The sequence below is a fragment of the Malus sylvestris genome, chromosome 12, assembly GCF_916048215.2.
Source record: "Malus sylvestris chromosome 12, drMalSylv7.2, whole genome shotgun sequence".
In the NCBI taxonomy this organism is placed as follows: Eukaryota; Viridiplantae; Streptophyta; class Magnoliopsida; order Rosales; family Rosaceae; genus Malus; species Malus sylvestris.
In genome coordinates, this window is record NC_062271.1 from 9,112,690 (window position 1) to 9,254,071 (window position 141,382).

The window sequence follows — 141,382 nt, forward strand, 5'->3', positions numbered from 1 at the left end:
TCTTTACAAGTCAATGAAAACCACGAAAACATAAACATGTTAATAAAGCTTTACAGTTTCAAGTGAGATTAACACAAAACTCACAAAACTGCTGCTGCTGCTGATCAACGAACAGCAGCATGCAGCAGTATCTTCAACCTTGAGCTTCGACATATATCCAGTTATATAAATGTAAACAAAAGCTACAAAGCTACCCTAGTACTACTCACTAAATAATTCAGCTGCACATCATCATCAATGTTTCTTTTGCTGCACTTTGCAAAAAATAAGCATAATAATACTGTTGCAGAGCTACTTCTGCTACTTACCATGACATGTGAGATCCACAGTATAACTATAACACGCGTTTCCAATCCATAGAAGTTACTAGCCAAATCAAATAGAAGTTAAGTGTACAAACTAAATGAAAATTGAAAATTCGAATAGTAGTTAACATTTCAAACTAAATCAACTTAAAACTTTAAAAAGTAAAAATGCATTGATCAATTCTTCAAGCTTTGAGATATAGATGCATTTGGAGGAGACATTGAACTTGTAGAAGATTGAGGTTGAGCTTGTGTCAGGCCTACATTACAAAATACATGCATACATACATATATATATATATTAATAAGATTTAGAATAAGAATTAAAGTTGGTAGGTATGGTATACCACCAATACTGGTTTTGAATACCAGTACAGTACCGAAACAGTATGGTACAGTACAAATACCGTACAGGAACATAAGTATGCGAATTCAAATTAAAAAGTTTGATGGCAAAAATATGTACTAATACTAATCGTAATATAGTAGGCAAAATCAAATATAAATTCAAAGCCACCAAGGTATGCAAATCCAAATGGAAAACCACAAAGGTATCCAAATTTAAAAGAAAAACTTCGATAGCGACAAATTCAAATGTACAATGCGGCAAATTCAAATGACCAACACCCAAAATTATTCTTCTACCTATTCAATAGAAATATAATCTTCAACCTCTTCCATAGAAGCGTCAACTTTTATCTCTTCAATGAAATAGTTATCTTATGAGTCCATTATTATTATTTTTTTGTTGTTGTTGTTGCTTTCTTTGAAGGAAAGGAGATGGAAAGATGAGTTGCGGTTTAAGGTAAACAAATCGTCTTTAGACGGAGCGTGGGAGTTATCATGCCCAACCGTTTGTTATAAAATAAATAACACAAAAGAAGATAATTAATGTCCATATCAGTCATTTGAAATTAGAAAATTCATTCAAAGGTGGGTAGGAAGATAAGACATCGAGGTGGGAATAACATCACTCATTCATTTTTTTTAAAATTAATAAATTACAATAGAATTTGACAGATATACCCATCTCATTTTTGCCATATGGACGCGCGTCAACAAATTTGATGGAATAGACAGAACACTGTTAAAAAGTGGAACACAAATTGAGTTCAAGAGTATAAAGTGGCAATACTTTTGTTCCACGAAGGAAATGAAATTAAGTTTCAGTTTCAGAGAGCATTGCAAAAAAAAAAAAAACCTTAAAGTGAATTGAGGAGGAACTCCTTCTCAATCATAAGGAACAAGCTCCTCTCATTTACATATAGAGACATGAATTGCAAAAAATTTAGGAGTAGCTCTTTAGTTTTGCCTTCCAAATGTCATCCCCTCAAGATAGTCTAATAAACGTTGGGTAATGCTAGGGAGACTAAATTTTTAAACTAAATTTGAAAACTAAATGATGTGTCACCAATAAGAAATAAGCACGTTAATTTAATTAACACTTAAGTAATAATTGAATCATCAACTTTCATGTCATTTAGTTTACAAAATCTAATCCAACAAAAAAAAAGTTTACAAAATTTAGTTTACAAATTTAGGATACAAACTTTCTTCTAGTTTAGGAATGTTGTCACTTAGTGTAATGCTATTTTTCTTTATTTGTAAGTGAGAGTTTTTTGTTCGAATCTCGTAGATGATGAGTTCGTTACCAATTTAGAACTCATTTGGAAGTGCCCTTAAAATGATTGAAATTGTTTTTAGTCATTTATGCAAGAAGCACTAGTTATGTGCTTGTTCGAGGAAACACTTTAAATGATTTTCCAGGATTTACTTGCATTTTTACTAAAAACGGGTTCTCAAAATATTTTCACAAAAAACACTTTTAGTTATTTTAAGAGCATTTTCAAACGAACTCTTATTTTTCAAATTTAATATAAATATATTATTGTATAAAAGAAAATGGCCAGGTGGAGGGAGTAGCAGCTCAAAAGATAGTAGAAAGTAGGGGTGGTTCGGGTCGGGATCCCGAACCGAAACTCCTTTCCCGAATCCCAAACCAAAACATTTCGCGATGGGATTTTATATCCCGAAACCGAACCGAATATGTGAATTTCCCGAAATTCGGGATTCCCGAAAGTGTTTCGGGATTTTCGGGATACTTCGGGATTGGGCCTTGAAGCCCAAAATGTTGGGCTTTTAAGATTGCAGCTAGTCACTGCCCAAAAAAAAAAATTAAGGTTACACAGCCACTGCCCAGCCCACCTGTTTCAATTTCACCACAATATGAATATCACAATATCAAATGTTTCAATTTTCATACAAATGAAGCAACTAACAAGTTAAGCTTAAGTTCACAATTGTAATTTGTATTTGTCTACCAAACTATTTAATTAAAATTGCATGCACAGCCCACCTGTTTCAATTAACAAGCACAGGCACATGCACAAGGACAGGCATGCACAGATAGTTAAGAAATCAAAGTAACAATTGTGCTTTAAACTAGTTATACATTAATACCATTCTATAAGCACAAGCACATGCACAAGCACAGGCTGCACAATCTGACCTGTTTGTTATTGAGCTCTTGTTTAAACTTAGAAGTTAGAACCTCCCTGCTAGTTATCTCTGATAGCTGCTTTAAAATCTGACCTGAATACAAAATCAAATTGCCAAAATTAAGTATCACACTAACCAAATAGCAGGGCATGCAAAAATAAAAATATTTGCTGGATTGAAAAATGAAAAATGGCAAGGTATTTAAATAGCAGGGCATGCCAAATGAAAAATGGACCGGAGAAAGCAAAAACAAATTAAAACTTAACATCCACATGAATGAGTAAAAAGTGTTTGTAATTGAAGCCCAAGTGCTTTTCAATCCAAACGGTGACAAATTCCAATAGATTTAATGCAAAAAACTAAAGAATCTGAAAAGGGTACGCCCAATTATTGGTAAAGTTTCAACATTTACCTTGGACTTGAAGTTGGAAGGAGTTAGCTGAAGAACTGGCGATGATGGTCTGTATAGTGCATCACAGATTCTGAAGACAAAGAAAAACAAGAAGATGATTAGGACTGCTCGAAATTGATTCTCTCTCATTCTCTCTCTCTCTCTCTTACACACTCCCACTCTCTCTCTCTCTCTCTCAGTGAGATTTGTTGTGCTAATCAGTGAAGAAATCTCTCGAGGCACATATATGAAACGTTGCATGCAACTGGGAAAGCTTATGGGCCTACTAACAACTAATCTTAGTTAGCCTGCTACCTGAATCATCTCCTACAGAAACGCATAAAATGGGGTTTCCTACTGATTTGGGGTCCTCTGTTGAAGGAAGAAGGATCAAATACACATGAAAAGTTCCCTAATTCGAAACCCTCACACATTCGACAAAATACTCACTCAGAAATCAAGTTAATCAAAAATTAGAAACCCTAACCTGGATTTTGGGACTCGATTGGTGTCGGATTCGAGTGTGTGAATGTGAGTCGATGGAGAAGCGGCGTGAGTCAATGGACGATGAGGACCGGCATGGATTTGACGAAGGACTGGAGCGGCGTGAGTCAATGGAGTGATGGACGATGAGGAACGGCGTGGATTCGACGGAAGAGTAGAGCAAGGGGACTGTGAGAGTGACTGTGAGAGTGAGTGAGCCAGTGAGGTGAGAGAGCGAGAGCGACTGAGACTGAGAGAGTCTAATAACCTAACAAACAAATGACCTAACTATGGACGGTTGGATTAGATTTTAACAAATCCAACGGTTCAAGTAATTTCTAATTAAAAAAAAAATATATATATATATATATATATATATATATATATATAATATTCGGTTCGGTTCGGGATTCCCGAAAGCTATCAAAGCTGTGGCCGAATCCCAAACCGAAACTTTCGAGTCGTGATCGGTTTCGGGTACCGAATGTTTCGGGAAATTCAGTTCGGAAATTTTTCGATCTAATATCGGGACGGTTCGGGATTTTTGAGAAAAAATTTCACCCCTAGTAGAAAGTGGGCCAAACCAGGCATTAAAAGTGTATGGGGATGGAATAGGATGCTTTCATCCAATTCCCAACATTTGATAATGTGTTACAAGAAAATTTCTTATCTCATTAATGTTTGTCCAAACTTTGGATAGGGACATTAAGGTGCCTTTCCCTATCATTTTTTAATCATGTATCATTTCGTACTTTAGGTTAACGGCATTCCACCCCTCTTTCCAAAGTTCTTTTGCTAAAGTGTAGGACACTTCCCTACTTAAGACAAACGTGGTACAAATTACACTATAAAAATATTAAACTACAAAGAAAGGTGTACCTTTTTAATTTGTCTATTTTTTAATAATTTCTTTTTATTGAGCATCTCTAAAAGTGATGTCAAAACTGTCACATAGAATTTGACGGTAGCTGTCAAATTTATTTTTATAATTCTTCAATAAAGGTGATGCAATATATAATAAATGTTGGGTGTTTTAAGTATTTGATTGGTTGCCTCAATAATTGGACTCTACAAAGAGATGAAAAAAAAGAGGATATTTTGGATGTGATTTCTAATTCTTAACATTTTTTTTATTAAAACCTTAATAATATTCAAAGTTTGATCAAGGTCCCTTGACTTTGTACACCTCATTATATTACTATTAATATTTATAGTTTATAGTTTTGACATTAATTTTTTGATATTTTATGAGATTTATAATCCTATAAATTTAAAATCCCTCATTATAATATTATTAGAAACGGTTACAATAAAAAAATTCAAACATTTTGATTGAATAAATGGATAAAAACTATGTAAAAATAAGAAATAATAAATGGCAAAAGAATGTATCCATAGTGTTAAAAAAATGGGTACATTTCACATATAACAAAGTTGTACATTAATAAAGAAGAATGGGTACATTATAAATAAATTAGGGTACATATAAAAGATTAAAAATTATGAGTACAAATGAATTTTTAAAAATATAGGCGCTAAAAGAAATTAATACATGGGTACAAAATAAAACTAAAAAGAAAATACTACAAATTAAAAAAAATGTTGCAAATTAAAAGTGGGTACAAACTAAAAATATAAATATATGATACAAAGTTTAGGCATAAAACATAAATATACCATATGTAATTTTTCTATCATTGATTAAATATACAATGTCACGTGACGATATACACATGGGTACAAACACAAATAAAACTTTAAAAAATATGGGCACAAAAAGAAACTAATATATGGGTACAAATTAAAAAAGAAAAGAAAATTGGTACAAATTAAAAAATATTTGCAAATTAAAAATAGGTACAAACTAAAAATAAATATATATACTAAAAAATTTAGCCATAAATATAAATATACCAATTGTAACATTTTTAACACTAAAGGAATATATTTAAAAATAAAAATATTTTATTATTCAAATAATTAATGATGTTATTAATACCCAATGACCTTGATTAAAAATTCAAAATGAATAGGATTTTAATCAATGGAGTAACAAAAAGAAAGATATGAATCTAATTTTCCCTTTTAAATATTAGGATCAAACTAAAATGTTATACCGAACTCATGGATCATTTTAGCTAAAAAACCTAATTTTTATTTACTTAATTTTGTTATTATTTTATTTGCAGGGATATATTTGGAATTTAGCATGAGAAAAATTTGTTGGTTTTTATTTGAATTTTTGAAGAGAAACACTTGTTGGTTGAATTTACTTCAAAATTGGTTGCCAATAAAGACTCCGTATGTAATATAGTACCGTCGGGCGTCCGCCTAGAAAGTCAACCATGTGATTGTGAAAAAGTTTTACAACTTTTCACTTTTCAGGCCATAATGTGAAAAGCAAAATATTTTCCCGTTGAATAATATGCCTATAACACGTGTCCTCTACTAATTGGAGGCAGCAGCACATATCTTTTGCGCATACATGTATGGAATCTTCGTCCTCAGTCCTATCCACGCTTTTGCTCTTCGCTCTCTTTCTCTAAGTAGATGTAGCTGGTGTGAGAAAAAGAAGAGAGATTAACGTGTGGAAATGGAGAAGTTCTTGAAGGACTTCGAGGTGGAGAACAAGAATCCATCGGAGGAGGCTATAAGGAGATGGAGAAGCGCCGTCGCGCTCGTCAAAAACCCTTGCAGAAGGTTTCGATTCGTCGCCGATCTCGCCAAGCGCTCCGAGGCCGAAAAGAAGAAGCTTCAAATCCAGGTCTCTCTCTCTCTCAAATCAAAACTGCACCGTTTTAATATCTAGAACCGGTAACCTGGTATTTTGAGGCGTTTTGCTTTCTTGATTGTTTGGCTGCCGAGAAAACATGCTCGGAAAATGAAAGAAACTGAAACGATTTTCAGCATTATGCTTTTGCTTGATTTATTCTTGATTCCTGTTTACTTTTTCTTCCCTTTGAAGCCAGTTGGAGGATCAGTACTGCTAATTAAGACTGATAAAACTTCACTAATCGCTAGTCTTACATTCTTAATTCAATCGTCATCGTTGTACTGAATCGTGGGTGAGATTTAAAATAGTATTTGAATTTAGGGCGAAAAAAAAAAAAACGAGTTTAAATTTCTTTGTTTTTTTTGCCCCCAAATCTTCGTCGTCCGGTTTGTATTTTCGGTACACTTCAAAAAATTTCGCCTATATTCTTGAAACAAAAGTATTCTCCTAAATTTTGGATATGCACAAAAAATTAGCACATGCTTGATCAATTTTGTAACAATTGAGAGTATCGGCGAACAGTGCGCTACGCGTTCGTGGTCCCACGCTCGTCTGAGTGTGTAGGCGGTGATTTCTAATTTAAAAAGAGATCAGCCTGCATTCAGAAGATTCAAACTTTAGGAAAGATAATTGTTATTGGTACTTTAAAAATCTCATTTTTTTTACTTTAAATTTTTTATAATTAGTAAAAAAATTACACTTATAAAGCTGTAAAATGAGGTTTTTGAAATGTTAATAACAATTTTCTTATAAAAAACCTACAATCTTTGAATAAACATTTTTTATTGTCCAAAGTCCTTGAAGAAACGTTGAGAGAGGCAAAATTTGCTGCGGATTTTGCTAGGCCGGCCACTTTGGTCCCATTTGCTGTTGACAACTGCTTTTCATTTGGTCTATTTGGTCGGTCTTTGTTTTATTGACTTTTCTCTTTAACCGTATTCTCTAATTTATCAACGGCCATAGATTTATTATTAGCGCTTTAAAACCGACAAACTTTCAGGTTTTTTTTTATAGGAAATATAGGCTAATTTCTAGTTGCTTGCTTAACATGGAATTTGCAAACTTGCTGGTCAGAAACGTTAAAAAAATAAAAGGGGTTTTCTGTTCCTTTTTGGTTTAAAACAAAATTGTTATACTATAGAATATAGATAGCTACGTTGGTCCTAATTTCAGCTAGCAGTTAGTGGGTACGAATATAATAATGCGACTTTCTGACTCCATCTTCCAATAACGACAACGCAGGAAATTTCTGGGAAATTTCGTGTGGGACCAAATGGACTAAATTGAAAACAATGACTTAGGGTGGGGGCAATTAAAAATGTTGGATTTACCACGAAAGTGGATGGTGGCTGTTAAATAAGATTGACTTGACTCCCTTTTTTAAATCCTTGGAAAGGGTCAGGCCAACAAATGGGGTTATCATGGGCTCCTTTTCCTACCTCATTCACCCCACCTGGACACCCGAAATATTAGGATAAGTTTTGTTTATGTTTTCATCTCGTAAGTGGATGATGGACCATATTTTGAAAATAGATTAACGTTATGCGATAGATTTTGTCATCTAACTACTATTTAACTACCATATGCGAACATTTTTTTTTCTTGTTTTTAAAATGGAATGAAAGAGGAAGAGAGTGAGAGAGAACGCTAGAGTGAGGGAGAGATGGGACATGTTTAATACATCTAAGGGTGACAGTTCTTAACAATACTTGAAACCAACATAAAATTAACATATTAGGGTTGAATATTACTTGACATGAAACCTGTATATGGCATTACCCGCCAACATGGATTATTTTGACATGACTTCCATCTAACAAGTAATGTAGAAAGAAATGATTTATTTTTTTCATTTCTAATACGTTTTGTAGGGATCCTTATAGAATAACAAGTCATTTCTTATGGATTTGTTAGTAGCAACAGCAAACCAATTTACTCTTATTTACTAATGTATTGCTAGGTTTGGTGTAAAGTTATATTAGCTTAGTTTCAAGTTCTACTTCTCAACAGTTGATCTCCGTTTGGTGATATCAATTTTTTGTTAAAACTTCTGTCAATGTTTGTATTCGCAGACCTGAGAACAACTTTTATTACCCTGTATACAAAAAAATTCTCATAAGTTCCTTGAAGGAGGCCATGTTTCTCATGTATAGACAGCTGAGTTTCATTGATAGTAGCCATATCTGATTTCACAACTGATAATGTGACTTCATTAACGATTTTATTTAACGACTATATGAGAAAAATAACTGCATATAATGTGTGTAGAACTGCAGGCACACACATGTAGCTATAGGCTATGTATTTTTGAAGATATGTATTCATATATCTATGTAGGTAATCCAGCCGCCGGTTACTATTATTGTCAGTTGAAGTTTTTTCACCTTTTAATTGTTCCTGCAACTATAGGTCTGTATGACATGGTTATCATTACTTTTTTTGACTTTGTTATTCTTATTTGATTTACCAGGAAAAGATTCGAGTTGCTCTTTATGTTCAAAAAGCAGCACTGCATTTCATTGATGGTATCGTCTTTAAATTTATAGCTCAACTGAAATTTCATTGTGTGTTTGCTGACCTCATATATTGAATCCTTTTTCTCTCTTTGTTTGGTGATGTTGTGAAGCTGGTGATCGTGGATCTATTGAAAAGCTTGGTCAGGATGAACTCAAGCTGTCAGAAGATGCCAGAATAGCAGGTTTCAGCATTCACCCAGATGAACTTGCATCTATTACACGTGCCCATGATATTAAGGCCTTGGAAAGCCATGGTGGAATTCATGGGATTTTAAGGAAAGTCAATGTCTCGGTAGATGAAGGTGTCAAGGATAGTACCATACCAATCAGACAAAATGTTTATGGTTTAAACCGTTACAAGGAGAAACCTCCCCGAACTTTTTGGGTGTTTGTATGGGAAGCACTACAGGACTTAACATTAATAATCCTTATGGTCTGTGCTGTGGTTTCACTTGGAGTTGGAGTTGCCACTGAAGGCTGGCCCAAAGGCACGTACGATGGTCTGGGAATTTTAATTAGTATAATTCTAGTGGTTATGGTTACCGCCATTAGTGACTACAAGCAGTCTTTGCAATTCAAGGAATTGGACAGGGAGAAGAAAAAGATTTTTGTTCAGGTCACTAGGGATGGAAAAAGACAAAAAGTTTCCATTTACGACTTGGTTGTTGGAGATATTGTGCATTTGTCGATTGGAGACCAAGTTCCAGCTGATGGACTTTTCATATCTGGGTACAGTTTGCTGATTGATGAGTCAAGCTTGTCAGGTGAGAGTGAGCCGGTGAATGTATCTGAAGAGAAGCCTTTTCTTCTTTCCGGAACTAAAGTGCAGGATGGGTCAGGTAAAATGCTAGCGACTACAGTTGGTATGAGGACTGAATGGGGAAAGTTGATGGAAACTCTGAGTGAAGGAGGAGAAGATGAGACCCCACTGCAGGTGAAGCTTAATGGAGTCGCTACAATTATTGGTAAAATTGGTTTGACTTTTGCAGTGTTGACATTTTTGGTATTGACAGTAAGATTTTTGGTGACAAAAGGACTTAACAACGAGATCACTGATTGGTCTTCAACTGACGCCGTAACCCTTTTGAACTACTTTGCTATTGCGGTAACTATAATTGTTGTTGCAGTTCCCGAAGGATTACCATTAGCAGTGACGCTGAGCCTTGCTTTTGCAATGAAAAAATTGATGAATGATAGGGCACTTGTAAGGCATCTCTCAGCCTGTGAGACAATGGGTTCTGCTAGTTGTATTTGCACAGATAAAACTGGAACATTAACTACAAATCATATGGTAGTTACCAAAGTGTGGATATGTGAAAAAATTGTAGATGTAAAAGAAAATGACAGTAAAGAAACATTGATATCAGAAATATCTGGAGCATCAAGCATCCTTTTGCAGGTTATATTCCAAAATACGAGTTCTGAGGTTATTAAGGATGATGGAAAGACCTCCATTTTGGGAACACCAACAGAGTCAGCACTATTAGAGTTCGGTTTACTTTTAGGTGGCGATTTTGATACCCTGCGCAGAGAGGTTAAGATTCTTAAGATCGAACCTTTCAATTCTGTCAGGAAGAAAATGTCTGTGCTTGTAGCTTATCCTCATGGTGGAACACGAGCTTTTTGCAAAGGTGCATCAGAATTAGTACTGGGAATATGTAACAAGTACATTGACTCTAATGGGGAATCTGTTCATCTCTCCAAAGAAATGGTAGACTATATCACGGATGTCATAAATTCTCTTGCCTGTGAAGCATTGAGAACTCTCTGCTTAGCTTTTAAGGATATAGATGACTCTTCTATCGAAAATGTTATCCCAGATGATGGCTATACATTGGTAGCAGTTGTCGGTATTAAGGATCCTGTGCGCCCGGGGGTCAGGGAGGCAGTTCAGACTTGTTTAGCTGCTGGAATCACTGTACGTATGGTCACTGGTGACAATATAAATACAGCCAAAGCCATTGCTAAAGAATGTGGCATACTCACAGAGGGTGGTATAGCAATTGAAGGACCTGAGTTTCGTAGCATGTCTCTAGAGCGGATGAAAGCTGTGATACCGAAGATTCAGGTTAGTAAACAATTGCTTGAAAAATTCACCCTCAATATATATCAAAAGATGCTTCAAATTTTCTAAATGTTCCGTGTTGATACAGGTAATGGCCCGGTCTTTACCGTTGGATAAGCACACATTGGTAAAAACTTTGAGGGATGAATTTGGTGAGGTTGTTGCAGTGACTGGTGATGGGACTAACGACGCTCCCGCTTTGCATGAGTCAGACATTGGACTTGCTATGGGCATAGCAGGAACAGAGGTTTGTATTCTGCCACATGATCCTTTTCCTTCAATCCTGTGATGTTTTGCTTCTAATTAATTCTTTTTTTCCTCTTTCCATTTCCACATCCATTAACATGTAATTCAGAGAGCTTAGTTAAAAATCTCCTACCTTTCGAAAAACTCTCTTATTTTACCTCTTACTGTATAGTTTTCAGTATTTATTAATGGGTTTTACTGAATACTAAAAGTGCATAAGATTAACTGCCATGTTCTGTCCCATTGCTCGATAATTGAATGTTTGCAATTCTAAATTATTCATGGATATGTGTACAGGTTGCCAAGGAAAATGCTGATGTCATCATATTGGATGACAATTTTAAAACTATAGTAAATGTGGCCAGATGGGGACGTTCAGTGTACATAAACATTCAAAAGTTTGTGCAGTTCCAGTTAACAGTTAACGTTGTCGCTCTAATGATCAATTTTGTTTCTGCATGTGTCTCAGGTATGTTGTCCAGCAGATTTTTCTTATATGAAATGCCGTTATATTTGTTTGGAGCTGAACTGACACGAATAATTACAAATTCCCCTCTCTTTCAGGATCTGCTCCCCTTACAGCGGTGCAACTGCTTTGGGTGAACATGATTATGGACACTCTTGGTGCTTTGGCACTGGCAACAGAGCCTCCAAATGATGGACTTATGAAAAGGCCCCCAGTTGGGAGGGGTACCAGCTTCATCACCAAGGCTATGTGGAGAAATATCATTGGTCAGAGTATCTATCAACTGGCTGTCCTTGGAGTTCTCGATTTCTCTGGGGAGAAGCTACTAGGACTTACTGGTTCAGATGCAACTGAGGTTCTCAACACTGTGATATTCAACGCATTTGTGTTTTGCCAGGTACATATTACTGATTTAACCAGTACCCTAGTTTTATCCGTGCTGCCGTGCATCTTCCACATGGTTAACTTTAGTACTTACCAGCATATAACTTATAGTTTTGATGTTATTATTCCTAATTAAGCAGATGGTTTTGGGCCTGTGGTTGTTATTTCCCCTCGTGTTTGTTTTCCGAGATCGAAAGAATGCTGCTGAAAAGCTTGTAGTAGTAATACTCAAGTCCCACGTATGTATGATCTTGGCTTTCTTTTGTTCTAACAGGTGTTCAATCAGATAAACAGTCGTGACATAGAGAAGATAAACATATTCCGTGGAATGTTCGACAGTTGGGTATTTCTAATCGTCATGGTTTGCACAGCGGCCTTCCAGGTTATCATAGTAGAGTTCTTGGGAGCTTTTGCTAGCACTGTGCCACTAAGCTGGCAACTATGGTTACTCAGCATTTTACTTGGAGCAGTTAGCATGCTTGTAGCAGTTGTGCTCAAATTAATACCTGTTGAAAGGACAACTAAGCACCATGACGGATATGAAGCGCTTCCTTCCGGTCCTCCAGAGGGCATAGTTTGAACAGGAGCGTTTCAGACGCCCTTTTTTCCTTCACAAGGCTGGACGACGTCTACTGACTGAAACTAGTACGCCCTGAGATAGTCAAAAGGCCGTTTTAAGTTGCAGAGTTTTTTGTGTTGTTGAAAGTGACGGTCCTGTGAAAGCTCTGCTCGGTATTTTGTTTTGGTTTTCAAAAAGCTAGAAAGGTTTGTTTCAGTCGGTAGATTTGCTAGCATTTTTCCTTCTACGAATTCCCCACCCACAAAGTAATTTGAAGCTTGAAATCTTCGAAATCGTTGTTTAGAATTTTCGGTTATCTGATTGAACCTCGGTATAGTTGGTTAGAAAGAGAAATTTATGCTGTTCTTAAACGCATGTGTGAAGGTTTTACGCAACGCCATAGGGCTTACAGTTGCAGTATCTATCTGCATATCATTTGTATTTCAGTGAAGATTATAAATTGAAATTGTGAATCTTGCTTGTTTGACTGCATTCCTCTTCGTTTGTAAATGAGGGATCTAAGCTTTGAATTTCATGTAACTTGAAATCATCAAAACTCAAAAAAACTTACCTTTCAAGCGACAAGAGGTAATAACGAACGCAGTTCGAAGAGTTTTACTTGGAATGAACCGGAGAGACCGGAAATACATTAGCTCTATGAATAATTAGGATAGAATCTGGTACAAAAGGAGTTGCTTGTATACATAATAATACACCACCACAATGGATTCTCTTTCTTTCTCTAATACACCATCACAATGAATTCTCTCTCTCTCTCTCTCTCTCTCTCTCTGCTAAAACAATATTCGCTAATAATCTACTGCACATAATTTCACTAACAAAATACTTAAGCCTTCAAAAACAAAGAATTTGGTAAATGTCAAGGATCGCTAATCTGAGCCTCCGTTTTGCTTCTCCATAGGCAATGACTCCCATAACAGTTATCATGTAACCGCCAATGCCAATAGCAGTCACGGGGTTCTTGAATAAAAGAACTGAGATAACAACAGCCACTGCGCCCTTTGCATTGCCTAATACCTGATTGTAACATAATTACCATAAAACAAATTATACGAGTCCAAGAACGAGCCAAAAATAAATAAACATGTTGTTCACCTACAAAAAATTGATTCGGCTGCATTCGAAATGTGTTTTTACTGCATTTAATTCTTCTCAAAAAAAAAATGATTATGTGCAGACACAGTTGCCATTCGACTGGCCTTTTACACTACGAGATTACAGTCATAACTAGCTTCGACTGGCAGCAGTTTAATCAATGTTTTGATCCTATTCCCAATAGAGTTGACACTTTACCGGTGTACAATCACACTACAAGTTGGATTTTAGGTTTTGATTGCCAGGTTTTGGGGTAGTCAGTGTACAATCACACTTTACCGGTGTACAATTCTAATTTAGCGGATTTTTTGCGAACATGTCCATTGAAGGGCCTACAATATAGACAGTTATGAATTGTGGAGTAGCTTCTAAGGTGAATGTTTGCATTCTTTTCGAAAATGGGGAGTCTGGTCATAATCAAGCAATGCTCAAGCTGCTAGACTGTCAAGCTGGACAACACATTCAAGAGAAATGAAAAACCAGCCTGATCAATGGTGTGTGTGTGTTGGTTTTTATCAACTAAATTAGAACAATCAACATATTAATTCGAGAAATAATTAGATGAGGCAATATGAATTAGGAAACTCAAGGTGAAAGAAGTCCAAACCCTGAAGCGTTAACGCACTTGTATGTTTGGTCACCAAAAAATTTGACAAATTAGCAGAATATGCCATCACTGAATTAATCAAAAGAAGTAACCACATGAATTTATGCTCCCTTCCAAGTGACAGAGTGGCATCTACGACATTGGGCTCCATTATTAGTGCAGCAGGCAACAACACAAGAACAGCAATCGGAGACATGTACAGCAGCAAATTCATTGAGTTCAACTTCTCCCTGTTCAATGTTAAGACATATAAACAGAACAAGTAGTTTTGATTGCAGCGTGTCCGTTGTTTGCCAATCAAATGAAGCAAGGGGAGCATATCTAAATGCATCTCAAAGAGAATGTATCTAACACGTATGTGTAGGCTCTAGTAACTACTAAGTAACAAAATTAAATAAGCAATTAGGAATACAACACTTAATGGTCAACAGTAGGATTCTATTACATTCTGAGATCAGCCTTCATAAGTTATTACTTATTAGAGTTTAACCAATCCACAGTATTTACTTCCTTCCCTACAACCGGCACAGGTCTGGGTATAAACTAAGAAATAATTGCATTAATAGTTATAATATTATTTTTAGTTGTGAATGTTATTTATAATAAGTTATCATGCCTTGCTTTTTTAAAAGATTTCCTTACTATGAAAAGAGTGAGATTTAATCCCTTCTTAAGGATTCTCAGGTGGTAAAGGTTGTCCAAATATAGAAGGTTAAATATAAAAGAGTTCAGATGACAGATTACACAGTGAAAAGCTTCAAAGTTTTACCCTTCAGAAGAAAGTAGGATACCCTGAAGAACAGACTTAAAGGCCCTTGCAGCAGTTGCACTAATGCACATAACAAACCCAAAGAAGTGAAAACTTGGCTCGCCCTGCCACCAACCGAGAAATTTCCATCATTCCATTAAAATTGGAATCAAAGCACATTGCTGATATAAAAAGTGAAAACACAGAATACAATATAAGCCATAACAGTAAACCGAAAAAACAGGCTATTTAATTCTTAAAATTCATTAGATACATATATCATATGCCAACACAAACTTTAAACACCAGCCTCGCATAATAACAACAATATCCATGCATGGTTTTGGATATGAATGACCCCTCATTTCTCGAATTGCTTACTTCTGCCACGATAAAAGTAGCATTGTCCATTATTAATTACAACTACAAGTGACACTGTTTTAAGAGAATGGTGCTTCTCCGATATTTGTAATCTGTCTATACCAAATCTCGAGCCAAAGAACACTTTCTAGTGGCATTCCAAGTAAAAAACTGATGACTCACTACCCTCCAAGTGCTTTCGGGTAAGAATAAATTCACAACAGTCGGGCTAATTTGCCTATAAAAGGAGGAAGAGGCCTCAGAGACAAGGAGACTCAACCAATCAAACAAACAAACATACAAACTCGGCTCTCAAGCTAGATTTGCATCCAAAAACTGTAATCAGCCCAAATCTCATATCTTCTTAGGATAATTCCCTACAAAAGCCATCTTTTGTCTAGTTTAAAGCTCTGCTATCTCCCTCAGCGGCGTAGTATCGATTCCCTTGTGTAAACTTGTTTACCATCCATCTCTTTTAGCGTATAAACCCTTGTTAGCTCAAAGAGAAGCGATTGCAAGAGGTTCAACCTTGCCAGACAAGGTGAAATCTTGACCAAGTCACTTTGTTTATTTGCTAAATTGTAGATCTATTACTTAATGCATTCTCCAGTATGTATTCAAGTCATATCCACCTGTTTTCCTACTTTAAAAGTCTCATTTGCATCTGGATCTGGTTCTGGTTAGTTTAAAGGATATGTTATCATTAAAATCAATCAAGAACCATGTAAACGGCTTAAGGGGCTCTAAATTCTTCTCCTTCGAACATACAAGACTATGAACTAAAAGTCCTTGTTTATAAGGCAAGAAAAAGAACTTAATGTGGACTTAACCCATCGACGACAATCTTTTGATAACAAGAAGTCTGAGTAACTTGGGGCGCAAGTAATCGACTAAACACACTCTTGTTCTACATCTGTTATACTGAGATAACAGTGGCACGCCTAGCACTTAATTAGTTTTGATTGCGAGCCTCAAGGCCTACATCTAAGGCCCCACAAATGTACTTTTCAGAACTAACTTTGTCCTCTTCTTGCAGCACATCAGCAAGCAAGAGCCCGACTACACATCCAAAATGCCAATCCCTTGGGGAGCTGTGCTGAGTGCCAATGAACCCTCTCAGGAGAAATCTTCGCCCGAACAATTTGTTTGGAGGAACAAGTGCTTGGAAGCCTTAGATCAGATTTGTTTGGAGAAGAAGCTTTGCTCTGAGCTTCAATGGAAAGTTATTATTTCTGCACTCTTGGTTTTGGATTTTTCTTTTCTTTCCTTTTTTTAATTTTCTTTTTTCATTTTGTGTAATTTTAATTTTATATCTTTCTTGTTTAATTATTTTACTAGCCTCTTACACGCGCACACACATAAGTGTTTGGTATTAGTCTTTTTATTTTTAATTTGTTTATTTAAATAGCTAATTTATATTTTTATTCAAAATTATTCAAAACAAAAAACATGAAACATAACCATCCACTAATGTTGGATTTTTTTTTTCTTTCCTAAAGTTTTAATTCCATTCAAAATTAAAGTGTGGTGAATTAATTTAACTCTTTGTGGTTCAATTGTATTTCTAAAATTTTGTAAGGGCACTTTATGATATTTTGAATGTTTTATTTTTTAGGGTGATCAATTCATATATAATAAGATTATTGTTATTTTTTTTTCTCACTTTTATACTTCTATAAATCGAAGTTTATCAAGTGCTCATGAGGTAACAAAAGTCCTATCACGTTAGTAGTTAATAAACAAATTAGTGGTCAGACCAACTAAAGCTTAAAATAGTAAGAAAATTTAAAGTTAAGACGAAAATAAAATAAAAATAATATGAGTACATAAAGTTAAAAAATGCGAAACATAGTAGTAAAATGGAAATTACTGTTGTGGCCTATATTTAATTGAGGGGTGTGGCATAGGGAAAAAGAGATTGGAGAATATGCTTGTGGAATTGTTTATTAATTCCCAGTCCTTGTGCCTTTATTTATAGTAATAAGGAGAGAAACTTGCCCTCCAAGTAATACAAAGTCTATTAGGAAAGATCTTTTAGATCCTAAAGGATTCCTATTCTATCTCTACTTAGGATTGACACAATCACAATATTGATAAGAACATCAAAACACTCCCCTTTGAGTGTGCATATACTCAAGTAGATGGCACATCAGATCTTCAGGCAAATGTAGAAGCAGCTGATGAAGTCGTCTCGTTTAGTCGACATAAGTAACGAATGTATGTCTCAAAACAAACGAAAGAATGCATGGGTGGTAAAACTCACAAAATCTCGCCATGGCAAAACCCAAGGTGGGACAAAAGCCCATAGTCAAAGGAGGAAAGTAAGAAGTTGCATTAAATCAAAACTATATGTCTTCGGGATGCAAGTAAAATGTACACAAAGGTTTAACCAACCCAGGATGGGCACCTCATCAAAACCTAGTTAGTAGCAAAAATCTAATGGGAAAAATGCTCCTAAATCGTAGGAAAAATAGTACATTAAGGTTAAGTGAGTATACTTCTGGATACTCCCTTTGAGTTTGACAAAACTTCCAAATGAAACTACAAACATCGCAAATGAGAAAGTTACGCATACCAATTCCTCAGACAAGCTTCTGGAAAGTAAACTTCGGCAGTGACTCCGTGTAGAGGTCGGCAAGGTTGTCTGGGATTAGATTGCTTAACTTCAATATTCTGATGCTCATGCTGATGTAGACATAATATGCTTGGCGTTGACATGTTGGATGTATCATGATTTGGTCGATACATACGACGTTGTCTTCATTGATTGTTGTTGAGATTCAACGATGGATGAAAATCGTAGGGAGTTTGAATATGCTCAACAAGAGTTCTCGACCATATCTTTCATGTGATGGGACAAAGTGAGTCTTGGAACGATTCAAAGGTTTCGCAACTAAAGGTCTATCTGGTTGACCTCCAAGATATTGCGGTGTTCCTTAATGGTAAAGACTTAACCATTCAGGAACATACCTTGTGCAGTCATATAGATTGTCTGATTCAACGAATCCCACAAGGTAGACATCATTTCGAAGATCAAGGGGGTGTGATATATTATGAGATGCATAGGGATAGATAAGCCCAAATCTGTAGTAACGGAAAAACGTCTTTAACACCAATTTTGTGATGGCGTGTAGGCGGAATGCTGCTTATGCCAAAAGATTATTAGCACATAAGATGTTCAATTCTAGTGCATTGAGCTAAATACAACAAATGCCAATTGTACTTAGATATGGTTGCCTCACGTTCCAATATGGAACCTTATGCTTCATACCCTCCGTAAAGGTCTCATTTGCATCTAGTGTATAGACGATCAGGGTATACTTGGATATAACACCTTCTAGGTCTAGGTCGACTCGTGGACTAGAATACCATTAGAACTAGTTCGAAACTTCAGGTCGAGGTAATGTCGAGTTTTCCCAAGGTCATTCATCTTAAAGTCTGACTTTAAGTGCAAGTCAGTTTTCTCAACTCTATCAATTTCGGATTTTGTACACGTAGGGGCAGGGGCATATATCCCTAATTGATTAAATATTAACTTAGACGGGTATACCACATCCTCTCGGATAGTTCTGTATCCGCAAAGTGAAGGCCTCTTGAGAACTGAGAGGGTGTTCTTACTGTCTAGAACTATTTGAATCAGTACATGTAAGTCATTTGGAAACTCCATGTAGGTTCGTATTAGGATCCCAAAGATACTACAACCACATTTGTAATGCTGCAATCAATCACATGGCGTATGAGAGAAATCTTGCGCCACAATGCGTCATATTGCACTATTTCATTCATCTCATTCGTCATGGATTTCTAGCTGACCAATCAGTTTTACGTTAACATTTATCAACGGAGTGTGGTTCATTATCGTCGTTTTTCATCTATGTTGGTAGTTACCATATAAACAAAACATCATCTATGATAATCTCATTTCAATTCCATATCTCATCCAAACTAGTATATTGGACCAAGAACTTCAGGTCTCGGGAGTAATCTGGATCTAATCTCATGAGATGAAAAGGATTAAGACAGTGATCGAGGGGGCAGATTCGTTCATGCCATGTTCTTCCAATTTTAGGGAAATGAATCCTCGAACCGAGTGATTTGCCATGCTTCTGGCGCAATACAGATTGATTGGCTACATGCCAATGTATGAGGGGTCTACGTGAAAATTAAAAATTCAAATTTTTTTATTTGGTCGTCTTCTACCTCCCTCGACTTTCCCTTCCTCCCTTATCCCTTCATTCTCTTATTTGCACCAACCCACCAAACCCTCATCTCCTCTCCTCTTCGACTTGTCATACATCCACCCTTCACTCTCCATCTTTGACTCCACCCATCCACCGACCCACCCAACCCTCCTCTTCTCTTAAACGACCTTCATGAACTCGAACCTCCGACCCTTATCTACCTGATTTGACAACGGTGGAGAGCCACGGGGTGCTAACCAAAACTACAACCCCTTCGCCGCCAATCTTCTGGATCCCGAAGCTCCTCCGATTGCAACTGGTTCCGGTGTCTTCTCCAAACCCCAAGAACCACCTCACCTCCTCGTATGAACCCTTCGATCTCTTCCTCTCCTCCGCCAGCAGCATTCAAATGAACAACACCACCTTCTTTCATTCCATCTTGTCGATGTCACAGACTCTCGACATCTACCAAGAACAACATCTCCCCTCTCATCCCGTACGGAAAATCCCATTTCCCTAAATCCAATTGATTTTACAACCACCCAATCCTTTTTTTTTTTACTTAATTTTGTTATTATTTTATTTGTAGGGATATATTTGAAATTTAGTATGAGAAAAATTTGTTGGCTTTTATTTGAATTTTTGAAGAGAAACACTCATTGGTTGAATTTACTTCAAACTCCCTATGTAATATGGTATTGTCTAGCGTCCGTCTAGAATATCAACCATGTGATTATGAAAAGTTAAACAACTTTTCAACGTTTGGATAATGCCTATAACAGCAATAACATTACACTTGTCCTCTACTAACTTAATAATGCCAAATATGTGAAAAGTAAAATATTTTCCCATTGAATAATAGAAAAACTAATGAAAAAAGCTTAAAAACTTTGAGTTTTAATGATAAAAACAAAATAAAGGGTAAAGTAAATAGTACAATCATTAACTTTTTAGTGTAAAAATATGATTTTTCGTTAAAGTAAACAATATCAGAGCTTTTCGTTAAACTTGGGATGCCTATAACAGCAATAACATTACACGTGTCCTCTACTAATTGGAGGCAGCAGCACGTATCTTTTGCGCTTACATGTACGGAATCTTCGTCCTCACTCCTATCCCTGGTCAGCGTTTGGACTTCTGCCAATACGATGACAAAGATGTGAACAGTATAAAGGGCGAGACTCACATTTTGCTCTTCGCTCTCTCTTTCTCTCTCTAGATGTTGATGGTGTGAGAAAAAAGAAGAGATTATCGTGTGGAAATGGAGAAGTTCTTGAAGGACTTCGAGGTGGAGTACAAGAAACCATCGGAGGAGGCTATAAGGAGATGGAGAAGCGCCGTCGCGCTCGTCAAAAACCCTCGCAGAAGGTTTCGATTCGTCGCCGATCTCGCCAAGCGCTCCGAGGCCGAAAAGAAGAAGCTTCAAATCCAGGTCTCTCTCGCTCTCAAATCAAAACTGCACCGTTTTAATATCTAGAACTGGTAACCTGGTTTGAGGCGTTTTGCTTTCTTGATTGTTTGGCTGCCGAGAAAACATGCTAGGAAAATGAAAGAAACTGAAACGATTTTCAGCATTATGCTTTTGCCTGATTTATTCCTGATTCCTGTTTGATTTGCTGTCATTTGAAGCCAATTGGAGAGGATCAGTACTGCTAATTAGGACTGATAAAACATCACTGATCGCTAGTCTTACTTTGTTAATTTCATCGTCATCGTTGTACGGCTGAGATTTAAAATAGTATTTGAATTTAGGGCAAAAGAAAATTTCCTGGATTTCTTCTGCTCTCATCTGTATTCTCGGTACACATAAAAATTTTCCACCTACATTCTTGAGACACATAAGTATACAAAACTTTACCACATGCTTGATCAATTATGTATTCTTGGGAGCTAGTGATTTATTCATCAAATGCTTGATCAATTTTCTAACAATAGAGAGTATTGGTGAACAATGCGTTACGCGTTGGTGGTCCCACATGCATAGGAGAGACCCCATTGCACTTGCAGTCACATTTCCATGTAAAATAGTTTTGCATTGCAATGACAGTTTGGTAGTATTTCTGTGGCCTGGACACTTGACTACACACAAATATGAGGATTAACTAACTAAAAGCCGGATGGGTAGTTTTTGTTATTAGTTCTAATACTAATATGGGGAGGTGAAACATTGTGAGAAAACCCTGGCTTTAGCATTTTCTTATGTTATCCAAGGGTGACAATTCTTAACAATTCTTGAAACCAACATGAAATTAACGTATTAGGGTTGACTATTACTTGACACGAAACCTATGTATGACGCGACCTGCCAGCATGAATTATTTTGACATGACATCCGTCTAACTAGTAATGTAGAAATCCTTGTAGAATAACAGGTCATTTCTTATGGATTTGTTAGTAGCATCGGGCAAACCAATTTACTTTTATTTACTAATGCATTGCTAGGTTTGTTTACAATTATATTAACTTAGTTTTAAGTTCTAGTTCTCAACAGTTGATCTCCATTTGCTGATATCAATTTTTTGTTAAAACTTCTGTCAATGTTTGTATTTGTAGACCTGAGAACAACTTTTATTACCCTGTGTACGAAAAATTCTCATAAGCTTCTTAAAGCAGTATGTATAGAAAGCTGAGTTGCATTGAGAGTAGCCATATCTGATTCAACAACTGATAATGTGACTTCATTAACGATTTTATTTAAGGACCATATGAGAGAAATAACTGCATATAATGTATGTAGAACTGCAGACACACACATGTAGTTATAAGCTATGTATTTTTTAAGATATGTATTTATATATTTGTGTAGGTAATACAGCCACCGGTTACTATTATTGTCAATTGAAGTTTTTTGGCCTTTTGATTGTTCCTGCAACTATAGCTCTGAATGACATGATTATCATTACTTTTTTTTACTTTGTTATCTTATTTGATTTACCAGGAAAAGATTCGAGTTGCTCTTTATGTTCAAAAAGCAGCACTGCAGTTCATTGATGGTATCGTCTTCAAATTTATAGGTCAAGTGAAAGTTCATTGTGTGTGTGCTGATCTCATGTATTGAATCCTTTCTCTCTCTTTGTTTTGTGATGTTGTGAAGCTGGTGATCGTGGATCTATTGAAAAGCCAGGTCATGATGAACTCCAGCTCCCAGAAGATGCCAGAATGGCAGGTTTTAGCATTCACCCAGATGAACTTGCATCTATTACACGTGCCCATGATATTAAGGCCTTGGAAAGCCATGGTGGAATTCATGGGATTTTAAGGAAAGTCAATGTCTCGGTAGATGAAGGTGTCAAGGATAGTAATATACCAATCAGACAAAATGTTTATGGCTTAAACCGTTACAAGGAGAAACCTCCCCGAACTTTTTGGGTGTTTGTCTGGGAAGCACTACAGGACTTAACACTAATGATCCTTATGGTCTGTGCTGTGGTTTCTATTGGAGTTGGAATTGCCACTGAAGGCTGGCCCAAGGGCACGTACAATGGTCTGGGAATTTTAATTAGTATAATTCTAATGGTTATGGTTACCGCCATTAGTGACTACAAGCGGTCTTTGCAATTCAAGGATTTGGACAGGGAGAAGAAAAAGATTTTTGTTCAGGTCACTAGGGATGGAAAAAGACAAAAAGTTTCCATTTACGACTTGGTTGTTGGAGATATTGTGCATTTGTTGATTGGGGACCAAGTTCCAGCTGATGGACTTTTCATATCTGGGTACAGTTTGCTGATTGATGAGTCAAGCTTGTCAGGTGAGAGTGAGCCAGTGAATGTATCTGAAGGGAAGCCTTTTCTTCTTTCCGGAACTAAAGTGCAGGATGGGTCATGTAAAATGCTAGTGACTACAGTTGGTATGAAGACTGAATGGGGAAAGTTGATGGAAACTTTGAGTGAAGGAGGAGAAGATGAGACCCCACTGCAGGTGAAGCTTAATGGTGTTGCTACAATTATTGGTAAAATTGGTTTGACTTTTGCAGTGTTGACATTTTTGGTATTGACAGTAAGATTTTTGGAGACAAAAGGACCTAACAACGAGATCACTGATTGGTCTTCAGCTGACGCCGTAACCCTTTTGAGCTACTTTGCTATTGCGGTAACTATAATTGTTGTTGCAGTTCCCGAAGGATTACCATTAGCAGTGACGCTGAGCCTTGCTTTTGCAATGAAAAAATGGATGAATGACAGGGCACTTGTAAGGCATCTCTCAGCATGTGAGACAATGGGTTCTGCTAGTTGTATTTGCACAGATAAAACTGGAACATTAACTACAAATCATATGGTAGTTACCAAAGTATGGATGTGTGAAAAATCTGTAGATGTAAAAGAAAATGACAGTAAAGAAACATTGATATCAGAAATATCTAGAGCATCAAGCATCCTTTTGCAGGTTATATTCCAAAATACAAGTTCTGAGGTTATTAAGGATGATGGAAAGATCTCCATTTTGGGAACACCAACAGAGTCAGCACTATTAGAGTTCGGTTTACTTTTAGGTGGGGATTTTGATACCCTGCGCAGAGAGGTTAAGATTCTTAAGATCAGACCTTTCAATTCTGTCAGGAAGAAAATGTCTGTGCTTGTAGCTTATCCTCATGGTGGAACACGAGCTTTTTGCAAAGGTGCATCAGAAATAGTACTGGGAATATGTAACAAGTACATTGACTCTAATGGGGAATCTGTTCATCTCTCCAGAGAAATGGTAAAGAATATCACGGATGTCATAAATTCTTTTGCCTGTGAAGCATTGAGAACTCTCTGCTTAGCTTTTAAGGATACAGATGACTCTTCCATCGAAAATGGCATCCCAGATGATGGCTATACATTGGTAGCAGTTGTCGGTATTAACGACCCTGTGCGCCCGGGGGTCAGGGAGGCAGTTCAGACTTGTTTAGCTGCTGGAATCACTGGTGACAATATAAATACAGCTAAAGCCATAGCTAAAGAATGTGGCATACTCACAGAAGGTTGTATAGCAATTGAAGGTAGCATGTCTCTAGAGCAGATGAAAACTGTGATACCGAAGATACAGGTTAGTAAACAATTGGTTGAAAATTTTCACCCTCAATATATATCAAAAGATGCTTCAAATTTTCTAAATGTTCCGTGTGGATACAGGTAATGGCCCGGTCTTTACCGTTGGATAAGCACACATTGGTAAAAATTTTAAGGGATGAATTTGGTGAGGTTGTTGCTGTGACTGGTGATGGGACTAACGACGCTCCCGCTTTGCATGAGTCAGACATTGGACTTGCTATGGGCATAGCAGGAATAGAGGTTTGTACTCTGCCACATGATCTTTTCCTTCAATCCTGTGATGTTTTGCTTCTAATTAATTCTTTTTGTGTTACCTCTTTCCATTTCACATCCGTTAACCTGTAATTCAGAAAGCTTAGTTAAAAATATCCTTCTTTCGAAACATTCCCTTATTTTACCTCTTGCTGTATAGTTTTTTACTAATTATTAATGGGTTTTACTGAATATTAAAAGTGCATAAGATTAACTGCCATTTTCTGTCCCACTGCTTGATAATTGAATGTTTCCAGTCTAAAATATTCATGGATATGTATACAGGTTGCCAAAGAAAATGCCGATGACATCATATCGGATGACAATTTTAAAACTATAGTAAATGTGGCCAGATGGGGACGTTCAGTGTACATAAACATTCAAAAGTTTGTGCAGTTCCAGTTAACAGTTAACGTTGTTGCTCTAATTATCAATGTTGTTTCTGCATGTGTCTTAGGTATGTTGTCCAGCAGATTTTTCTTATATGAAATGCCGTTATATTTGTTTGGGGATGAACTGTCACGAATAATGACAAATTCCGCATCTCTTTCAGGATATGCTCCCCTTACAGCGGTGCAACTGCTCTGGGTGAATTTGATTATGGACACTCTTGGTGCTTTGGCACTGGCAACAGAGTCTCCAAATGATGGACTTATGAAAAGGCCCCTAGTTGCGAGGGGTACCAACTTCATCACCAAGGCTGTGTGGAGAAATATCATTGGTCAGAGTATCTATCAACTGGCTGTCCTTGGAGTTCTCAATTTCTCTGGGGAGAAGCTACTAGGACTAACTGGTTCAGATGCAACTGAGGTTCTCAACACTGTGATATTCAACGCATTCGTGTTTTGCCAGGTACATATTACTGGTTTAACCAGTACCCTAGTTTTATCCGTGCTGCCATGCATCTTCCACACGGTTTAACTTTAGTACCTACCAGCATATAACTTCTAGTTTCGAATTTATTATTCCTAATTAAGCAGATGGTTTTGGGCCCATGGTTGTTATTTCCCCTCGTGTTTGTTTTCTGAGATCGAACGAATGCTGCTCCAAAGCTTGTAGTAGAAATACTCAAATCCCACATATGTATGATCTTGCCTTTCTTTTGTTCTTACAGGTGTTTAATCAGATAAACAGTCGCGACATAGTAAAGATTAGCGTATTCCATGGAATGTTCGACAGCTGGGTATTTCGAATCGTCATGGTTTGCACAGCAACCTTCCAGGTTATCATAGTAGAGTTCTTGGTAGACTTTCATAATTTAGAATATCAGCATTATCAAAAGGTTTATAAGCCGAATGCATGTTACGAAATGCTGTGATACGGAACTCTTTTTATGGTTCTAATCAATGTCTCCAGATAGGGCTCCACTTTGTGGTTCTAATGCATTTAATGGATTTAAGTAAATCTATTATATTTGGTGTAAATACGTGTCTGTTTATACTTAAAATATATATAATTTCATCATAATCTACAAAATAGAATGTCATATATATTATGAAGCATTGGAACATAATGAAAACATGGGGAACAAGCATATAATGTATGTTTATTTAAGTATTCAACAAGTCTCTTACAATTTATTGAAAAGAATAAAATGCAAAATGAAAGTTATCTATTTTCTGTCTAAGTGAGTCACAACTTAGGCTGGTTCCTAAGCGGGTTTGGACGGGCTAGGCGGGTGCTTAAGTGATATAGGCCGGCGCCTCAGCAGGTCTAAATATTTGGCTCGATAATTTACGTATAAAGTTATTGATATTACAATTGTAATATTATTTCAATTTTTATTCTTGCCATTTCTGAACTTTAATTATTGTAGATTTACCCTAGACCTGTAAACAGACCCAATTTGAATCTATAATCAGATATATTTATAATCGGATTATTGGATTTGGATTTCGTACGTGCTTAGGTTATTGAATATGACTTGTCTATCCATATTCGTTAAGCATCTGATCCGGATCGGATTATTGTATTCTGATCAGATGCTAATTTGGATTATTTAATTTTTAAGTTAAAAAACCTTGAATTATGTAGAAAATAGTGTAGTTTGAATGCTTGGAAAAACTTATATTACTGTCTTTATTATAAAATAATATAGAGAATATGTGATATGTTATTGAGTCACGTCCAATTATTATTGGATCCCCCTGAAACCATAACTGGATTGATAATCCGATTATCGTATTCTGGTTGTATTCAGATTATTGGATTGCAAGTCTAAATCCATATTCTCTTAATTAAATTGGATTCAAAACAAATCATGATCAAGTTCCAACCTATTTACAAATCTACTTCAATAACCTACTTTTCTTCCATCCCTCTTTATTTTTATTTTTATTTTTTGTAAGTATCATTTCTTGTTTCGTTTTTGCTTTTCGGTAAATTGAATCATTTCTTATTTCGCTCGTTAGTGGGACCCAAAAACTCACAGGCCAGCAAGGCGAGAGCTTTCTCCGGTCGAGCAAAGGGCAGTGCCCAGAACACCCAGAGAGAGCTTTCCTGAAGCCAGTATGCAGACCAAGGCCAGCAAGGCAGGCAAGAGCTGGTCCAGCAAAGGGGCAGTGCCCAGAGCACCCTCAGAGAGCTCTCCTGACACCAATATGCAGATTGATATCTCCTCAGGTTCTATTCTGTTAAACTTTCTCAGTATGTATTAATTTTTTTAATTTTAGGGTTTTGATGGGATGCAAAATTCAAAAGTCTATTCTGTTAAACTTTCTCAGTATGTATTAATTTTATAATTTTAGGGTTTTCGTGGGATGCAAGATTCAAAATTATATTCTGCTAAACTTTCTCAATATCTAGTAATTTTATAATTTTGGGGTTTTGGTGAGATGCAAGATTCAAAATTGTACTGTTGGATTATTTCTCGCAGATTCCAATGGAACAACCTGTGCTGTCGTTCGGTATAAAAAAGGATTCCTTTTCGTTACTGATGGACGCCGCACAAAATCTCTAGAAAATGATGAAAGAAAAATCATCTGTGATGATGTCATAAAATTCAGGTATGTTTGCAAAGATCAGTTTGGACACGACATATGTTCTGTTTCGGCGGGATCGGTAAAAACGATAGGCCGTCTCTGGAAACGTGTGCTAGAGTGTGAATTGAGTCCTCGTACTGTTTCTGAAGTAGTAGATCTTGTTCAGAAGACACTGATGACAGTATACAGTCTAAAGGATTTCAAATCTGGTGAAACGTGTTCAATAATCATTGCTGGAGGACGTCGACAAGAGATTTTCCACGTTGGTGGTCGCTTAGCAAATATGCCTCATTATATAAGTTGCGCCTACCATGTCATAGGTTCAGGATCCCGATTAGTAAACGCTGCATTGGAAGTACTTTACTCTGGTCAACATGATGAAGGGACACTTGTAAGGACTGTTGAGAAATCATATCTGTTTGCTAGTTTGCATGATCAATCTACAGGAGGGTTTATTAAATTTTATAATGTTCATGGTGAAATACATCAGCACCTATTCACTAAACACACTCTCGAATTATACAGAGACATATATGCAAATCATATTAAATCGGACGAGGTAGCGGTGCTTATCTTCTCTAAGGACTTTGATAAGAAGCGTATTCATAAGTGTTTCCACAAGGAGACAGTTTTGAGGCACGCTCATGTGTTGGGCTACGTGAGAGGCTATCAAGTGAATAGAGTGGTATTGAAAAGGACAGATTATGAGAACCACCTATGTACTGTTCGGTTTGTAAAAGAAAAGTTACTTAGCAGTGGATATGTACCTGAGTGTAAAGATCCCGTGATTAAAGATTTCAATTTATCTTTTTACAAGCTGAGCCAAAAACATAGGAAAGGGCTTTACTATTTTACAGAGGTTTCTAGGGATATATTAAAGGATCTGATGGTGGAAGGATTAATTGGGAGAAATGCATATCACCCTGGAAGAGAACAAAGTCTAGAGAATGTGGAAAGACGACTTGTGGTAAAAACTGGTCCTAAAGAATCCCCAGGGCTAGAGGATGTGCTGAATGAATTCCATGGAGAAGAACCAATGCCAGAGGAAGTGCCAGGGGATGTTTATGATGAACTGGAAATCAATCAACTGGAGGTCCCTGCTCGTGCTGGTAATTATTATACACGCACACGCACACCTTTTTCTTTTGCCAATAATTGAGCTGTTTGATATATTACTCTGCCACTAATGATTACTTAGTTCATATTTCTGCAATTTCAGCAAGGTGTTGTCATTATAGCAACTTAACTGTTGTATTGCCCTAAATCTGCAGCGAGCATTCTTTAATTTTGAGAGAAAAATATGTTTACAGCCCCACAAACTGCGTATTTGGTCACACTTTAGTCTTCTTATGACATAATATCAATGTGTCTTTATGTTCAGTGTCATGTGGTCGCAGTACCTGGTTTCATCATCACCTTTTCTTTTATAAGGAAGGGATCTAGGCTACCATCTATATAAACATAAGTTAAGGTCCCTGTTACGCTAAACATACATGCACGCACGCACGCACTGTTAGGTTTTTCCAGCTCATGATAAGTTGTCCTAAGTCTATAAGGAATTATAGTCTTAGAGGATTAAATTGTTTTCCCAATTGGAGTTAGTTTCTCAATTGGAGTAGGATTCATAACTAGATTCCAATTAAGATTAATAATCCTTATTGAAGAAGACCTTTATTATGTCTATATAAAGGGGCTATTGTACTAGTTTTGAATTTAAGAAAACAATAAATTGTATACCACTCGAGGGATTAGAGTGAGAGAATATTGTAAAGTGTGTGCAAGAGAAAAGAAAAGAGATAGTGTATTTCTTGTTCTTGTTCTTGTTCTTTCAGGTTTTTCATCAAGTCCTAGTTCTAGAGATTTGGCAAGATTATTGGTTGTGCTCATTATTGATATAGCGAAAGATTGTTGTTGCTGACCCGTGGAAAGAAAGAAAGAAAGAAAGAAAGAAAAATATGTTGTAAATCTAATTTGCAATTACCTTGTTACTGAAGTCGATCTCTATCGTCATTTCCGTGATGTATCTGATGTTGGAGATGGAGATGTTACAGAAGTAAAGGTGTGCAACCATGAAGATAAACATTATGGCTATCTTGAATTCAGGACAAGAGATGCGGCATTATCGGCTATGGAGAAGGTGTTGAAAAACCCGCACACTAGACCTTGTTCTTTAATGTAACCAACGACAATAGACTAAACTAGCAAATATTAGAAAACTTAGAAACACACAAAGAATTATATTGGTTCGGTAGAACTTTTGCCTACATCCAGTTGTGATTTCTCTAGGTAGAGAAATCACCGCTCCTTTGTTTAATAATAGAGATTACAGAACTTTTGCAAACCCTAGAACTAATCTCAAAACTCTTGGTTGTCTGGCTATTTTCTTTCTAAAAATCAGTCTTGCCGCACCATATTTATAGACATAGGGTTGGCTTACATGTCCCAAGGTTGATTGAATTCCTATTTCTAAGTGGATTAGGAAATTATACTTATCCAAATCCAAATAGACTTCTATAAATCCAAACCTAAATTGAATACAACAACAACAACAACAAAGCCTTTTCCCACTAAGTGGGGTCGGCTATATGAATCCTAGAACGCCATTGCGCTCGATTTTGTGTCATGTCCTCCGTTAGATCCAAGTACTCTAAGTCTTTTCTTAGAGTCTCTTCCAAAGTTTTCCTAGGTCTTCCTCTACCCCTTCGGCCCTGAACCTCTGTCTCGTAGTCACATCTTCGAACCGGAGCGTCAGTCGGCCTTCTTTGCACATGTCCAAATCACCGGAGCCGATTTTCTCTCATCTTTCCTACAATTTCGGCTACTCCTACTTTACCTCGGATATCCTCATTCCCAATCTTATCCTTTCTCGTGTGCCCACACATCCCACGAAGCATCCTCATCTCCGCTACACCCATTTTGTGTACGTGTTGATGCTTCACCACCCAACATTCTGTGCCATACAACATCGCTGGCCTTATTGCCGTCCTATAAAATTTTCCCTTGAGCTTCAGTGGCCTACGACGGTCACACAACACGCCGGATGCACTCTTTCCATCCAGCTCGTATTCTATGGTTGAGATCTCCATCTAATTCTCCGTTCTCTTGCAAGATAGATCCTAGGTAGCGAAAACGGTCGCTTTTTGTGATCTTCGCTAGATTGCTCCGATCATTAGTGTGGATAAGTATATAAATGGATAGAGATAGGAAAGCAAACACAAGATGTACGTGGTTCACCCAGATTGGCTACGTCCACGGAATAGAAGAGTTCTCATTAATTGTGAAGGGTTTACACAAGTACATAGGTTCAAGCTCTCCTTTAGTGAGTACAAGTGAATGATTTAGTACAAATGACATTAGGAAATATTGTGGGAGAATGATCTCGTAATCACGAAACTTCTAAGTATCGGAGTGTGGTGTCGTCTTGACTTGCCTTATCCGTCTCATAGGTAGATGTGGCATCTTCTCTGGAAGTACTCTTCCTCCATCCAGGGGTGGTATCTTTAACTGGTGGAGATGCACAAGGTAATGTATCAATTTCACTTGAAGCTTACTTGTAGTTTCAGGCTTGGTCAAGCGCGATACAAACCATGTAGTAGGAGTCCCCCAAGTCGCCGAGCTAGGGGGTCTGCTGAAAGAGGTGACAGACAAGGTAAGCAATCAGAGCTCCGACTGATTGTTCACCTTCTCCCCATATTGCAGCAGCATGAAGGATAAAGAGAAGAAAAATGAGAAGAGATGATATGAGATACTTTTGCTTTTGAAGAAGTAACTTTCCACAGGCTTATTCTTGAACTGAGCTGGAGGGTTTTCTGGTTTCCTCCAGAGTATAAGGCCGACTGAAGAATTTGAGGGTCAAAACAAGTCCATCAAATCTAGAGTACGTTCCACCCTGCTGATATGGGATACTTTTGCTTTTGACAGAGTAATGGATGTATCGGCACGTGTGCTGTTACGCTTGTCTCCACATGCTTCCTTGTATCCTTCGCATTTGCCCTATCTGTTCCTCAAGCAGATGCGGAATCTTCCCTGGAAACATAAGATGTTGAAGATGAGTACTCGAGAGCAATGCCAGGTAAGTAATCAGGTAAGGGGTTCCAGGCAGTCAGTTCCTGGCTGGAAGCTTGATTCCAAGTGCTGACTGATTGCTCTCTTTCTCCTTGTCTTGCAGGTAAAAACAAGGCCAAAAGAAAAGACAGGAAAAAGTATGATATGAGATACTCTTGCTTTTAACCCTGATGATATGAGATATTCTTGCTCTAGTATAGCTTGTTTGCAGAGGTATTATCGGGGGGGGGGAAAGAAAGCTGAATATTTCGAAAGGCTTCGTTGGGAGTGCCCTCTCAGATATGATGAAGGGTTGAGCATTTTTGCAGGTCTGCCTGTCCGTTGGGGATGGAGGTCGACATATATAGGAGTCTCCCTAACAACAAGTAGTACCCTGCTTGGTCATAGCACGGTAGTGGGAGCTGCCAGTTTCACATGTTTTAACTCTGTCAGAGCACTTTGAAAAAGTGGTCTGTGGTATCTGGCTCTCGAGATTCGGAGATCGATGCCTCTTCGATTTTTGAGAAAGCAATCATGCTGGGGGTCTGACTCTCGAGATTCGGAGAGCAGTGTCTCTTCGATTTTTGAGGAAGTAATCATGTTGGGAGTCTGGCTCTCGAGATTCGGAGGGCGGTGCCTCTTCGATTTTGGAGCAAGCAATCTTGTTGGGAGTGTTGTCTCGAATGTGAGTAAAGGTTGAGCATGTTTACTAGTCTACCTTGCCACGAAGCACAAAGGTTGACACACAGGGACTTTCCAATTATCCAGCAATGGTACTGTTCCTTTACCCTCTCTTCGATTTTGAGAAAGTAGTCATGTTGGGAGTCTGGCTCTCGAGATTCGGAGGACGGTGCCTCTTCGATTTTGGAGCAAGCAATCTTGTTGAGAGTGTTTTCTCGAATGTGAGTAAAGGTTGGGCATGTTTGCTAGTCTACCTTGCCACGAAGCACAGAGGTTGACACACAGGGACTTTTCAATTATCCAGCAGTGGTACTGTTCCTTTACCCTTGTGGGTAATAATATGGTAGCTAGACCTTCAAAATTTATGTGTCTAAACTTTGTTAGTGCTGTTTCTTTGCTATTCTTTTACCTTTCTTGGTCAGAGCAATGTAGTGGGAGCTGCAAGCTTCACGTGCTCAACTTTGGCAGAGAACTTTGGCAAAGTTATCTGTGGTACCCATGAGCTATTGTTGCGTGTGGGAAGTGGGTGATTGAACAGTAAGATTCATGTGCTTTCTACTTCACCAGAAGTCTTCGACAGAATGCCCATAATTTCTGCAAAGCTGAGTGTGCGTGTGACAGGTGCTGACAAGGCTAGAAAAGTAGGTGCCTCTTCGATTTCTGAGATCGGCCCTCGTGGTTTCTGAGCAGCCCAGCTTTTGAGAAAGCGAGCGCCTCTTCGATTGATTCGGAGAACGATGCCTCATCGATTTTTGAGAAAGTAATCATGCTGGGGATCTGGCTCTCGAGATTCGAGGAGCAGTGTCTCTTCGATTTTTGAGAAAGTAATCATGTTGGGAGTCTGGCTCTCGAGATTCGGAGGGCGGTGCCTCTTCGATTTTGGAGCAAGCAATCTTGTTGGGAGTGTTAAAATTGCTATTCTTTTACCCTTCTTGGTCAGAGCGATGTAGTGGGAGCTGCAAGCTTCACGTGCTCAACTTTGGCAGAGAACTTTGGCAAAGTTATCTGTGGTACCCATGAGCTATTGTTGCGTGTGGGAAGTGGGTGATTGAACAGTAAGATTCATGTGTTTTCTACTTCCCCAGAAGTCTTTGACAGAATGCCTATAATTTCCGCAAAGCTGAGTGTGCGTGTGACAGGTGCTGACAAGGCTGAAAAAGTAGGTGCCTCTTCGATTTCTGAGATCGGCCCTCGTGGTCTCTGGGTAGCCCAGCTTTTGAGAAAGCGAGCGCCTCTTCGATTTCTGAGATCGGCCTTCGTGGTCTTTGAGCAGCCCAACTTTTGAGAAAGCAAACGCCTCTTCGATTTCTGAGATCAACCCTCGTGATCTCTAAGCAGCCCAGCTTTTGAGAAAGCAAACGCCTCTTCGATTTCTGAGCAGGCGCCTCTTCGATTTCTGAAGCTCCGTCGAGTGCAGATTTTTATAGGGGCTGGCATTAAGTTCCAAAGCACACTTGAATCTCCACCAGTAGAAGCTTCATTCTTGCACTTCTAAGATCTTGATTTGTCCGACCTCTTCTCTCTTCAACACCTTTGAAAATGTCTGGCCCCTCCGACCGTCGTTTTGACTTGAACCTTGTTGAAGAGGCAGCCCCGCCTTCTCCAGACAACATATGGCGCCCATCCTTCGTCTCCCCTACTGGTCCTCTTACCGTTGGGGATTCCGTGATGAAGAATGATATGACCGCTGCGGTGGTGGCCAGGAACCTTCTCACTCCCAAAGATAACAGACTACTTTCCAAACGGTCTGATGAGTTAGCTGTTAAGGATTCGCTGGCTCTCAGTGTTCAGTGTGCAGGTTCTGTGTCTAATATGGCCCAACGCCTATTTGCTCGAACCCGCCAAGTTGAATCATTGGCGGCTGAAGTGATGAGTCTCAAACAGGAGATTAGGGGGCTCAAGCATGAGAATAAACAGTTGCACCGGCTCGCACATGACTATGCTACAAACATGAAGAGGAAGCTTGACCAGATGAAGGAAACTGATGGTCAGGTTTTACTTGATCATCAGAGATTTGTGGGTTTGTTCCAAAGGCATTTATTGCCTTCGTCTTCTGGGGCTGTACCGCGTAATGAAGCTCCAAATGATCAACCTCTGATGCCTCCTCCTTCTAGGGTTCTGTCCAGTACTGAGGCTCCAAATGATCCCCCTCCGGTGCCTTCTCTTTCTGGGGCTCTACCGACTGCTGAGACTTCTCCTAAGCAACCTTTGTGAAGGCTCCCTCTTGTGTGTTTATTTTGACTCATGTATATGTACATATTTGTAGCTTATCGGAGATATCAATAAATAAGCTTTCCTTCATTTCAACGTATTGTGTTAAATACACCAAAGCCTTCTTCGCTAAGTTCTTTGAATTTTCTTTTGTTGAAGCTTGTAAGTTGAAGCTTTCTGAGTGGAGCATGTAGGTTGGGGTAGTGTTCCCTTAATTTCCCGAGTGAGGAAAACTTCTCGGTTGGAGACTTGGAAAATCCAAGTCACTGAGTGGGATCGGCTATATGAATCTTAGAACGCCATTGTGCTCGATCCTGTGTCATGTCCTTCGTTAGATCCAAGTACTCTAAGTCTTTTCTTAGAGTCTCTTCCAAAGTTTTCCTAGGTCTTCCTCTACCCCTTCGGCCCTGAACCTCTGTCCCATAGTCGCATCTTCTAATCGGAGCGTCAGTAGGCCTTCTTTGCACATGTCCAAACCACCGTAACCGATTTTCTCTCATCTTTCCTTCAATTTCGGCTACTCCTACTTTACCCCGGATATCCTCATTCCTAATCTTATCCTTTCTCGTGTGCCCACACATCCAACGAAGCATCCTCATCTCCGCTACACCCATTTTGTGTACGTGTTGATGTTTCACCGCCCAACATTCTGTGCCATACAGCATCGCCGGCCTTATTGCCGTCCTATAAAATTTTCCCTTGAGCTTCAGTGGCATACGGCGGTCACACAACACGCCGGATGCACTTTCCACTTCATCCATCCAGCTTGTATTCTATGGTTGAGATCTCCATCTAATTCTCCGTTCTTTTGCAAGATAGATCCTAGGTAACGAAAACGGTCGCTCTTTGGTATTTCTTGATCTCCGATCCTCACCCCTAACTCGTTTTGGCCTCCATTTGCACTGAACTTGTACTCCATATATTCTGTCTTTGATCGGCTTAGGCGAAGACCTTTAGATTCCAACACTTCTCTCCAAAGGTTAAGCTTTGCATTTACCCCTTCCTGAGTTTCATCTATCAACACTATATCGTCTGCGAAAAGCATACACCAAGGAATATCATCTTGAATATGTCCTGTTAACTCATCCATTACCAACGCAAAAATGTAAGGACTTAAGGATGAGCCTTGATGTAATCCTACAGTTATGGGAAAGCTTTCGGTTTGTCCTTCATGAGTTCTTACGGCAGTCTTTGCTCCTTCATACATATCCTTTATAGCTTGGATATATGCTACTCGTACTCCTTTCTTCTCTAAAATCCTCCAAAGAATGTCTCTTGGGACCCTATCATACGCTTTTTCCAAATCTATAAAGACCATGTGTAAATCCTTTTTCCCATCTCTATATCTTTCCATCAATCTTCGTAAGAGATAGATTGCCTCCATGGTTGAGCGCCCTGGCATGAACCCGAATTGGTTGTCTGAAACCCGTGTCTCTTGCCTCAATCTATGCTCAATGACTCTCTCCCAGAGCTTCATTGTATGACTCATTAGCTTAATACCCCTATAGTTCATGCAATTTTGTACGTCGCCCTTATTCTTGTAGATAGGCACCAAAGTGCTCGTTCGCCACTCATTTGGCATCTTCTTCGTTTTCAAAATCCTATTGAAAAGGTCAGTGAGCCATGTTATACCTGTCTCTCCCAAAAGTTTCTACACTTCGATTGGTATATCGTCTGGGCCTATTGCTTTTTTATGCTTCATCTTCTTCAAAGCTACAACCACTTCTTCCTTCCGGATTCGACGATAAAAAGAGTAGTTTCTACACTTTTCTGAGTTACTCAACTCCCCTAAAGAAGCACTCATTTCATGTCCTTCATTGAAAAGATTATGAAAATAACCTCTCCATCTGTCTTTAACCGCGTTCTCTGTAGCAAGAACCTTTCCATCCTCATCCTTGATGCACCTCACTTGGTTTAGGTCCCTTGTCTTCTTTTCCCTTGCTCTAGATAGTTTATAGATATCCAACTCTCCTTCTTTGGTATCTAGTCGTTTATACATATCGTCGTAAGCCGCTAACTTAGCTTCTCTGACAGCTTTCTTCGCCTCTTGCTTCGCTTTTCTATACCTTTCACCATTTTCATCGGTCCTCTCCTTGTATAAGGCTTTACAACATTCCTTCTTAGCCTTCACCTTTGTTTGTACCTCCTCATTCCACCACCAAGATTCCTTTTGGTGTGGGGCAAAGCCCTTGGACTCTCCTAATACCTCTTTTGCTACTTTTCGGATACAACTAGCCATGGAATCCCACATTTGGCTAGCTTCCCCCCCTCTATCCCACACACATTGGGTGATTACCTTCTCTTTGAAAATGGCTTGTTTTTCTTCTTTTAGATTCCACCATCTAGTCCTTGGGCACTTCCAAGTCTTGTTCTTTTGTCTTACTCTTTTGATATGTACATCCATCACCAACAAGCGATGTTGATTAGCCACGCTCTCTCCTGGTATAACTTTGCAATCCTTACAAGTTATACGATCCCCTTTCCTCATTAGAAGAAAATCTATTTGTGTTTTTGACGATCCACTCTTGTAGGTGATCACATGTTCTTCTCTCTTCTTAAAGAAGGTGTTGGCTAAGAAGAGATCATATGCCATTGCAAAATCCAAGATAGCTTCCCCATCCTCGTTTCTCTCCCCAAAACCATGACCACCATGAAAACCTCCATAGTTGCCTGTCTCCCTGCCCACGTGTCCATTTAAATCTCCTCCTATAAATAACTTCTCTGTCTGAGCAATTCCTTGCACCAAGTCTCCAAGATCTTTCCAAAATTTCTCCTTCGAACTCGTATCCAACCCTACTTGAGGTGCGTACGCACTAATCACATTGATAAGTTCTTGTCCTATTACAATCTTGATTGCCATGATTCTATCTCCTACCCTCTTGACATCTACAACATCTTGTACCAAGGTCTTGTCCACGATGATGCCAACACCGTTTCTCGTTCTATTTGTGCCCGAATACCAAAGTTTAAACCCTGAGTTTTCTAGATCCTTTGCCTTACTACCAACCCACTTAGTTTCTTGTAGGCACATAATATTTATCCGTCTCCTCACCATAACTTCCACTACTTCCATAGATTTTCCCGTTAAGGTTCCTATATTCCACGTTCCTAAACGCATTTTGCTCTCTTGAACTCTACCCTTTTGTCCTAGCTTCTTCACCCTCCCCCGTCTAATAAGATCAAAGTACTTCTTTTGTGTGTCCCGGGTAAAGTTGATAGGAGCATATGCTCCCAAACAACTTTGAGTGGAGTCGTTCGAAAAGAAGTTTCTATGGCCCCCTTGCTCATTTAACACTGCATCCGGGTGTCGATGGAGATACAGCGACCCTTGCTCACTTATCACTGTGCTCGGGCCACACAGCGCGCCACTTACGGGTGACGCCCTAGCTTTAGCGCGATTTTGTTCTGGATTCATTTTCATAAGGATTCGACGTGATCATGGAGTGCCGGCTGTCGACTACCTGACGCCCTCCCCCTCCTCCTTTATCCGGGCTTGGGACCGGCCATGTAAGACATAGGCGGAGTTCAAACCTAAATTGAATAAGGAAACTAAAATTCTTTCCTAATCCCTCTAGGACAAGAATCGGTATACCTCTAGGTTTCCTAAAACAATCCTAAACCAACTAGGACATATTTGACGAGCCAAAACCCTAACAATCTCCACTTTGGTGAGTCAAACCAAGTCTTGATCATTGCACCCTGGAGTATCTTTGAACCTTCTTGAAGCAACTCTGGAAATCTTAAAGAGTCTTCACCTTGGCAATCTTCTTCTTGCCTCATTGCACCTCAAGTGAGGAGGTGCTCCACTTTAATCAATCAACGAGATTGATCAAGTTCAAGCAATGCTTGAACTTCTTGGCCGGCACTATCTTTGTAAGGAAATCTGCGGCATTGTCATCCGTATGAATCTTTTCAATCCAAATTTCCTTAGACTCCACCCAATATCTAATTCTGTGATACCTTGCTTCAATGTGCTTTGATCTTCTAGAAAAAACCTGATTCTTTGCCAAGTGAATGGCACTTTGACTATCACACTTAAGCTTCACACAATCTTGAGTGATTCCCATTTGACTTACCAAGCCACTAAAGCCAAATCGCTTCCTTTCCAACTTCGGCCAATGCAATATACTCTGCTTCTGTGGTCGACAAAGCTGTAATTGGTTGCAGTAGGGCCCTCCAACTGATTGGTCCTCCTACGCATGTAAACACATAACCAGAAGTTGACCATCTCTTGCCCAAGTCCCTTGCATAATTGGCATCCACATATCCTAACACCCCTGCACTTTCCTTTTGCCTCTCAAACATAACCCTTTGTCGCCAGAACCCTTCAAATAACACAAAATCCACTTTACTGCATCTCAATGTTGCTTTCTTGGATTTGCCATGTATCTGGAAACGACATTGATTGCTTGAGCTATGTCGGGACATGTGCATACCATTGCATACATCAGGCAGCCCACGACATTAGCATAAGGCACCTTCTTCATTACTTGTTGCTCTTCCTTGAACGTAGGACATTGTTGCTCTTCCTTGAACGTAAGACATTGTTGCCCACTTAACTTGAAGTGAGCCGCCAAAGGAGTTGAAACTACCTTTGCTTCTTGCATGTTGAACTTCTCAAGAACCTTCTGAATATACTTGGCTTGTGATATCCAGATCCTTCCAGCGGTCCTATCTCTCTGAATTTCCATGCCAAGGATCTTCTGTGCAGCACCTAGATCCTTCATATCAAACTCCTCGCTCAACATCTTTTTCAAGTCTTGAATTCTAGACTTGTCTTGACAAGCAATTAGCATGTCATCCACATATAGCAATAGCAATATGATCATCCCATCTTGGAACACATGATAGTACACGCAACAGTCATATAAACATCTTCTAAAATTGATTTTCAGCATGAATGAATCAAACCTCTTGTACCACTGTTTTGGAGACTGTTTGAGGCCATACAGGGACTTTCTTGGTTGACATACTAGGTTCTCTTTCCCATATTCAACAAACCCTTCTGGTTGAGCCATGAAAATCGTCTCCTCTAGATCCCCATGAAGAAATGCTGTCTTCACATCCATCTGCTCAATCTCCATGTCATGCTGAGCTGCCATAGCTACAAGTAATATGATAGAAGTATGCTTGACTACAGGTGAAAAGATCTCATCATAATCCACCCCTTCCTTTTGTGAGTACCCTTTAGCCACTAACCTTACTTTGAATCTCACAACATTTAGTTCATGTAGTCCTTCATCTTTGATCTCATCATAATCCACCCCTTCCTTTTGTGAGTACCCTTTAGCCACTATCCTTACTTTGAATCTCACAGCATCTAGTTCATGTAGTCCTTCATTTTTCCTAAATACCCACTTGCATCCAACTAGCTTTCTGTCTTTGGGCTTAGGAACCAACTCCCAAACAGAGTTCTTGTAAAGAGACTCCATTTCTACTGTCATAGCACTTATCCAACTATCTCGCTCATCACTTGCTATAGCTTCTCGATAAGTAGTTGAATCTCCTTGACTAATGTTAAGAGCATAATTAACTTCGTCTTGGTTAAACCCAAACCCGTCATGTTTCTTCTTCTTCCACTTAGGTTTGTCTAGTGCTATGCATCTCTGGAATGCAGGTGGATTGTTGGTTGGAGTTCGAACCCTTTGGGATGTTTGGCAGATTGGAGTGCTTTCAATCTGTCATGTTTCTTGCTCCACTTGATTCCTAATTGGTGACCAATGTTGATGCTCTTCTTCTTCCTCAAAACCATCAAATTCGGCCTCTTGCTTGATATACTCCACCTGAGCTTCTTCATCTGAACTGATTAATGGAATCTTTGTTGCTTCAATTTCAGCATTGTCCGTCTTCTCCCTACTACTCTCGACTTATTCAGAGGCATGGTTGTCTCATCAAAGACAACATCTCGACTGACAACCCTTTTCCTGTTGTTGAAATCCCAAAGCTTGAAACCCTTAACTCCTTTCTCAAAACCTTAGAATATGCAATGTGTAGACTTCGGTTTGAGCTTGGACCTTTCATCATTTGGAATATGTGCATAAGCACTACAGCCGAACACCCTGAGCTTGGAATAGTCCATCGGCTTCTTAGACCATACCTCTTCTGCATTCTTAAAACCGAGAATTGTAGATGGTGACCTGTTAATCAAATAACTTGCATGATTAACAACCTTTGCCCAAAAACTATCAGGCAATCCTGCATAAAATCGCATGCTCCTCACTCTCTCTATAAGAGTTCGGTTCATCCTCTCAGCAGCTCCATTTTGTTGGGGATTCTTCTTTACTGTGAAGTGCCTTATGATGCCTTCTTGCTTGCAGTAATCGGTGAACTCATTACTTGTATATTCACCTCCATTGTCGCTTCTCAGGTACTTGATCTTTCTTGCAGTTTGATTCTCGGTTTCTGTTTTCCATTCCTTGAATTTTGCAAAAACCTCGGATTTCTGCTTCATGAAATAAACCCAAAGCTTCCTAGAAAAATAATCCATGAAAGTAACAAAATACTTGGCTCCACCATTTGATTTAGTTGGTGCAGGGCCCTAAACATCTGAGTGAATATAGCTGAGTTGCTCCTTGCTTCGGTTATCTGCATTGCTACTTGCGAATGATACCTTTATTTGCTTTCCGAGAACACAGTATTCACAAAAGTCCAGTTTGCAAGATGACATGCCTTCCATCAGGCCTTGCTTGTGTAATTCTTGCAACCATTTCTGGCTTATGTGCCTGAGCCTATGATGCCAAAGTTCAGTCTTGTCTTCTACACTCTGATTTATAGAAACAGCTGCTCCCCTGACTATAGTGGTCCCAATTAACTTATACAACTTATTGGGTTGTAGGTCACCTTGCATTACCACTAGCGATCCTTTGGTTAACCCGAGTCTTCCTTTTTTAGACTTGTACCTATAACCGGCCTCATCTAAAGTACCCAAGGAAATCAAATTCTTTCTTAGTCTAGGGACATACCTGATGTTCCCCAAAGCTCGTATCATCCCATCAAATATTCTGATTCGAACAGTGTCAATTCCTCTTACAGGACATGAAGAATCATCGTTGCTGACTTCTTTGTAAGTATCGAACCATTCTCTTACTGCACACATATGAAAAGTGCATCCGGTGCCTTGGAGCCTGATGTTACAGAAAGAAGCTCCCCGTCACTCTTATGCTCGGTGACTACACTAGTTGAACCTGAGCTTCCTTCCATCTTGGCTTTCTTCTCTTTCCAAATCTTGCAGTTCCTCTTCCTACCTCTATTGCCGATTCTCTTCCTTTGTCTTTTCCCGCCCCCTCTCCTTGCCTTTGGCATAAAGGCCTTAAGAGCTTTCAGTTATATCATCTAGTTTAGCATATGACTGAAGAGCTTGAATTACGTCTTCAAGCTTCAGGGACTCTTTTCCAAACATTAGAGTTGTTCGAAAGTGCTTGAAAGACAAAGGTAGAGACCTCAGCAAAATGATAGCCATATCATCATCTTTGTAAGTTTCTTCGACCTTCTGAAGATTAGCTATGCAATTCTGGAACTTGCATACATGATCTTCAATATCACCTCCTCCTTCTAGTCGAAGCCCGAATAGTTCATCCTTTAGAAAAAGTTTATTGGACATGGGTTTGCCCATATAAACATTCTCCAACTTTTCCTATGCTTCCTGGGCAGTAATTTTTTTGGATGATGTGTGACCGAACTGATCTTGTGAGATGGATCTCGATGGAACTCTTGGCCTTCTTGAGAACCTTAGTCCATGCTGCTTCTGTCATGTTTTCCGGCTTCTCACCATCGAGTGCATTGTCCAAATCCTGCTGTATCAGTACGTTATTCATCATCCTTTGCCAATCCTTGAAGTCATCTTTGCCGTCAAAGGGCTTTTACGCAGGTCCTTGATCTGCATTCATCTTCCCTTTTGAACACCTTGATCCTAGCTCTGATACCAATTGTTGAAAAACCCGCACACTAGACCTTGTTCTTTAATGTAACCAACGACAATAGACTAAACTAGCAAATATTAGAAAACTTAGAAACACACCAAGAATTATACTGGTTCGGCATAATTTTTGCCTACATCCAGTTGTGATTTCTCTACCGCTCATTTGATTAATAATAGAGATTACAGAACTTTTGCAAACCTTAGAACTAATCTCAAAACTCTTGGCTGTCTGGATGTTTTCTTTCTTTATAAAAATCAGTCTTGCCGCACCCTATTTATAGACATAGGGTTGGCTTACATGTCCCAAGGCTGATTGAATTCCTATTTCCAAGTGGATTAGGAAATTACACTTGTCCAAATCCAAATAGACTTCTAGAAATCCAAACCTAAATTGAATAACGAAACTGAAATTCTTTCCTAATCCCTTTAGGACAAGAATCGGTATACCTCTAAGTTTCCTAAAACAATCCTAAACCAACTAGGACATATTTGACGAGCCAAAATCCTAACAGAAGGGCATCATATTATTCTGTGTGTCAAGAAAATCAAGGTACATAGACTCTGGTTGGAGATTATAGTTAACGGTCTAGCTGCTTGTTTTTATTCATAGTATGCCGGGACTAGATTATAATTAATTTTCGAGTGAAGCAAACACATACAAATTGTAATTAAAAGACAGTTATAGCCCGTAGCTAGCAGTGCATGCAAAGACAGTCATTATATATTTGCACACGATGATATACGTGGAAATAACTTTGTAACTGATCTGATCGTCCAATATTAATCCCTTTTTTTTTTCTTTTTTTTTCTTTCTGTTGCAGTGCTACCCTACCTCATTAGTGAAGGAAGATGTGGAGATTTATAATTCCCTCCGCCTCCATGAAGTTGAGGAGCAGCAGCAGCTTACATGCCAGCCAGAGGCCCGCAATTTAGTATTTAGGAGGACGTCTAGTTTGAAGTTAATTTCCTTGTGTTGTAGTCTTTAAATGGTTAGATTGTATCGAATATCTATCAGTAATCATGTCCTGACTGACTGCGTGCATTAATGAATGATTATAATTTCGGAGCTTCCTGTTGAAATGTTTGGCATTCATTGAGAATACGCATAAGTCAGAGGTTTCAGTCAGGAAGCTGTTAATATTTTTTCCTGAACTCTTGATTATTCTAACGATCCAGGGCAGGGCAGTGCAGGCGAGGGCCGATCCGCACATAAATTCTTGTACTAGACAGTGTTTACTTGAGTAACTAATCTACTTGACAGTGACAGGAAGCTAACCAGGAATCCAACAGCTTGATTTTTCATCCATGATAAAATAATGTTCCCACCCCCTGATTTTTCAGCCACGAACCGAACAGCAGCATCTATGGCTTGTCATACTGGGAAGCATCCAGGTCAGTTAAAAGATGATGTAACATCACCTGGTGGAACTACCATTGCTGGCGTCCATGAGTTGGAGAAGGGTGGATTTCGTGGAATATTGATGACTGCAGTCCTCGCTGCTGCCGAGCGCAGCCAAGAATTTTCTCAGAGCTAGGCATAGATGGTGACTTTCATATTTCAACACATATTCATGACATTGCAATGAAATCCAATTTTTGTTCTCTTCCGTAGCTTAGGGGATAAACAAATCATTTTCAGAGAATATTATTAGACTGCATTCTTCTGAATTGAAGGTTGATTGAATTACAGGTAAATTTACCGTCGCACCAGTGTCTGGAGGCTCATATTCTTCTGTCAAACCTCAAGTTGGTATTTCTACTTTCCATTATCTCAGATATGTTTGAAAATTTACTGTTTTATTTTGGTTTTGTTCTTATTTGCCGAATGATTGAAATTCTGTGTGTTGATTGAAAGATATATGGGGCATGAATGATTAGGTGGTGATTTTGTGGTTGTTTACTAGACAATGATATCGTTGCGGTTTTAATTTCGTGCAGTTAAAATGTAGTTTCAGTGGAGGCCGCTTGTTTCCAGAAAGAAACTGCTTGTTTCAGTTGTTGCTGGAGTCAAATTGAAAGATCTGCAGGTCTTTCACTTACAACTCTTCTTACTTTTATCCTGATTGACTCTATGAATTGCCAAAAACCCTGTATTTCATTTTTGAACCTCTCGTTTCCAATTAATGTGTTTATTTTGATTGTTTTCTATTCCCTTTTTGTGGAAAATCATGTACTGAATCTGTTACATGCGTCAACTGATTCAATTGTTGTACGCTGTGTAGCCAAAAGTTTTTAAATAAGCTCTATTCTTAAGTGCTACGTAAGAGTAGATTCACTTGGCTGTGGGGCACAAACAAGAAGAAAACAACGAGAAAATATGCAATGCAAAAAGAGCTAAGAGTTGGGAGTGAATGGCTTGTTTACACATTGTCGCAGCCACATTTGGCTAGCCGCAGTCCACAGATTTAGCTCCCCTTCTCTCTACTATTCCACAGTGGCCAACCCTCTTTCACTTCTCTGCCCTTTTGCGATTCTATAGAGTGACTATGAGCGGCGGGGTCAGAGAGTGGGGTTGCGGAATGACAGAGAGTAGGAAGTTTTTACTTTGTGCAAAGGGGGAAGGGAGGACGAAGAGCTGGGCTGGGATAGATAATGTAAGTCTTTCATGCATATGTAATCTTTTTGATTCGTAGTTCTTTCTCTGCCCTCTGGATCTTAATAGAAGTTGACAGCAAACGAGGACAGTTTTTTCCCCACGTGCATTGAGGGTCACCCTTTTATTTATTTGTCTAAATCCGTAGGTGAATAAATATATTTTTCTGTTCAACCTTTGATTTCTGCAGTGTCAAGTGAATGGATTATATGATGCTACTGTTTACCAAATTTTAGTCATAGAAAAGAAAGTAGGACTGGCTTTTCTATAGTTGGTAATTTTTCCCAGGTATTCTAGACATTATGACTGAAAATAAATATTGAAGTTTGAGAGATGTTGACGAGGCATTCATCTCTTTGCACATAGTGAATCAATTGCCAGACTTATAACAGTTAGCCACTCCCAAGTTTAGCCCCTTTTTTCACCCTTCAAGTTTCTTATACTTTTAGTTCCCGAAAATCTAGAGCCATTTTTAGTAATTTGGGGTTACGAGTTTTATGATTTCAGGAACAGAATAATTTGTTTTGGCCCGTGCATGTTGAAGTAATTATTAGGGGTGGAATTTTTTCCCGAAAATCCCGAACCGTCCCGATCCCGTCCAGAAATTTGATCGAAAAATTCCCGAACCGAATTTCCCGAAACATTTGGTACCCGAAACCGAACCCGTCCCGAAAGTTTTGGGTTGGGATTCGGCCACAGCTTTGAAAGCTTTCGGTAATCCCGAACTGAACCGATTATTATATATATTTATTTATTTATTTATTTATTTTTAACTTTTAATTAGAAATTACTTGAACCGTTGGATTTGTTAAAATCTAATCCAACCGTCCATTAGTTAGGTCATTTTATTAGGTTGGTGATCAGATCTCTCGGACTCACTCACTCTCGGTCTCTCCGCTCCGCTCTCGCTCACTCTCTGCGCTCCGCTGTCACTCACTCTCTTCGCTCTCTCTTCCTCACAGTCTCAGTCTCCCTCACACGCACTCTCACAAACAGTCTCGCCGCCCGTGCTCCCGCGGCTCTACTCCTCCGTCGAATCCACGCTGCTCCTCATCCTCCACGACTCACGCAGACACAAGAAGGAACCAATTGAGTCCCAAAATCCAGGTTAGGGTTTTTAATTTTCACTGGGGTTTTGTCCTTTCTCTCTCTTTAACTCTTCAGACAGTATTTCACAGAAACCCAATTAAACATATGAAAATATACAAGCAACAACCTGTAAAATTTAACATAAAAATTAACATAAAAATTGCTCACAGAGAGAGAGAGAGAGTTCTTACATGAGGTGCTGCAATTGCTTGAGAGAGTTCTTACATGTGGCTTTGTAGCTAGTGTGGATTGTGACCTACTTATTTGTGTGTTTAGATACGCAAGCTAAGTGTAGCTGCTTGGTTTCGTATCTGTTTGAGATTTTTATTTTATTTTATTTTGCTGTCATAATGTGCAGGACAATCCCAATTTCGAGGGTGAAAAATGTAGGATATGCATGAATGCAATAATCGACAGGGGTGTTCTCGATTGCTGCCAGCATTGGTATGTGCTCTAGTGTGGCTTTGTGTGTGTGTGAGAGAGAGAGAGAGGAATTTTATTTTATGACATGGGTTCATCTTGGGGTTTTCAGGTTCTGTTTCTCATGCATTGACAATTGGGCTACCATTACAAACCTCTGCCCGCTTTGCCAGAATGAATTTCAAATGATCACATGTGTTCCGGTGAGTGATGCAAATAAACAGTTATCGCTTTAGTATTATTTCTGTTATGATTGCTATGGATTATAGAATGGTATTAATGTACAACTAGTTTAAAGCACAGTTGTTACTTTGATTTCTTAACTATCTGTTTTCAATAGTTTTCTTTTTGTTGCAAACAGAATTTTTATTTTGAAGTTTTCTCAAAATAGCGATTTGATGCTGGTTTGAAGTGGCACTAAATCATAAGAGTTTGATTTGTATGTGAAGGTATACGATACTATTGGGAGCCGCAAAGCGGACGAGGACTCAACTTATAGGTACTTTCATAATTATGGATAATGTGTTTAAGTCTATTGGTGAGGGTTGTTTGTTCACATTTATATGCGCACATGTTCCCAATTTGGAAGTTTGGTTTGTAAAACTTAACTTATTTCATTTTGGTTGCATGCACTTTTAATTAAATAGTTTGGTAGACAAATATAATTGTGAACTTAAGCTTAACTTGTTAGTTGCTTCCTTTGTATGAAAATTGAAACATGTGGTATTGTGATATTCATATTGTGGTGAAATTGAAACAGGTGGGCTGGGCAGTGGCTGTGTAACCTTAATTTTTTTTTTTGGGCAGTGGCTAGCTGCAATCTTAAAAGCCCAACATTTTGGGCTTCAAGGCCCAATCCCGAAGCATCCCGAAAATCCCGAAACACTTTCGGGAATCCCGAATTTCGGGAAATGCACATATTCGGTTCGGTTTTGGGATATAAAAGCCCATCCTGAAATGTTTTGGTTTGGGATTCGGGAAAGGAGTTTCGGTTAGGGATCCTGACCCGAACCACCCCTAGTAATTATTGGAGTGCATGCTTTTAATACCACCGGGGAGGCATGGTCCGGGAAATGACTTTTGAGGATCTAATTGCTTTTGTTCTGCTCGTATGAGTACATTCTTTATTTATTTATTTTTCCCCTTTTGTCTTTCGTGCATTTTGTTCAATTTTCTACTTTAATACTTTTGAGCTGTTAATCTTACTTAATGAAAATAAAAGGTTGAGTCCATGGCCTCCGGTTTTTCATCTATTTTTTCAACAAAATTATTCTGGGCCGGTCACAGCCCGTTTATTAGGGTAATGCCAAACACTCCTTCAGCTGTCGGTGCAGCAGCCTCAGGTACTTATGTTAACCTTTTAGAATTTTACAAAAAATTAGGCCTGTGCGTTGCTGCAGGAACCAGCTGTTTCAAATGTAATCGGATGGATAAAACACATTTAAGTTGAATAAATTCAAAACAATTATGAACAAACAGAGGAATACATAAGTGAACGAGGTCGATAAGATAAGCAGTTTTGCTTTTATACACATTTAAGTGAGTTGGCATATAAACATATTGCACAATGAGTAGGAAGAAACTGCATGTGTTTGATTAGAAAGAGATGGTTTCGAAAAAATATTTGTTTGCTTAAGAAACAGAAGAAACACATATAACATGTGTTCTGGCAGTGTAGGTAGCTAGTTCAACAACAAATTTAAAACATAAAGTGTTGAGGACTTGTTCAAGTAGCTAATTTTAGAACCACAACTGTTCAAAAGCAAAAAAAAAAAAAAAAAAAACGGAAAGATCTGTTTTCATATTAAACTGAAGAAACAAAAGCAAGCTGCAATTTACACATATTTTGCCCCTGCAATTAAGATGGCAAAATATATGCTCTACAACCTACATACCTCACTTAGCAGTTAGCAAAACACAGGAAAAGTGGTGTTTGAGCAAGTTAGTCGTCAACCATAGATGTTAAAACAAAAAAAATATGCAGTATGGTGTGCATCATTCGATCACTGAGGGCATGGCTGTTCACTTTTTCTGGGACCGAACATCTTCGACACTACATCAAAAAACATCAATCATAATGTAACAAAGGCAACCATTATGAATGCTATTCAAGCATGCGTGCAAAAAACAAATTGTAATTTACGCTTCTTTATTTTTTTGGGTTGAGTTTTTGTCCTGAGGGTGGCAATTGGAACTTTGTCGGCAAGTTCAATCTTGGAAACAACCAGATTGTGGAATTCTGGAGAAATTATGGCAACATTTGTTGTGGTTGTTTGCTCGGTGTGAGGTTTTTTGCTTTGAATGAAGCCAAAATTGATAAGCGTAAAGATAAACGTGATAGTTATGGAAAAGAGTGCGAAAGAGCGGTTGACACCTTTTCATGATTGCAAACATATAACCAAGACAAGCAAGAGCGGTTAAATAAGATTGATAGATAAGAGCATTACTCGGAAGGAAAAGTTAACCTGACAGATGTGTTTGGTTGATCAAGGAACAAGGTTCTTTTCGAAGTCCTAGCAGTTGCAATTGATCGAGGTTGTTGATCTAACGGTTGGGAAGGCATTAATGGGGCGGGAGTGACATGATTGATAATTATTTTTGCTACGGTAGAAGCAGGCGTTTGTGGTTTGATTGAGGGGATTGTTGGCTCGGACAATGGCTTATCTTCAAGCAATCCGTGAACGATGAAATCTATCTCTTCGAAGTTGTTGTTCTGGTTTCCAAAAGAGACTCGAAATGATTTTGATTGGCCTACTAAATTTGCAAGAATTGGTGGTGCCACAAAAGGATCCTCATATCCTTCTTGCATCACCAAAGTGTGGCAAGAAACACGAAGTATTTTTTCGGCTTGTCTTCCTATCATGAGGAAATTGTGTTGATTCGTGTTATCTTCCACAATAACATCAATTTTGAACCGGTGCAAGAGAAGGATATTCTTATGTTTGACAACCATCACTACTAATATCAACTTTGTGAGCAATCTAGAAAATTCATTAGAATTATCGTAATGTAGGGTATGTATGAATAGCATGGACATAAAGACAAGTACATCATTTAGATGGATATCACTCAACATGAATAAGTTGTGCAAACTAAAGAGTGTTTATTGAAAAGTTTTAGCTGACGAAATCTGTTACAACAAAGTACACAACATTTGTTGCCTAGTTTTATAAAACCAAAGCAGAAACGGAAACAATGCTTCCCAAAGTCTGCAACGTAAACTCCACAGTTGCAAGGGTCAAACAACAGTCAAAGTGTAGTAGGGATGGAGACTACCCCAAAGTTAATTGCATGCATGCATTGAGATTGTGAACCAAAGTTCAATTAAGGCATCATATTTATTGCAAAAGCATATACCAGCTAGATAAATATTTGTGTTAGCGCTTTTACATAAAAGTGAATTGAAGATACCATTTGACATAGAAAAATTAACGATTTATAAACATAAAAACTGTAGTTTCATGACACATTCACAGTATTTTTATAAAGTTGAAAGAGATATGTAACAGTAGGTTTGTCACATGTTGAAATTTGTTGCTGCATAGAATATTATAAGCATAAAAACATTATTTTGTATGAATTTCATAACCATTAGAAATAAAAAATGGAGTCGGCAAATTAGTACAATGAGTGGATGAAAAACAAATGCGAAAGAATATTACCATGGTTTAGGTAATTTATTCAGTAAACCATGTTCATTGCACTCAAATGATCCAGATGTCTTTTTTACAACTTTATGGTAGGATGGACAGGACTTGTACCACCACCCCTTGCCTAAATCAAATCCAACAACAGTCACTTGGCATGCGAAACTTTCATTCTGTTATCGTGTCACAGGTTTTCAAATCATTAAACATATATAATCGTCACTTCGCAAAGATGGAGCATAAGCAAATAGAGAAAGAAATCAAGAAGCAACCAAGGTAGATGCAACAATTTTTTTCTTGTAAAAAAGAAGAGGTAACTTCTGTTAACATGTTGATGACGAGAGACTAATCTCGTGCAATGCAGGATCAAGTAAAAGTAACTGGTCGATTGTTTTTTACTTAGAATTAGCGCCGATGGTACGACTTGTATACATGTCAGTTGAGGTGGGCAACATCCGAAGAGGTGATCTCAGATGCTCAAACCTATTTTGCGTATGTTTAGGGTGAGAAAGATGAAACGAATATATAAAAATGTAAACGTTATTAAAGAATGGTTGTGTATTTACTTGCGTTTATATTCAGAGAGTTGTGGAATATTTGGATTGAAAAAATAAACAGTTGATCCTGTGGTTCCAAGAACAAGCTTTCCTATTGATAAAAGAAAATGATCAATAAAGTGAAACTTTAAGCAGCTAAATAAAGCATGTTGAGGTATAACCTAGGTATTGCTTCACTTTGAGATTTGTCAAAGCAATAAAGATGGGAGGTGGCAACGATTGATATCCACTGTCTTCAAAATTGGTGGCAATCTCTTCCCATAAGGTCACCCTAACAGTTTCACCCCTGTAATTTATTAAAAAATTGGCAGTTAGCTATATGAGTCAGTACAGTGCGATATGTAAAAATAATAATAAGAATTTAATGTAGACTTCACCTAATATTTTGTAGGTTAAGATTTCTCTTTTTAGCAATTCTTGTGCATTGGATAGTCAGCTCTTCAATCGGCTGCACAACCGTTAAGCAACCAAATATATCTACAGATGATATTCATCAGCGATCATCAGTGTGCACAGAAGGCAATAAAAAAACTAAAATGATTGTCTCAGTTTATGAAGCAGTGCTTAAAACAAAATTTGTTACCTATAAGTTCAACATCCCTATCGATTATTTCATAAAGCTGTTCAAATTTAATCAAATTGAACCACTGCATCGGAATCTCCTGCGTTGTTTTCTGAACTTGAATGATTGTGGTCTTCTTGTTAAACTCAATGATCGTATCATGAGGTACAACCTTGTTTGATGCCCTGTTATGAACAACACGGTATTTGTTGATCTCGTACACATCACCGACCCTTAGATGGTCCAAAAAATATTGAATATCTCGAGCATTTGTTGTTACATGAATCGCATCCCCCTTTCAGAAAAAGGAAACCAAAATAAGACAATACTAAATGAGCAGGAAAGATTTAGCACATACGGTGATACAACCACGCAAATAGTTAAGATAGGATGATTGTTTCTACAGAGATAGCATGTAAGATCACATGCAAGATAATAACGAAGATTGTTTTAAGCAAGATACCTGAATCCATCAAATCAACATTGTAAAAAGATATTCAGTTTAATTTGCACAAGTGCAAAAAAAAAAAAAAAAAAAGGAATAGAACGGTTGATAGTTGATAATCTGATGGCACGTGTTTGTGCTGCACTTTGATTATTTGTTTTTAAGAAAGAAATTGATCCCAAAGCATGCTATTACATGGAGAAAATGGAGTGTTTATTTGTTGTTCACACTACTCAATGATTGCTACAAAAACGAAAAAATTCAAGAAAACCAAGAATGGAACAGCAATGATGTGCTTCTTATAAAAATAGATACAAATAGCTAATGATCGCTATAAATATACAAATTAAATTTGAATACGGATGGGGAGGTAAAGACATAAATGGCTAGTGAAGAAAGTTATGAAGGATTTAAATTGTAATGACAATAAATCACACTGATGAGATAACAACCCTGAATTAAAACATGCGCAATTTTAAAACGATTTTTGAAAATTAATATCTGATCAGATTGTATAGCAGCTTAAAGCCTCATTAAATAAAGAAAAAAAAATGCAGAGTGACAGAATACAACAACATAATCAATCAAGCCGATGTATATTTCATTCAAATTGTTGCATATTGCAATCAAGGCTGATTAACAACAGAAATTCAACGATGTGTCAAAAGGTGTAAGAATCAGACCTGTTTATCAACGATAACATAGTCAAAACCTATAGGTTGAGGATCATCTTCGATGCTCTTTGCGACCCACATCCTACAAACTCTAATCTGGAGTCTGCTCCTTGGTTGGTAGGGCTTCAGAAAACGAACCGGCGTCAGGTCCATCAATCTAGAGAAAATAAAATTTAAAAGCAAATTAAATTCAACATCAAATAAGGTAATTCATTAAAGAATAGCTGACCCATATTTCAAAAAATAAACAAAAGCACATAATGTTAATATAAATGTATACTGTCATGCAAATGTTTCAAAACATCTTTATAAACGATGTTTTTTGTATAATCGTGAGGCATGTCAGTATCGTGAGCAATAACAATTTTGAGATCTTTTTCTGAGGTGCTCCTGACAGTACATTGGAACAAAACATTCAAACTGATCTACAGAACCTGCAGCGATGGAAACAATAGCGCGCCTTAGATCGAAACTCAACTGATGTATTTGACAACCACTACCTTTAGATCAGCACTTGTGGATTAACAAATTCCTTTGATTGGATTTAAATTTTCAAAAGGTGTCCGTCAATGGGGTACACATTTTAGGTACCATTGGGTCTCATTGCCCAAATAAACAACTCAAAGTCTTGACGTATGACTCTTAGGCCTAGTCAAAAGATCTTATTCCATATCCAGATGGGTTTTCTTCAAAAACCAATCTCTCAGTTATCCTTTTCTTTTCTTCTTTCAAAAGTCAAATCAAGCCAGAGTTTCGCAGATAATTTATACCCAGAAAAATAAAAAGGAAAATTCATGTGTTTCATAACTGAACATCGAGTCGATGTTGAACCTTTAAAATCTGTAAACCCAGCGAATCAAATGAGCAAAGAAAAAGCAATGGAAATCCTACTGTTTTGAATTCATTTTTCTGTTTGCTAATCTAAAGATGAAGGGAAAGTTTTCATAATTTCATAAAGATGAAGGGAATGTTGGAGGAAGCTGTTTTAGAAGGGAAAGGAAGTTCTTCCAAAGTAAGATTCTAGTTATTAATCCTGTAATGATTTAGATCAATGGGCAGAACCGATTTCTAATATGTGATGGACTTGTTATTTCTCTCCTGAGTCATGTTTTCTAATGATTTTGATCAATGGCTGATTGTCCAAATTGTAATGACATTCAACTTTTGGGGCCTATGTAAACTTGGGGCAAAAAAAAAAAAAAAGTCAATATACCGTGGCTTGTCATTTTTCAACCAATCCAATTCAAAGTAGCACATCTCTAATTCAACATATCCAATTCATGTCGGCACATATTGAAATTCCAGTTCAATAAACCACATACCCAAATCAATTCAAACTAAATACCTAAAATTCAATCACATATCCAATTCAAACAACATGGCTGATATTCAAGAACATGCCCAATCTTTAAGCACATTTACAAAACAGATTTAGAACACTATAAAATCCTCTTAGTAGCAGAACATAAACATCAAAATCCAACAGAAAGACAAACCAGCATACCAGTTCTCTATCTTTAATGCTATTTTCGATGGATCTTCCCAACTCATCCTAAAAAACCGTGCATATAGTTCACTTGCAAGCATCATCCCACAACCAGAGTTCATGAAATTTCCAAAGAAAATAAATCCGTTAGCAATTTAGAGAAATTGGAGGACCAAATCATATTAAATTTGAGTTAAATGAGCAAAGGTACACCAATTAAATGAGATACTAAACACATTTTGAATCTATAAAATAGAAGAAGAATTTAATGAGGACCAAATCTTTTTCCTCTCCCTTCTCTCTCTGTCTGTTTCAATTGCTTTCAAATGACAGACAAATACAACCAGTGCAATGCTTTAGTACGCTCGTCTCACTATTGAACACTACTGGAGCAATAAAAGACTTGCAGTGTTTAGTGTGAGCATGATGCATAGGTTAGTTGTAACGATGTGACAATAACATCAGGGATTGAGTTTAATCGTAAAAATATGACCGCATGAAGCTTTATCTAGTAATGTTTTAGTTGAAGATGATATTAATTGGTGGTGGTGTCTGTGTGTGTGGGTGGGGTGGGGCAGAATTTCGAACGGACACTTACCTAGTAGGATAATAATTTATAAGAGTACACTTTTTAAAATTTCTTTGATGTTTTATTAACTTATTTCACAAATCAGAACTTAATTTTTGTTAGAAATAAAGAGTTTGAATAAAAATTAAAACATGAGATGAGTGATATAAACCGCACTAAATTTGAATACTAATTAGGAGATAAACAGACAAATTCCTAATCAATCAAGTTACGAAGATCCTAAATCCTAATCCCATGACCCCACTTTCTTTCCAAATTTTCCAGCAACCAAACAGACCCCAACCTAACCCTAATCAGCAAATTTCTCAATCAAACACCACTCAATCACCCATCAAAAACCAAAGAAATTCAAGAAAATGAAGAATGCAATAGTTGTAAGGTCTTGTTTCTTATCAAAATAGATCCCTCTTAAGAAAGGGAATGAGGCAATTCTGAGAAGCAACCGTTGGGTAAGAGTACAAAATTGCATGCTTTTCATTTTAAAATTTAAAGTTCAAATTTTCATTTCTATTTTGAAGATCAATATTATGTATCGTCTCATCTTTTTCATGCATTTAGATACCTTTTGAAAGAAAGTCCCATGCTATTTTATTTCCATTTTGTGGTATTCTAATCTTTCAAAAGACTCCACACAAGCAGCACTTCTTCAAAAGTGGAAAAAACAGGGAAACGACGCACCCAGTATGATTTTAAAGTAAGTTTGAAAGTCAGTATACCTCTTGTGAGTTCCTCCTATCCTCACTTGGGCTCCATATGGAAAGATTTTCTTGACATTTCCTTTTAAAAGTGTTCCCTCCTTAAGTGTTGAGAATATCGCATTTAAGAATGGGAAAAATAAAACAATCTTCGGAAATAAAAAACAAATAACCAAGATAAATAACACTAAGAATTTACCTGGTTCGGCAATATGTGCCTAGGAACAGCAACAACAATCTTGCCAAATCTCTAGAACTAGGACTTGACGAAAAACCTGAAAGAACAAGAACAAGAAATACACTATCTTTTCTTTTCTCTCGCACACACTTTGCCCCTTCCAATATTCTCTCACTCTAATCCCTTGAGTGGTATTTGTTTGTACCATACTTAGGACATCCGTATTTGGATCTCGTATAAATACTCGGGGGACTCAAATGTAATTATGTAATAAATGAAGGGGCAAATATGTAATAAGTGAGGAGCCCTTATTCTATAAAAGAACTCCTCACCCTCACAATCCTCAAGCCTCATATCCCCAAATAGAGGCTCTCATATTCATAGCAAAGCTCTCTCAAACTCTCTCTCTGAGGGACTCCCCCTCACACTTGTAATTCATGCATACAGTTACAGAGAAACAATATCAACATCAGTGTAGACGTAGCCCAAACATTGGGTTCTTTACTTTCTTGCAGATTTACGGTCAGATTTACGTTGTCCCAAGACCCATCCGGTTTTGTGCATTAACATTTGGCGCCGTCTGTGGAAAACGACACGAAAAGCTATGTCGGTTCTCTTTCAAATTTTCATCTCATCACCGTGAAACCTTCACAACCTCACCACTATCCACCGTGAATCTGCAAAACCCAATCGACTAGCTACTGCTTCCACCATCCCAAGCTCCTAACACCCTTTATTTATTCCGACCTATGGATCTACCATTTCTCAGCAAAATCCAACTGTTGGGTTTTGTTGTGAAGATCAAAGATACCAAATATGGATGCCTTTTCTTCCTCATTTCTATCTACATTTCCCACTCAAAAGATATCAATCTCTCATGCCATAACATCCCCCAAGCTCAGCAGCATTTTTGCTGTCAGAATTGAAGAAAGACCCACCTCTCAACCACCAGCTTCAAGGCCGCCACCGCCACCTCCGAAAAGCACTCCACAGCCTCTGTTAGAGGTGAAGACAGATCGTGCACTTCAAAACAACGCTTCAACTTTCACTGCGGCAAAACATATAGCTGTGTGATGTGATTGGGTCTCAATTTTGTGGTGAAAAACTTCAGATATTTCCGCATTCACAATTTTTCTGGATTTTTCAAAAATTCAGATTCTAAAGTTTGAAATTACGAAATTGTATCGAGGTAGCAGCAGAATCCGCAGCAATGTCGAGCGACGGCGACAACCTGGACGAGGACGATGACTCCAAGTAAAACTGACAGCTCTCCGACTTGGTGGGCCCACTCCGGCTCCGGCTCAGTCTTCTTCTTGCTCGGGACTCCCTCACTTGCATCTCCGGCTCCGTCTTCTTCTTGCTTCAGATCTCCGCCGAGCTTAAGAATATGACTGACCTTCAGCCGCAGGACGGCTACGACAACCCAAACTACTCCTATCTCTTCAAGCGGAAATGTGAGTGGTGTGGAGAACTGAGCCCGAGAGAAACTTTTGTGAGCTTAAACGAGACTATTACTCTTCCAGCTCGCTGCGGGGATTTATGAGAGAAGACCGGTACTTGCAGACCTTGGATGGTGCTTCTCCTTTCCCAAATTGTTTTCTTCCTGCTTAAATACACGAAAAGTTATGTCTATGGCTTCTCCTCCACAGCATCACGGAAATATGGTGACGATGGGGCGTTTGTAACGTGGGAAGAGTACAGTGCGAAGCTCAGATCTCTCTCTCCAAAAATCATTCCATCATATTGACAGAGTAAGCTTCAACTTCACTAACCTCCTAGGTCCCACTTGCCATCCCGATATTTGATGATGAATATAGATAATGGGAGCAATGAGTTTTGTGACTCAAATCAAAACGGTGCCAGAACTGATTCGTGCTACCAGAGAATGATGAAATTTTCATGATACAACCCACTACTCGATCAGTCTCAGAGATCATTGCAAACTATCAGACAGCTCAACCACTCCCACAAAAGAAAAAGAAAAAGAAAAAGAAAAAGAAAAAGGATGTCTGGAGAAAAGAATAAAGAAAAGCAGAAAGTAAAAACAGAAAGCAAAAGCAGAAAGCAAAAGAAGATAAAAAGAAGCAGACATAATTGTTGTGGTGATGGCATGCAGAAAAGGGAATTATGGGCGTGACTCATTGAGCAGAGGGTCAGATTTATTTTTGAATGATGTGATTTATTTTTCTTATATTTCGGAGACATCTGTATAACCCAACTAGAGGGTAATCATAAATAAAGAAAGAAGGGAGCATGCCAAAAATAAAAAAAAAACAAAAAAACGGCAAGCCCAAAATAATGGGCTGGATTGTTATGTGGAGGGCGAAAACCCATATGTCCAAAAGAGCCAGGTCTTATGGCTTCAAATTCCAAACTTCATCCCTCCACTTAAAGTTCACCCTCTATTATCACCAACCAGGTGATCAAAAGTACGTCCAACACTCCAAAATTATTCGACAGCCTGTCGCTATTATCACCAACCAGGTGATCAAAAGTACGTCCAGTACTCCAAAATTATTCGGCAGCCTGTCGCTATTATCACCAACCAGGTGATCAAAAGTATGTCCAATACTTCAAAATTATTCGATAGCTTGCTGCTATTATCACCAACTAGGTGATCAAAAGTACGTCCAGTACTCCAAAATTATAAATGAGCATCACTCATGTCAATCGTACATAAACATTCATGAGCATCACTCATGTCAATCATACATAAACATTCATGACCATCATTCATGTCAACATTTATGAGCATCACTCATGTCAACATTCATGAGCATCACTCATGTCAACATCTATAAGCATCACTCATGTCAATCAACATAAACATTCATGAGCATCACTCATGTCAATAAGCTTCGAAAGCTTCATTTACAGAGCTCCAACTTCGAGAGCTCCAGCTTCGAAAGCTTCATTTACAAAAGCTCCAGCTTTAAAGCTTCACTTTCAAAGCCTCACCTATAAAACTTCACTTTCAAAGCTTCATCTACAAAGCTTCAGTGAATGGTATACAAAGACCGCTTCCGAACAACCGCACTTTGGCCCATACATGGATTGAATTTGAAGTCTCTAGCAACAGACTTTATTTACTGAAGATTTGGGGGACTACATTATGTACCATATATTGGGCTTCCGCAACTGGGCCTCATGAAAAATACTTGGGGGACTTAGCCCATTATTTATGTACTGAGGAGCGAACTCTTATTCTATAAAAGGGACTCTTTTACTTTCATTATAAAGCACCTATTATATATGTACTGAGGAGCGAGCCTTTATTCTATAAAAGGGACCCCTCACCATCATTAGAGAGCATCGCCGCCTGCTAAGCAACCGCATCGCCGCGAGCATCATTCCTAACCCATCACTTATGTATTGAGGAACGAGCCCTTATTCTATAAAAGGGACTCGCTCACCATCATTAGAGAGCATCGTCATCTGTTGAGTAACCGCCTCGCTGCGAGTATCAACTCTAGCTCATCATTTATGTATTGAGAAGCGAGCCATTATTCTAAAAAAGGGACTCCCTCACCTTCAAACGCCACAAGCCGAGCCAACCAAGGCAACACAAGCCACAAGCCGAGCAGCCTTGCAACATGTGCTACTTCTAGTTGAGCATCATTTCACATTGAGCACCGCCTCATATCGAGTATTCAGTTCTAGACGACATCTAGTTACTTCGGCCCACACATGGACTAAATTTCAAGTCTCCAGCCAAAAGACTCTCTTGACTGAAGACTTGGGGGACTACTGTTTGTACCATACTTAGGGCATCCGTATTTACATAAATGAAGGGGCAAATATGTAATAAGTGAGAATCCCTTATTCTATCAAATGACTCCTCACCCTCACAATTCTCAAGCCCCATATCCCCAAACAGAGGCTCTCACATTCAGAGCAAAGTTCTCTCAAACTCTCTCTTTCTCTGGGGGACTCCCTCTCACACTTGTAATTCATACATACAATTACAGAGAAACAATATCAACATCAGTGTGGATGTAACCCAAACATTGGGATGAACCACGATACATCTTGTGTTCTTTACTTTCTTGCAGATTCACGGTCGGATTTACGTTGTCCCAAGACCCCTCCGGTTTTGTGCATCAACAGTATTCAATTTATTGTTTTGCTCCCTTCTCAAAACTAGTACAATAGCCCTATTATATAGACATAATAAAGGTCTTCTTCAATAACGATTATTAATCCTAATTGAAATCTAGTTATGAATCCTTCTCCTATTGAGAAACTAACTCCAATTGGGAAAACAATTTAATCCTTTAAAACTATAATTCCTTATAGACTTAGGACAACTTATCATGGGTTGGAAAAAACCCAACATTAAGGTATAATAGTTCTTGAAACATTATATGGCAAACCAATGTCAGTTCTTATGAAAAATAAGATCACAGAATATCAGAACAAACAATGAGAGAACATTGCAAGCAACAAAAAACATGAATAAATCAAATGTCAAAATCCAATTGACCCAAGCTTTTTTCTCACTCAATACTAAGTCATTCTTAGCTTCGTCTATTCGAGTAATCTGCACATGCATCCGGCAACTCACCTACACCATTAGGAAACATGTGTAAGAAGCAGATTAACAAAACAAACATATGCAACTATCAAAGGGAGGAAAAAGTTAAACAATGAAAAGTTGTCAGTTGAGGTAAATCATACTCCACAATGAAAATTAGTAAAAGATTAAAGTACAAAACAACTGAGGTAAATCATACTCCAGAACAACAAATTTTTAGAAATACAAACTTAAAATATTACCCATCATGCTAGCCACTTCTTCTAAACCCTAAATCATACTCCAGAACACAAATTTTTAGAAATACAAACTTAAAATATTACCCATCATGCTAGCCACTTCTTCTAACATAATTACTTTCACCTTTCTAATATCATAGTTTTTTTTTTTCATTTCTTACCCCACTTCAATATCGTCCAATCTTTGAATTTTCCAATAGTTGCTGTAGAGTGGGGTCACTTATAGCAAGTTTAACATAATGAGTTAGAACACTACAAAATCTACCCAATGGCAGAACATAAACACCAAAATCCAACACAAAGACCAAGCAGCATACCAGTTCTCTATCTTGCATGCTCTTTTCAGCTGGATCTTCTTAACTCGCTTCAAAAAAAATGTTCATATAGTTCACCTGCTAAGATTATCACACAGCCAAAATGTAAACAGATTTGTACCAAGGAATACATAAGGAACCAAGAAATGAGAAAAATATCTACCAACAGAGGGATGAGAAGCAAACACCATCAAATTATGAAGAAGCAGAGAAATGAGCACAATGAAACCCAAAAATTCAAATGATGGTTTTAAGAACAAAACAATAAAAAAGGTTTTTCAAACAGTGTATAACTTGTTGAATCAGAAGAAAGAACTGACAACCCATACCCTCCCACACGTCCCTCCGTCACTCGATCACTCACCCTGTGCACCAACCCATTAATTAACACCCAAAAATGCACACATCCATGCTTTCTCCTCTCTCTCTCTCTATCTATCTCTATCTCCTTGTCCATCTCTCTCTCTAAAATGATAAATCCCCCAAAACCAGACCTAACATACTAAACAATTCCAAAAGCTAAGCTACCATTAAAGAATACAATAAAAAAAAAAAGAACTTATCTTTGATTTGAGGCATGCAGCGCAAGATCCGGCACCCACTCTTAGCAGGGTTCGTTCATGACCCCTACCCGTTTCCCTGAAATCCTAACGACCCATATGGTCTTCTCTGACCATACCCACTCTCCCACTTGTGAAATCCACCTGCAGCAACAGTGCCGAGAACCATTCCCCTCCCCCTTGCTCTCCTTCCATCGCCATCTCTCTCTCTCTCTCTCTCTCTCTCTCACAGAGCCTTCATCCCCGAAACCCTCATTCAACGACAACAAATGAAACGTACCCGGTTACCCCTTATCTCGCCCAAAACCGAAAGGACAAAATTGTCCCTCCCGAAACACCATCCCCACCATCGAACTGTTATTTTGTATGGGCAAAATTGTAATTTAAAAATTTGGGCTTGACCGAGGGCCAGGCTTCTCAGCTAAAACCAATACATTTGGGCCTGGCTGCAAGCCGGGCTGCTCACCTAAAGGCAACACAAAGAGCAATGGCATTGTTGTAATTAAACTGAAATTCGGATTGGAACACTATTCATTTCTACAGTGCCAATTGAGAAACTTTCTTTAGACTAAAGTAATAATGCCAAATACTCCTTCAGCTGTCGGTGCAGCAGCCTAAGGTAATTATGTTATCCTTTTAATATTTTAGTCTTTCATATTGAATGTTAAAAATGTATGCTTTATTGTTTTCCCTTATGAACCTGTAAACTGTGCTGGCTGCTCATCCAGCTTTCCTATTTGATTGTAATCAAACGGGTTGCCCTAGGGGCTTTTCTCTTTAATTTAGTTCTTTCCTTTCCTAGCAAAAATAAAAAAGTAATATTTCTTTATGGCGAGCCTTTTCTAAAGTAATATTTACTAAGCCTTATGTTGTACTTCTATCGCCCTGCCCTTGGAACTCTCCTTATACAAAAACTATCAGCTTTTTACATACTAAAGACAAGTATATTTTCCAGTATTAACTAGATAAAAGCTTGGAATAAGATATATGTGACCGTGGTGACAAGACTTGTGAAATGCCGATTACTTATGTTTAGTCTATGTATTTTAGAATTCTTCAAAGACTCCCTCCAGCTTATGCACATTTTCCTTGGATTGTTTTCATATTATTTATAATTTGGTGTGCCAAATTTGTATAATGGTTGAAAAATGTCATGCACCTCTAATCTTCTGGTGAAATAGTTTTGAGCTTAGGAGGAGGTGCAACAGAACAAGATGGGGACCTCATAGCTAAAGTACATGGAAAGCTGATGAAAAATACTTTTGACGCACTTACTGGCCTGAGGTTTGTGGCTTTGTGTCTATTTGATTCTGGGGTGTAGCCCACACGACTAAGAGTATCCTGCGCAGTAAGTTTACAGAACAAATCCAGTTCCAAATAAATGAAAAAAAAAATAATATTGAGATTATAAAGCCCCATATATCATAAAAAGCCAGGAACTTGGATGAGAAAATGCATTCTTCTTGTGACTTTAATATGAAATTTCAATACACTAGCCAACAGAGACAGATGAATTAATTTTTACCATCCACTAAGCAAAAAATTTTACTTGCTACATTTCTACCTAAATTGTGATGGCTCTCAAACTAAGCTATTCTTGGTCAATCACCAAAAGTAAGAATTGCTTAAAGCTGCGACAGGTTGAAATCCCATATTTTCTATAAAGGCGACCATTAGCAAAACTCACCTATTTTATGATCAAGTCAATGCAGATGCTTTATGAAATGCACATTTTGTCAAAACCCTGAATATTTCTTTGTTGCAGCATTCTGGAAACATGGACTTGCATTCACAAAACAACAGTATAATTTGTTATTCAAATTCACGCAACTTGAGCTTAATTATTTCCACAGCCGTAGAATTTGTAATTTTATAGGATACAGAAATACATATCTCAATTCTATACATATCTTTTCTTTCTCCAACTCCAAATTTTCTTCACTTCATAGGAGGCATTTTCTTCATTTGTATAAAACCCTCTTCCTCTACTATCACCGCCCAAAAACACTTAAACGCAAACATGAATATTATATGTGCGTGTGTGTGTGTGTATTCACACTACTTCACTAAAATGGTGCTAAGGTTTATAGCTTCAGTTTGGACATATAACAAGATAACTCCTCAGATATTGCAAAATGTTCTATACTCTTCTGTACTGATGCTCAAGTAATATCCATCCAGATGAACTTGAACATGCAGATTCCATTGAGTTTTGTGCCACCAGTCTGGTTATATAAGTGTCTTACACAGAGCTTCATTATGCTCACCTTCTAAAAACCACCTCTTACTTACTATATACACACCTAAACACGCAAATAGTGCCAGTACCATCTACTTATTTCAGACTCACCCATTTCATGTTACTTCATCATAAATCAATTTGATTTGAGTGCATGCAGAGAACTATTAGATACCTATGGCGCCCAGGCAAGAGTTTCCAATACAAAAACTTTAATGTATCACTTTTCTATACTTTACCAAGCACAATATCTATGGGATTACCAGAATTTAACTCTACATTCAATCAATCAAGTTAACAGGACAATGTTGTCACTAGTTTGAGCCCTAAATTTTGTTCAACAATATCATCCTCATAAAAGGCTATCACAGGTTCTTTCTCCTCTAAAATAGTGTTTTCATGTACCAATAAGTTTCATCTCATTTCTTCAGGTCTCATTCGTTTTCTAACAATCATTAACCAAACTGTGAGACCAACAAAAAAAATGCAGGAACCGAAAAATAAATACCTTGAAACGGACGGTCTCTTGATTGTATTGTTTCTCCTTGCCAAGCATCAAAGCCAAATTGTTCTTCCAATGCTCAACATGCTCTGGCTTCCATCATCTTCTAGTTGGGCAAGTGTTCTACCAAATTTTGAAAACTTAACACACTCAGAAAAACCAACATCCCACATTAAAATCCACTCTTAACTTTACAGTTCTTGGAACATATCCAACAAGACCATACCTTTTCAAATAAGTTAACCTGGATATCGCCTTTCGAGTATAATCAAGAAGAACATTAGACTCTTTTTGCGCTTTAGCCCTCTTATGTCAGTCCGGCATTCAAACAACAATGTACAACCCGCATTTCATATGGCATTCAGAATTCAAACAACAGTGTAAAACCGAAATTTCTTATAATTATTTAAGCACAACGGGTCAGTATTCGAAGCACAATGTAACACCCAGGATTCAAAAACACACACCTGCTAAGCTCAATGTCTCTTATATTCAACAAATTGGCTACATTGGCTAAAACCTGAGCTGAAGACACTACGTTCAAACCCAAACCCTACTGTGCCAAACCCACACTCTCCAATATCTCTCTGATCCTCGCAGCTAACACCCACAAACACAAAAATTCAAATTTTGAAGAGAAAAACTCATACAGATATACAAATTCAACAACAACGTATCTAACATGGACTCTCCCTCCACGGAAACAAACCCGGAATATTTCAGTTTTAAACGGATAAAGCTCCAGAGTTTTTAGAGCTTGATTTGTCACTTGGTTTTGTGTAATTAATATGAGCCCCGCCAAAGTGTCCTTAATATGAGAATGTAGCCCACGAATCACATTAACCTTCACGATACCAGGGCCACAGTAAATGACAAGCATCTGCAATTCAAAAATTAATCATAGATATCCATTGCTCATAAGTTATTACTAGAAGATCATGTGCACCAATTTCAAGTGAAGAGCATAGCAAATACATCAGTGCCACTGTTTATGCCTTTGTCTACTATCCATGCATAAAAAGGTCGTACCCAGTGCACAAGGCTCCCGCTTTACGCAGGGTCTGGGAGAGGTGAATGTCGGCTAGCCTTACCCCCATTTTATGGAGAGGCTGCTCCCAAGTCTCGAACCCGAGACCTACCGCTCATGGGCGAAGGCACTTGCCATCGCACCAAGTGGGAGAAATCACATTGACCTAAGTGTAAGTGGAAGGGTGGAAGCAACCGAGGTTAAGCAGTCACATTCTGGTCTGGATAAAGTCTGCATGCATATCACTAACAACGTATCTAACATGGACTCTCCCTCCACATCCCCTGTAAGCTGTAAGGAGGACCTTCCAGCAGTTCCGAGGTATGTCTAGTATGCAATTGGCCAGATCATTTACTTTTAATTAGAATATGACACTAGAGAACGATACCAAAGCATGACAGTATACTAATACATCCACATGAAGCATTATACAATACGAAAAATTGTTAACTCCACATGACTTTGTTCATATGAAGTCAATCAGGGAAGTTGTAACTTGTAACCACCGCTTAAGATGCAATTCTAGAGACAAATCAGAAATCTATTACCAACTGTTACATAGGTCTGTCCAAATGAACAAACGGTTTGGGGATAAAGCATAGATAGGGATAGAAGAACAATAAGAAGAATACAGAAAAATACATTCTGAAGTTTAAAAGGAATCACTTTTCTACATGATATACAGACATCGAACTCTTCGACAAAAGAATACAGACATCGAACTCAAACAAGCTTCTAAATATGAAACAAACACTGGAAACTACGCACGTGAGCTGCTTGCCAAACAACAAAAGGATGCTAAAACACATTATACAGATCTAATCGTAAACCTCAATTCTAACATCAAGTAATTTCATATCCTTCAAAGGAAAATCCAGCATCTTTTATTTTCACAAGACTTTTGTGAATTCCTTAAATCTTATATCATTTATTGTAATCTTCAAATGAAATTACGCCATCGGTGGCCTGGTAAGAATCTGGTTACAACTAAGCATGCATGCATAGGTTGCATTGAGATTTATCAAAAAACAGAAAAAGGTCATCGCACCAAAGAAGTCACAAGCACTGAATCAGCCTTGCTTCTTCTTTTAGGACCATAGATAAAAAAAATCTGAGACGCATTCATGAGTAGCGCAATCCTACACATATTGCTAAACCCCATTGCAGCTCAAACCTTAAAATTGCCAAATTCGTGAACGCATAAGATTTCGAAACTCGACACAAAATTAATCCAAGTGCAAGAATGAAGAAAAAGAAAACTGCCCAGAACCCCGAAAGTCTTGTTTCTTTGATTCTCCGTCACTAGATAAAGCAGTTATATGACATGCAAAGTAAGATTTGCATGAACATTTGCTTTTATTGTGTTCACAAACTGAGATGGACAACATTCATAATAGTCACCAAAACAACATACCAAATAATTTTAAGGACAAGACACATATTGCCAAAATCTTAAACCCTAAACCTCAAAATTTCCAAATTCGTGAGCACATGGGTTTCGATATCCGACGCATGATACAAGTACCAGAAATTCCTCTATCTTTGATTCTCTTCCATTTCCAGTAAATAAAAATAAATAGAAAAATAAATAAAATTAAGGAAAAACAGGGCATGAATTGGTTACCCTGTCAGAAGGGTCGGTGCAATGAGTGGCGGAGAAGCGGAGGCGCCCGATATCGGGAGTGGGGCCGTGGAGGAAGCGGAAGTCTTGGAGAGAGAGGTCGATTTCAGAGGCGGGAACAGAATAGCCTCTGTCCCTCAGCATCTCCAGCACCGTTCTCCGTGACAGGTAGTATCTCTGGCTCTCTGCGCTACCTTCGTCTAATGTGGCTGGTCAAGCAAGGCCCCAGAATTTCCCCGTTGCTTTCCCCATTCGCTGGCTCTCCCTCCACCTCCATCTCTCTCTTTCCACGGTCCACCTGTCGGTGCAAGGCAAGGGTCCGGGCCCTAAACTTGCCCTCCAACCCAAAAACCATCCTCCACCGGTCCAGTCCAAATTAGAAGGGCAAGTGATGGGCCTATTAAAGTCCGGCCCTGCACCAGCCGGCAAGGCTGTCAGCCACGTTCTGATATTTATTTGTGGTTGGCGCGTGAATGCACACGTGAACTCGAAAAGACTACCAAGGTTATCTTCCTAGTTCTGATGATCCTCTTGCAATCAAACTATTGAAAAGAGTAATTTAACTTCAACAATAGCAATCAAACGTTACTGGAGCCATCCTTTGACGTCGTAAAAAAACGGTAACGTTCCAAAATAAAAGGGCCAATCGTCAAAGTAAAGGTAGATGGGATTCAAATGAGGTTGCTAATGTACACAAAATTGATAGCTGCCTAATTGTGTAACCCATCATTACTCGTGTTGTGACTCACCAAATACAAGAAACAATGGCCAGTTACAATCTCAGTTTCTACGGTAGGTAGGTTATTGGGATTTCTTTTGTATATGGATAAAGGCACTATACCTACAAACAGCCTGCTTTCCAAGGATATCATGTCTGCTAGGTAATAGGGATTTCTTTTGTATTCAGGTGAGTGCTTAACGGATCAACCCATTAATCTTCCGTTAAATAACCGATCATTTTGGGTCAACTCCTTATTAATGGATCAATGTGTTAATCCCCGTTAAATTGTTAGTGGGTGTTAATAGGTTGAGTTTGAGTCCTGTTACCTTAATAGATTGGATTCCAGTGACCCATTAACTTAACGAGTCAGATGAAACCCAACCCATTTACTGGTCTAGTTTCTGGATATGGTGAGCTCATGACACGCCCTGACCCTGATATTCCCCGAATACCAGTATAGACACGTGCTGGCTGACACCTGAGGGTGACGAAAGCCATTTATTGATTACAAGAGAAATGATTAGGAGGAAATATTCATGAATAAACATTAGAATCTAGAAGTAATAAACAAGGTTTAAGGAAATGTCTAGAGTGTACAGAACACATTCTAAAACAAGATCACAAAAGGAAAGATCATTACAGGATATCACATAAGTGAGTGATAGATTGCTACTGGTAGGGGAATGCCTCGTACGTCGTGTCGTAGTCCTCGTTTCTAAGACTTGAATGGAGGCGCAAAACAAAGGTGAGTGAACCAAGTTCATATATACAATAATAATAAAACAGTTATCAAGATACTAACCCTCACAGTTTATATAAAGAAAACTACTAACATAATAAGTGATGGTTTTACTGAAAATCCTAGCATGCCAAAAATATCTCAAGAGACATTCGTAGCTAGGGATTATTTCTCCCGGCCTATCTGCCAACACCAGATCCTCGCCCCAGGCGGCATAGTGTTCACTAGGTACGCACAAAGAGTTACGCCTCTAAAAAATAATCACTTCATAGTATAAAGTCATCCATCGTTTATACTATAAAAAGGGGTTTCGAAAACATGTTCTAACATCCTATCGTCATCCATCAGATAGTCTACCAGTTTATGGTTTTTATAGAAAATACGATATATTAAAATATAACTCAATATAGGTTAACAATTAATTCCTCACCAAAAACGCAAGACGAGAGTCAACATATTAAATAAACATGCTTAACATAAAATCAAATCATAAACTCGTAAGACATGCTATTCATTTATGAAATTGAACTATAAAATCATGAAAATTTAGAAGGGGTCCACTCACAGTACTTCTCCATCGAAAAGCCGCGAAGTTAGCAAATATGCAAAAACCATAATAATTGCCCCTAAACACAAAAATGGTAATAAATAAATAAAAGGGGTTTTTAAAGAATTTGGGCTTGAATTAAATAAAATAAAGGATTTTGGTTGGATGGTTAGAGCCTAATGGGTTTAGGGCAAAGGGTTTTTGGGTTAAAAAAATTTAGGGTGCAAAGGTGGTTTGGGCCACACAACCAAAAAAAATTTAGGGTGCAAAGGTGGTATGGGCCACACAACCAACACACACATACACTACACTACACACACACACATACACTACACACACACACACACACGCACTACACCATGCACACACACACATACGCACTACATAACACACACACACGTGCATGCACATTACACATGCACCCACCTGCACACACATATGCACACATAGCACAACACACACACACACACGTGCATGCATACACCCACACACATGCACGACAAACACATAACACACACATGCACCATCACTAAAATCTGCAGAAGACCCAGATTACGGCCTGAAGGCCTGGTGCTCACCGGAGAAGAACACCGGAACTTTTACAGCTCCGGCCGACAGTGAACACATGACTTAGGCTCTTATCTAGGTACTAAAATGTAGAGGAAGGTAAGAGGAGTATTTCTATACCTTGGGCTTGCCGTAGAATGACTAGAGGTGATCGGAAAACCTCTTCAATGGTCACGGTTCGCCGGAGATGGGTGAACTCTCCCCGTGCCGATTTCATTCTTAAAACCTTGATAAAAACAAGATGAAACCCATTAAACATCATGCATGCATCATCAACAACGATTTAAAAGGAGATCTAAAGTTTCCCCAACCGGAAAATTTAGGAAAACTCGTCGGAGGTTCATTTTCCTGGGTTCGCCAATCTCGTTGTGACGGGAGAGAGAGACAAAGGCTAGGTTTGACAATGATGATGATGTCCTCGAGCATATGCAACTGTGGGTGTGAGTGTGTGATCACGGTGAAGAGAGGGAGAGAAGTATACGGGAAAGGGAAGAAGGAGAGGGAGAGAGATATGAGTGAACTGAGAGAGATGATGGCTCGGGGGAACAAAAATTAGGGGGTGGGCCCCTTGGGCTCACCAAATAAGAATTAAGACTATTTTTTTTTAAATAAAATGGAGGGGTGGGGTGTTACAATCTACCCCTCTTAAAAGAATTTCGTCCACAAAATTTAAAATCAATTACTAAATTAAAATAGGAAAAAATAGGAAAAAGAATGTATGTATACATATAAAGAGAAATCAAGTTAGACTGTGTGCACAAAAGAGAATATGCCACACCGTCACGAACGGGTTCCAAAATCCTCTATCATGCCTCAAAGCTCACTTTCTTCTCCATAAGTGTAAAAGTAAAAAACATACTTATAAAGATATAAAGTCGAAAACACAAAATAGCTTAAGGTCAACAATAAGTACGTAAAATACGATAACGTCAAAATATATATTTGATAACATATAGGTCAAAAACTTCATGCTGAACTTAAAATTGAAAACGGAAAACACTTTCCTCAAAACATTTGTAACGACAAAAACAAATAACTAACTAAAGGAAGTTAAAATACTTGTACTGAAACACATCGCCTAAGGGAGTGATCCTTAAATATATATTCTCATTCTTACCTAGCATGAGGCATTTTGGGAGCTCACTGGCTTCGGGTTCCCTTGGAACTCCGAAGTTAAGCGAGTAGCGCACGAGAGCAATCCCATGATGGGTGACCCATTAGGAAGTTCTCGTGTGAATTCTCAGAAACAAAACCGTGAGAGCGTAATTGGGGCCCAAAGCGGACAATATCGTGCTACGGTGGTGGAGCGGTCCCAGGATGTGATGGATCATGGGTCGGGCTGTGACAGATTGGTATCAGAGCCAATCCTGGACCGGAAATGTGCTGATGAGGACGTCGGGCCCTTAAGGAGGGATTGTGACATCCCACATCGCCCAGGGGAGTGATTCTTAAATGTATGTTCCCATCCCTACTTAGCATATGCCTTTTTGGGAGCTCGCTAGCTTCGGATTCCCTTGGAACTCCGAAGTTAAGCGAGTAGCACGAAAGCAATCCCATGATAGATGACTCATTAGGAAGTTTTCGTGTGAGTTCCCAGAAAAAAGAGTGCATTTTTGCTCACCACCATTTAGTGTGGTGTATGCTCACCATCCTATTTATCACCGTTAGATGAGTTTGAATTTCGAGATTCGTGTAGTAGATAAGTAAAAATCTCGAAATTCAAACTCATCTAATGGTGATAAATAGAATGGTGAGCATACACCACACTAAATGGTGGTGAGCAAATATACTTCCCAGAAACAAAACCTTGAGGACGTACTCAGGGCCCAAAACGGACAATATCGTGCTACGGTGGTGTAGCGGGCCCGGGATGTGATGGACCCCGGGCCCGGATGTGACAAACCCCAGGCCCGGATGTGACAGCTCAAGGTCCCGTGTCTCTGGTTTATCCTATGTTGACTCCTCATATTTAGCAACCAATACCATTTGCCAAGTCCGTTGGTGGACCTGTGCTTTTCATGACAAATGCATTGCAGTGTCCTACAATTGCGAATCAGCCCTCGCCTGCCCTGCCCTCGATCCTTGGAATTATCAAGAGTTCAGGTAAAAAATATTAACAGCTTCCTGATTGAGAACTGTGACTTACGAGTACTCTCAATGAAAAACAGACAATTTTCGACAATAATTACAGATAGATGTTCAACAATCTAACCGTTTAAAAACTACAATACAAGGAAATTAACTTAAAACAAGAGGTCTGTCAAATACTTATTGCGGCCCAGTGGCTGGCATATAAGCTTCTCCTGCTCCTGAACTTCATGGGGAAAAAACAACCAGATCTTGCTTTACTAATGAGGTAGGGTAACACTGCAACACAAAGAAAAAAAAGGATTAAATTGGACCAATCAGATCAGGTACAATGTGATTTCCACCACATCACTAGAAAAATATATATAATGACCGCCTGAGCATGCTACTACTAGCTACGGACTATAAACTCTGTCAATTACAATGTATCCGTTTGCTTCACTCGAAAATGGATTATAATCTAGCTCCCGGCATACTATGATTAAAAAGAAGCTAGACCATCAACTATAATCTCCAACCAGTACCTTGATTTTCTTGTCACAGAGAATAGTATGATGCCCCTTCTCCATAGCCGATAATGCCACTTCTCTTGTCCTGAATTCAAGATACCCATAATGTTTATGTTCATGGTTGTGCACCATTACTTCTATAACATCTCCATCTCCAACATCAGATATGTCATGGAAATGACGATAGAGATCGGCTTCAGTAACCTACAGAAGATTAATTGCAAATTAGATGTACAACATATTTTTCTTTCTTTCTTTCCACAACAAATATGATCAACCACCACCAAAATCATTCACCCACATATATGTATACATATGACCTTGTGACACTGGTTAACTAATAGTACAGTAAAACGATTAAAACAACTAACGTAGGGCTAGCTCGTGTTTGGATACTCTAAATCATTATTATATGTTCTTGAGACAAATGAGACCTAAGCATTGTTGGGTTTTTTCCAGCCCATGATAAGTTGCCCTACGTCTATAAGGAATTATAGTCTTAGAGGATTAAATTATTTTCTCAATTGAAGTTGTTTTCCCAATTGGAGTTAGTTTCTCAATTGGAGATGGATTCATAACTAGATTCCACTTAGGATCAGTAATCCTTATTGAAGAAGACCTTTATTATGTCTATATAAAAGGGCTATTGTACTAGTTTTGAGGAGGGAGCAAAACAATAATTTGTGTACCACTCAAGGAATTAGAGTGAGAGAATGTTGTAAGGGGCAAAGTGTGTGCGAGAGAAAAGAAAAGAGATAGTGTATTTCTTGTTCTTGTTCTTTCAGGTTTTTCGTCAAGTCCTAGTTCTAGAGATTTGGCAAGATTATTGGTTGTACTCATTATTGATATAGTGAAAAATTGTTGTTGCTATCCCGTGGACGTAGGCACATATTGCTGAACCACGTAAATTATTGGTGTTATTTATCTTTGTTATTTGTTTTTCGATTTCTGGAGTTTGTTCTTGCTTTTCCCATTTTTAAACGCGATATTCTCAACAAGTGGTATCAGAGCCAGGTTTGGCTAATATCGGTTTAGAATGGAGGGTGCAACCTGTTGTAATTGAGTTATGTGGAAATCAAGAGGAGGACATGCTTTACTGAAGGTGTTAAGAGCAAGCCAGCAAGTATGTCTGATGCTGATTGGACCAAGATGAAGATAAGCGATGTTTTCTGGCAAAGAGGTCTATAACTGCCTTTGCCAATGACGATGGGTATTGCGATCAGGGGGAGCCAGGTCAAGAGAAGTCTAATCAAGAGGGTCTTGGTTAATGAGTAGATCGATTAGGGGGAGCTTGGTTATGGGTAATTCGATCAGAGGGAGTCTGGTCATGAAAAGTTCGATTAATGGGAGTTTGGTCAAGAGGAGCAATCCTATTTTGATATACCTTCCTCATGGTCTAGAGGGGAGATTGTTGGGTTTTTTCCAGCCCATGATAAGTTGTCCTATGTCTACAAGGAATTATAGTCTCAAAAGGATTAAATTGTTTTCTCAATTGGAGTTGTTTTCCCAATTGGAGTTAGTTTCTCAATTGGAGAAGGATTCATAACTAGATTCCAATTAGGATTAGTAATCCTTATTGAAGAAGACCTTTATTATGTCGATATAAAGCGGCTATTGTACTAGTTTTGAGGAGGGAGCAAAACAATAATTTGAGTACCACTCAAGGGATTGGAGTGAGAATGTTGTAAGGGGCAAAGTGTGTGCAAGAGAAGAAAAGAGATAGTGTATTTCTTGTTCTTGTTCTTTCAGGTTTTTCGTCAAGTCTTAGTTCTAGAGATTTGGCAAGATTATTGGTTGTACTCATTATTGATATAGTGAAAGATTGTTGTTGCTGTCCCATGGACGTAGGCACATATTGCTGAACCACGTAAATTCTTGGTGTTATTTATCTTTGTTATTTGTTTTTCGATTTCCGAAGTTTGTTCTCATTTTTCCCATTCTTAAACGAGATATTCCCAACAAGCATATTGCTATTTTCGTCATTTTCACATTAAGGAAAAAGTACGAACGTATGATAGTATTACCAAAATTCACTGGGCACACAAGCCCACAATTATCTGATCCTATCCCACAATCCCTTGCTTTTTTCTGTCATTAAATTCTAGCCAATTAACCAACCAACTACCAAAAAAAAAAATGGCAACGTACACAACTCGAAAATGTATGCATCACCCAACTCAACCTTCTTTCCCAAAACATAATGTGCCAGCGTCCTTTACCTATAGCTTCAAAGTTCAAACCAAATCTTTGGGATAATGCACTAGTTGGTGGGAAAATAAAAAGTTTTCAAGTTATCCTAATCCTATGTGCCCGTGCGTAGACAATAAAATATAAAACCGTAAATCTGTATACAAGAGATATTTAATCACCAACCAGAGAGAGAGAGAGAGAGAGAGAGAGAGAGAGAACACAAAAGCATGATAATACCATGAGTTAAATAAGAAATTCTAAGAAATTCACTTGCCTGTGGAGCTAGATTGGCCACAAAAAATGAATAACGAAACCGTTGGAATTCTGTATTTGGCTTCTCATTATCATCATCCTGACCATTATTGCCATCCCCAGCATTTTCTAGTTCTATGACAGCTAGGAGATCCTTCACCCGAGAAGGGCACACCTGAGGAAAGTGTCCCTTTTCGTAACAATAAAAACAGTCCTTTAACTGAGCAAATGTATGATGATCACGTTTTATGTTGCAATATTGCGATTCAATGGAGCACATGTAAGTATGACAGACACTACACATTATTTCAGAGCCAGGTTCCACTTTTGTGCTAGGAGGGCACGATCGAGCCAATGGGCACCATGCAATGTGGTGGTCATTTTTACCACAAATGCTGCAAATATAACTTTCTTTCACAAGAGGGTGAGCAACCCAAGTGTCTACGGGCTTCTGATAATTGGGGCACTCCCAAGAGGTGTGCTCACCAACGTAGTCACAATAAGCACAAATCTCGCCACTGCTGACACTATCATCAGCACTATCGTAATCAGAGTCGAGATCCATTGTATCCTCTGATAGCTCCTCCCCCATAAAAGAAAAGGTGATGATGAAATGACACTGAATAATAATAGACATACATATTCATATTCTATCTTCTCCATAAGCAGCATGTACGCAAAAGTGGAAATGGGGATGCTAGGTTAACTCTAGGTGCGTGTGCGCGAGCATGTAACTTAAGGTGCGTGTGTGCAAGCATGTAAGTTAACTTTAGGTGCGTGTGAGAGAGAAATCTGAGAGAATGAGCCGAATTTACCACCGAATCGCCCCCGAATCAATTCGGCAGTACTGGTACGGAATTCGGATGGTGAAGGACCCTATCCGGCAACTATGGCCTAGCTAGGTTCCTAACCCCTAACCTTAACCCCTAATCCCTAACCCTAACCCTAACCCTAACCCTAGAGGAAGGAAACAATCTAGACTTGGGTATTCATCACAGATAAATGATAAACCATATCTTCATGGGTAATGGAACTAATGCGGAATTTATTAGGATCCGTAAATAGCCAAACAAGCAGAATTGATAAAAAATAAATAAAATTAAAAAAAAAAAAGTGTGCGTGTGTATAATAATTACCAGGACAGCAACGAATCAGGTGCACTAGATTGATTATTCGTTTTCTCTTTCTAATTTCTTTCTCCCCTGAAATCATAAGATAAAGAAATTAAAAAAGATTAAAAGATTAAAAAAAAATTCGTTGGATAAATTGATTGAATCCACAAGTTTTAGCTAGATAGATCGGTCAGAGGCGGAGGAGAGGAACTTACTCTTGCGGCGTTTGCGAATCTCCTTAACTGAAAATCACAAAAAAAAAAAATAATAATAATAATTAAAAAAATAATAACGATTATTACTATTAGGCAAGGGAAAGAAAAAGAATTACCCTTGCACGGGCTTGACGAGAGAGAGTTGCTTTCCATCGCACCGGCTTGACGAGAGCAGAGACCAGACGAGACCAGACGTGTGTAGTTGCAGAGGAAGATAACACGGTGCCCAACCTTCAAACAACGGCACAGAACAGATCCAGAATAAATAATTCAGGGTTATCGATTTTGTGCTAGGACCCTTTTCTCCTTACTTTTGGCATTTTATATTGGGTAAGCCGTCATCTGACTCATGAACTAAAATTGACCCCTCAACTATATTTTTGCTTAAATTAAGGACTTCAATTTTTTAAAATTAGCCAATTGGCCCATTCGGTTAGATTCCCTCCAATTTGTCTTTAACATGTCAGCATGTCACAAAACGCACCAATAAATTACACCATGTAGTAATAAAATAAAATAAACTTGTAATTGAAAAAACAAATATAAAAGCATAATTACTTATGAAAATAAAAGCAAAATCGTTCCGCAAACTGATTAAGAATTTTCATACCAAAATACAGTGATTTGAACAAAAGGGACAAGATGGAAAATGAACTGCAAAAAACGTTCAAATGAATCTAAACATTTTTCAAATGAGTCAAATTGAATTCATTTGGCAAACTAAACGTTCAAATGCTTGGATTCAATCCTTGATAAAAATGAGTGTAATAAAATTTGAAAAATGTGGAGTGTAAGGAGATGTGGGGTATATAGAAATGCAATGTGTATGTCAAGAATGTAGGGTGTGAGGGTATTGTGGGTAAGCATATGTGGTATATTAAGATAATTTTTAATTGAAAAGGCAAATGTAGCGTATGTTAAGTATGTGGGGTTTGTTCACTAGTATGTGGGGTGTTAATATAATAAGCCCTTACTTTTTTTCATTTTCACCATACCAAACAAAAAAGGTTAAATTAATGTGTCTTCCCAATTGACGCGTGACACCTCACTGGAGCAGTAGGCTGAACTTAAAATGGGCTTCATTTGCAGCTCTAAAAGGGATTTGTTATTTCTGTTAAGTATTATAAGTTAAGTTAGGTATAAGGTTAATTATGCATGTTCGTGGATGTAATTAGGTGGAATTTGTCGATTTACATGATTTTTTTTTTTTTTTTTTTTTTTTTTTTTGCAAATTAGGGTGTGTTGCGAACTTATGAAGCTATGTTGACATGTTATGTAGATGCTGGGGCGTTATTTGTAGTTTTGGTAAATTTGTAGTTTTGAGTAGGGATTGATTTTGTATCTGAATTTTTGTTAATTTAATAGTGATGGGATTGATTTTGTATTTGAATTATTGTAAGTTTTAAATTGGGGATTAAGACCTGGTTTGATATTGAGGTGATTCTAAAAAAAGTGGGTATCAAAAAAAGCTGGGAGTTTTTTTGTGTTTGGTAAACATTCAGCTTCAGTTTTTTTTCACAGTTTTGGGTGAAAAAAAGCCAAAAATACAAAGCTGCAAAACCCAGCTTTGAAAAACCGACTTTTTTCACATTTGTTTTACATAAAAGTTTACCAAACACTATAATACTGTTTTTTTTTTCAAAAGCACTTTTACAAAAAAGTTTACCAAACACTCTGCTGCTTTATTTCATAGCTGCTTATTCTCACAACACAGCAAAAACAACTTTTTTTCAAAGTACAGCAATACCAAACCAGTCCTAAAATTGTTGAAGTAATGATGCTCTGTTCACAACAGATGTAAAGCTATGAAGCTTTGGTGACAGGTTATTGTTAGGTTATGTATCGTTGATTGTTGGTGTGTGTGTGTATTGTTATGTGTACATGATATGGTAACCTAAGGCGTTTTACTAACAACCAGAGAGGAAGAAGGGTACATGGGAAGGCTTAACAACCTATCCCAAGCCCCCATATGTTGGGATTAATTAGGAAGAAGTTTAATGAGGCACATCTTGGTGCCTTTGGGGTAACCTACTTTAGTTACCTTCAGGGCGTGGATGAATTGGCCTTTAGTGAGCAATTGGTCCATGAGTTGTTGCTTCGTAGAGTGGAAAATCAAGGGGTTAAAGACCTAGAAGGGCTAACTTATTTAATAGGTTGTGAATTGACCCGGTTCACAATGCAAGACTTTTGCCTCATTACCGGGCAATGAGACATAAAGGTTGAGCCATAAAGTATTTAGCTGTTAAGGGAGTATTTTCCCAGAAAATTAGCATTGGTAGGTGAAATATCAAGCGTAGAAAGAAAAGGGGAAAGGTAAAACGAAGGCCATCCCCAAGAAAGTCAGCAAAAAAATATCCGTTACTTGTGATGAGCTTGAAAGGGAGTTTAAGGAGTGCAAAAACAGAGGCAATGCCTTCAAGCTAGGTCTGGTATACTTTGTTGATGATGTATTAATAGGGCCAAAGAATAACGTTGATGTGAATCTAGACTACCTCGACATTATGGAGGATAATGGATAGGTTCAATAGGTTTGTATGGGGTTCCATCTCCTTTGAACAACTTCATGACAACCTCTCGTTTACTGCTTCAAGGAGAGGTAGAGGTAGAGTTGAGGGGGATGGTGAGGGAGATGAAGAGGAGGAAGAAGAAGAAGAAGAAGTTAGGGAAACGAAGAGGGCGTAGTAGTCTGAATTAGGATGCAAAGGAATTTCATACTCTTTTTAGGTAATATGTGTTGCTTTCAGGTAATATTGGCTTTATTAATGTGATTGAGTATTCATTTATTAACAAATATGTGCAGGTGTGGGCATACGGAAAAATTTCCTAACTTGAGAGGTGCCTAGGTTACTGCAAGGTGGTAGATCTGGCAGCTACACCGAAAATTTTGCGATGCAAGACAACGAAGAAGCAGCCGATCCACGAGCAACTGCAGTTGTATATTGTTGATGCATAAAACCGGAGGTATTGGAACAACATAAATCCGACCATGAATCTGCAAAAAATGTAAATAACACAAGATGTATCGTGGTTCACCCCAAGGTTTGGGCTACGTCCACACTGATATTGTATTTATCTGAAAGGTGAGGGAGAGAATGTGAGAGCCTCTGTAATGAGAGTGAGGCTTTGAGAAGGGGTGAGAGGGCCTAAGAATTGGCATCTCCTAATTGTGAGGGTGAGGAGTCCTTTTATAGAATAAAGGCTCCTCACTTATTACATATTTGCCCATTCTTTTATTACATAATTACATTTAAATCCTCCGAGTATTTGTACGAGATCTAAATACAGAGGCCCTAAGTATGGTATAAACAGTAATCCCCCAAGTCTTCAATCAAGAGAGTCTTTTGGCTGGAGACTTGAGATTCAGTCCATGTGTGGGCCGAAGTAACTAGATGTTGTCTTGAATTGATGCTCGATATGAGGCGATGCTCAATATGAAATGATGCTTAACTAGAAGTAGCACATGTTGTGAGGCTGCTCGGCTCGTGGCTTATGTTGCCTTGGTTGGCTCGGCTTGTGGTGTTAAAGGTAAGGGAGTCCCTTTTATAGAATAAGGGCTCGCTCCTCAATACATGAATGATAGGCTAGAGTTGATGCTCTCTAATGATGGTGAGAAAGTCTCTTTTATAGAATAAGGGCTCGCTTCTCAATACATAAATGATGGGTTAGGAGTGATGCTCGCGGCGAGGTGGTTGCTCAGCTGGCGGCAATGCTCCCTAATGAAGGTGAGGGAATCCCTTTTATAAAATAAAGGCTCGCTCCTCAGTACATAAATAATGGGTTAAGTCCCCCGAGTATTTCTCATGAGGCCTAGTTGAGGCCCAATATATGGTACATATTGTAGTCCCCCAAGTCTTCGGTCAATAGAGTCTGTTGGCTAGAGACTTCAAATTGAATCCATGTATGGGCCGAAGTGGCGGTTGTTCGGATGTGGTATTTGTATACCCTGCACTGAAGCTTTGTAAGTGAAGCTTTGTAGGTGAAGCTTTGCAAGTGAAGTTTTGAAGCTGGAGCTTTGTAAATGAAGTTTTTGAAGCTAGATCTTTTGTAAATGAAGCTTTTGAAGCTAGAGCTTTGATGAAACTTTTGAAGCTAGAGCTCTGTAAATGAAGCTTTTGAAGCTAGAGCTCTGTAAATGAAGCTTTTGAAGCTAGAGCTCTGTAAATGAAGCTTTTGAAGCTAGAGCTTTTGTAAATGAAGCTTTTGAAGCTAGAGCTCTATAAATGAAGCTTTTGAAGTTAGAGCTTTTGTAAATGAAGCTTTTGAAGCTGATTGACATGAGTGATGCTCATGAATGTTTATGTTGATTGACATGAGTGATGCTCATGGATGTTGACATGAGTGATACTTATGAATGTTGACATGAGTGATGCTCATGAATGTTTATGTATGATTGAATGAGTGATGTTCATGAACGTTTATGTATGATTGACATGAGTAATGCTCATGTATAATTTGAAGTATTGGACGTACTTTTGATCACCTGGTTAGTGGTGATAGCAGCAGGTTGCCGAATAATTTTGGAGTACTGGGCGTACTTTTGATTGCCTGGTTGGAGCTATTTTGGGCTTATGGGCCTTCGCCCTCTACACAACATTCCAGCCCTTTTAATTTGGGCTTTGCCCTTTTTTTTTTTTTAATTTTTTTATTATTACCCTCTGATGGGTTTATACAGATGTCTCCGAAAGATACGAAAAATAAATTACATCATTCAAAAATAAGGAAAGTAAATCACATCATTCTGGTGGGGTGTTTATTCCTTGCTTTTGCAATGTCGCCATGTGCTCTCGCAGAGGAAAACCTTCATTTTGCTTTATGCTTTTTCTCGAAATGATTTGCTTTGCTTTTGTTTTTTCTTTTCTACTTTGCTTTTCCCACTCTATTTCTTTCTTTTTTCTCTTTTCTCTTTTCTTTTCTTAGTGCTCCGTGGTCCACGAGTCCACAACTTGTTATCCACTGGCACTCTTGATTTAAAAGTTGTTGCACCAGAAGCTAATTGCTCCCAGAGACTGTCCGTAACCCGAATAATCATACTCCACCAAGTTGACTCGGAGGTGGAGACTCAACTCACTGGACAACTCGTACATCTGACCCAGATCAGTTGCATTCCCCTTTCATCTAAATGCTTTAGCTTACTAACCTTCCTGTCATGGGCCACCCGCATCTTTTCCTCGGCTTTTACTTCATTGTATAGTTTCTTCTCCTAAAGATATAGCTTGTGTAAGGTGGAAGAGAGATTTTTGGATCTCAACATCAATTCTTCATCGAACCCCAATTGAGCAGGAACAGCCACTTCAGCAGAGGTCGATGGCTCGGCACTCGAGCATCTTGGAAATTTTGTTCCCCGACTCCGAAGCTCTCTGAAACTGAACTTTAATCTCACGAGCAACTTCGAAAGCATCTCAAGACCCCGATCGAGCTTTAGCTGCAGCTCCACCATTGCCATGGTCCTCGCGCGTCTCCTCCTCATCATGCAGTTTTCGTTGTTACCTGCGCTCAGCGTTTGCTGCGGTGGCCTTCATCGGTCCGCCGCGCCGTCCGTAGCCATAATATTTGACCTTTCGTGAGAGAGATTAGGGATTTTCAGAGAGATATAGTGACTTACTTTGAATCACGCCTGTTGATGCACAAAATCAGCGAAGACTTTGGTACAACAGAAAGTGTCAGGTTTTGTGACCTTCGCTTGGTTGCTTCGGTCACTAGTGAGGATAAGTACGTAAATGAATAGAGACAGAGAAGCAAACACAGGATGTACGTGGTTCACCCAGATTGGCTACGTCCACGGAGTAGAGGAGTTCTCATTAATTGTGAAGGGTTTACACAAATACATAGGTTCAAGCTCTGGTTTAGTGAGTTCTAGTGAATAGTTTAGTACAAAATGACATTAGAGATTGTTGTGGGAGAATGATCCCTATTTATAGAAGAGAGTTTCTAGTTTTGTTCTAATATTGACACATGTCGTGTTGTGATTGGCTTCTGATGTTGACACGTGTCGTGCTGTGATTAGCTTCTGATGTCGACACGTGTCGCATTGTGATTGGCCTTTTGGTTGAAGGGAAACTCTTCTGGGTCCTTGACGGTATAATGTTGACCGATGCTCGGTAGTTTCGAGATTAGTCAAGTATGGTACAAACAGTGCTCCCCTAAGTTCCCGAGTGAGGGAAGCTCCTCGGTTGGGGACTTGCAAGATCCAAGCCGCTGAGTAATCACGAAACTTCTAAGTACCGAGGTGTGGTATCGTCTTCACTTGCCTTATCTTTCTCATAGGTAGATGTGGCATCTTCTCTGGAAGTACGCTTCCTCCATCCAGGGGTGGTATCTTTAACCGATGAAGATGCACAAGGTAATGTATCAATTTCACTTGAAGCTTACTTGTAGTTTCGGGCTTGGTCAAGTGCGATACAAACCCTATAGTAGGAGTCCCCCAAGTCGCCGAGCTAGGAGATCTGCCGAAAGAGGTGACAGACAAGGTAAGCAGTCAAACTTCCAAGTAAGCAACCCAGGATCAGAGGTTTGACTTCGGCTTCCGGTTGATTGTTCTCCTTCTCCTTGTCTCTCATACAACTGCCAGGATAAGGAGAAGCAAATGGATAAGAGATGATATGAGATACTTTTGCTTTTGAAGAAGTAACTTTCCACAGGCTTATTCTTGAACTGTGCTGGAGGGTTTTCTGCTGCCCTTCAGAGTATAAGGCCGACTCAAAAATTTGAGGGTCAAAACAAGTCCATCAAATCTAGAGTACGTTCGACCTTGATGATATGGGATACTTTTGCTGTTGACGGAATAATGAATGTGGTATGGAAAGGTGTCGTGCTGTAGTGATCTGTTTCAGCTCACCGTTGAACCTTCTGCTTCAATCTTTTGCATGGCAGAAGTGGTGTGCAACCTTTGCATTTAAATGGTCCTTCAGAACATTCCTTCATAGTGACTCATCCACGCTTGGCAGCTTCAGTGTAAAGAGCCAATATCTGATCAACTGTCATGAGGTATTTGCCGGTGGAATTCGTGACCTTGACAGCAGTTGAGGATGAGTACTCGAGAGCAATGCTAAGTAAGCAACCAGGCAAAGGCTCCAGGCAGTCAGTTCCAAATTGGAGGTTTGATTTCAGGTTCCGACTGACTGCTCTCTTTCTCCTTGTCCTGCAGGTGTGGACAAGGACAAAGACAAAGACAGGGAGAAAGCATGATATGGGATACTCTTGCTTTCGACCCTGATGATATGAGATACTCTTGTTCTTGGTGTGGCTTATTTGCTGAGGTATTATCGGGGGGGGGGGGAAATAAAGCTGAGTATTTCGAGAGGTTATGTTGAGGGTGCCTTTTCGAATGCGAGAAAGGGTTGAGCATTTTTGCAGGTTTGCCTGTCCGTTGAGGAGGGAGGTCAATGTATATAGGGATTTCCCAATAACAAGTAGTAATGCTATTCCTTTACCCTTCTTGGTCACAGCAATGTAGTGGGAGCTGCCAGCTTCACGTGTTTTAATTTTGTCAGAGCACTTTGAAAAAGTGGTATGTGGTATCTGGAAAGCTGATGTTACGTGTGAAGATTACAGACAAGCTTTATCTAAGGAAATCTGGCTCTCGAAGTTCTGAGAGTTGTGCCTCTTCGGTTTTCGAACAAGCAATCCCGTCGAGGATCTGACTCTCGAGATTCGGAAAGCGGTGCTACTCCGGTTTTTGAGAAAGTAATTATGTTGGGAGTCTTTTCTCGAATGTGAGTAAAGGTTGGACGTTCTTGCCAACCTGTCTTGCCGCAAAACACGGAGGTCGACACACATAGGGACTTTCTAGTTGTCAAGCAGTGGTGCTGTTCCTTTACCCTTATGGGTAATAGTAGGGTAGCTGGAACTTCGAAATTCTCGTGCCTAAACTTTGTCAGAGATCTTTGACAAAGTTATATGTGGTACCCGAGGAGTTGATGGTGCATATGGAGAGCGGTGATTGAACAGTGAGATTCACGTGCTTTCTACTTCACCAGAAATCTTCGACAAATTGCCCGTAATTTCCGCAAAGCTGAGTGTGCATGTGACAGGTGCTGACGAGGCTGAAAAAGCAGGTGCTTCTTCGATTTCTGAGATCGGCCCTCGTGGTCTCTGAGCAGCCCAGCTTTTGAGAAAGCAAACGCCTCTTCGATTTCTGAAGCTCCGTCGAGTGCAGATTTTTATAGAGGCTGGCATTAAGTTCCACAGCACACTTGAATCTCTACCAGTAGAAGCTCATTTCTTGCACTTCTAAGATCTTGATTTGTCTGACCTCTTCCCTCTTCAACACATTTGAAAATGTCTGGACCCTCCGACCGTCGTTTTGACTTGAACCTTGGAGAAGAGACAGCCACGCCTTCTCCAGACAACATATGGCGCCCATCCTTCATATCCCCTACTGGTCCTCTTACCGTTGGGGATTCTGTGATGAAGAATGATATGACCGCTGCAGTGGTGGCCAGGAACCTTCTCACTCCCAAAGATAACAGACTACTTTCCAAACGGTCTAATGAGTTGGCTGTTAAGGACTCTCTGGCTCTTAGTGTTCAGTGTGTAGGTTCTGTGTCTAATATGGCCCAACGCCTATTTGCTAGAACCCGCCAAGTTGAATCATTGGCTGCTGAAATGATGAGTCTCAAACAGGAGATTAGAGGGCTCAAGCATGAGAATAAGCAGTTGCACCGGCTCGCCCATGACTATGCTACAAACATGAAGAGGAAGCTTGACCAGATGAAGGAATCTGATGGTAAGGTTTTACTTGATCATCAGCGGTTTGTGGGTTTGTTCCAAAGGCATTTATTGCCTTCGTCCTCTGGGGCTGTACCTGGTAATGAAGCTTCAAATGATGAACCTCCAATGCCTCCTCCTTCTGGGGTTTTGTCAAGTACTGAGGCTCCGGATAACCACCCTCCGGTGCTTTCTCTTTCTGGGGCTCTACCGACTGCTGAGACTTCCCCTAAGCAACCTTTGTGAAGGCTCCCTTTTGTTTGTTTATTTTGACTCATGTATATGTATATATTTGTGGCTTATCGAAAATATTAATAAATAAGCTTTGCTTCATTTCAACATATTGTGTTAAATACACCAAAGCCTTCTTCATAAAGTTCTTTGAATTTTTGCTTTTGTTGAAACCTGTATTGTTGAAGCTTTGTGAGTGAAGCATGTAGTTTGAGGTAGTGTTCCCTTAATTTCCCGAGTAAGGAAAACTTCTCGATTGGGGACTTGAAAAATCCAAGTCGATGAATAGTCGCGAAACTCTTGAGTACCGAGGCTTAGTAGCATATGGCGAGAGTCCCCCAAGTCTCCAGTCGAGGGAGTTGATGAATGAGGTGTCTAGCTAGTAGTCAATGTCATGAGTAGGAAAACTTCACTTGTTTCTTTTCGAAGTGGTAACCCAGGGCTCTTTCTTCATATATTGTTTTTTGTTATGAAGATGTGTTAGGCCCAAAGAAGTGGAGGCCTAGGCCCTTTTTTTTTTTTTTTTTTACTCCCTCCCTTTTTCTTTGGAATGTTTGTACAAATATCTATAATGTGGCCTTTGTCATGATTTTGGAGGATGGGTGTATTCGAATCCAATGAGGGGTAGGGTATGACTCATTATCATGTGCCATGATTTTGTCTTCCTTTAGCTTTTCTTTTGCTTTGCTTTACCATTTTTGCTTTCCTTTAGTCTTCCTTTAGCTTTTCTTCAATATAACACCATTTTCTGTGGCTCAGATCGCAAAACCATCTTCATGAAAGTTGTTCCTTAGCTCGTGAACTACAACATATCCGAATTGGAGATCCATCGGAGCAGTACAACTCCAGAAATTCAGGTATGATGAGTGATTGTTCGTCATTTGTATATCAACGCGTCAGACTTGTTGTGAGCTTCAAAAACTCCATTTTCTCTTGCTCAGATCAACATACTTTCTTCATCGAAGTTGTTCCTTAACTTGTGAACTACAACATATCCAAAATTGAGATCCCTCGGAGCTGTATAACTCAAGAAATTCAGGTATGATGAATGACTGGTTATTATTTTTCTGTCAACCCGTCAGATTTGTTGTGAGCTTCGAAACTCCATTTTCTATTGTTCAGATCAGCATGCTTTCTTCATTGAAGTTGTTCCTCATCGTCTCTTTCATAACATATCAAAAATTCAGAATGAACTAATGGTTAAATATTTCCAGATCTTCGAAACATCACAGCAGCTTCGAAATCTGCAAGAATCCGACTGTCATGTTTGGAGCTTCAACACTTTAATTTCCGTCGCTCAAACAGAAATGGTTCCTTCTTGAAAGTTGTTCATATGCTCAAGAACTATAGGGTGTCCAAAATTCAGCTCCATTGGAGAAGAGCAGAGGTTGCAGAAATTTGATAGATGAAAGGAGGCGGAAGAGGGAGAGAGAGAAAAAGTCTCTTGGGTTGGATTTCTATTTTGGGGCAGATTCCAATTTTTGTAGCACCTTCATTATTGATGAATTGCTTGTACTTTTGTCCATTATGAAACTTGGGACTTTGGCTTGTTGTTGGATCTATTATAATATGTTTGGGAACATATATAAGTGAATAAATAAGAAGGAAAATTTTGGGCCCTTGTGGGTGTAAAACAAAAAATGTTTATGTTTACCCAAGTGTTTTTGTACAAGTTCAAGGGCATCTTGGGTTTTGTGAACAAAATTTGTTTATTTGGAGCAAGGTTTTGTGTTGAAGCTTTGTAGGTGAAGCTTTGGTGTTGAAGCTTTGTAGGTGAAGCTTTGTAGATGAAGCTTTCTAGGTGAAGCTTTGATGGTGAAGCTTTGTAGATGAAGCTTTGTAGATGAAGCTTTCGAGGTGAAGCTTTGATGGTGAAGCTTTGTAGATGAAGCTTTCTGGGTGAAGCTATGTAGGTGAAGCTTTGTAGGTGAAGTTTTTTGGCTGTGTATGAATAGATCTATTGTTTGGATATAAGCCATTGTTTGGTTGTTCCTTTCTTTGTATAGTCTTGTCGACACATACTTAGATTTTGTTTCGTGTTGGATATATCTGCTTTGAGGTTTCAACACTTGAGTGTTCCATTGCTAGGAATGTAAAAGAGTGAGGGCCGAGTTGGCTAAATTACCTCTTTATTGAATTCATTGCCAAATGGCCTTCATTACATAGGATGCCGAACGGCTATAGCTCAACACTTGTACATCGTGAGTCTATTTGTAGTAGTACTTCAAGTGATCAGCGTTCCATGGATGGCCAAGGGTCTTGCCATCGGAGCTTCTAAGTGTGTAAGAGCCAGGGCGACTGATGCCAATGACTTCATACGGTCCACCCCAGTTTGGACTAAGTGTGCCTTCACTCGGGACTCTGTCGCAGAGTAATCTTTTCTTTAAGACCCAGTCTCCTATTTTGAAAGAGCGAGGCTTGACCCTAGAGTCATAATAGTTGGAGATGCGCTGCTTGTAGGCGACATTCCTCAAGTGAGCTTGGTTTCTGTGTTCCTCGACTAAATCCAAGTTGAGGGTGAGTTGTTTGTCATTTTCACTTTGAATGTAGTTCTGGACTCGGAATGTTGCTTGCTCGAGCTCAACAGGGACAACCGCCTCTGTGCCAAAGGCAAGTGAGAATGGAGTTTCTCCTGTTGAAGTCCGATATGAAGTGCGATATGACCAAAGAACTTGGGGTACAAATTCTGGCCAACAGCCTTTAGCTTTGTCCAAGCTGGTTTTCAAAGTGCGCTTGATTATTTTGTTGATGGCCTCAACTTGTCCATTAGACTGGGGATGAGCTGGAGAGGCAAAGCATAAGTTGATGTTGAACTTAGAGCAGAACAACCTGAACTTCTTGTTGTCAAACTGTCGCCCATTGTCAGTGACTATCGCATTGGGAATGCCGAATCTACAAATGATGTTCTTCCACACGAAGTCTTCTATATTTGCCTCAGTAATGGTTGCCAAGGGTTCTACTTCGGCCCACTTTGTGAAGTAGTCCACTGCAACGACTGCGTAACAGACTTTACCCTTCCCTGCCGGCATTGGGCCGATCAAATCAAGTCCCCACTGGGCGAAGGGCCAAGGGCTGATCATAGGAGTAAGAGGCTCTGGAGGGGAATGAGGAATAGTCGCATATCGTTGACATTTGTCACATGAGCGGGATACTTTGATGGCATCCTGGTGGAGTGTTGGCCAGTAATATCCTTGGCGAAAAGTCTTGTGTGCTAGGGACCGAGATCCAGCATGATCTCCACAGACTCCCTCATGTATTTCCCGAAGGACGATTTCCGCCTCGGCAGGCGTAAGACACCTTAAGTATGGCAGGCTAAAACCTCGCTTATAGAGTTGATCATTGATGATCAGGTAGCGGGTAGACTTGTATCGAATTTGCTTAGCCTGGACTTTATCATTTGGGAGGATGCCATGAGCAAGGAAATTATAGATCGGGGTGATCCAACTATCCTCCTGTTGTAAGTTGCATACTTCTGCGGCCATGGTGCTTGGTGTTGCCAACAGTTCGACATGAATTTTTCTTCCAATCTTGTCTTCCACAGCTGAGGCGAGGCGAGCCAGGGCGTCTGCATGACTGTTTGTCGCTCGAGGAACTTGGGTGATCTGGTAGTGGAAGTGCTTGAGCAAAAGTTGTGTTTGCGCAAGATATGCTGCCATGGAGCTGTCCTTAGCATCAAAGTTGTTGGTAACCTGGTTGACCACTAATTGGGAGTCACTGAAAATATCAATTTGTTTAACCCCGAGGTCTTTGGCCAAACGTAATCCTGCTAGAAGGGCTTCATACTCGGCCTCATTGTTTGATGCCTTGAATTTGAAACGAAGAGCATACTCCATTGCTACTTTGTCGGGCGTAGTCAAGACTAGTCCCGCTCCACAGCCCTGTTGGTTGGATGAGCCATCAACATACAGACTCCATGTTGGGGTTGTTGGTTCTATCTTCTGAGCTTCCGGGGGTAATGAAGCCACTGCTTCAGGTGTAGAAGCAATGTCAACCGGATATGTGAAGTCGGCAATGAAGTCTGCCACTGCTTGGCCCTTCTCAGCTGGCTTTGGTTGGTAGGAGATGTCAAACTCACCCAACGCTATTGCCCATTTGATCATTCGCCCTGAAGTGTCAAGACTTTGGAGTATCTGTCGAAGAGGATAATTGGTAAGCACGATGATGGAGTGCGCTTGGAAGTAAGGGCGGAGTTTTCGAGCAGACATGACCAATGCTAGAGCTAATTTCTCAATGTTGGAGTATCGTGTCTCCGCATCTTGTAGGGCCTTGCTAGCGTAGTAGACGGGCCGTTCGACACCACTGTCCATTCGAATAAGAACAGAACTGACTGCTGAAGCCGAAACCGATAGATAGATGATGAGAGTGTCACCAACTTCTGGTTTGGAGAGCAGAGGGGCTTTACTCATGTACTCTTTGAGGTTCCTGAATGCCTTGGCACATTCCTCCGTCCATGTAATGTACTTCTTATTTCCCTTGAGTGCTTTAAAGAAAGGAGCACATCTGTCTGTGGCCTTAGAGATGAATCTGGTTAAGGCTGCCACCTTGCCAGTAAGGCTTTGGATGTCTTTTGAAGTTATTGGCTCTTTCATGTTGAGGATTGCTTTGATCTTTTCAGGGTTAGCTTCAATGCCTCGTTGGCTAATCATGAAGCCTAAGAATTTGCCAGAGCCCACGCCGAAGGCACATTTGTTGGGGTTCAACCTCATTCGATACCTCTTTAGAATGGTGAAAGTTTCAGATAGGTTAGTGATGTGTTGGTCAGCATGTTTGCTTTTGACTAGCATATCATCAACGTAAACTTCCACGTTCCTCCCAATTTGTTCGGCGAACATTGAATTGACCAGTCTCTGATAAGTTGCTCCTGCATTCTTTAGGCCGAAAGGCATGACTTTATAACAATATAGTCCCCTGTCAGTAGTGAAGGCCGTGTGTTCTTGGTCTGAGGGGTTCATGAGGATTTGGTTGTATCCTGAATAAGCGTCCATAAAGCTCAAGAGCTCACACCCTGCCGTAGAGTCTATAAGCCTGTCAATAAGAGGAAGAGGGAAACTATCTTTCGGACACCCTTTGTTTAGGTCGGTGTAGTCAACACACATCCTCCACAAGACCTTTTGAAGCAAAAGACTTTCTTTGGTCGGATTTTTCCTAACAAGGACCACATTTGCTACCCATGTCGGGTAATTGACTTCGCGGACAAAGCCTATGCCTTTGAGTTTTTCAACTTCTGCTTTCATTGCCTCGTATCGTTCAGCGTCATAAGATCTTCGCTTCTGTCTCACCGGCTTGATCTTGGGGTCAATACTCAAACGATGACAGATGACATCGGGAGAGATGCCTGGCATGTCCTCGTATGACCAGGCGAAGACTTCAGTGTTCTCTTTCAAAAAAGATATCAATGCTAACCGAAGGGGTGGTGACAATGTGGTGCCAATATTCACCATGCGGTCTGGATGGTCTTTGGAGATAGAGATCTTCTCTAACTCTTTAGCGGGTTGTGCTTGCTGGGTGAATGAGTCATCTCGAGGGTCGTCGGGTTGACTGTTGCCATCCTGAAGACCCGAGTTGGATTCATCTGGACTGGTCTTTACGACTTGGTTATGTATAAAGAGAGTCTCCTTGGGGACAGGCAGGTGTTGTTGTTTGACTGAAGTGTTGTAACATGATCGGGCACTAAGTTGATCTCCCCTGATGTACCCATTGCCGAAAGGGGTTGGAAACTTCATCAACAACATATGTGTGGATACCATGGCCTTGAGATCATTGATGCCTGTGCGCCCAAAGATGACATTGTATGCCGTCGGGCAGTTGACCACTAGGAAGTTAGTGGTAATGGTAGCCGTGTAAGGGCCTGTACCAATAGTAAAGGGTAAATGTATGCTCCCTAAGGGTTGCACGATATCACCGGAGAAGCTTATCAGAGGAGAAATCGAGCGATCGAGCAAGTGTTCATCTACACTGAGTGCCCTGAAAGCTTCGGCAAACATGATATTGACCGAAGCCCCTGTGTCTACGAGGATTCGTCGAACATCAAAGTTGGCTATGTGAGCCTCCACGATCAATGGGTCGTTATGAGGGTAGATGATGCCTCTTTCTTCCTCAGGGTAGAAACATATCGGATCCCAGTTAGGCTTTTGATACTTCCCTCCCCTGATGTCTTCCACGTGAAACACTTGGTGACCAGGCCTCAGAATTCGTTCACTGTTTTTCATGGCCCTATTGGAAGATTCAGATATGGGTGTGCCGCCGTTTATGGAATATATGACATTCACCTGGCGTTGGTTACGGTTATCCCTTTGAGGGTGAAGAAGGAATTGATCAATTTTTCCTTCTCGTGCCAAAGCTTCAATACGATCACGGAGGATGATACATTTCTCGCTATCATGGCCGTTATGCTCATGGTAGCAACAAAACATGCCCGCGTTATTCGAGGGCGTGTAATCTGGGTGCCTCGGCTTTAGCTTTGGTATCAGGTGAGCTATGCTGGGGTAAATAGCCGCGCATGTGGCATTCAAGGGCGTGTATGTCTCATACCTTGGGGTAGGGGGTATCTTGACGCGGGTTTGACCCACTGCATTGACTGCCTGGGGGCGAGCGTTATTGTGGCGATACCCTTGGTTATCGGGATAGTGTCCCTTACTCTTTTTACTGAAAGGAGAGTGGTGAGGATGGAAATCCTTCCTCTTGCCTTGAAATTGATATGTCTGTTGATTCGGCGAAGCATTATGCAAGGCATGGGGAGGTGCCACTGCTGTTTGGAAAGTCGAGGTCTTCTCATTTAGGTGAGTCTGGCTTCCACCTCCCACTTGTTGATAAAGGATGGTTGTAGGGGGTTTCTCCTGATATGTCTTTGCCTCGGCGGAGGCATGGTTATAAGCCTGCGCCATCACCTCAGAGTAAGTCTTCCAAGTATTGGCATTGATCATGTATTTAAAGAAACAATCACGTAGGCCTGCCGTGAAGGCTTTGAGGGCAGTCTTGTCGTCTGCCTCGGCACACCGGGAGTATTCATGGCTGAAGCGGCCAGCATACATACGTAATGACTCGTCTGGCTTCTGGCGGATAGTGTACAAGTCATCTGCAGAGTGCAAGCGATCGGTTTGGAAAATGTGTTGGGAAACAAATAGTTTCCTCAATTCCTCAAATGAGTCTACCGTCTCAGGTGTAAGACGACAATACCAATTTAGAGCTCCACCAGAGAGGGTGGAGGGGAAGAGAAGACATCGCTCTTCGTCGGTGTGCATCCGGTATGCCATGGTGGACTCAAAGAGGTTAAGGTGCTCAATCGGGTCCTCTTTTCCAGTATAAAGTTGCAAGCCAAGCTTTTGCTTTGTCTTTGCTTGAAGGGGGGTGTTGAGGATCCTCCTTGTAAGAGGGCCAGGCCTGGGTTGGTTCCAGTCAGGTATTTCAGCCTGACGTTCAGCCTTCAACTTGTTTACTTCCTCAAGAAGTTGTAGGACAAGGGGGTCCTGAGCGGAGTTATGTGTCACTGGAGCTTTCTTTCGTAAATCTCCATCTCCTCTTGGAATTAGGAAGGTTTGATCAAGGGCATGTGATTTTTCCCTGGACTCGCTGTACTGGCTTCCAGGGTATGTCTGTCGGAACACCTCTGAGTCCCCTGTACCCTCATGTCTCTCTAGGACTTGTTGCCCCTTCCCCAAATTGGTGGCCGGCTTGGGCCGTGGCAGGGGACCGAGTCTCTTAGAAATCCTTGGGTCATTAATCTTTGAGCTTATATGGATGGAATTCTCTCGACGTTGCTTCAGGAAATCCCGACAATCGCGAAAGACGGATTTCGATCCTTCTGCCCCTTCAGCAAAGAGGTGTCTCCCTCCACTTCTCATGGTTCGGGTCGAAGCAACTGGGTTAAGAGAAGCCTCATGTTGATTATCAAGTCGAGGGGTAATCTGGTCCCTATCAGGGATATCTATGTCGAATGCATGTGACCCTCCATGTTGGAGGGCACCCAGTTGATGGTTGACTTCCACGGGGGCAACAAGCTCGCGTGTCTGAGCTTGCCTAGCTTCGTGGAGTGTCTCGAAGAGCTTCTCATATTGCTCCTGGAGGACCTCATTCCTCATTGCTATCTTGTTGTTCTGAGCTTCCAACTCATCGACTTTAGCTTGAAGAAGAACTCATTTTCCTTCCTTCTTTCGTTGTTTCGCACTATGTGCAAGGGGGGTGTCATTCTGTGTGCTGTGGCTTCCTTCGCTTCCCATGTTGGAGAGGGATGCCTGGTCAAAAGAAAGTGTACGAATGATAGAAACCAGCTTGACACAGCTGAAGAGAGTAGGAATAAGTGTCGTTTCCCACAGACGGCGCCAAATGTTGATGCACAAAATCAGCGAAGACTTTGGTACAACAGAAAGTGTCAGGTTTTGTGACCTTCGCTTGGTTGCTTCGGTCACTAGTGAGGATAAGTACGTAAATGAATAGAGACAGATAAGCAAACACAGGATGTACGTGGTTCACCCAGATTGGCTACGTCCACGGAGTAGAGGAGTTCTCATTAATTGTGAAGGGTTTACACAAATACATAGGTTCAAGCTCTGGTTTAGTGAGTTCTAGTGAATAGTTTAGTACAAAATGACATTAGAGATTGTTGTGGGAGAATGATCCCTATTTATAGAAGAGAGTTTCTAGTTTTGTTCTAATATTGACACATGTCGTGTTGTGATTGGCTTCTGATGTTGACACGTGTCGTGCTGTGATTGGCTTCTGATGTCGACACGTGTCGCATTGTGATTGGCCTTTTGGTTGAAGGGAAACTCTTCTGGGTCCTTGACGGTATAATGTTGACCGGTGCTCGGTAGTTTCGGGATTAGTCAAGTATGGTACAAACAACGCCGATGAAAGACACAAGTTGAAATTTGGAATTTTGATTTTCGTCTGAATCCGATTTTGCTTTCTCTGAATCTGTGACCTGGTTAGATCGTAGTCGGATCTGCGGTGGTTGTTCACGATGTTTCATTTGTATGAACAGGCATAGAGGATGACGCCATGACGAGCCTCTGGAATGGATACGATGGTGTTAACCTAGAACATGCCGGAGGCTATAACTTGGGTGGGATCCTGCTTTCCAGTGCCGAGGTCTCCTCGCTGAGAGTAATTGGAGCCTCGACTCGCTTCCAGATCCTGAAAGCTCATCTTGATGTTTCCCTCCCAAACCTCAACCTTTACTTTCCTGAGAAAATCTTGATGCGAATTTCGAGGATGTGGAAGGAAAGTTGGTGTTTGGGTACGGAGATCTTGAAGAACCAGGTGATTTTTGGGGAGGAAGAGAAAGAAAGGAGAAAGAGAGAGAAGTTGTGGGATTGCAGAAAGAGACTGGATTTTTAGAGAAAGAGATAGAGAGTTTTGGGGTCCGCGAAGGTTTTCTGGAAAAGCCAATGAGGGAGGTTCTAGGTTCCTGGGTTTACGTAGATTTTTCAGATTCACAGTGGAGGTGAAAAAATGAAAGAGAACCGACATAGTTTTTCGTGTTGATTCCCACAGACGGCGCCAAATGTTGATGCATAAAACCGGAGGTCTTGGAACAACGTAAATCCGACCATGAATCTGCAAGAAATGTAAATAACACAAGATGTATCGTGGTTCACCCCAAGGTTTGGGCTACGTCCACACTGATATTGTATTTATCTGAGAGGTGAGGGAGAGAATGTGAGAGCCTCTGAGGCTTTGAGAGGGGGTGAAAGGGCCTAGGAATTGGCCTATCCTAATTGTGAGGGTAAGGAGTCCTTTTATAAAATAAGGGCTCCTTACTTATTACATATTTGCCCCTTCCTTTATTACATAATTACATTTAAGTCCTCCAAGTATTTGTACGAGATCTAAATACGGAGGCCCTAAGTATGGTATAAACATATATAACTGAGAGCCGAGAAGTATAATTGTGTTGCAAAACTTCTGAATTTTATGAATGAAAGTGAATGTGTGTGAATATTGTATGTGTGAGAAATGTATTTATGATGCATGGCTTTAAATAGCAAGCTGTGGGGATTAGAGAAATTGTTCCGACTGAAGTGAATACGAACAAAGCATACTGGACTTGGGGGGACGATGCAGATGTTGTGATTCCTAAAAACCTGACTCTTGACACAAATGATATCGGCAAGTTGAAAATGCAGTTTAAGGAGTTGAAGGTGTCATTTGTGTGGTTGGCCCACGAGAAGGAGATATGAGACAAGAATTTGGTGAAGAAAGTGGAAGAGCTGTCGAAGATGGTGGAGGATTAAAGAGAGTAGTGAAGGAAGAACTTGTCGAGGAGAATACCGAGGAAGAAGATGAAGGAAAAAAAAAAGAAGTAAGAGAAAAAGTTAAAGAGGAATGAGAAGATGAAGAAGAGGGAGAAGAAGAAGAAGAAGAAGATGTAGAAGCAAAAGAAGAAGAGGCAAAAGAAGAGGTTTGAGATAAATATAAGGAAAAGGAAGAAGACCATGGTTGTCAAATTGGCTTGTAATGTACAATATGTTATGTAAGAAGAAGAAAAAGCAAAATAATGAGAAGATAAGGGTGGGGAAAAAATGGGGGATGAAAAAAAAAAGGAATAAGATTACTCTGCCTCTCTTTAGCGAACAAAAACACCCCCAATGAATGAAAAAAATAAATTAAAGGCATAAGATTACACTACCTCTTTCTAGTGACAAAAACACCCCCAGTGAAGAAAAAAACTTCAAGGTATAAGATTACTCTACCCCCTCTCTTTGTTTCCCGCTTCAACACGCGAAAGTATCATTCAGCTGCCCGCCTTCAACTTTCTCTCGAATAGATACATACCTACCGATTTTTTTAAAAATGTTTTAATTACACCGGGTTACAACAACTCGGTCCAACACATGAAACCGGGTCATAAATGACCCATCACTTATTCAAAATGGTACTCGACATCATTTCAAAATTTCTGCAATTTAAATTGTCCCCCATCAATAGTTTCCATCATAAAGTTGCCTTCTCATCCCAAAACTCTCCATCTCCTACCAGCCCTCAAACATCATTATAGTCGAAAAGTTTCATATTGTTGAAAACATTCCTTGCCATTTGAAACCCAGTCGTAGTTTTGTTGTGCTTCTTGTCACTGGCCTGACTGCAATTTGACATAAAAATTTAAGAATTTAGGCAAGTTTGGTTGAAGGGTGAACCGTCGGTTCCACAGACAGTATGTGGTGCTTTCTTAATTTGAGTTAGGTTAAGAGTCGTGGCTTCCCAAAAAGTCGACATCATAGTTCATTGCTCAATCTAGATTTCAAATTTGGTGAGTTTGGAAATATCGAACCCTACAAATAAATTTGGTTATTTATGTTAATGTGATTAATTATGGAAGTTGGTTAATGAAATTAGTTCAATTTGGGATCAGGGTTGATGAAATTATTTGAAAGTATTGGATATTTATGTAATGTTAGGAAAATTTTTGTGGGATATGGGTTATGAAATGTCATTAACAGGTTGTGTGTAAAGGGTAGGTCGTTCTATTTTTGTTTTCTTTTAGTTATATTGTTCAGTTGTGAATGATTTATGTTGATGAAATCCATTGTTAACCACATGAATTAAGTTTGGTGTTTTTCCTTTACCCTTATGGGTAATGGTAGGGTAGTTGGACCTTCAAAATTTATGTGTCTAAACCTTGTCAGAGATCTTTGACAAAGTTATCTGTGGTACCCGAGGAGATGATGTTGCGTGTGGGGATTGTCGACATATTTTACTCAGGAAAATCTGTTTCTCGAAATCCGGAGAGTGGTGCCTCTTCGATTTTTGAACAAACGGCCCTGCTACCCTTTCTTTTATAGGGGCACCAATTGTGTGCAAGAAGTACATTAAGAGAGTTATTGCTTGTAGGAATTTTCCCCTTGTTTTTGTACTTCAGAGATTTATTGGACCTCATTTCTCCTTCATCATTTCTGAAATTATCTGGCCCATCCGACCGTCGTTTTGACTTGAACTTTGGTGAAGAGGCAGCCATGCCTCCTCAAGACAACATATGACGCCCATCATTCTTATCCCTTACTGGTCCTCTTACCGTTGGAGACTCTGTGATGAAAAATGATATGACCGTTGCGGTGGTAGCCAGGAACCTTCTCACTCCTAAAGATAACAGACTACTTTCCAAATGATCTGATGAGTTGGCTATTAAAGATTCTCTGGCTCTTAGTGTTCAGTGTGCAGGTTTTGTGTCTAATATGGCCCAACGCCTATTTGTTCGAACCCGTCAAGTTGAATCATTGGTGGCTGAAGTGATAAGTCTCAAACAGGATATTAGAGGTCTTAAGCATTAGAATAAACAGTTGCACAGGCTCGCATTTGACTATGCTACAAACATGAAGAGGAAGCTTGACCAACTGCAGGAATCTGATGGTCAGATTTTACTTGATCATCAGAGGTTTGTGGGTTTGTTCCAAAGGCATTGATTGCCTTCGTCTTCAAGATCTTGATTTGTCCGACCTCTTCTCTCTTCAACACTTTTGAAAATGTCTGGCCCCTCCGACCGTCGTTTTGACTTGAACCTTGTTGAAGAGGCAGCCCCGCCTTCTCCAGACAACATATGGCGCCCATCCTTCGTCTCCCCTACTGGTCCTCTTACCGTTGGGGATTCCGTGATGAAGAATGATATGACCGCTGCGGTGGTGGCCAGGAACCTTCTCACTCCCAAAGATAACAGACTACTTTCCAAACGGTCTAATGAGTTAGCTGTTAAGGATTCGCTGGCTCTCAGTGTTCAGTGTGCAGGTTCTGTGTCTAATATGGCCCAACGCCTATTTGCTCGAACCCGCCAAGTTAAATCATTGGCGGCTGAAGTGATGAGTCTCAAACAGGAGATTAGAGGGCTCAAGCATGAGAATAAACAGTTGCACCGGCTCGCACATGACTATGCTACAAACATGAAGAGGAAGCTTGACCAACTGCAGGAATCTGATGGTCAGATTTTACTTGATCATCAGAGGTTTGTGGGTTTGTTCCAAAGGCATTGATTGCCTTCGTCTTCTGGGGATGTACCGCGTAATGAAACTCCAAATGATTAACCTCTGGTGCCTCATCCTTCTAGGGTTCTGCCCATTACTGAGGCTCTGAATGATCACCCTCCGGTGCCTTTTATTTCTGGGGCTTTGTCGACTATTGAGACTTCTTCTGAGTAACCTTTGTGAAGGCTCCCTCTTGTTTGTTTGTTTTGATTCATGTATATGTACATATTTGTAACTTATCGGAGATATCAATAAATAAGTTTTGCTTTAGTTCAACGTATTGTGTTAAATACACCAAAGCCTTCTTCACTAAGTTCTTTGAATTTTTTTCTTTTGTTGAAGCTTTGTGAGTGAAGCATGTAGGTTAAGGTAGTGCTCCTTTAATTTCCCGAGTGAGGAAAACTTCTCGGTTGGAGACTTGAAAGATCCAAGTCACTGAGCAGTCGTGAACCTTCCAAGTACCGAGGTGTAGTAACATATGGTAGGAGTCCCCCAAGTCTCCGGTCGAGGGAGTTGACGAAAAAGGTGTCTTGCTAGCCAAATTTCCAAAGTAACAAAACTTCACCGTTTTCCTTTCTAAGTGGTAGCCCAAAACTCCTACTTCATATATATTTGTTATGAAAGTTGTTAGGCCCAAAGAGGAGGAGGCCTAGGCCTTTTTTTTTTTTTTTTTCGAATTTCCGAATTCTCGAATTTCCGAATTCTCGAATTTCTGAATTTTCAAATTTTTTAATTTTCGAATTTTCGAATATATATAAAGCTTTATAGGTGAATCTTTGTTGAGTACCATGAATTGATTTTGCTTCACACCATCTTGATTAAGAGTGTGTGAAGCTTTTGGTATTTGGTGTTGAAGCTTTGTAGGTGAAGCTTTGTAGGTGAAGCTTTGGAGTTGAAGCTTTTGTGGGTGAAGCTTTGGAGTTAAAGCTTTGTAGGTGAAGCTTTGGAGTTGAAGCTTTTGTAGGTGAAGCTTTTGTGTTGGAGCTTTGTAGGTGAAGCTTTTGTGTTGAAGTTTTGTAGGTGAAGTTTTGGAGTTGAAGCTTTTGTAGGTGAAACTTTGGAGTTGAAGCTTTTGTTGGCACCATAAATTGGTTTTGCTTCACATTGTCTTGATCAAGAGTGTGTGAAGCTTTTGAGAATTGTAGTTGCCCTCCATTGATGAAGCTCTTGTTGGCACCATAAATTGGTTTTGCTTCACACTATCTTGATCAAGAATTTGTAAAGCTTTTGAGATTTGTGGTTGTCCTCCATTGATGAAGCTATTGATTTCCACCATAAAGTGGTTTTGCTTCACACTATCTTGATCAAGAGTGTGTGAAGCTTTTAAGAGTTTGTAGTTGTCCTCCATTGATGAAGCTTCGTTGAATTTCCCAATTTCCCTTTTTCGATTTTTTTTTTGACAAAACTGGAAATTTGAAAATGTAGGAGAGACAACATATAGAAGCCACACCTTGTAGTAGTCGAAAGTTTGGATTAACCATATAAATTGAATTTTCTTCGAACAGTCTTGATGAAGAATATGTGAAGCTTTCTACGAGTTGTAGTGTTTTAATTGTTACAGAGGAGAAATGTCTGAAGCAGATGCAAGAGGGCTGAATACCTTGATCTTTGTATACCATGCACTGAAGTTGTTGTTGGCTTGCAATAAGACTTTGTTGGTAACTATAACTCTTGTTGGGCATAAGTGCTCCCCTAGTTGAGTTGTAAAGCTTGAGGGTTTTTGATTATTTGTGAATGCTAGGAGTTCACATGTACAAGTTGTACCACTCGTCTTCTAGTTGGTGGAATGAATGGTGAGTTGCTTTCATCACCTGGTTGGTGGTACGAAGATGAGTTCCTTCATCACATTTCATCACCTGGTTAGTGGCATGAAGATCAATTCCTTATTCACCTAGTTGGTGATAAGAGTGGCAAGTTGCCAAATAATATTAAAGTACGGGTTGTACATTTCATCACTTGGTTGGTGGCACAAAGGTGAGTTCCTTCTTCACCTGGTTTGTGATAAGAGTGGCAAGTTGTCAAATAATATTAGAGTACGGGTTGTACATTTCATCACCTAGTTGGTGGCACGAAGGTAAGTTCCTTCATCACCTAGTTGGTGAGAATAAGGGCAATGTGCCGAGGCACATTGTAGCAAGTGTCGAATGACACAAAGTATGTTGAACACTTTCGAAGCACAGTTGGCTTATGTATGAATGTGTTGGAATGTATGATTGAATGAATATACTTTGAAGCTGTTCGTTTATTTGTATAGTCTTGTTGACATATACTTAGACTTTGTTTCATGTTGGAAGCATTCATGTTGAAGCTTTGAACCCGAGTGTTTCATTGCTAGGAATGTAATAGGATTAAGACCGAGTTGTCTAAATCACCTCTTTATTGAATTCATGCGAAATGGTCTTCGTTACATAGGATGTTGAACGGCTGAAGCTTAACACTTATACAATGTGAGTTTACTTGTAATAGTACTTCAAGTGAACAACGTTCCATGAATGGCTAAGGGTCTTGCCATTAGAGCTTCTAAGCTTGTAGGAGCCAGGGCGACTGATACCAATAACTTTAAACGGTCCATCCCAGTTTGGACTAAGTGTTCCTTCATTCGGGACTCTATCGTAGAGTAATCTTTTCTTCAATACCCAGTCCCTCACTTTGAAAGAACGAGGTTTGACCTTTGAGTCATAGTAGTTGGAGATGCGCTGCTTGTAGGCGACATTCCTCAAGTGAGCCTGGATGTCTTTTGAAGTTACCGGCTCCTTGATGTCGAGGATTGTTTGGATCTTCTCGGGATTAGCTTTAATGCCTCGTTGGCTAATCATGAAGCCCAAGAATTTACTAGAGCCTATGTCGAAGACACATTTGTTGGAGTTCAACCTTATTCGATACCCCTTTAGAATGGTGAAAGTTTCAGATAGGTTGGTGATGTATTGGTTAGCATGTTTGCTCTTGACTAGCATATCATCAACATAAATTTCCTTGCTCTTCCCAATCTGTTCAGCAAACATTGAATTGACTAGTCTCTGATAAGTCGCCCTTGCATTCTTTAGGCCGAAGAGCATGACTTTATAGCAATATAGTCCCCTGTCAGTAGTGAAGACTATGTGTTCTTAGTCCGGAGGGTTCATGAGAATTTGGTTGTATCCTGAGTAAGCATCCATGAAGCTCAGGAGTTCACACCCTGTTGTAGAGTCTATAAGTCTGTCAATGAGAGGAAGAGGAAAGCTATCCTTCAGGCATCTTTTGTTTAGGTCAGTGTAGTCGACACACATTCTCCACAAGACCTTTTGGAGTAGAAGACTTTCTTTGGTCTGATTTTTCTTAACAATGACCACATTTGCTACCCATGTTGGGTAATTGACTTCGCGGACGAAGCCTATGCCTTTGAGTTTTTCAATTTCTGTCTTCATTGCTTCGTATTGTTCAGCGTCATAAGATCTTCGCTTCTATCTCACCGGCTTGCTCTTGGGGTCAATACTCAAGCGATGACAGATGATATCGAGAGAAATGCCTGGCATGTCCTCTTATGACCAGGCGAAGACCTTAGTGTTCTCTTGCAAAAAAAGAGATCAATGCCAACCAAATGTGTAGTGACAAGGTGGTACTAATCTTCACCATGTGATTCAGATAATTTTTTGAGATAGAGACATTTTCCAACTTTTCAGTGGGTTGTGCTTGCTGGGTAAAAGAGTCATATCGAGGATCGTCGGGTTGATGGTTGCCATCGTGAAGATCCAAGGTGGCTTCGTCCAGGCTAGTTTTTATGACTTGGTCATGTACAGAAAGGGTTTCTTTGGGCACATGCAGGTGTTGTTGCTTGACCGAAGTGTTGTAACATGACTGTGCACTAAGTTGATCTCCTTTGATATAACCATTGCCATAAAGGGTTGGAAATTTCATCAACAACATATGTGTGGATACCATGGCCTTAAGATCATTGATGCATGTGCGTCCAAAGATAACATTGTATGTTGTGTAAGGGCATGTACCAATGGTGAAAAGTAAGTGTATACTCCCTAAAAGTTGCACGACATCATCGGAGAAGCTTATCAGAGGAGAAATCGAGCAATCAAGCAAGTGTTCAGCTACATTAAGTGCCCTGAAAGCTTCAGTAAACATGATATTAACCTAAGCCCCCGTGTCTACCAGGATTCGTCGTACTTCAAAGTTGGTTATGTAAGCTTTCACGATCAGTGGGTCGTTGTGAGGGTAGATGATACCTTTTTCTTCCTCAAGGTAGAAACATATTGGATCCTAGTTAGGCTTTTAATACTTGCCTCCCCTGATGTCTTCCACTTGAAACACTTGGTGACCATGCTTTAAAGCTCGTTCGTTGTTTTTCATGACCCTGTTGGAAGATTCAGATATGGGTGTGCCGCTGCCGCTTATGTAATATATCACATTCACTTGGCGTTGGTTACAATTATCCCTTGAAGGGTGAAAGAGGAATTGATCAATTTTTTCTTCATGTGCAAAAGCTTCAATATGATCACAAAGGGTGATACATTTCTCGCTGTCATGGTCGTTATGCTCGTGGTAGCAGCAAAATATGCCCGTGTTCTTCGTGGGCTTGTAACCCGACTGCCTCAGCATTAGCTTCGGTATCAAGTGTGATATGCTAGGGTAAATGGCCACGCATGTGGCGTTCAAAGGTGTGTATGTGTCATACCTCGGGGTAGGGCCTGTGCTGACAAGTGCTTGGCCCACTGTGTTGACTGTCTGAAGGCGGGCATTATCGTGGTGATACCCTTGGTTATCGCACTAGTGTCCCTTACTCATTTTACTAAAATGAGACTAGTGAGGATGGGAATCTTTCCTTTTGCCTTGAGATTGATATGTCTGTTGACTTGGTGAAGTATTAAGTAAGGCAGGGGGAGGCACCGCTGCAGTTTGGAAGGTTAAGGTCTTCTCATTTGGGTGGGTCTGGCTTCCGCTCCCCACTTGCTGATAGGGGATGGTTGTTGGGGGTTTCTCTTGGTATGTCCTTGCCTCTGTGGAGGCATGGTTATAAGCATGCGCCATCAACTCAGAGTAAGTCTTCCAAGTGTTAGCATTGATTATGTACTTAAAGAAACAGTCACGTAGGCCTGATGTGAAGACTTTGGGGCAGTCTTGTCGTCTGCCTTGGCACAACGAGAATACTCATAGCTGAAGCGGCTAGCATACATACGTAATGACTCGTCTGACTTCTAGCAAATAGTGTACAAGTCATCCGCAGAGTGCAAACGATCGGTCTGGAAAATGTGTTAAGAAACAAACAGTTTCCTCAATTCCTCAAATGAGTCTACCATCTCAGGTGGAAGACGGCAATACCAGTTTAAAGCTCTGCCAGAGAGGGTGGAGGGGAAGAGAAGACATCGCTCTTCGTCGATGTGCATCCAATATGCCATGGTGGACTTGAAAAGGTTAAAGTGTTTAATCGGGTCCTCCTTTCCAGTATAGAGTTGCAAGCCAAGCTTCTGCTTTATCTTTTCTTGAAGGGGGTGTCGAGGATCTTCCTTGTAAGAGGGCCAGGCCTAGGTTGGTTCTAATCAGGTATCTTAGCTTGTCGTTCAGCCTTCAACTTGTTTACTTCTTTAAGGAGCTGTAGGACAAAAGGGTCATGAGTTAAGTCATGTACCATTGAAGCTTTCTTTCATAAATCTCAATCTCTTATTGGAAGTAGGAAGGTTTGATCAAGAGCATGTGATTTTTCCTTGGACTCGCCGTACTGACTTCCAAGGTATGTTTGTCAGAACATCTCTGAGTCCCCTATACCTTCGTGTTTCTCTAGGACTTGTTGCCCTTTCCTTAAATTGGTAGCCGGTCTGGGACATGGGAAGGGACCGAGTCTTTCAAAGACCCTTGGGTCATTGATCTTGAGCTTACATGGATGAGATTGTCTCGACGTTGCTTTTGGAAGTCTCGACAGTCGTGAAAGACGGCTTTCGATCTTTCCACTCCTTCTGTAAGGAAGTGTCTTCCTCCACTCCTCATGCTTCGGGTCGAAGCAGCTGCGTTGAGAGAAGTCTCATGGTTATCAATGTTTTGATGATTAACTCGCTCCTCATCAGGGATACCCATGTCAAAGGAAAATGACCCTCTATGTTGGGAGGCATCGAGATGATGATTGATGTCCACAGGGGTAACGAGCTCGCGTGTTTGAGTACGCCTAGTTTCATGGAGTGTCTCAAAGAGCTTTTCATACTGCTCCTGGAGGACCTCATTCTTCATTGCTATCTTGTTGTTATGAGCTTCTAGCTTATCGACTTTAGCTTGAAAAGCAACCTTTTTTCCTTCTTTCTTTAGTTGCTTCGCACTAGGTACAAGAGGGGTGTCATTTTGTGTGATGTGGCTTCCTTTGCTCCCTATGTTGGAGATGGATGCTTAGTCAAAAGAGAGTGTACGAATGGTGGAAACCAGCTTGACAAAGCTAAAGAGAGTGGGAATAAGTGTCGTTCCCACAGACAGCGCCAAATGTTGATGCACAAAATCAGTGGGGACTTTTGTACAACGGAAAATGTTAAGTTTGTGACCTTCGCTAGATTGCTCCGGTCACTAGTGTGGATAAGTATGCAAATGGATAGAGACAGGGAATCAAACACAAGATGTACATGGTTCACCCAGATTGGCTATGTCCACGGAGTAGAAGAGTTCTCATTAATTGTGAAGGGTTTACACAAGTACATAGGTTCAAGCTCTCCTTTAGTGAGTACTAGTGAATGATTTAGTACAAATGACATTAGGGATTATTGTGGGAGAATGATCTCCTTTTATAGAAGAGAGTTTATAGCTTTGTTCTGACATTGACATGATTCGTGTTGTGATTGGCCTTTGATATTGACACATGTTGCGCTGTGATTGGCCTCTTGGTTGGAAGGAAACTCTTTTGGGTCCTTGACGGTATAACGTTGACCAATGTTTGGTAGTTTCGGGATTGGTCAAGTATGGTACAAACAAAGTTGATATTACTTTAGTCATGAAGGTTTGTTCACTGTAGATGTAGCATTATGATGACTTGTTGACTTGTTGTGTTACTGTCATAAATTGTTGAATTTGGTTTTTATCAGGGTATAAATTGTTTAATTTGTTTTTGTCCAATGCTTGTATTGTTATGTGTACATGAGATGGAAACTCAGGGGGTTCAACTAGCAACAAAAGAGGAAGAATCGTAGGGGAAAGGTTAACAACCTTTCACAAGCAAGCCATGTGCTAGGTGTTATGCATAAAAAGTGTAATGATGGACAACTTGCTGGTTTTAGGGCATCATGCTTTAGACATTTATAGAGTGTCGATTGACTTGCCTTTAGTGGCCAATTGGTGCATGAATTGTCGCTCTGTATAATGGCTAATCAAAAGGTAAAAGATTTAGAGGAACTTAAGTATTTAATAGGTTGCGAAGTAACGCGGTTCACGAAGAATGACTCTTACCTCATTACAGGGCTTCGTTGTGATAAACCCTATGATATAGAGGTTAAGCCTTCCAACATTAGGCTTTTGACTAAGTATTTTCCTAAGAAATTTGGTTTTTTTGGAGGAGCCAGGTTAAAGATAAAGCAAATTCCATCCCGAACAAAGGTAGCAAAAAAGTATTGGTAACTTATACAGAGCTTGAAAGGGCTTTTCAAGAATGTGAAAATGAGGACAATGCATTAAAGATGGAGTTGCTATACTTTGTTAAGGGTGTCCTAATAAAGGAGAAGAGTAATATGGGTGTGAACCTAGAGTACTTTGAGCTCATATACGATATGGATAAGTTCAACAGTTATTCATGGGGTGTGATTTCATTTGAACTACTACATGACAACCTCTTTTTTGTGTTTTCTAGGAGAGGGAAAGGAATAATGGATGGTGATGTAGGATATGAGGATGAGGAAGAGGAATGAGGCAGGGGAAGTAAGAGGCGACAGAGATCCTGATGGAGCTACAAAGGGTTTAGTTATGCTTTTTCAGGTACTATTTGTTTGTTTGATTGAGAGTAATAATGCTTAAATTATTATGTTGAGTACTAATTCAGTTTACGTGCAGCTATGGCATATGAAATAATTCCCCAATTGGTGAAGCTATTACGGTATTGCAAGATGACTGATCCGGTAGCCATCCCAAGAATTCTTCAGTGGTCGACATCAAAAAACCAACCCATCCATAAGCAACTACAAATGCACATAATTGAGAGTCAAGAGGTATGCCTTTATTTGAAAATTTATGAACTTGATGAATGATGTGAAAATCTATAAATGTTGATGAATGTTTGTGAAAATTGTATGTGTGACAAATGTAATTCTGACAAGTTGCATTAAATGGCAGTATGTGGGATTCAGGAGATTGTGCCCACTGAATCAGATAGGAACAAAGACTACTAGACATGGGGCGATGATGCCAATGTAGTGATGCCTGAGGCGATGATGCCAATGTAGTGATGCCTGACACTTTCGCTCCCAACATAAATGATATGGGCGGGTTGAAAGTACAATTAAGGGAGTTGAAGGTAGCTTTTGCACGTTTGGTGTAGGAGAAGGATGTTTCAAATATGAAGGTCTTGAGAAGGTGGAAGAGTTGACCGAGGAGAGGAACATAAAGATGTGGAAAAAGGAGAGGAACACAAATATGTGGAAAATGAAGATGAAGAGGATAAAGAAAAAGAAGATGGAAATGAAGAAAAATATGAAGAGGGAGAAGAAGACAAAGAGGGTTGATGAAGGCAAAATGGGAAAGGTCGAAGGATCAAGCGGGAAAGAGGTTATGAGAGGTGTGGAGGATGAAGGTTTGAACCAGTTTCTATGTACTATTGAGTGAGATAATCTTGACGCTGTATGCGAAGAGATGGTTAGACTGATTGGATAACTTGTACCGACCTAGTATGAAAAAAGATGAAAGTTTCGATAATGAGGTTGTTATTTACACCTGAGGGTGGGCATGTGGGAATGAAGAGGAAGGGCCGGTACATGAGGGGGAAGTCAAAGACTATAGGAACGAAACGGGGGGAAGAAGAAGACGAAAGTCCTTCGCCATACGACGTTGATCTTTGACGTCACAAAGTGTAAAAAATTGTAAGAAGGTGAGTCGAAGGACACCGTTCTACAAATGAGATACATATTTAAATCAATGGACAAAAACTGCGTGGTTAAGGCGATTAAATATTTCTATCAATTCAAGAAGGTGAAGGAGAATCAGAAAAAGTAAGCGATAATTGACGTTTGGATTTTATGCATTGAAAATTATATTGATTAAACTACTACAATGATGAGCCTTAATGTTTTATTGTCCGGTTGCCCAGTTGGAGAATATGGTGATTGGAGACATCGATTTTTGGAGGCGGTTCCTTGACAAGGCAGAGTGGCTATCAACCAATGTAAGTGACTATACTCTATTTGGTTTGGAGTTATATAAATGTGCTAGGATTGCATTGGTGTCATAGTTTAATTACAATTTGTGTATTGCAACACATTCATTTGCAGCTGTATCTTCTGAAGAAGCATGTAGAGAAGGCTCGAAGGGTAGGGAAAACAACGTTGACCACGAACAGAATCGACTAGTTTATGATAATTTCTACTAATATTGTAAAGTTTGAAAATTATGATGTTGAAGGTGTTTTAGAATGTTTTAAGTGTTGTACATTTTTTTTAATTTTCTAATTATAGACAATCATACTGTGAGCGCTTTCATAATGCGATGACAGCTAAAAGAACAACTAGAGGCCACAAAGGCGATGTATCCAAAGAATTCTTATCGTGCTGTTAAAGACAATGCATGGGGTGGAGAGAGCCGTTTTCTACATCATGGTTGGTCGATGTGGAGAGGGTCTACAAATCTTGATCACCATTGGGTTGTTGTTGAGGTGAATCTTGCAGCTGGAAGAATAATGGTGTACGACTTATAGACGTCTAAAACCCACACACATAAAGCGACTGCCAAATTGGCTTCCATCATTAACGTGTTTCCCAATGTCATCTGAACCCTGTCCAAGTAGGTGAAGAATGGACTTTGGCCCATCATTATGAGTCCAAAGTCCCCACAGCAAGGCAACGGGTGAGTTAAAATTTTGTTAAATTGTTAGTGAGTTTCAATTGAATTGTCTGTGAATTGGTTTTGAAACTTGTTGAATTATTGTATGCCACATGAGAGATTGCAGTATTTTCACTTTAAATGTGATTGAGTTCTTGTCCTATGGCCTTCCTTTGGATAGAATTACGCCCGCCAATGTCCCCGAATACCAACTGAGGATAACAATCGACATGTTGCATGACCTTCACAATGTTTTTACATACACTATGCCGCAGTTTCTTTCTGCACATGCTACTTCCTCGGATATATATACATTATGCACAAGTAATGTTTTTACATTTTTAGCAACGTATTGGATTGTTCAAGAGCCAATGAGGTTGTTCCTATATGTTTTCGAAGCATTTATTAAAGCAAAGGTATCATTATCTCCGATTGTAATGTTCTTTGATGAACCGGAGTTGGATAGTAGACATAAAGAGAAAGGTTGAACATTCCATTTTATTTGGATGTTCTGAGATTTCATGGGATAATAGTGCTATAAAGGCTACATTAAGGAACATAATTTTGATGGTGAAACATTTTTTTTGGGGGGGGGGGGGGTAGCAAGTTTCTCAGTCTGCATGGATTCAGAACTTGAAAATATTTTGTTTCATGAATATCTCTTTCTCTATTTGATTATAGCCGTTTCATAATAGTTATAGGATGACTTATGGCTGTTGACAAGTTTTTAGTTTCTAGATACTTGGATGCTGGTTATTCTTTTCCTTGTGTAGAAGTTCTCTGTTTTGTTGTTTTTCTTTTTCTAATATCTCTAGCATTTCTCCTTCAAATTTCAATGACTAGGGATTTTATTAGCTATAGGTAATATTATTACAAGCTATAATAGCATCCATGTTCTAACCTTCACTTGTACGCTAATATTGCTTCTGTATTATTCAACAACTTTTACAAGATACATGCCCTGCATTTGCACAAGTGTTCAATATTTATACCAAACTGCAAGCTAAGGCAGTTACCTGCAAGCTAAGGCAATTACAAAGATATTTCCCACATCTTATCTCTAACCAATAGATTATTATTAAAACTAACAAACAACAACTACTAACAGATAGGGTGCTTAGCACTAACACTTAATCAATTACTCAAATACTAGCAACATCCTATCATTACCCCACCCTAAATAATGAACCTTGTCCTCAAGGTTGGAATGCAGGAAACTTGTTTACAAACTCTGCATAGTTTTCCCATGTCGCATCCTCCTTAGGCTAATGCTTCAATTGCACCAAAACCTCGGTTGTAGATGAACTGCCATGACCTGTTAACCTCTTCCTTAATATTGCCAATGGATAGTCCTCCAAGAGTTCATCCTCTATAGCTACAGGTAATGGAATTGCATGAATGATATCAGAGCCCAATTGTTTCTTCAAGCAAGAAACATGAAAAACTGGGTGAAGTTTTGATGTGGCAGGTAATTCAATTTTACTTTACCAATCTTCTACAACACTTTAAATGGACCATAAAACCGTGGCTGAAGCTTATGAAAATGATGTTTAGCAAAGGATTGGTGTTGATAAGGTACCAATCGCAAAAAAACCATATCTTTAACCTTAAAAGATCTCTCTACTCGATGTTTATTCGCTTGCTGTTTCATCCTTACTTGAGCCGAGACAAGATTAGTCTTGAGTTAGGACAAAATTCTTCCCCTTTCCTCTGAACACCTATTAACCAAATCAATCTTAGTTGCTCCAAATTCATAAGTAGGCACAGCGGGATGTGGCTGCCCATACACGACTTCATACGGTGTAAGTTTGGATGAAGTATGAAAAGTAGTATTGTAATGCCATTTCGCCCACAGAAGCCATTGAACCTACTTCTTTGGTTGATGACTGCAAAAACATCTCAAGTATGTTTCCAAACCTCTATTAGTAATTTGTTTGACCATTGGTTTGAGGATGGTAACCTGAACTGAGACACAATTTAAAGCCTTGCAATGCAAAAAAATGCCTTACAAAAAGAGCTCAAAAAAACAGGATCGCCATCACTTACTATTGTGGAGGGCATACCATGGAGTTTGAATATATTGTCAACAAATATCTGTGCTATTGAATGGGCATTGTATGGATGGAATATTGGTAGGAACTGAGAATACTTGGAAAGGTGATCAACTACCACAAAAATAATGGTTTTACCTTTGCAAGGGGGAAAACTAACAATAAAATCTGTTGCTATATTTGTCCATACAGTAGATGGGGTGGGAAGTGGATTAAGTAGGTCAGGGGAAGCCAAAGTTTCGGTCTTGTTTAGTTAACAAACTGAGCAAGCTGCCACCCACTGCATAACATCAGATTTCATACCCTGCCAATAGAAAGATATGGAAGTTCGCTCATATGTTTTAAGAAAACCAAAATAACCTGCCACTAGAGTACATTGATGCTCATAGAAAATCTTGTCCCGCCAACAATTAGATGGACTTAAAACAATCCTCCCTTTATACTTATGAAAGCCATTATCAAAATGGTACCGAGCTGTGGACGTGGAAGCACCATCAGAAGGTAACTCCCTAATTTTTGCTTTTAATTTAAGGATCTTGTTCATTATGCCTCCTTATATCATCCAACCAACCCATGTAAGGATAAGAGATGGTCGACAATTCCACATCCGAATGCATCCGAAAGAGAGCATCATCAGCAACATTATAACAACCTTATTTATATTGTATCTCATAATCAAAACTGAGAAGTTTAGAAATCCACTTCTGTTGAAAAAGGGTGTGAGCTCTATGTTGTAAAAAGAACTTCAGACTATGGTGATCAGTTTTAATTATAAAATGCCTCCCTTGAATATATGACTGCCACTTCTTGATTGCATGTACTATAGCCAACATTTCCCATTCATATGTGGACATTGCTTGAGCTCATGGGCCTAAAGCTTTGCTTGTAAAAGCAATTGGCTTTCCTCCTTGGTGTGAAACAACACTAATTCCATTATTGGAAGCATCAATTTCAATAATAAAGGCTTTGGAAAAATTTCGTAAAGCAAGAACTTTAGGAGATACCATGATATCTTTGAGAGCTTAGAAGGCCCTACTAGCTTTATCAGTCCACTTGAATGCATCCTTTTTTGTTAGCACAGTAAGTGGTCCACAAGTCTTTTTGTAATTTGGAATGAATTTTCGATAATATCCAGTGAGGCCAAGAAAACCCCTGAGAGCCTTAACCGAATGAGGAAGAAGCCAATCTTGGATAGATTTAAGCTTATTTGGATCTGCAGCCACCTTTTGCCGAGACACCACATGGCCCAAATATTCGATTTGTGATTTGCCAAAGTCACACTTTGTTTTCTTGACAAACAATTGATGGTCTTAGAGAACTTTGAAAACCAGAAACAAATGGTGAATGTGGGATTCCCAAGAGCCACTGTACACTACAATATCATCAAAGAAAACCAAATCTTCTCAAGTAAGGTCGGAAAATCTAATTCTTCAAACTTTGGAAAGTAGTCGGGGCATTAGTAAGCCTAAATGGCATTACTAAAAATTCATAGTGACCATCATGGATGCGAAATGCTGTCTTCTCAATGTCACTAGGATAGACCCTAATCTAATGATAACCTGCCCGCAAATCCAACTTCGAAAAAAATTGAGCACCAAACAACTCATCCAACAATTCATCAATTAAGGGTATTGGATACTTATCCTTGATTGTTATCAAATTTAGAGCTCTATAATCCATGCACATCCGCTAACTATTATCCTTCTTCTTAACTAGCATAACTGGTGAAGAAAATGGGCTATTACTAGCTCGAATAAAACCCGAATCCAATAATTCTTGAACACACTTTTAGATTTCAGATTTTTGTAAAGGACCATACCTATAAGGCCTGGCACTTGGAGGCTTGCTGCCTTCCAAAAGAGGGATTCGATGGTCATGGGATTTGAAATGAGGTAGTGCGGTTGGTGTCTGAAAAACCGAAGCAAATTAAGACAATAAGTTATCTAACTCTAATTTATGACGAACCGTGAGATCCCCAACCGTAGTAATCTGAGTCTCGGGTTCAATGAAGAAAATAAGTACACCAAAGGGACCCTGAGAAAGCAATTTCTCCACTTGACAGGTTGAAATGGACATTGGTGAACGAGGTGGAGAACTAGAAAGACAATAGTGCTTTTTGCCCAAAGTAAACTCCATTTTGAGTTTGTCAAAGTCCCAAAGAATAGGACTTAGAGTTCTTAACCACTGAGCTCCCAAAACCACATCACAAACCACCCAATTGTAGAACATAGAAATAAAAAATATACTTATATTGTTGAATCTGCAACTTAATCTGAGAACAACAACCCTTACTGGAAATAGTGCCCCCATTTGCGATCATCACCTCAAAAGAATTGTTAGAGCCACCCTTCCACCCCAATTGTTTGGCAATAGACAAATTAATGAAGTTATGTGAGCTAGGGTTGGGCAAATAGGCCTAGGACCCGCGGGGTGGGCCGGGTTCATTCAGTTCGGGACAGGTACAAATTTTGTAAACTCAAAATGGAGCAGGGCGGGGCGAGTCCATGTAATTGGTGGGGAGGACCGGTTTCAGATTTCTGAAGAAAAAAAGGCCCCAGGCCCGAACCGTTGGTACTATCCATTATATGGAGATTAAATCTCCACCATTGATTTAAAACAAATCTTACTCTCGGTTCCTCTCCCCACTATCGATATTTCCTAAGTCAGTGGACTCTCAAATCCCCAACTCAAGCATCAATCGTCGTGACTCTGGCAAAGATGATCAAGAAGGATGAGGACAACACCGCCTTCCTTGACGGCCTCACGGAGAAGAAGATCGATGTCTTCGCCGACTGGGAGAAAAATTTCGAAGCTTACCCAGTTATCGAGGTCTTCCATTGGTGGCTCCAACCACATCGCCATGCGCGCTTCTATGGCCTCCACCTCAGCTCGGCTCGTATAGCAGTCGTCGGCAATGTCGTAAGTCTCTCTCTCTCTCTCTCTCTCTCCCTCTCTCTATCCCTCCATCTGTGAATTCCGAAACCGTCGCAGGTTGATTAAATTAAATTTCGTATTTATATTCTCTAAATTTTCAATTTGTTTGTTTTGGGTTTGTGAAGCATAATCAGTGGAATTTAGGGTTTCTGATTTAGGAATTTTACAGGTTTCTGATTTAGTTTTGATTCTATGTAATCTGTAATGGCAAGTGTGTGGAGGTCTTAGATCCGTGAGGAAGACGACGTATTTGGTTCTATTTGTGCGTCAGGGTCTACGAGAAATGCTTGAAGACAATGTCTCTGGTTCGATTCGTGAGGAAGACAACGTCTCTGGTTCTCAAAGGGATTCAGATTTATTTTATTTTTTTATGAATTCGAAATTGTATTTGAAGATTTTGTATAGGAGGTGCTTGATGGAAGTGGCGGGGATCTCCAGGGTTGTGAATGTTAGGGTTAGGATTTTTCCCTCCAAAAGGGTCACGAATAAGTTCTAGGTGTTGGATTTGGCAATGGTGGATACTGGGAAGAATCTGGATACTCAAAATTAGGGGAAAAAAAAAAGAGTTTGTACCCGTAGGAACCAGCCTATTTTATACGGGCCGGGTTAGGTCTGATTCTTAGTTTTAAAATAATAAAATCTGCCCTGTCCCGGCCTGTTGTATTTTCAAGCGGGTTCGGTCCGGTCCCTTCAATTTTGGGCCCGGCCCGACTGGTGCCCACCCTTAATGTGAGCACCAAATCCAACAACCCAATAACTGGGCAGTTCTTGATTAACTTAGAAACCTTTATAATCTGAATATGTTGATGAGCCAATGTACCAAAAACTGTACAAGCTGTGATTTCGACCTATTGGTCATCACGATCCTCACCATCGATATCTTCAATCCTATTAGCAAAGACATCTAGTAACAATAGTTGTTGAGTAACACAAACATGCCCTCAAACCTATTTCTCTGGACAATAATAACACAACCCTTTTTTTTCCTACGATCTTGAAGTTCTTCAAAGGACATTTTTCTCACATTACTAGCCCTAGATGTGTTAGAAGAAGAATTATTACCAGAGAACAAAGGCACAGATTTTGAGGTTGTAACATTACTAAAAGAAGAAGCAGGATTTCTGGAGAAATTTCAAACCTTGGTATCTGATAGTTTGATGTCCAATTGGAAAGCCAGGGCAATTGCTTCATGTACATCAGATGGGCGAAGCAATTTGACGTCATGACGTAACTCTAGTTTCAGTCCTCCGATGAAACAACTTTGTAGCATAATTGAACCGATCTCCGTAGTCCGATTCGCCAATCAACAAAACTCATAGACATATTCTATGAGAGAACCCAACTACTTCTTGAACTAGGGCTTCAGTAAAGTCTTTGAATTCAGAAGGCCCAAATTCTTTACAGAAGGCATGAACAAAATCTTTCCATGTTGGGTGATTCTTGATGCAGTTCCTCCATTGAAACCATTGTAAAGCTTCATTGTCCATATGAAAAGAAGCCATTTGTACCTTTTGGGCCTCGTCAACCGAGAAATAATCGAAATAATGCTCTGCCTAACAAACCCATGCCAAGGGATCATCGAGGAAACTCTAGCTTGATCAATGGTAGCCTTGGTTGAAACGACGAATCTTGACGGAAAAAACGTTGACCCATATGATCAATTGGATCCAACAAGGTTTCTTCAGAACTACCCATTGGATTTGAAGAACTTCCATGGTCCACAGGAGCACGATGAGGATGATCAGCACCAAAAAAATGGTTGCGAATCGAGACTCCATTGATGCGATTACAGTGGACAAATTCTGCAATGTCGACCCGATCGTCACGACGGAAGATTGGATTTCCTGAACCTAACCTTCAAGAGCTACTGCTCGTGTATCCATGGTTTTGGCATGCGTCGTTGCTCGCGTCATACAAGAAGGGAAACGTGGAGGATTGTTACTGGCTAATACCAATAATAGCACCCCTATTCTAACCTTCACTTGTACACTAATATTGCTTCTGTATTATTCAACAACTTCTTTTACAAGATACATGCCCTGCATTTGCACAAGTGTTCAGTATTTATACCAAACTACAAGCTAAGGCAGTTACAAGATATTTCCCACATCTTATCTCTAACCAACAGATTATTATTGAAACTAGCAAACAACAACTACTAACAGATAGGGTGCTTAGCACTAACACTCAATCAATTACTCAAATACTAGCAGCATCCTATCAAGCTCCTGCCATATTGGATTTATGCTTGATTTTATTCTTTATATAATATGTAATGCTTTATTGTATATTTTGTACTAGCTATGGAAGAAAGCTCACGCCACTGCAAAACATCAACACTCGAGATGATAGTATCCGAATCCAGCGGATCGAACTGTCCTCCATGTTCAAACTTTTCAGGTAAACTTTGGACTTTCTTGTTGTTATTGCATGGTAAGTAGCTCGTACTCCCAAGAACATCATGAAATATTCATCAGTGATGTTGGAATGCTCTTGATTTTTTTTTTTTTTTTTTTGGATTGTGGTAGATACATGGTGCATGAGTTTTTTTATTTTCAACATTTCATCCATGAAGTTTTTTCATCCCAGTCTGGTACAAGGTACTAAAAACGCTGGGCGACGAAGCAATTTACAATATCCCAAAAACCCTACTTTTATGTGCAACCATATTCTATTCTATATCATATGTGCATTTTATATGTAACCGTCATACATGCAGATAAATAGATCTTTTGAGCTTTCAATTTGGACACCAAGTTATGTATCAACATTAGAATTTTTGTGGATTTTAGATGTTTATAAATATTAAATGCATTAAACTCTGCATTTTAGTTAGATTTTGAAACGAACAGGTATATAATACATAGGAGATACCCCATTGCACTTGCAGTCACATTTCCATGTAAAATAATTTTGCATTGCAATGACAGTTTGGTAATATTTTGTGGCCTGGACACTTGGCTACACACAAATATGAAGATTAACTAACTAAAAGCCGGATGGGTAGTTTTTGTTAAGAGGTCTAACACTAATATGAGGACGTGAAACATTGTGAGAAAACCCTGGCTTGAGCATTTTCTTATGTTGTCCAAGGGTGACAATTCTTAACAATACTTGAAACCACATGAAATTAACATATTAGGGTTGACTATTACTTGACACGAAACCTATGTGGGACGCGACTTGCCAGCATGAATTATTTTGACATGATATCCGTCTAACTAGTAATGTAGAAAGAAATGATTCATTTTTTTCATCTCTAATACGTAGTGTAGGAATCCTTGTAGAATAATAGGTCATTTCTTATGGATTTGTTAGTAGCATCGGGCAAACCAATTTACTTTTATTTACTAAGGTATTGCTAGGTTTGGTTTACAATTATATTAACCTAATTTGAAGTTCTAGTTCTCAATAGTTGATCTCCATTTGCTGATATCAATTTTTTGTTAAAACTTCTGTCAATGTTTGTATTCGCAGACTTGAGAACAACTTTTATTACCCCGTATACGAAAAATTCTCATAAGCTCCTTAAAGGAGTATGTATAGAAAGCTGAGTTGCATTGAGAGTAGCCATATCTGATTTAACAACTGATAATGTGACTTCATTAACGATTTTATTTAAGAACTATATGAGAAAAATAACTGCATGTAATGTGTGTAGAACTGCAGACACACACATGTAGCTATAAGCTATGTATTTTTGAAGATATGAATTCATATATCTATGTAGGTAATCCAGCCGCCGGTTACTATTATTGTCGGTTGAAGTTTTTTCGCCCTTTAATTATTCCTGTAACTATAGGTCTGTATGACATGGTTATCATTACTGAATACTAAAAGTGCATAAGATTAACTGCCATTTTCTGTCCCATTGCTCGATAATTGAATGTTTTCAATTCCAAATTATTCATGGATATGTGTACAGGTTGCCAAAGAAAATGCTGATGTCATCATATTGGATGACAATTTTAAAACTACAGTAAATGTGGCCAGATGGGGACGTTCAGTGTACATAAACATTCAAAAGTTTGTGCAGTTCCAGTTAACAGTTAACGTTGTCACTCTAATGATCAATTTTGTTTCTGCATGTGTCTCAGGTATGTTGTCCAGCAGATTTTTCTTTTATGAAATGCCGTTATATTTGTTTGGAGCTGAACTAACACGAATAATTACAAATTCCCCTTCTCTTTCAGGATCTGCTCCCCTTACAGCGGTGCAACTGCTTTGGGTGAACATGATTATGGACACTCTTGGTGCTTTGGCATTGGCAACAGAGCCTCCAAATGATGGACTTATGAAAAGGCCCCCAGTTGGGAGGGGTACCAGCTTCATCACCAAGGCTATGTGGAGAAATATCATTGATCAGAGTATCTATCAACTGGCTGTCCTTGGAGTTCTCAATTTCTCTGGGGAGAAGCTACTAGGACTTACTGGTTCAGATGCAACTGAGGTTCTCAACACTGTGATATTCAACGCATTTGTGTTTTGCCAGGTACAGATTACTGGTTTAACCAGTACCCTAGTTTTATCCGTGCTGCCGTGCATCTTCCACATGGTTAACTTTAGTATTTACCAGCATATAACTTCTAGTTTTGATGTTGTTATTCCTAATTAAGCAGATGGTTTTGGGCCTGTGGTTGTTATTTCCCCTTGTGTTTGTTTTCCGAGATCGAAAGAATGATGCTGAAAAGCTTGTAGTAGTAATACTCAAGTCCCACGTATGTATGATCTTAGCTTTCTTTTGTTCTAACAGGTGTTCAATCAGATAAACAGTCGTGACATAGAGAAGATAAACATATTCCGTGGAATGTTCGACAGTTGGGTATTTCTAATCGTCATGGTTTGCACAGCGGCCTTCCAGGTTATCATAGTAGAGTTCTTGGGAGCTTTTGCTAGCACTGTGCCACTAAGCTGGCAACTATGGTTACTCAGCATTTTACTTGGAGCAGTTAGCATGCTTGTTGCAGTTGTTCTCAAATTAATACCTGTTGAAAGGATAACTAAGCACCATGACGGATATGAAGCGCTTCCTTCCGGTCCTCCAGAGGGCATAGTTTGAATAGGAGCGTTTCAGACGCCCTTTTTTCCTTCCCAAGGCTAGACAACGTCTACTGACTGAAACTAGTACGCCCTGAGACAGTCAAAAGGCCGTTTTAAGTTGCAGAGTTTTTTGTGTTGTTGGAAGTGACGGTCCTGTGAAAGCTCTGCTCGGTATTTTGTTTTTGTTTTCAAAAAGCTAGAAGGGTTTGGTTCAGTCGGTAGATTTGCTAGCATTTTTCCTTCTACGAATTCCCCACCCACAAAGTAATTTGAAGCACATTGCGACGCTTGAAATCTTCAAAATCGTTGTTTAGAATTTTCGGTTATCTGATTGAACCTTGGTATAGTTGGTTAGAAAGAAATTTACGCTGTTCTTAAACGCATGTGTGTAGGTTTTACGCGACGCTATCTGCGTATCATTTGTATTTCAGTGAAGATTATAAATTGAAATTGTGTTCATATAAGACGATGAATTGTGTTGGAATAGTTTTGTGAATCTTTTCTGTTTGACTGCATTCCTCTTCTTTTGTAACTTGAAATCATCAAAACTCAAATAAACTTACCTTTCAAGCGACAAGAGGTAATAACCAACGCAGTTCGAAGAGTTTTACTTGGAATGAACAGGAGAGATCGGAAATAATTAGGATAGAATCTGGTACAAAAGGAGTTGCTTGTATACATAATAATACACCACCACAATGGATTCTCTTTCTTTCTCTAATACACCATCACAATGAATTCTCTCTCTCTCTCTCTCTCTCTCTCTCTCTCTCTCTCTCTCTCTCTCTCTCTCTCTCTCTCTCTCTCTCTCTCTCTCTCTGCTAAAACAATATTCGCCAAGAATCTACGTGCACATAATCTCACTAACAAAATACTTAAGCCTACAAAAACAAAGAATTTGGTAAATGTCAAGAATCGCTTATCTGAGCCTCCGTTTTGCTTCTCCATAGGCAACGACTCCCATAACAGTTATCATGTAACCGCCAATGCCGATAGCAGTCACGGGGTTCTTGAATAAAAGAATTGAGATAACAACAGCCACTGCGCCTTTTGCATTGCCTAATACCTGATTGTAACATAATTACCATAAAACAAATTATACGAGTCCAAGAACGAGCCAAAAATAAATAAACATATTGTTCACCTACAAAAAATTGATTCGGCTGCATTCGAAATGTGTTTGTACTGCATTTAAGGCTTACGATTATGTGCAGACAGAGTTGCCATTTGACTGGCCTTTTACACTACGAGCTTAAAGTCATAACTAGCTTCAACAGGCAGCGGTTTAATCAATGTTTTGATCTTATTCCCAATAGAGTTGACACTTTACATGTGTACAATCACACTACAAGTTGGATTTTAGGTTTTGATTGCCAGGTTATGGGGTAGTCAGTGTTTTTCTACAATAAAATTCAATTCTAATTAGCGGATTTTTTGCGAACGTGTGAATTGTGGAGTAGCTTCTAAGATGAATGTTTGCATTCTTTTCGAAAACGAGGAGTCTGGTCATTATCAAGCAATGCTCAAGCTGCTACACTGTCAAGCTGGACAACACATTCAAGAGAAACGAAAAACCAGCCTGATCAATGGTGTGTGTGTGTGTGTGTTGGTTTTTATCAACTAAATTAGAACAATCAACATATTAATTCGAGAAATAATTAGATGAGGCAATATGAATTAGGAAACTCAAGGTGAAAGAAGTCCAAACCTGAAGCGTTAATGCACTTGTATGTTTGGTCACCAAAAAATTTGACAAATTAGCAGAATATGCCATCACTGAATTAATCAAAAGAAGTAACCACATGAATTTATGCTCCCTTCCAAGTGACAGAGTGGCATCTACGACATTGGGCTCCATTATAAGTGCAGCAGGCAACAACACAAGAACAGCAATCGGAGACATGTACAGCAGCAAATTCATTGAGTTCAACTTCTCCCTGTTCAGTGTTAAGACATATAAACAGAACAAGTAGTAAGAAAACACCACAGCAAGAAAATAGTGAATTAATTTGGCTTGAGATAAAGATGGAACGAAACTGAGAAACCTACAAACTGAACGTATATCACAACTATTTGGAAAATTATAGTTTTGATTACAGCGTGTCCGTTGTTTGCCAATCAAATAAAGCAAGGGGAGCATATCTAAATGCATCTCAAAGAAAAAGTTTACAATTAAGAAATAGAATAACTGCCTTCAATATTAAAGAGAATGTATCTAACACGTATGTGCAGGCTCTAGTAACTACTAGTACTATGTAACAAAATTAAATAAGCAATTAGGAATACAACACTTAATGGTCAATATTCAAACACTCATTGTTTTCTTTACCTAAGAAGAAAAATTCACGCTTGAGGTGGTCTAGCCCTCATCCTAATTGTAAAAGAGTTCTAACAGCGTGCGATTAGTTATTTATTTCAGTCTAACCAGAATCTCTTTGGACATATATATTTATGTCCGTCCACAAAGAGATGATTTACATGATTCCTACAAGTCTGAAATCTCTGTAACTACAGCACAGGGTGTAGCATTCACACAAGGAAAGAAGACACGTAAGCCCCCGTATCTTGACAATGGCCTTTTTGAGCTCTCTCTTTCTACTGATGATTGAATCGTCCACAATGGTTTCCAAATGAAATATGATTTTCAGGACTCTTCGGGGTTCAAGGTAACCAAGAAAATGGCTGTGCATGATGAAACTATAGAAATCTCCATTATCTCATCCCTTGCTTGAATCTTATGTGAAGAGAAAATAGGTAATAATAAAGTATTTTAAGCACAACAGTAGGATTCTATTACATTCTGAGATCAGCCTTCATAAGTTATTACTTATTAGAGTTTAACCAATCCACAGTATTTACTTCCTTCCCTACAACCGGCACAGGTCTGGGTATAAACTAAGAAATAATTGCATTAATAGCTATAATATTATTTTTAGTTGTGAATGTTATTTATAATAAGTTATCATGCCTTACTTTTTTAAAAGATTTCCTTACTATGAAATGAGTGAGATTTAATCCCTTCTTAAGGATTCTCAGGTGGTAAAGGTTGTCCAAATGTAGAAGGTTAAATATAAAAGAGTTCAGATGACAGATTACACAGTGAAAAGCTTCAAAGTTTTACCCTTCAGAAGAAAGTAGGATACCCTGAAGAACAGACTTAAAGGCCCTTGCAGCAGTTGCACTAATGCACATAACAAACCCAAAGAAGTGAAAACTTGGCTCGCCCTGCCACCAACCGAGAAATTTCCATCATTCCATTAAAATTGGAATCAAAGCACATTGCTGATATAAAAAGTGAAAACACAGAATACAATATAAGCCATAACAGTAAACCGAAAAAACAGGCTATTTAATTCTTAAAATTCATTAGATACATATATCATATGCCAACACAAACTTTAAACACCAGCCTCGCATAATAACAACAATATCCATGCATGGTTTTGCATATGAATGACCCCTCATTTCTCGAATTGCTTACTTCTGCCACGATAAAAGTAGCATTGTCCATTATTAATTACAACTACAAGTGACACTGTTTTAAGAGAATGGTGCTTCTCCGATATTTGTAATCTGTCTATACCAAATCTCGAGCCAAAGAACACTTTCTAGTGGCATTCCAAGTAAAAAACTGATGACTCACTACCCTCCAAGTGCTTTCGGGTAAGAATAAATTCACAACAGTCAGGCTAATTTGCCTATAAAAGGAGGAAGAGGCCTCAGAGACAAGGAGACTCAACCAATCAAACAAACAAACATACAAACTCGGCTCTCAAGCTAGATTTGCATCCAAAAACTGTAATCAGCCCAAATATCAGATCTTCTTAGGATAATTCCCTACAAAAGCCATCTTTTGTCTAGTTTAAAGCTCTGCTATCTCCCTCAGCGGCGTAGTATCGATTCCCTTGTGTAAACTTGTTTACCATCCATCCCTTTTAGCGTATAAACCCTTGTTAGCTCAAAGAGAAGCGATTGCAAGAGGTTCAACCTTGCCAGACAAGGTGAAATCTTGACCAAGTCACTTTGTTTATTTGCTAAATTGTAGATCTATTACTTAATGCATTCTCCAGTATGTATTCAAGTCATATCCACCTGTTTTCCTACTTTAAAAGTCTCATTTGCATCTGGATCTGGTTCTGGTTAGTTTAAAGGATATGTTATCATTAAAATCAATCAAGAACCATGTAAACGGCTTAAGGGGCTCTAAACTCTTCTCCTTCGAACATACAAGACTATGAACTAAAAGTCCTTGTTTATAAGGCAAGAAAAAGAACTTAATGTGGACTTAACCCATCGACGACAATCTTTTGATAACAAGAAGTCTGAGTAACTTGGGGCGCAAGTAATCGACTAAACACACTCTTGTTCTACATCTGTTATACTGAGATAACAGTGGCACGCCTAGCACTTAATTAGTTTTGATTGCGAGCCTCAAGGCCTACATCTAAGGCCCCACAAATGTACTTTTCAGAACTAACTTTGTCCTCTTCTTGCAGCACATCAGCAAGCAAGAGCCCGACTACACATCCAAAATGCCAATCCCTTGGGGAGCTGTGCTGAGTGCCAATGAACCCTCTCAGGAGAAATCTTCGCCCGAACAGTTTGTTTGGAGGAACAAGTGCTTGGAAGCCTTAGATCAGATTTGTTTGGAGAAGAAGCTTTGCTCTGAGCTTCAATGGAAAGTTATTATTTCTGCACTCTTGGTTTTGGATTTTTCTTTTCTTTCCTTTTTTTAATTTTCTTTTTTCATTTTGTGTAATTTTAATTTTATATCTTTCTTGTTTAATTATTTTACTAGCCTCTTACACGCGCACACACATAAGTGTTTGGTATTAGTCTTTTTATTTTTAATTTGTTTATTTAAATAGCTAATTTATATTTTTATTCAAAATTATTCAAAACAAAAAACATGAAACATAACCATCCACTAATGTTGGATTTTTTTTTTCTTTCCTAAAGTTTTAATTCCATTCAAAATTAAAATGTGGTGAATTAATTTAACTCTTTTTGGTTCAATTTGTATTTCTAAAATTTTGTAAGGGCACTTTATGATATTTTGAATGTTTTATTTTTTAGGGTGATCAATTCATATATAATAAGATTATTGTTATTTTTTTTTTCTCACTTTTATACTTCTATAAATCGAAGTTTATCAAGTGCTCATGAGGTAACAAAAGTCCTATCACGTTAGTAGTTAATAAACAAATTAGTGGTCAGACCAACTAAAGCTTAAAATAGTAAGAAAATTTAAAGTTAAGACGAAAATAAAATAAAAATAATATGAGTACATAAAGTTAAAAAATGCGAAACATAGTAGTAAAATGGAAATTACTGTTGTGGCCTATATTTAATTGAGGGGTGTGGCATAGGGAAAAAGAGATTGGAGAATATGCTTGTGGAATTGTTTATTAATTCCCAGTCCTTGTGCCTTTATTTATAGTAATAAGGAGAGAAACTTGCCCTCCAAGTAATACAAAGTCTATTACGAAAGATCTTTTAGATCCTAAAGGATTCCTATTCTATCTCTACTTAGGATTGACACAATCACAATATTGATAAGAACATCAAAACACTCCCCTTTGAGTGTGCATATACTCAAGTAGATGGCACATCAGATCTTCAGGCAAATGTAGAAGCAGCTGATGAAGTCGTCTCGTTTAGTCGACATAAGTAACGAATGTATGTCTCAAAACAAACGAAAGAATGCATGGGTGGTAAAACTCACAAAATCTCGCCATGGCAAAACCCAAGGTGGGACAAAAGCCCATAGTCAAAGGAGGAAAGTAAGAAGTTGCATTAAATCAAAACTATATGTCTTCGGGATGCAAGTAAAATGTACACAAAGGTTTAACCAACCCAGGATGGGCACCTCATCAAAACCTAGTTAGTAGCAAAAATCTAATGGGAAAAATGCTCCTAATCGTAGGAAAAATAGTACATTAAGGTTAAGTGAGTATACTTCTGGATACTCCCTTTGAGTTTGACAAAACTTCCAAATGAAACTACAAACATCGCAAATGAGAAAGTTACGCATACCAATTCCTCAGACAAGCTTCTGGAAGGTAAACTTCGGCAGTGACTCCGTGTAGAGGTCGGCAAGGTTGTCTGGGATCAGATTGCTTAACTTCAATATTCTGATGCTCATGCTGATGTAGACATAATATGCTTGGCGTTGACATGTTGGATGTATCATGATTTGGTCGATACATACGACATTGTCTTCATTGATTGTTGTTGAGATTCAACGATGGATGAAAATCGTAGGGAGTTTGAATATGCTCAACAAGAGTTCTCGACCATATCTTTCATGTGATGGGACAAAGTAAGTCTTGGAACGATTCAAAGGTTTCGCAACTAAAGGTCTATCTGGTTGACCTCCAAGATATTGCGGTGTTCCTTAATGGTAAAGACTTAACCATTCAGGAACATACCTTGTGCAGTCATATAGATTGTCTGATTCAACGAATCCCACAAGGTAGACATCATTTCGAAGATCAAGGGGGTGTGATATATTATGAGATGCATAGGGATAGATAAGCCCAAATCTGTAGTAACGGAAAAACGTCTTTAACACCAATTTTGTGATGGCGTGTAGGCGGAATGCTGCTTATGCCAAAAGATTATTAGCACATAAGATGTTCAATTCTAGTGCATTGAGCTAAATACAACAAATGCCAATTGTACTTAGATATGGTTGCCTCACGTTCCAATATGGAACCTTATGCTTCATACCCTCCGTAAAGGTCTCATTTGCATCTAGTGTATAGACGATTAGGGTATACTTGGATATAACACCTTCTAGGTCTAGGTCGACTCGTGGACCAGAATACCATTAGAACTAGTTCGAAACTTCAGGTCGAGGTAATGTCGAGTTTTCCCAAGGTCATTCATCTTAAAGTCTGACTTTAAGTGCAAGTCAGTTTTCTCAACTCTATCAATTTCGGATTTTGTACACGTAGGGGCAGGGGCATATATCCTTAATTGATTAAATATTAACTTAGACGGGTATACCACATCCTCTCGGATAGTTCTGTATCCGCAAAGTGAAGGCCTCTTGAGAACTGAGAGGGTGTTCTTGCTGTCTAGAACTATTTGAATCAGTACATGTAAGTCATTTGGAAACTCCATGTAGGTTCGTATTAGGATCCCAAAGATACTACAACCACATTTGTAATGCTGCAATCAATCACATGGCGTATGAGAGAAATCTTGCGCCACAATGCGTCATATTGCACTATTTCATTCATCTCATTCGTCATGGATTTCTAGCTGACCAATCAGTTTTACGTTAACATTTATCAACGGAGTGCGGTTCATTATCGTCGTTTTTCATCTATGTTGGTAGTTACCATATAAACAAAACATCATCTATGATAATCTCATTTCAATTCCATATCTCATCCAAACTAGTATATTGGACCAAGAACTTCAGGTCTCGGGAGTAATCTGGATCTAATCTCATGAGATGAAAAGGATTAAGACAGTGATCGAGGGGGCAGATTCGTTCATGCCATGTTCTTCCAATTTTAGGGAAATGAATCCTCGAACCGAGTGATTTGCCATGCTTCTGGCGCAATACAGATTGATTGGCTACATGCCAATGTATGAGGGGTCTACGTGAAAATTAAAAATTCAAATTTTTTTATTTGGTCGTCTTCTACCTCCCTCGACTTTCCCTTCCTCCCTTATCCCTTCATTCTCTTATTTGCACCAACCCACCAAACCCTCATCTCCTCTCCTCTTCGACTTGTCATACATCCACCCTTCACTCTCCATCTTTGACTCCACCCATCCACCGACCCACCCAACCCTCATCTTCTCTTAAACGACCTTCATGAACTCGAACCTCCGACCCTTATCTACCTGATTTGACAACGGTGGAGAGCCACGGGGTGCTAACCAAAACTACAACCCCTTCGACGCCAATCTTCTGGATCCCGAAGCTCCTCCGATTGCAACTGGTTCCGGTGTCTTCTCCAAACCCCAAGAACCACCTCACCTCCTCGTATGAACCATTCGATCTCTTCCTCTCCTCCGCCAGCAGCATCCAAATGAACAACACCACCTTCTTTCATTCCATCTTGTCGATGTCACAGACTCTCGACATCTACCAAGAACAACATCTCCCCTCTCATCCCGTACGGAAAATCCCATTTCCCCAAATCCAATTGATTTTACAACCACCCAATCCTTTTTTTTTTTACTTAATTTTGTTATTATTTTATTTGTAGGGATATATTTGAAATTTAGTATGAGAAAAATTTGTTGGCTTTTATTTGAATTTTTGAAGAGAAACACTCATTGGTTGAATTTACTTCAAACTCCCTATGTAATATGGTATTGTCTAGCGTCCGTCTAGAATATCAACCATGTGATTATGAAAAGTTAAACAACTTTTTCAACGTTTGGATAATGCCTATAACAGCAATAACATTACACTTGTCCTCTACTAACTTAATAATGCCAAATATGTGAAAAGTAAAATATTTTCCCATTGAATAATAGAAAAACTAATGAAAAAAGTTTAAAAACTTTGAGTTTTAATGATAAAAACAAAATAAAGGGTAAAGTAAATAGTACAATCATTAACTTTTTAGTGTAAAAATATGATTTTTCGTTAAAGTAAACAATATCAGAGCTTTTCGTTAAACTTCGGATGAATAATGCCTATAACAGCAATAACATTACACGTGTCCTCTACTAATTGGAGGCAGCAGCACGTATCTTTTGCGCTTACATGTACGGAATCTTCGTCCTCACTCCTATCCCTGGTCAGCGTTTGGACTTCTGCCTATACGATGACAAAGATGTGAACAGTATAAAGGGCGAGACTCACATTTTGCTCTTCGCTCTCTCTTTCTCTCTCTAGATGTTGATGGTGTGAGAAAAAAGAAGAGATTATCGTGTGGAAATGGAGAAGTTCTTGAAGGACTTCGAGGTGGAGTACAAGAAACCATCGGAGGAGGCTATAAGGAGATGGAGAAGCGCCGTCGCGCTCGTCAAAAACCCTCGCAGAAGGTTTCGATTCGTCGCCGATCTCGCCAAGCGCTCCGAGGCCGAAAAGAAGAAGCTTCAAATCCAGGTCTCTCTCGCTCTCAAATCAAAACTGCACCGTTTTAATATCTAGAACTGGTAACCTGGTTTGAGGCGTTTTGCTTTCTTGATTGTTTGGCTGCCGAGAAAACATGCTAGGAAAATGAAAGAAACTGAAACGATTTTCAGCATTATGCTTTTGCCTGATTTATTCCTGATTCCTGTTTGATTTGCTGTCATTTGAAGCCAATTGGAGAGGATCAGTACTGCTAATTAGGACTGATAAAACATCACTGATCGCTAGTCTTACTTTGTTAATTTCATCGTCATCGTTGTACGGCTGAGATTTAAAATAGTATTTGAATTTAGGGCAAAAGAAAATTTCCTGGATTTCTTCTGCTCTCATCTGTATTCTCGGTACACATAAAAATTTTCCACCTACATTCTTGAGACACATAAGTATACAAAACTTTACCACATGCTTGATCAATTATGTATTCTTGGGAGCTAGTGATTTATTCATCAAATGCTTGATCAATTTTCTAACAATAGAGAGTATTGGTGAACAATGCGTTACGCGTTGGTGGTCCCACATGCATAGGAGAGACCCCATTGCACTTGCAGTCACATTTCCATGTAAAATAGTTTTGCATTGCAATGACAGTTTGGTAGTATTTCTGTGGCCTGGACACTTGACTACACACAAATATGAGGATTAACTAACTAAAAGCCGGATGGGTAGTTTTTGTTATTAGTTCTACTACTAATATGGGGAGGTGAAACATTGTGAGAAAACCCTGGCTTTAGCATTTTCTTATGTTATCCAAGGGTGACAATTCTTAACAATTCTTGAAACCAACATGAAATTAACGTATTAGGGTTGACTATTACTTGACACGAAACCTATGTATGACGCGACCTGCCAGCATGAATTATTTTGACATGACATCCGTCTAACTAGTAATGTAGAAATCCTTGTAGAATAACAGGTCATTTCTTATGGATTTGTTAGTAGCATCGGGCAAACCAATTTACTTTTATATACTAATGCATTGCTAGGTTTGTTTACAATTATATTAACTTAGTTTTAAGTTCTAGTTCTCAACAGTTGATCTCCATTTGCTGATATCAATTTTTTGTTAAAACTTCTGTCAATGTTTGTATTTGTAGACCTGAGAACAACTTTTATTACCCTGTGTACGAAAAATTCTCATAAGCTTCTTAAAGCAGTATGTATAGAAAGCTGAGTTGCATTGAGAGTAGCCATATTTGATTCAACAACTGATAATGTGACTTCATTAACGATTTTATTTAAGGACCATATGAGAGAAATAACTGCATATAATGTATGTAGAACTGCAGACACACACATGTAGTTATAAGCTATGTATTTTTTAAGATATGTATTTATATATTTGTGTAGGTAATACAGCCACCGGTTACTATTATTGTCAATTGAAGTTTTTTGGCCTTTTGATTGTTCCTGCAACTATAGCTCTGAATGACATGATTATCATTACTTTTTTTTACTTTGTTATCTTATTTGATTTACCAGGAAAAGATTCGAGTTGCTCTTTATGTTCAAAAAGCAGCACTGCAGTTCATTGATGGTATCGTCTTCAAATTTATAGGTCAAGTGAAAGTTCATTGTGTGTGTGCTGATCTCATGTATTGAATCCTTTCTCTCTCTTTGTTTTGTGATGTTGTGAAGCTGGTGATCGTGGATCTATTGAAAAGCCAGGTCATGATGAACTCCAGCTCCCAGAAGATGCCAGAATGGCAGGTTTTAGCATTCACCCAGATGAACTTGCATCTATTACACGTGCCCATGATATTAAGGCCTTGGAAAGCCATGGTGGAATTCATGGGATTTTAAGGAAAGTCAATGTCTCGGTAGATGAAGGTGTCAAGGATAGTAATATACCAATCAGACAAAATGTTTATGGCTTAAACCGTTACAAGGAGAAACCTCCCCGAACTTTTTGGGTGTTTGTCTGGGAAGCACTACAGGACTTAACACTAATGATCCTTATCGTCTGTGCTGTGGTTTCTATTGGAGTTGGAATTGCCACTGAAGGCTGGCCCAAAGGCACGTACAATGGTCTGGGAATTTTAATTAGTATAATTCTAATGGTTATGGTTACCGCCATTAGTGACTACAAGCGGTCTTTGCAATTCAAGGATTTGGACAGGGAGAAGAAAAAGATTTTTGTTCAGGTCACTAGGGATGGAAAAAGACAAAAAGTTTCCATTTACGACTTGGTTGTTGGAGATATTGTGCATTTGTCGATTGGGGACCAAGTTCCAGCTGATGGACTTTTCATATCTGGCTACAGTTTGCTGATTGATGAGTCAAGCTTGTCAGGTGAGAGTGAGCCGGTGAATGTATCTGAAGAGAAGCCTTTTCTTCTTTCCGGAACTAAAGTGCAGGATGGGTCATGTAAAATGCTAGTGACTACAGTTGGTATGAAGACTGAATGGGGAAAGTTGATGGAAACTTTGAGTGAAGGAGGAGAAGATGAGACCCCACTGCAGGTGAAGCTTAATGGTGTTGCTACAATTATTGGTAAAATTGGTTTGACTTTTGCAGTGTTGACATTTTTGGTATTGACAGTAAGATTTTTGGAGACAAAAGGACCTAACAACGAGATCACTGATTGGTCTTCAGCTGACGCCGTAACCCTTTTGAGCTACTTTGCTATTGCGGTAACTATAATTGTTGTTGCAGTTCCCGAAGGATTACCATTAGCAGTGACGCTGAGCCTTGCTTTTGCAATGAAAAAATGGATGAATGACAGGGCACTTGTAAGGCATCTCTCAGCATGTGAGACAATGGGTTCTGCTAGTTGTATTTGCACAGATAAAACTGGAACATTAACTACAAATCATATGGTAGTTACCAAAGTATGGATGTGTGAAAAATCTGTAGATGTAAAAGAAAATGACAGTAAAGAAACATTGATATCAGAAATATCTAGAGCATCAAGCATCCTTTTGCAGGTTATATTCCAAAATACAAGTTCTGAGGTTATTAAGGATGATGGAAAGATCTCCATTTTGGGAACACCAACAGAGTCAGCACTATTAGAGTTCGGTTTACTTTTAGGTGGGGATTTTGATACCCTGCGCAGAGAGGTTAAGATTCTTAAGATCAGACCTTTCAATTCTGTCAGGAAGAAAATGTCTGTGCTTGTAGCTTATCCTCATGGTGGAACACGAGCTTTTTGCAAAGGTGCATCAGAAATAGTACTGGGAATATGTAACAAGTACATTGACTCTAATGGGGAATCTGTTCATCTCTCCAGAGAAATGGTAAAGAATATCACGGATGTCATAAATTCTTTTGCCTGTGAAGCATTGAGAACTCTCTGCTTAGCTTTTAAGGATATAGATGACTCTTCCATCGAAAATGGCATCCCAGATGATGGCTATACATTGGTAGCAGTTGTCGGTATTAACGACCCTGTGCGCCCGGGGGTCAGGGAGGCAGTTCAGACTTGTTTAGCTGCTGGAATCACTGGTGACAATATAAATACTGCTAAAGCCATAGCTAAAGAATGTGGCATACTCACAGAGGGTTGTATAGCAATTGAAGGTAGCATGTCTCTAGAGCAGATGAAAACTGTGATACCGAAGATACAGGTTAGTAAACAATTGCTTGAAAATTTTCACCCTCAATATATATCAAAAGATGCTTCAAATTTTCTAAATGTTCCGTGTGGATACAGGTAATGGCCCGGTCTTTACCGTTGGATAAGCACACATTGGTAAAAATTTTAAGGGATGAATTTGGTGAGGTTGTTGCTGTGACTGGTGATGGGACTAACGACGCTCCCGCTTTGCATGAGTCAGACATTGGACTTGCTATGGGCATAGCAGGAATAGAGGTTTGTACTCTGCCACATGATCTTTTCCTTCAATCCTGTGATGTTTTGCTTCTAATTAATTCTTTTTGTGTTACCTCTTTCCATTTCACATCCTTTAACCTGTAATTCAGAAAGCTTAGTTAAAAATATCCTTCTTTCGAAACATTCCCTTATTTTACCTCTTGCTGTATAGTTTTTTACTAATTATTAATGGGTTTTACTGAATATTAAAAGTGCATAAGATTAACTGCCATTTTCTGTCCCACTGCTTGATAATTGAATGTTTCCAGTCTAAAATATTCATGGATATGTATACAGGTTGCCAAAGAAAATGCCGATGACATCATATCGGATGACAATTTTAAAACTATAGTAAATGTGGCCAGATGGGGACGTTCAGTGTACATAAACATTCAAAAGTTTGTGCAGTTCCAGTTAACAGTTAACGTTGTTGCTCTAATTATCAATGTTGTTTCTGCATGTGTCTTAGGTATGTTGTCCAGCAGATTTTTCTTATATGAAATGCCGTTATATTTGTTTGGGGATGAACTGTCACGAATAATGACAAATTCCGCATCTCTTTCAGGATATGCTCCCCTTACAGCGGTGCAACTGCTCTGGGTGAATTTGATTATGGACACTCTTGGTGCTTTGGCACTGGCAACAGAGTCTCCAAATGATGGACTTATGAAAAGGCCCCTAGTTGCGAGGGGTACCAACTTCATCACCAAGGCTGTGTGGAGAAATATCATTGGTCAGAGTATCTATCAACTGGCTGTCCTTGGAGTTCTCAATTTCTCTGGGGAGAAGCTACTAGGACTAACTGGTTCAGATGCAACTGAGGTTCTCAACACTGTGATATTCAACGCATTCGTGTTTTGCCAGGTACATATTACTGGTTTAACCAGTACCCTAGTTTTATCCGTGCTGCCATGCATCTTCCACACGGTTTAACTTTAGTACCTACCAGCATATAACTTCTAGTTTCGAATTTATTATTCCTAATTAAGCAGATGGTTTTGGGCCCATGGTTGTTATTTCCCCTCGTGTTTGTTTTCTGAGATCGAACGAATGCTGCTCCAAAGCTTGTAGTAGAAATACTCAAATCCCACATATGTATGATCTTGCCTTTCTTTTGTTCTTACAGGTGTTTAATCAGATAAACAGTCGCGACATAGTAAAGATTAGCGTATTCCATGGAATGTTCGACAGCTGGGTATTTCGAATCGTCATGGTTTGCACAGCAACCTTCCAGGTTATCATAGTAGAATTCTTGGTAGACTTTCATAATTTAGAATATCAGCATTATCAAAAGGTTTATAAGCCGAATGCATGTTACGAAATGCTGTGATACGGAAACTCTTTTTATGGTTCTAATCAATGTCTCCAGATAGGGCTCCACTTTGTGGTTCTAATGCATTTAATGGATTTAAGTAAATCTATTATATTTGGTGTAAATAAGTGTCTGTTTATACTTAAAATATATATAATTTCATCATAATCTACAAAATAGAATGTCATATATATTATGAAGCATTGGAACATAATGAAAACATGGGGAACAAGCATATAATGTGTGTTTATTTAAGTATTCAACAAGTCTCTTACAATTTATTGAAAAGAATAAAATGCAAAATGAAAGTTATCTATTTTCTGTCTAAGTGAGTCACAACTTAGGCTGGTTCCTAAGCGGGTCTGGACGGGCTAGGCGAGTGCTTAAGTGATATAGGCCGGCGCCTCAGCAGGTCTAAATATTTGGCTCGATAATTTACGTATAAAGTTATTGATATTACAATTGTAATATTATTTCAATTTTTATTCTTGCCATTTCTGAACTTTAATTATTGTAGATTTACCCTAGACCTGTAAACAGACCCAATTTGAATCTATAATCAGATATATTTATAATCGGATTATTGGATTTGGATTTCGTACGTGCTTAGGTTATTGAATATGACTTGTCTATCCATATTCGTTAAGCATCTGATCCGGATCGGATTATTGTATTCTGATCAGATGCTAATTTGGATTATTTAATTTTTAAGTTAAAAAACCTTGAATTATGTAGAAAATAGTGTAGTTTGAATGCTTGGAAAAACTTATATTACTGTCTTTATTATAAAATAATATAGAGAATATGTGATATGTTATTGAGTCACGTCCGATTATTATTGGATCCCCCTGAAACCATAACTGGATTGATAATCCGATTATCGTATTCTGGTTGTATTCAGATTATTGGATTGCAAGTCTAAATCCATATTCTCTTAATTAAATTGGATTCAAAACAAATCATGATCAAGTTCCAACCTATTTACAAATCTACTTCAATAACCTACTTTTCTTCCATCCCTCTTTATTTTTATTTTTATTTTTTGTAAGTATCATTTCTTGTTTCGTTTTTGCTTTTCGGTAAATTGAATCATTTCTTATTTCGCTCGTTAGTGGGACCCAAAAACTCACAGGCCAGCAAGGCGAGAGCTTTCTCCGGTCGAGCAAAGGGCAGTGCCCAGAACACCCAGAGAGAGCTTTCCTGAAGCCAGTATGCAGACCAAGGCCAGCAAGGCAGGCAAGAGCTGGTCGAGCAAAGGGGCAGTGCCCAGAGCACCCTCAGAGAGCTCTCCTGACACCAATATGCAGATTGATATCTCCTCAGGTTCTATTCTGTTAAACTTTCTCAGTATGTATTAATTTTTTTAATTTTAGGGTTTTGATGGGATGCAAAATTCAAAAGTCTATTCTGTTAAACTTTCTCAGTATGTATTAATTTTATAATTTTAGGGTTTTCGTGGGATGCAAGATTCAAAATTATATTCTGCTAAACTTTCTCAATATCTAGTAATTTTATAATTTTGGGGTTTTGGTGAGATGCAAGATTCAAAATTGTACTGTTGGATTATTTCTCGCAGATTCCAATGGAACAACCTGTGCTGTCGTTCGGTATAAAAAAGGATTCCTTTTCGTTACTGATGGACGCCGCACAAAATCTCTAGAAAATGATGAAAGAAAAATCATCTGTGATGATGTCATAAAATTCAGGTATGTTTGCAAAGATCAGTTTGGACACGACATATGTTCTGTTTCGGCGGGATCGGTAAAAACGATAGGCCGTCTCTGGAAACGTGTGCTAGAGTGTGAATTGAGTCCTCGTACTGTTTCTGAAGTAGTAGATCTTGTTCAGAAGACACTGATGACAGTATACAGTCTAAAGGATTTCAAATCTGGTGAAACGTGTTCAATAATCATTGCTGGAGGACGTGGACAAGAGATTTTCCACGTTGGTGGTCGCTTAGCAAATATGCCTCATTATATAAGTTGCGCCTACCATGTCATAGGTTCAGGATCCCGATTAGTAAACGCTGCATTGGAAGTACTTTACTCTGATCAACATGATGAAGGGACACTTGTAAGGACTGTTGAGAAATCATATCTGTTTGCTAGTTTGCATGATCAATCTACAGGAGGGTTTATTAAATTTTATAATGTTCATGGTGAAATACATCAGCACCTATTCACTAAACACACTCTCGAATTATACAGAGACATATATGCAAATCATATTAAATCGGACGAGGTAGCGGTGCTTATCTTCTCTAAGGACTTTGATAAGAAGCGTATTCATAAGTGTTTCCACAAGGAGACAGTTTTGAGGCACGCTCATGTGTTGGGCTACGTGAGAGGCTATCAAGTGAATAGAGTGGTATTGAAAAGGACAGATTATGAGAACCACCTATGTACTGTTCGGTTTGTAAAAGAAAAGTTACTTAGCAGTGGATATGTACCTGAGTGTAAAGATCCCGTGATTAAAGATTTCAATTTATCTTTTTACAAGCTGAGCCAAAAACATAGGAAAGGGCTTTACTATTTTACAGAGGTTTCTAGGGATATATTAAAGGATCTGGTTCCACAAGGGATGGTGGAAGGATTAATTGGGAGAAATGCATATCACCCTGGAAGAGAACAAAGTCTAGAGAATGTGGAAAGACGACTTGTGGTAAAAACTGGTCCTAAAGAATCCCCAGGGCTAGGGGATGTGCTGAATGAATTCCATGGAGAAGAACCAATGCCAGAGGAAGTGCCAGGGGATGTTTATGATGAACTGGAAATCAATCAACTGGAGTTACCTGCTCGTGCTGGTAATTATTATACACGCACACGCACACCTTTTTCTTTTGCCAATAATTGAGCTGTTTGATATATTACTCTGCCACTAATGATTACTTAGTTCATATTTCTGCAATTTCAGCAAGGTGTTGTCATTATAGCAACTTAACTGTTGTATTGCCCTAAATCTGCAGCGAGCATTCTTTAATTTTGAGAGAAAAATATGTTTACAGCCCCACAAACTGCGTATTTGGTCACACTTTAGTCTTCTTATGACATAATATCAATGTGTCTTTATGTTCAGTGTCATGTGGTCGCAGTACCTGGTTTCATCATCACCTTTTCTTTTATAAGGAAGGGATCTAGGCTACCATCTATATAAACATAAGTTAAGGTCCCTGTTACGCTAAACATACATGCACGCACGCACGCACTGTTAGGTTTTTCCAGCTCATGATAAGTTGTCCTAAGTCTATAAGGAATTATAGTCTTAGAGGATTAAATTGTTTTCCCAATTGGAGTTAGTTTCTCAATTGGAGTAGGATTCATAACTAGATTCCAATTAAGATTAATAATCCTTATTGAAGAAGACCTTTATTATGTCTATATAAAGGGGCTATTGTACTAGTTTTGAATTTAAGAAAACAATAAATTGTATACCACTCGAGGGATTAGAGTGAGAGAATATTGTAAAGTGTGTGCAAGAGAAAAGAAAAGAGATAGTGTATTTCTTGTTCTTGTTCTTGTTCTTTCAGGTTTTTCATCAAGTCCTAGTTCTAGAGATTTGGCAAGATTATTGGTTGTGCTCATTATTGATATAGTGAAAGATTGTTGTTGCTGACCCGTGGAAAGAAAGAAAGAAAGAAAGAAAGAAAAATATGTTGTAAATCTAATTTGCAATTAATCTTCTGTAGGTTACTGAAGTCGATCTCTATCGTCATTTCCGTGATGTATCTGATGTTGGAGATGGAGATGTTACAGAAGTAAAGGTGTGCAACCATGAAGATAAACATTATGGCTATCTTGAATTCAGGACAAGAGATGCGGCATTATCGGCTATGGAGAAGGTGTTGAAAAACCCGCACACTAGACCTTGTTCTTTAATGTAACCAACGACAATAGACTAAACTAGCAAATATTAGAAAACTTAGAAACACACAAAGAATTATATTGGTTCGGTAGAACTTTTGCCTACATCCAGTTGTGATTTCTCTAGGTAGAGAAATCACCGCTCCTTTGTTTAATAATAGAGATTACAGAACTTTTGCAAACCCTAGAACTAATCTCAAAACTCTTGGTTGTCTGGCTATTTTCTTTCTAAAAATCAGTCTTGCCGCACCATATTTATAGACATAGGGTTGGCTTACATGTCCCAAGGTTGATTGAATTCCTATTTCTAAGTGGATTAGGAAATTATACTTATCCAAATCCAAATAGACTTCTATAAATCCAAACCTAAATTGAATAAGGAAACTAAAATTCTTTCCTAATCCCTCTAGGACAAGAATCGGTATACCTCTAGGTTTCCTAAAACAATCCTAAACCAACTAGGACATATTTGACGAGCCAAAACCCTAACAATCTCCACTTTGGTGAGTCAAACCAAGTCTTGATCATTGCACCCTGGAGTATCTTTGAACCTTCTTGAAGCAACTCTGGAAATCTTAAAGAGTCTTCACCTTGGCAATCTTCTTCTTGCCTCATTGCACCTTAAGTGAGGAGGTGCTCCACTTTAATCAATCAACGAGATTGATCAAGTTCAAGCAATGCTTGAACTTCTTGGCCGGCACTATCTTTGTAAGGAAATCTGCGGCATTGTCATCCGTATGAATCTTTTCAATCCAAATTTCCTTAGACTCCACCCAATATCTAATTCTGTGATACCTTGCTTCAATGTGCTTTGATCTTCTAGAAAAAACCTGATTCTTTGCCAAGTGAATGGCACTTTGACTATCACACTTAAGCTTCACACAATCTTGAGTGATTCCCATTTGACTTACCAAGCCACTAAAGCCAAATCGCTTCCTTTCCAACTTCGGCCAATGCAATATACTCTGCTTCTGTGGTCGACAAAGCTGTAATTGGTTGCAGTAGGGCCCTCCAACTGATTGGTCCTCCTACGCATGTAAACACATAACCAGAAGTTGACCATCTCTTGCCCAAGTCCCTTGCATAATTGGCATCCACATATCCTAACACCCCTGCACTTTCCTTTTGCCTCTCAAACATAACCCTTTGTCGCCAGAACCCTTCAAATAACACAAAATCCACTTTACTGCATCTCAATGTTGCTTTCTTGGATTTGCCATGTATCTGGAAACGACATTGATTGCTTGAGCTATGTCGGGACATGTGCATACCATTGCATACATCAGGCAGCCCACGACATTAGCATAAGGCACCTTCTTCATTACTTGTTGCTCTTCCTTGAACGTAGGACATTGTTGCTCTTCCTTGAACGTAAGACATTGTTGCCCACTTAACTTGAAGTGAGCCGCCAAAGGAGTTGAAACTACCTTTGCTTCTTGCATGTTGAACTTCTCAAGAACCTTCTGAATATACTTGGCTTGTGATATCCAGATCCTTCCAGCGGTCCTATCTCTCTGAATTTCCATGCCAAGGATCTTCTGTGCAGCACCTAGATCCTTCATATCAAACTCCTCGCTCAACATCTTTTTCAAGTCTTGAATTCTAGACTTGTCTTGACAAGCAATTAGCATATCATCCACATATAGCAATAGCAATATGATCATCCCATCTTGGAACACATGATAGTACACGCAACAGTCATATAAACATCTTCTAAAATTGATTTTCAGCATGAATGAATCAAACCTCTTGTACCACTGTTTTGGAGACTGTTTGAGGCCATACAGGGACTTTCTTAGTTGACATACTAGGTTCTCTTTCCCATATTCAACAAACCCTTCTGGTTGAGCCATGAAAATCGTCTCCTCTAGATCCCCATGAAGAAATGCTGTCTTCACATCCATCTGCTCAATCTCCATGTCATGCTGAGCTGCCATAGCTACAAGTAATATGATAGAAGTATGCTTGACTACAGGTGAAAAGATCTCATCATAATCCACCCCTTCCTTTTGTGAGTACCCTTTAGCCACTAACCTTACTTTGAATCTCACAACATTTAGTTCATGTAGTCCTTCATCTTTGATCTCATCATAATCCACCCCTTCCTTTTGTGAGTACCCTTTAGCCACTAGCCTTACTTTGAATCTCACAGCATCTAGTTCATGTAGTCCTTCATTTTTCCTAAATACCCACTTGCATCCAACTAGCTTTCTGTCTTTGGGCTTAGGAACCAACTCCCAAACAGAGTTCTTGTAAAGAGACTCCATTTCTACTGTCATAGCACTTATCCAACTATCTCGCTCATCACTTGCTATAGCTTCTCGATAAGTAGTTGGATCTCCTTGACTAATGTTAAGAGCATAATTAACTTCGTCTTGGTTAAACCCAAACCCGTCAGGTTTCTTCTTCTTCCACTTAGGTTTGTCTAGTGCTATGCATCTCTGGAATGCAGGTGGATTGTTGGTTGGAGTTCGAACCCTTTGGGATGTTTGGCGGATTGGAGTGCTTTCAATCTGTCCTGTTTCTTGCTCCACCTGATTCCTAATTGGTGACCAATGTTGATGCTCTTCTTCTTCCTCAAAACCATCAAATTCGGCCTCTTGCTTGATTTACTCCACCTGAGCTTCTTCATCTGAACTGATTAATGGAATCTTTGTTGCTTCAATTTCAGCATTGTCCGTCTTCTCCCTACTACTCTCGACTTATTCAGAGGCATGGTTGTCTCATCAAAGACAACATCTCGACTGACAACCTTTTTCCTGTTGTTGAAATCCCAAAGCTTGAAACCCTTAACTCCTTTCTCAAAACCTAAGAATATGCAATGTGTAGACTTCGGTTTGAGCTTGGACCTTTCATCATTTGGAATATGTGCATAAGCACTACAGCCGAACACCCTGAGCTTGGAATAGTCCATCGGCTTCTTAGACCATACCTCTTCTGCATTCTTAAAACCGAGAATTGTAGATGGTGACCTGTTAATCAAATAACTTGCATGATTAACAACCTTAGCCCAAAAACTATCAGGCAATCCTGCATAAAATCGCATGCTCCTCACTCTCTCTATAAGAGTTCGGTTCATCCTCTCAGCAGCTCCATTTTGTTGGGGATTCTTCTTTACTGTGAAGTGCCTTATGATGCCTTCCTGCTTGCAGTAATCGGTGAACTCATTACTTGTATATTCACCTCCATTGTCGCTTCTCAGGTACTTGATCTTTCTTGCAGTTTGATTCTCGGTTTCTGTTTTCCATTCCTTGAATTTTGCAAAAACCTCGGATTTCTGCTTCATGAAATAAACCCAAAGCTTCCTAGAAAAATAATCCATGAAAGTAACAAAATACTTGGCTCCACCATTTGATTTAGTTGGTGCAGGGCCCTAAACATCTGAGTGAATATAGCTGAGTTGCTCCTTGCTTCGGTTATCTGCATTGCTACTTGCGAATGATACCTTTATTTGCTTTCCGAGAACACAGTATTCACAAAAGTCCAGTTTGCAAGATGACATGCCTTCCATCAGGCCTTGCTTGTGTAATTCTTGCAACCATTTCTGGCTTATGTGCCTGAGCCTATGATGCCAAAGTTCAGTCTTGTCTTCTACACTTTGATTTATAGAAACAGCTGCTCCCCTGACTATAGTGGTCCCAATTAACTTATACAACTTATTGGGTTGTAGGTCACCTTGCATTACCACTAGCGATCCTTTGGTTAACCCGAGTCTTCCTTTTTTAGACTTGTACCTATAACCGGCCTCATCTAAAGTACCCAAGGAAATCAAATTCTTTCTTAGTCTAGGGACATACCTGATGTTCCCCAAAGCTCGTATCATCCCATCAAATATTCTGATTCGAACAGTGTCAATTCCTCTTACAGGACATGAAGAATCATCGTTGCTGACTTCTTTGTAAGTATCGAACCATTCTCTTACTGCACACATATGAAAAGTGCATCCGGTGCCTTGGAGCCTGATGTTACAGAAAGAAGCTCCCCGTCACTCTTATGCTCGGTGACTACACTAGTTGAACCTGAGCTTCCTTCCATCTTGGCTTTCTTCTCTTTCCAAATCTTGCAGTTCCTCTTCCTACCTCTATTGCCGATTCTCTTCCTTTGTCTTTTCCCGCCCCCTCTCCTTGCCTTTGGCATAAAGGCCTTAAGAGCTTTCAGTTATATCATCTAGTTTAGCATATGACTGAAGAGCTTGAATTACGTCTTCAAGCTTCAGGGACTCTTTTCCAAACATTAGAGTTGTTCGAAAGTGCTTGAAAGACAAAGGTAGAGACCTCAGCAAAATGATAGCCATATCATCATCTTTGTAAGTTTCTTCGACCTTCTGAAGATTAGCTATGCAATTCTGGAACTTGCATACATGATCTTCAATATCACCTCCTCCTTCTAGTCGAAGCCCGAATAGTTCATCCTTTAGAAAAAGTTTATTGGACATGGGTTTGCCCATATAAACATTCTCCAACTTTTCCTATGCTTCCTGGGCAGTAATTTTTTTCGATGATGTGTGACCGAACTGATCTTGTGAGATGGATCTCGATGGAACTCTTGGCCTTCTTGAGAACCTTAGTCCATGCTGCTTCTGTCATGTTTTCCGGCTTCTCACCATCGAGTGCATTGTCCAAATCCTGCTGTATCAGTACGTTATTCATCATCCTTTGCCAATCCTTGAAGTCATCTTTGCCGTCAAAGGGCTTTTACGCAGGTCCTTGATCTGCATTCATCTTCCCTTTTGAACACCTTGATCCTAGCTCTGATACCAATTGTTGAAAAACCCGCACACTAGACCTTGTTCTTTAATGTAACCAACGACAATAGACTAAACTAGCAAATATTAGAAAACTTAGAAACACACCAAGAATTATACTGGTTCGGCATAATTTTTGCCTACATCCAGTTGTGATTTCTCTACCGCTCATTTGATTAATAATAGAGATTACAGAACTTTTGCAAACCTTAGAACTAATCTCAAAACTCTTGGCTGTCTGGATGTTTTCTTTCTTTATAAAAATCAGTCTTGCCGCACCCTATTTATAGACATAGGGTTGGCTTACATGTCCCAAGGCTGATTGAATTCCTATTTCCAAGTGGATTAGGAAATTACACTTGTCCAAATCCAAATAGACTTCTAGAAATCCAAACCTAAATTGAATAACGAAACTGAAATTCTTTCCTAATCCCTTTAGGACAAGAATCGGTATACCTCTAAGTTTCCTAAAACAATCCTAAACCAACTAGGACATATTTGACGAGCCAAAATCCTAACAGAAGGGCATCATATTATTCTGTGTGTCAAAAAAATCAAGGTACATAGAGTCTGGTTGGAGATTATAGTTAACGGTCTAGCTGCTTGTTTTTATTCATAGTATGCCGGGACTAGATTATAATTAATTTTCGAGTGAAGCAAACACATACAAATTGTAATTAAAAGACAGTTATAGCCCGTAGCTAGCAGTGCATGCAAAGACAGTCATTATATATTTGCACACGATGATATACGTGGAAATAACTTTGTAACTGATCTGATCGTCCAATATTAATCCCTTTTTTTTTTCTTTTTTTTTCTTTCTGTTGCAGTGCTACCCTACCTCATTAGTGAAGGAAGATGTGGAGATTTATAATTCCCTCCGCCTCCATGAAGTTGAGGAGCAGCAGCAGCTTACATGCCAGCCAGAG

At 39.1% G+C, this 141,382-nt stretch overlaps 10 protein-coding genes, 4 long non-coding RNA genes and 1 pseudogene across 20 annotated transcripts in view; 7 read left to right on the top strand and 8 right to left on the bottom strand.

Moving 5' to 3' along the window:
• Positions 1-2,796: 2,796 nt before the first annotated feature.
• On the bottom strand, positions 2,797-3,823 carry LOC126591842 (uncharacterized). The gene is made up of 3 exons (XR_007612519.1): positions 3,683-3,823; positions 3,217-3,286; positions 2,797-2,897 (listed from the first exon to the last, which is right to left on the bottom strand). It is a non-coding gene; the product is annotated as an uncharacterized LOC126591842 (long non-coding RNA).
• Positions 3,824-5,845: 2,022 nt separating this feature from the next.
• LOC126591810 (calcium-transporting ATPase 4, plasma membrane-type-like) lies at positions 5,846-13,179 on the top strand. 2 transcript variants are annotated; one of them, XM_050257511.1, is made up of 7 exons: positions 5,846-6,442; positions 8,922-8,976; positions 9,078-11,035; positions 11,121-11,279; positions 11,576-11,747; positions 11,843-12,141; positions 12,269-12,570. In XM_050257511.1, the coding sequence occupies exons 1-7, from the start codon at positions 6,272-6,274 to the stop codon at positions 12,416-12,418; spliced, it is 2,964 nt and encodes a 987-aa protein (XP_050113468.1). In that variant the 5' UTR covers positions 5,846-6,271; the 3' UTR covers positions 12,419-12,570. The 2 variants fall into 2 exon arrangements, with proteins under 2 accessions (XP_050113468.1, XP_050113467.1); XM_050257510.1 differs by having other exon boundaries at positions 5,854-6,442; positions 12,403-13,179.
• A 186-nt stretch (positions 13,180-13,365) lies between these two features.
• On the bottom strand, positions 13,366-15,450 carry LOC126591827 (UDP-URONIC ACID TRANSPORTER 1-like). Its single transcript, XM_050257539.1, has 3 exons — positions 15,180-15,450; positions 14,418-14,640; positions 13,366-13,731 (listed from the first exon to the last, which is right to left on the bottom strand). Exons 1-3 carry the CDS (start codon positions 15,248-15,250, stop codon positions 13,543-13,545), a joined length of 483 nt encoding a protein of 160 aa, XP_050113496.1. The 5' UTR covers positions 15,251-15,450; the 3' UTR covers positions 13,366-13,542.
• A 5,392-nt stretch (positions 15,451-20,842) lies between these two features.
• LOC126591809 (calcium-transporting ATPase 4, plasma membrane-type-like) lies at positions 20,843-43,896 on the top strand. The gene is made up of 10 exons (XM_050257509.1): positions 20,843-21,131; positions 22,638-22,692; positions 22,794-24,724; positions 24,811-24,969; positions 25,267-25,438; positions 25,535-25,833; positions 26,096-26,203; positions 27,393-27,603; positions 27,857-29,071; positions 43,638-43,896. Exons 1-10 carry the CDS (start codon positions 20,961-20,963, stop codon positions 43,679-43,681), a joined length of 4,365 nt encoding a protein of 1,454 aa, XP_050113466.1. The 5' UTR covers positions 20,843-20,960; the 3' UTR covers positions 43,682-43,896.
• On the top strand, positions 31,806-34,337 carry LOC126591844 (uncharacterized). The gene is made up of 3 exons (XR_007612521.1): positions 31,806-32,701; positions 32,744-33,308; positions 33,827-34,337. It is a non-coding gene; the product is annotated as an uncharacterized LOC126591844 (long non-coding RNA).
• A 117-nt stretch (positions 43,897-44,013) lies between the features above and the next one.
• LOC126591829 (uncharacterized) lies at positions 44,014-48,150 on the top strand. Of its 3 annotated transcripts, XR_007612513.1 has the most exons (6): positions 44,014-44,566; positions 44,755-46,516; positions 46,857-46,942; positions 47,031-47,121; positions 47,368-47,417; positions 47,726-48,150. XR_007612513.1 is itself a non-coding variant. In XM_050257541.1 (5 exons), exons 2-5 carry the CDS (start codon positions 46,896-46,898, stop codon positions 47,872-47,874), a joined length of 384 nt encoding a protein of 127 aa, XP_050113498.1. In that variant the 5' UTR covers positions 46,193-46,516; positions 46,857-46,895; the 3' UTR covers positions 47,875-48,150. The 3 variants fall into 3 exon arrangements, 1 of the variants encoding a protein (XP_050113498.1); XR_007612512.1 differs by lacking the exon at positions 47,726-48,150 and having other exon boundaries at positions 47,368-47,652; XM_050257541.1 differs by lacking the exon at positions 44,014-44,566 and having other exon boundaries at positions 46,193-46,516; positions 47,679-48,150.
• A 771-nt stretch (positions 48,151-48,921) lies between these two features.
• On the bottom strand, positions 48,922-49,927 carry LOC126592123 (uncharacterized). The gene is made up of 3 exons (XM_050257877.1): positions 49,384-49,927; positions 49,062-49,213; positions 48,922-48,971 (listed from the first exon to the last, which is right to left on the bottom strand). Exons 1-3 carry the CDS (start codon positions 49,869-49,871, stop codon positions 48,922-48,924), a joined length of 690 nt encoding a protein of 229 aa, XP_050113834.1. The 5' UTR covers positions 49,872-49,927.
• A 983-nt stretch (positions 49,928-50,910) lies between these two features.
• LOC126591820 (replication protein A 70 kDa DNA-binding subunit A-like) lies at positions 50,911-56,888 on the bottom strand. The gene is made up of 8 exons (XM_050257530.1): positions 54,308-56,888; positions 53,175-53,237; positions 52,813-52,958; positions 51,706-51,979; positions 51,500-51,599; positions 51,284-51,408; positions 51,132-51,213; positions 50,911-51,048 (listed from the first exon to the last, which is right to left on the bottom strand). The coding sequence occupies exons 2-8, from the start codon at positions 53,203-53,205 to the stop codon at positions 50,961-50,963; spliced, it is 846 nt and encodes a 281-aa protein (XP_050113487.1). The 5' UTR covers positions 53,206-53,237; positions 54,308-56,888; the 3' UTR covers positions 50,911-50,960.
• A 3,198-nt stretch (positions 56,889-60,086) lies between these two features.
• Positions 60,087-64,138, bottom strand: LOC126591839 (uncharacterized). Its single transcript, XR_007612517.1, has 3 exons — positions 63,086-64,138; positions 60,842-60,916; positions 60,087-60,315 (listed from the first exon to the last, which is right to left on the bottom strand). It is a non-coding gene; the product is annotated as an uncharacterized LOC126591839 (long non-coding RNA).
• Positions 64,139-64,520: 382 nt separating this feature from the next.
• On the bottom strand, positions 64,521-67,232 carry LOC126591825 (DNA-directed RNA polymerase V subunit 5A-like; annotated as a pseudogene).
• Positions 67,233-71,459: 4,227 nt separating this feature from the next.
• Positions 71,460-76,011, bottom strand: LOC126591818 (uncharacterized). 2 transcript variants are annotated; one of them, XM_050257526.1, is made up of 6 exons: positions 75,844-76,011; positions 75,728-75,754; positions 75,537-75,602; positions 74,423-74,973; positions 71,974-72,162; positions 71,460-71,728 (listed from the first exon to the last, which is right to left on the bottom strand). In XM_050257526.1, exons 1-6 carry the CDS (start codon positions 75,878-75,880, stop codon positions 71,678-71,680), a joined length of 921 nt encoding a protein of 306 aa, XP_050113483.1. In that variant the 5' UTR covers positions 75,881-76,011; the 3' UTR covers positions 71,460-71,677. The 2 variants fall into 2 exon arrangements, with proteins under 2 accessions (XP_050113483.1, XP_050113484.1); XM_050257527.1 differs by lacking the exon at positions 75,844-76,011 and having other exon boundaries at positions 74,423-75,019.
• A 9,290-nt stretch (positions 76,012-85,301) lies between these two features.
• LOC126591838 (uncharacterized) lies at positions 85,302-86,825 on the top strand. The gene is made up of 3 exons (XR_007612516.1): positions 85,302-85,521; positions 85,606-85,703; positions 85,879-86,825. It is a non-coding gene; the product is annotated as an uncharacterized LOC126591838 (long non-coding RNA).
• A 25,482-nt stretch (positions 86,826-112,307) lies between these two features.
• Positions 112,308-118,081, top strand: LOC126591815 (putative calcium-transporting ATPase 11, plasma membrane-type). The gene is made up of 4 exons (XM_050257516.1): positions 112,308-112,562; positions 116,503-116,674; positions 116,771-117,069; positions 117,331-118,081. The coding sequence occupies exons 1-4, from the start codon at positions 112,362-112,364 to the stop codon at positions 117,634-117,636; spliced, it is 978 nt and encodes a 325-aa protein (XP_050113473.1). The 5' UTR covers positions 112,308-112,361; the 3' UTR covers positions 117,637-118,081.
• Positions 118,082-118,222: 141 nt separating this feature from the next.
• Positions 118,223-120,891, bottom strand: LOC126591828 (UDP-URONIC ACID TRANSPORTER 1-like). The gene is made up of 3 exons (XM_050257540.1): positions 120,739-120,891; positions 119,326-119,554; positions 118,223-118,683 (listed from the first exon to the last, which is right to left on the bottom strand). The coding sequence occupies exons 1-3, from the start codon at positions 120,807-120,809 to the stop codon at positions 118,537-118,539; spliced, it is 447 nt and encodes a 148-aa protein (XP_050113497.1). The 5' UTR covers positions 120,810-120,891; the 3' UTR covers positions 118,223-118,536.
• Positions 120,892-126,398: 5,507 nt separating this feature from the next.
• The window catches only part of LOC126591808 (calcium-transporting ATPase 4, plasma membrane-type-like), a 15,144-nt gene continuing 160 nt past the window's right edge, over positions 126,399-141,382 (top strand). Inside the window, exons 1-11 of one of the 3 annotated variants that reach the window (XM_050257507.1) lie at positions 126,401-126,699; positions 128,206-128,260; positions 128,362-130,292; positions 130,379-130,537; positions 130,835-131,006; positions 131,103-131,401; positions 131,664-131,771; positions 132,962-133,172; positions 133,426-134,652; positions 135,535-135,687; positions 141,284-141,382. The exon at positions 141,284-141,382 is cut by the window's right edge and continues 160 nt beyond it. In XM_050257507.1, the coding sequence (XP_050113464.1) occupies positions 126,529-126,699; positions 128,206-128,260; positions 128,362-130,292; positions 130,379-130,537; positions 130,835-131,006; positions 131,103-131,401; positions 131,664-131,771; positions 132,962-133,172; positions 133,426-134,652; positions 135,535-135,542 (4,341 nt within the window). In that variant the 5' untranslated portion in view covers positions 126,401-126,528 and the 3' untranslated portion in view covers positions 135,543-135,687; positions 141,284-141,382. Of the gene's footprint in view, positions 126,700-128,205; positions 128,261-128,361; positions 130,293-130,378; positions 130,538-130,834; positions 131,007-131,102; positions 131,402-131,663; positions 131,772-132,961; positions 133,173-133,425; positions 134,653-135,534; positions 135,688-141,283 lie in introns of all 3 variants that reach the window. The other 2 variants (XM_050257506.1, XM_050257508.1) reach the window with 2 other exon arrangements.

Bases quoted from the DNA above. Each gene is read 5' to 3' on its own strand.
- LOC126591809 (XM_050257509.1), top strand. From the start codon at position 20,961: ATGGAGAAGTTCTTGAAGGACTTCGAGGTGGAGTACAAGAAACCATCG. The intron at 22,693-22,793 runs GTATCGTCTTCA...GATGTTGTGAAG, and splicing joins AGCACTGCAGTTCATTGATG to CTGGTGATCGTGGATCTATT. The intron at 24,970-25,266 runs GTTTGTACTCTG...ATATGTATACAG, and splicing joins TGGGCATAGCAGGAATAGAG to GTTGCCAAAGAAAATGCCGA.
- LOC126591829 (XM_050257541.1), top strand. From the start codon at position 46,896: ATGAATGCAATAATCGACAGGGGTGTTCTCGATTGCTGCCAGCATTG. The intron at 46,943-47,030 runs GTATGTGCTCTA...TGGGGTTTTCAG, and splicing joins CTCGATTGCTGCCAGCATTG to GTTCTGTTTCTCATGCATTG. The intron at 47,418-47,678 runs GTACTTTCATAA...AAATTGAAACAG, and splicing joins GACGAGGACTCAACTTATAG to GTGGGCTGGGCAGTGGCTGT.
- LOC126591827 (XM_050257539.1), bottom strand. From the start codon at position 15,250: ATGTGCATTAGTGCAACTGCTGCAAGGGCCTTTAAGTCTGTTCTTCAG. The intron at 14,641-15,179 runs GTAAAACTTTGA...AACATTGAACAG, and splicing joins ATCCTACTTTCTTCTGAAGG to GGAGAAGTTGAACTCAATGA. The intron at 13,732-14,417 runs CTTCAGGGTTTG...TAATTATGTTAC, and splicing joins AACATACAAGTGCGTTAACG to AATCAGGTATTAGGCAATGC.
- LOC126591810 (XM_050257510.1), top strand. From the start codon at position 6,272: ATGGAGAAGTTCTTGAAGGACTTCGAGGTGGAGAACAAGAATCCATCG. The intron at 8,977-9,077 runs GTATCGTCTTTA...GATGTTGTGAAG, and splicing joins AGCACTGCATTTCATTGATG to CTGGTGATCGTGGATCTATT. The intron at 11,748-11,842 runs GTATGTTGTCCA...CCTCTCTTTCAG, and splicing joins TGTTTCTGCATGTGTCTCAG to GATCTGCTCCCCTTACAGCG.
- LOC126592123 (XM_050257877.1), bottom strand. From the start codon at position 49,871: ATGGTTGTCAAACATAAGAATATCCTTCTCTTGCACCGGTTCAAAATT. The intron at 49,214-49,383 runs GTTAACTTTTCC...CTTCATTCAAAG, and splicing joins CAACCAAACACATCTGTCAG to CAAAAAACCTCACACCGAGC. The intron at 48,972-49,061 runs GTAAATTACAAT...TTTTTGATGTAG, and splicing joins ACCCAAAAAAATAAAGAAGC to TGTCGAAGATGTTCGGTCCC.
- LOC126591820 (XM_050257530.1), bottom strand. From the start codon at position 53,205: ATGTACTGTCAGGAGCACCTCAGAAAAAGAT. The intron at 51,600-51,705 runs GTAACAAATTTT...TATCATCTGTAG, and splicing joins TAGGGATGTTGAACTTATAG to ATATATTTGGTTGCTTAACG. The intron at 51,409-51,499 runs GTGAAGTCTACA...AATAAATTACAG, and splicing joins CTTAACCTACAAAATATTAG to GGGTGAAACTGTTAGGGTGA.
- LOC126591818 (XM_050257526.1), bottom strand. From the start codon at position 75,880: ATGGAAAGCAACTCTCTCTCGTCAAGCCCGTGCAAGG. The intron at 75,755-75,843 runs GTAATTCTTTTT...TGTGATTTTCAG, and splicing joins CTCGTCAAGCCCGTGCAAGG to TTAAGGAGATTCGCAAACGC. The intron at 74,974-75,536 runs GTAATTATTATA...AGGAGCTATCAG, and splicing joins CCTGATTCGTTGCTGTCCTG to AGGATACAATGGATCTCGAC.
- LOC126591815 (XM_050257516.1), top strand. From the start codon at position 112,362: ATGATCAAGAAGGATGAGGACAACACCGCCTTCCTTGACGGCCTCACG. The intron at 116,675-116,770 runs GTATGTTGTCCA...CTTCTCTTTCAG, and splicing joins TGTTTCTGCATGTGTCTCAG to GATCTGCTCCCCTTACAGCG. The intron at 117,070-117,330 runs GTACAGATTACT...TTGTTCTAACAG, and splicing joins ACGCATTTGTGTTTTGCCAG to GTGTTCAATCAGATAAACAG.
- LOC126591828 (XM_050257540.1), bottom strand. From the start codon at position 120,809: ATGTGCATTAGTGCAACTGCTGCAAGGGCCTTTAAGTCTGTTCTTCAG. The intron at 119,555-120,738 runs GTAAAACTTTGA...AACACTGAACAG, and splicing joins ATCCTACTTTCTTCTGAAGG to GGAGAAGTTGAACTCAATGA. The intron at 118,684-119,325 runs GTTTGGACTTCT...TGTTACAATCAG, and splicing joins CAAGTGCATTAACGCTTCAG to GTATTAGGCAATGCAAAAGG.